At 40.0% G+C, this 144,179-nt stretch overlaps 1 protein-coding gene across 1 annotated transcript; it reads right to left on the bottom strand.

Moving 5' to 3' along the window:
• Window positions 1-23,774: 23,774 nt before the first annotated feature.
• LOC136872241 (sodium- and chloride-dependent glycine transporter 2-like) lies at window positions 23,775-111,417 on the bottom strand. The gene is made up of 4 exons (XM_067146065.2): window positions 111,353-111,417; window positions 70,736-70,933; window positions 35,035-35,178; window positions 23,775-23,912 (listed from the first exon to the last, which is right to left on the bottom strand). The coding sequence occupies exons 1-4, from the start codon at window positions 111,395-111,397 to the stop codon at window positions 23,775-23,777; spliced, it is 525 nt and encodes a 174-aa protein (XP_067002166.2). The 5' UTR covers window positions 111,398-111,417.
• Window positions 111,418-144,179: the final 32,762 nt, after the last annotated feature.

The raw sequence follows: 144,179 nt of genomic DNA, 5'->3' as shown, positions 1-144,179 counted from the left end.
GATTGATGATTCTCCACTGTCGTCTTCGAAGATCAAATCCTTGTACGCGTTTAGAAGGATTTTCAACTAGATGTTTGTTCACTACTGAAGACTGGTCCCACTGGACTTTCCATGAAATGTTAACATGGAAAGAGGTTCTTTCAAGATCCATTGCTGTACGCCAGGGTGGTTTCCTTGATTTCAGTCGTTGATGTTCAGTGTGCGTAATGTCTTGATTGATGGGTAGTTGGGGGTTCTGCTGAATGTTCTTCCAAACCTTTAGGAGAACTTCTAATCGTCTTGGGGCTGAAGGTGGAATATTGCTGAGAACAGGAAGCCATAGTGTGTTCGTGCTCCGAATGCAACCCGAGATTATGCGCATTGCCTGCTTGAGTTGTACATCGATCTTCCTTGCGTGAACACTATTGATCCAAGAGGGGCAGCAGTATTCAGCAACACAATATGATAAGGCTAATGCTGTTGATCTTAGAACATGAGTATTGGCTCCCCATGATGTACCAGCAAGTTTCTGAAGAATATTATTTCTAGTTTTTTACTTTCTTTACTTTTTTTCTTACTTTAGCAGCTACATTTGAGAGAAAGTCAAATCTCTATCAAGTGTTATTCCCAATTATTTTCGTGTACTGCAGAACGGCAACACTTGACCTCGGAATTTTATTGTTGGTTTGTAATTAGACTGCCTGTTGCGTAAGTGGAATGTAGATATAACTGTTTTTTGAGGATTTAGGTGAAGGCACAATTTCTTGAAGTATACATCCAAGGCTTCCAGATCAGCGGCTAAAGTAATTTCAGCATCATAAAAGTTGGAGCACTGAGTCACCAACCAAATGTCATCAGCATAAATGAATTTTCTTGATGATGCGTCTGGGAAGTCGTATATGTACAGACTGAAAAGAAGCGGGGCGAGGACTGATTCCTGAGGTAAACCATCGTTTAATTTAAATACTCTACTTCTGTCATTAACAGCGTAGATCTGGAAGTACCTACCACTAAGCATATTGCTAAGTAAGGCCGAAAGTTTACGACATGGGATCACACTCAAAAATTTTAGGACTCCTTCTCGCCAGACAGTATTATTGGCAGCTGATAGATCCAAAAATGCAGCCACGCTTACTGATTTCCTCTCGTGTCCACTTTCGATATACGTGGTGAGAGACAGTGCTTGATCATTAAGGGTGCATGCCTATTTCTTAGGTCGCCATTAGCATATTCGTTGTTTGTTGCTTTTTGAGTGCAGTTGGACTCATTTCATTAATTGGATCAGTTGCCTCTGTGGATCAGTTGTAGAGTGTTGGCCTCCGGATCCTAAGATAGCGGGTTCAAACCCGGCAGAGGTAGTCGGATTTTTGAAGGGCGGAAAAAAGTCCATTCGACACTCCATGTCGTACGATGTCGGCATGTAAAAGATCTCTGGTCACATATTTGGTGTTTACCCGACAAAATTCATAAAGATCTCAGCCATAGACGCCCAAGAGAGTTTCGGTTTGCTCGGTCTGCCATCTAGTGGGCCTAGAGTAAAACGGAACGTCGAAATTGACGAGCAGACAGCCAGATGGCGTCAAATTGAAATGTCTGCACACGGTAGCTGAGGCCATACGATTATTATTAATTATTAATTGGATCTGGGCTTAGTTGTCAACATGTGATAATTGATCTTTTCATAATGTGTAATTTATTTTACATAAAGGAACTTTATAGGATATATGTAATTATGTATTTTCAGGTCATCAGCAAGTAACGATAATTTATGGAACATGTAATCGCACCAATGCTTGTATTGACCATACTTGATAATTTTAATTAATTATTAACGAACCTGAATATTAATTTCATAATTTATTAGCTGATTAACATAACTTCTTTTCGAATAAGTTTAACTGCCTCAAGTCTTGTCATATGTTCAGTTGGGACATAGATTTTCTGCGATGCTTATTTGCAAGCATCGTTTCATTTTTAATGATGTTTTATATGTAATTGTACAGTATATATATTTTTTCTGGACTTCAGTCTTATTCTAAATGACTCAATCTGGTCGTCAATTACTAGTGAATGAATTTAAGAGCATTTAGGCTCAAATCAGAAACACACTTGACATCTTCAAATAGTTTAAATATTAACAATTGTTCAAATTAGATTGGAGGTTAGGTCGTAACAGTCATGAATTCAATCGGTGATTATCTGGTATCCTGTTAGCGATTTTAATCATTGGACATTCTTACTAGAGATGAAGTTTGGCAATCGAATGTTCGAGAAACTGAACCTTCAAACGCAGACAACTTAACTTACGGTTTATTTGAGACCTTACTTAGTTTCCAGATTCGTGTTTTCTTGCTTTTCGTAAATATTTCCTTCATTTCATACAGTTGATACCACGAACCTACTACGCTGGCGTAGCAGGGGAAGAGGTGATACTGCCACGTGGCGCGTCCCAGGTGGCGGATAGGGGGGTGTCCTAACCGGCTTGCCGGCGGACTTGAGGGAAATATAATACCTCTCGCGGACCAAACACACTACCCCTTGCGGGTGGGGGACGCACATGTAGAATGCAACCGCGGTATCTCCTGCCTGTCGTAAGAGGCGACTAACAGGGGCCCAAGGGGCTCTCAACTTGGGAGTGTGGATTGGCGACCACGGGGCCCTTAGCTGAGTCTTGGCATTGTTTCCACTTACTTGTGCCAGGCTCCTCACTTTCGTCTATCCTGTCCGACCTCCCTTGGTCAACTCTTGTTCTTTTCCGACCCCGACGGTATTAGAGCATCGAGGCCTAGGGAGTCTTTCATTTTCACGCCCTTCGTGGCCCTTGCCTTTCTTCCCCCGTTCCTTCATCTTTCGAAGTGACAGATCCCTTCTTTCTTCTTCTTTTCTCCCTCTCTCTTTACCCCCTGTGGGTGGGGACGCAGACGAATAATACACCCACGGTATCCCCTGCCTGTCGTGAGAGGCTACTAAAAGGGGCGACCAAGGGATGATTGAATTAGAACCATGAAACTACTTTTGATTCGTACCATCACGCGGGGAACACCATGGGTTGCCTATGCTTGCGAATAGTACCAAAATATTAGGTACGAAATAGGTTTGTGATTAGCAGTAAAGAGGCTGGTCTGGGGGTTTCCAGTACCCGTGCGTCGTACCCATGTGAGCAACACCGCAGGTCTGGGCGTTGCCTGTGAGTTGTACCACTATATGAGCGACACCGTGGGTCTGCGTTGCCTGTGATTAGTTCCCACTATGCGAGGAACACCACGGGAATACCGGCGCCCGTGACTAGTACACCTTGGTGAGGAGCCTCATCGGTTTGCGTTGGCTATGAGTGGCGCCATTGTGTGAGAAACACCATAGGTCTGCGTTACCTGTACGAAGTGCAATACTTGTGAGTAGTACCATCATGTGTGGAACACCGTGAGTCTTCGCTTCTTTTGATTAGTACCCCAACATGACAAATACCATGGTTCTACTTTACTCGCGACATGTACCATTCTGAGGGACCTTAGACCTGAATTTTGGACCCCTTTAGACATCAAGCATGCTCGATTCAGGATTGTGCTTTATGAGTGGTCCCTTGGTCCGTAACAAATTATTCATGATCCTTTTTTGAGTTGGATCCGCTATTTTTTTATTTGCTCATTTTTTGTTGTTTTTTTGTTGTTTTTTGTTCATGTCCATCCATTCCTTATTCATGACGATTTTTTTAATTTTGATCGGTGGATGATTTTGGATTTTTTTATTTTATTTCGTACCATTAGGGGCCAATGACCTCGATGTTAGGCCCCTTTAAACAACAAGCATCATCATCATCATCATGTAGTTGATATACTCCTCTATACTGTACCGTGACGCTATCCCTAAAATATAAATATTAGTCAGATCGCATTAAATACAATGGCCGGCGGTGGCATCAAACAGAGTAAATAAGCATTCAATGTCATAGAAATCCAGATTAGCAGGATAGCATAATACATAAAACATTGGTAATTGTTTAGACCAAGGGTTTCCAATTTGTAAGGACTCGAGGGCCATATTGGAAACCTTAGTCATGTTCGCGGGCCGCACTTGAATAATAGGCCAATTTTCGTAAAATTCTGTATATAGTGGGCCTACACAAGTACCATTACGAAAAAATATGCATAATTCAATTGAAAAAAGTTTCGATCATTTTAATTGCTTAGGTAAAACATTACTTTACAATTGCATAAAAGAGTGTAATTTGGAGCCAGTCTGAGTGGCTCAGATGGTTGAGGCGCTGGCCTTCTGAAGCCAGTTTGGGAGGTTCTGTGTTAGATCGTTCCGAAGGTGCTCAAATACGTCAGCCTCGTGTCGGTAGATTTACTGGCACGTAAAAGAACTTCTGTGCGACAAAATTCCGGGACATCAGCGTCTCCGAAAACCATCAAAAGTAGTTATTGGGACGTAAAAACTAATAATTATTTGAAATCTTCTACGTAAATTATCTGGATCAGAATGGGGCAGTCAACCAAAAACTATTCGTGCTTCCGCCATGGCACTATGTTATTCTGCATCGGAATACGCCTGCCCTGTTTGGTACAATTCATCTCATGCCAGACAGGTAGACATAGCACTTAATGAAACCTGCAGACTTGTTACAGGTTGTCTAAAGTCTACTCCAACTGAAAAACTCTATCGTCTTGCAGGGATAGCACCACCCGGTGTGCGAAGAGAAGTAGCTGCAAATAAGGAAAGGACAATGGTTAAGCACGTAAGTACTCATCTATTGCATGGACATGAGCTTCCAGTACAGAGACTGAAATCTAGGAAGAGCTTCCTAACGAACATCTCAGGAACTTATAGTACCAGCTGAGAAGACAAGGATACAGCTATGGAAGACGAAGATCCCCCAAGGCTCTGAGCAGATGGCGGTTGAGGAACGTTTGCCACCCGGTTGCAATGAGAGCTGGACAATCTGGAAATCTCTCAATAGGTTGAGATCAGGAGTGGGAAGGTCCAAAGTTAATTTGGCAAAATGGGGCTTCATCGATGGCGACAACACCAAGTGTGACTGCGGAGAAGATCAAACGATCCAGCATATGCTTCAGTGTCCGCTGAGTCCATCTTTGTGCACACAAGATAACCTGCATCGAGCTACGAAGAGAGGACTCGAAGTAGCGTTGTACTGGTCCAAGATTATTTAAATGTTACTTGAAATTATTGTAACTGTTTTTTTTTGGATGTATCTGACACGACAATAATTATTATTATTATTATTATTATTATTTGAAATTTGGATTTTAATTTTTTATAAATGAAAAGTGATCTATTCAGATCAAGTGAATATTTACAAACGACGAAAACAATTAAATAAAATTGAATACATTTTTGAACGACCAACAAAATATTATTTTGTAACTATTCTTCACATTATTCATTATTATGCTCTCGCGGGCTGCATTATAAGTCTTTGCGGGCCACATGCAGAAACCCCTGGTTTAGACGGACAAAAAAAGTGAATTACTACTTTTTCGGCAATCCAAGTGTTCACACCTAACTCAGCCCAGATAATAAAAATATCTTATAACACAGCAGAAAGAAGAGGAAATACAGATCTGGAAACGTATTAAGAAGCGGAGTTATCCAAATTAGCCATATCCAGTAGCAGAGAAGTAAGAACACGCTTTCCGACGAAGGATACAACTGGGAGAAGAGTAGAGCATTTTACGCCTATGCACGGAGAAGGGAAAGAGCAAAATTAAAGATCAGCTATAAAATAGCCCGTAGAAAGGAAATAAATCTATACTGTCGTTAGTTAATTACGAAGCTAGTTGAGAAGATAATCATATAAAATAAATTAGAGGACAGATTAAATTATACAGGGCTAACATTTATTATCAATTGAAAGATTGCTATAGAGAAGATTTCTTTAAGATGTATTGTCTGATCCAAATCATCTATTGTATTTGCATGAATGAGCGAAGAGTCATGGAGAAGTTCTAACTGCATGGGGGAAATGGATTACTCGGAGCCTCCTGACATAATCTAGGATGAACTGAGAGCCCAGATGACAACAGCCGAGCCTCTGCCAGTCCCGAGATTCGCTGACAGTAATGATGCAGTTTAGTCCATCCTAACACCACCGAGGAAATGAGACAAGTTTCTTGTTATTTTAAGATATTTTTAGTTTAGTAGAGTTAATTATGTTTGTTTTGAAAGTGTGAAATAATCCATGTGCCTGTTGGGATCAACGAAATCAACTCCTATGATATGCTTAGCTCTCACGATTAGCATATGTGGTAGTCCATGTATAATGAAGTCGTAGTATAAGTGGAAGTTGTGATACCGAAGGAGAGGATTATGAGAAAGTGTGTAGATCCCAAATCATAGCCTAGGTTGATGTTGATGTCAGTAAAGAGTATCATAGAGGTTGTACGTTGTATTAAATAAGGCTGTTACGTAAGAGTAACGTTATCAGGTAGGGTAAAGGTTATAAGCTATTAAGAAGAGATGGATGCTATGTTGTTATGAAGAGAAACGGAAGCAAATGATACGTTTAGGGAAATATTTTTGCAACGTGGAGTTGATATTAAGAAGAAATATTATATGAAGTGCAATATTTTAAGGTAGAAGAATTGAATGAAGTGAAATATGGAATATGAAGTACATCAAGAGGCATACGTCGTCGTAATTAAGAATAAATGGAATATGTTAAGGAGTAACACAGGTCAAATAGGATCATACTTACCCAAGAATATATCAGGAAGGTTATTGCCTTAGAGAATAGGGATCCCATCACAATTCCAACGTACCGTACTCAAGATGAAATATGAGTTAATATATTGGATTGTAGTCACATGGTAACCTCAATACTGTAAATAAATGATATTATACTAGGTTATGATGATAGTTAATCACCTTGTACGGAGCTGTAATCTTCATGATGAACCAAATCAGAGTTTAGAGCTACGAAATGACTTAGGCTAGTGGCATACGAGAGATAATATGAGATGTTGTAATGTAATATATCTTCGGTTACGGTATTGAAAATTTGAATGCATCTTAACGGCACACAGGCAGTAAATGAGTTAGATGTGACACGTCTGAGTTTGTTAACGTTATACATATATTGAAAGTAGGAAATGCAGATATAATATTGAAATTAAATATAGCAGATTTTTAGCAGCGTAATTTGAGCTGCACGTTACGAGAAACTTATCCCATTTTCTGAAGCATAAATAATAAAGTCCATGGTGATATCCCGATTAAGATTAGATTGATAATTAAGATTGAATGTTAGTTGAAACCCAGCTCAAGAAGATTGTATATTTGAAGTTAAATCATTTATAAGGCACTTATATTGGAATATGTATGTCTCGAAGTCAATGTAAATATCATAGGAAATATTTCTAATTTCAAGTAAGAGATGTGTTTAAAAGGGTAGACTATGCTGAGACACTACTTATGAGATGTAAGAAAAGTAAAGAGTTTAATTTGAATAACCATACGCTGAAGATGACAGTAAGATGGCTTTTCGTTGTTGGGTTAATGTAGGATCAGCTGATTAGCAATACGTACTTGTAGGATAAGCATTTGGAAATGTCACCATTATTTTTCTCTTCTGGTTTTAATGTTTACTCATTTCTATAGATATTTATTTGTTAATAAATAATATTAGTTTAAGAAAATCTCACTTGATGATTATTTATAAATATCATAGTAGAATAAGGTATTGTAGCCAAGATTTTCGATGCCTGAATGCCATCACAGATGAGTCGGATGGAGATGCCCATCGAGGAGGTAAAAAGGAAAGGTAATAAACAAAGCGCTAGGTTGAAAATGAGTAGCCGTGTCAACGCATCGAAGTTCTCTTCGGATCTCACGATAAAAAAAAATTAAATTACATCGCAACTGCAAGAACCCCTGAGAAGCTGGTTGGCAAATTCCTTTACGTAAACCTACCTGGACGAAGGAAGGGCGTGATACCTTGCCAATCAGAAGACGATGTGCGTACACCGGCCCGCAACCACTCCTTGAGATAAGGTGACTTCATGAGTGCAGACCCACGGCACTGGAGTCCTGATATCATCTTGACAACGGCACAATACATACATACATACATACATACATACATACATACATACATACATACATACATACATACATACATACATACATACATACATACATACATACATACTGAGCCACTCCTCGTAGCCTGCTTGTCTTGTTTTCAGATCCTTCAGATACCGCATTTTATGCAATGTCTTATGACAGTTTGTTGGGGCTGCCTGGCTTCATCTATGCCGTGCCCGATGTGTAATTTATTCCTATTTAGACAGATGGCAGCTCAGACTATGAGGATCCCCAGAGCATTTCTTTCTATCTTATCTGCATGTTGTGTGATATTTGACAGTCTGACGTTGAGAAAAGAAAGAAATATAAAATGGAGACGGTCTTTTGTGATGTGGCTTTCGTCCCGCACAGAAGGTTTTACAAACGTTTAAAAACGTTATCCTATACGTCTCTCAGAGTTTGGAGTCGGAACTATGACTACTTCTTCTCGAGGCAATGTTCGTTCCGATCATTCATGATTTGACATGTTTGTTCCTATTCTTTGTTTGCCATAGGTAGTAAGCCTGTTTATAAGCAAGCCTCTCGTTTTGTGTGTTATTTATTTTATTATCTTGTTGCAGACTTATTTTCTGTTACCTCCCTTCCTTTACATGTCTGCTTATATGTGCTCATTTCGGCTAAGAGCGAAAGGTGGTATCGGCCCGATTGTTCAGGTGAGTGATGGGTTTGCTTGTTGTGTTTGGTTGCAGACCTTTAATTTTTCTTTATCATCGATGACTTGGTTCGAGTACGTGCTCTACATTGTGTAATGCCGCTGATACTGTATGATTCATGTTCGTCCTTCTGCGCGATATGAATACTTGTTATGTAACGAGTAAGTTGTTTGAGTTGTGCATTTGGACTGGATGTGCCATGCACCTTTTGCGGCAATCCAGGTTTCTGATCTGTGCTGTCAGATCGAACTCATGGGGCGTTGACAGAATAATTTCATGTTGCACGATTCTTATAGTTATGTGCCGTGCCATTATACTTGACTAGTACACAGTACAAAAATACGGGAACATATTTTAACGTCTGGTATGTGAACGTTAATTTGGTAGATGGGGTTGCAATGGTCGAACAGCATACCTTGAGACCTTAGCTACTTAGAGTATGTCAAATCGAAGTTATACTCCATCTGTAGGCGTAGCCATGCATTAAACTGTCAGGTGACCCCTCAAAACAAAATGAATAGCAGTGCATCCGAGTGTCGTTGTGAGGTATACAGACTACTGCGGTCATTTGAGCACGTGTTACGTAAACCAGCACATCCCACGAGACATCTTAACGGGGTTCATGTCGCAAGGGCCGTCACTTTGATCCAGGAAGGATGGACTTTTCGTCGTGTTACTGTCTCTCCATCAGTTATTCAACGCTTGTGGAATCGCTACAGTGAGACAGGCCAGTTCACAAGGAGGGTTGAACAAGGTCGCGGACGCATGACAGCTCCACAGGATAACCGATATCTGACCATCTGTGCGTTGCGGCGTCGTTCAGCAACTGCCAGAGAACTGCAATAAGACCGCAGGAGGGTCACTGGAGTCACGGTATCTGACCAGACAGTAAGGTACAGGTTAAGAGAAGTGTCCTTACGACCCAGACGTCCTGTTCGAGTGCCCCATTTAACGAAGCAACATCGCGCAACTCGCCTTCTGTTTGCCCTAAACTGGCAGCTTCGCTAATGGAGAACTGTCTTGTCACAGACGAATCCAGATTTCCCCTGACACTGCGTGATGGACGTCAACGTGTTTGGAGACGATGTGGTGAGCAGTAAAGGCCAAATTTTGTCCAGGAAGACGACCGATTCGGACAATGTTCTCTGATGATGTGGGGTGGCATCAGTATTGATGGCCTTACGGATCTTGTTGTCGTCCATGGTCATCTTCGCACTGCGGGGTACAATGAACACATACTGATATGTACAGCATGTGTTGGTTGCTGCATATGGTGTTGGCCCTGAATTCGTACTCATGCACGACAATGCCAGGGCTCATATAGCGCGCATCACCAGAGCTGTCTTGCGAGACCTGACATTCAAGGGATGGAATGACCTGCAGTGAGTCCCGACCTTTATCCCATTGAGCATGTGTGGGATAGGATTAACAGAAGTGGTCGTGCGCATCCTGTTCCACCACAGACTCTCCAAGACCTTGAACAGGCTCTCATTGAAGAATGGGACCTGATACCGCAACGTGACCTCCGTTGACTTATACGGAACATGCCACGTAGGTGCCAAACTGTGATAAATGCTCGTGCAGGACATACACCATACAGAAGCTCTCCAACTGTGATTATCATTCTATCATTCTATTTTCACCCCTATTTGGACATTTCCGTTTGTATGAACGCGAAGCCATCGATGTTCTTTTGTATACGAAGGCCCTCCGGAAAGTGGTATCCGTTTGCGAAATAAAGACACAGGAGTAAATATTAACAAATATACACATTTATATTGGAAAAAGCATGCTTAACACTACTTCTCCACATAATCTCCAAGCAAATTTAGGCATTTGTCATAACGTGGGACGAGTTTTTGTATTCCAGCGTCATATTCCAGAGATAAGTTGAGTTGAAGCGTCGTAGCAAGCTAGAATCTTCGGACCCTGGGATGGTTGCTGGGCACGGCCTGGACAGGAACCACGCCCGTCCTGGATGTGAAGTTCTTGACGTTCTGGAATTTCTCGAAGTTCTCGAGGATTTGAGAGTTCTCGATTCTCCAGGCGCACACGTTCCGGGGTTCGATCTCCCACGACAATGTTGATGAAAGGTGAGGCGCGATTCACACACAAGTTCCCCGTGCGGCATTCAACTTACTTGTAGCACTGTTAAATAGATTGACCTTTAAATTATTACGTTCACTCATTGCAAATGAAATATGTCAAGTGTTACTAAAATCTTGATTCAAACACCTCGCTGAATCGTAAATGTTCATAAATTGTCACTTGAAAATAGACGATTGAACTGAATATCTGACCTTGTGTTAGATGTTAGTCGAATTAATACTTGAGAAAATAATGTGTAATTTATAATGTCAAGTTCATGACATGAGCTTGTTAACACTGGCATGGCAGACTAGAATGTTCTATTGGGTCACTAATCATTGTCATCACAGCTCTTAATTCACTGATCTCGTCAGTTTATGATTAGAGCACACTGTTAAGCACAAGATGCACAGTTTATGCAAGTTCAGGACACATTGGCACGTTTGTAACAAATTAAGTAAATTAAACGGTACCGTACTCGGAAATGTCCTATTCCGTCGATAAACAAAATTAAGTGATCATTAAAGTAAAACTGCACTTGGAAAGAGTCTAACACTATCCATGAAAAATGATTACGAAGCATAAATTGTAAGTTCAATTATGACACTGAAAAGTCCTATGTTCCCTCGGAACATCACGAAAGGAAAACACAAATTCATATATGGCATGGGTACTCTATGTTTTCACAGTCCGTTACGGTAACACAAGTTTAAACACAAGTCCAGATGCGGCACTTGAAAAAAATTTCATGTTTCCACAATCTGTTATGAAACATAAGTTTGAACGTAATACTCTGAAATACTCTAAGTTTCCACGGTTTGTCATGAAACACAAGTTCAACATGGTACTTGGACAATTGTAACATTCACACGAAAAGTTTTATGTTTCCACAGCTTGTCGCAAAACACAAGTCCAAATTAGACACTCGGAAAATTTCTATGTTCCCAAAGTCTGTTTACGAAAATACAAGTTCAAAATACGAGTTCAAATGTAGTACTTGTAAAAGTTACGACACTCACGAGAGAAATTCTAAGTTCCTTCAGTTAGTCACTGAAACACAAGTCCTGACATGGCACTTGAAGAAAATCAAAGTTCCAACTCCGCTGGAACCGAACACTCGCAATGCCTAAGACTTGTCCGACCATAGGTTTGGTCCGCACTCGTAGCGCTCCACCCGTCACCCGTGTCGCAGAGACGGTGGAGTAACATACACACACTCTGTAGTGCGGATAGCCCTCCTTTTATACCAGATTGTGGCGAAGCGTCTAGAACGTGGGTATTATCCACCCCTATAACTCCTAAAGTACATGGCAGATTTTCCTAAGAATTTGACAGGTTGCGTCTATTACGATGGCCTCCACAATGGCAGTGTCAAAATAACAACATTTTAACGCTAAATAGACTTTTGCACATGGGCCAGGACATTACCATATATGGTCACGCTTGGCCATGTAGAGCTCACCCGAAGTGCCTACGTCACGGCTGAGTACGTCAGCGAGTTCGGCCGGCTGCCTATCTTCCGCCTCACGCGAAGTTCAACACACATACTTCGAATTTCTTTCCCGTAGCGGCGTTCCCGGTACACTACTAAGTTCCTTCAATTTCTCCTTATTCCACAGCTATTTCTAACTCTATTTCTTTCCAATCTGCACCTCCTCCTTAGTCTCTTTATTTCTCTATTATAATAAGGTGGGTCTTTACCATTCCTTACTACCTGTAAAGGTACCAAACTGTTTCACATTCCTCTACAATTGCTTTAAACCATTCTCAGAGTCGAATTACATTTTTATTTACCGATTTCCACTCATCATAGTTACTTTTTAAAAAATCCCTCATGCCTGATTGATCAGCCATATGGTACTGCCCAATAGTCCTACTTTTAAGACCTTCCTTTCTATCACATTTTAAATATGACAAAGCTTCATGATCAAGATCACCAATACCATCTATTACTTCAGTTTCTATAATTACAGAGATCATCTGGTTTTACCAGCACCACGTCCAGGATATTCTTCCCTCTAGTTGGTTCCATCACTTTCTGAATCAGCTGCCCTTCACATATTAACTAATTTGCAATTTGTAGGTCATAATCCCTGTCTTTCTCATTACCTTCCCAATTGACATTTGGTAAATTCAGATCTCCCGCTACAATCACATTCCCTTCCTGGTCGTTTCCCACATAGCTGACTGTCCTATCAAATAATTCTGAATCAGTGTCAGCTCTACCCTTTCCCGGTCTGTACAATCGAAAAACATCAAGTTGCCTATTATCTTTAGAAATGAGCCTTACACCTAGAATTTCATGTTTGTCATCTTTAACTTTTCGTAGCTTACAAATTCTTTTTTCACCTACCCTATCTCTACGATACACACTCCAGTTCCGTGAGAATATTTTTGCATCCATTATATCATTTCTCAGCCATGATTCAACTCCTATGACAATATCTGGTAAGTATTTATCTATTAAATTAGTTCTATCCTTTCTTTACAGTACTTCTACAGTTCAACACTAACATTCTTATATCATCCCTACTTGACTTCCAGATCCCTGTATCCTTATCACCGCTACCTAGACCACCCCGTTTCCCTGAATGTACCTCCCTATAACCCTTCAAAACAAATTTCATAACTTATACGTACACTGCGGTTTAAGTGAAGGCCATCTGAGCGCAGATCCCTGTCTCCTACCCACCCATTAGGATCTAGAAATCTCACTCTCAGTTTCCCACATACCCACTCTATAGTCTCATTTAAGTCCCCAATCACTCTCCAGTCAGTATATCCATTCTACACAGTATTGCACTGATAACAATCTCCGCTTACTTAAACTTCACCCGTGCTGCATTTACCGGTTCCCACACATTCCCAACTATGTGGGTACTTATACCTGCTTGTCTTACGTTGTTAGTAGCAACGTGAAACACTACCACCTTATCTTTTCCCTCCTCCTTCTCTTCTAATTTCTTCAACATCTGCCTCAACCTAATTCCTGGCTAACACTCTACCCTGGTTCCCTTTCCTACACATTTTTTCCCCACATATCTTGCAATGGAATCCCCCATGACCAGAGCCTCAAACCTACCCACCTCAATTGATCCCCTCCCCTCCTCGTCAGCCCTATCTTTACTGACATCTGCAGAAGCTACTTCTTCCTCCCTTTTATCCCTCCCATGAACCTGTTCCACCTGACCTTTCCTATCCTCAACACTACATATCCCTTTACTACCATTTCCCTTCCTCCTATTTCCACACTTCTTAACAACAGTTTCCTGTTCCTCATATTTTCTCTGTTGTTCTACCTGCAGTGACTCATACAGATTTCTCACAGACACCTGTCCTGAATTCTGGTCCTGAAAGAGCCCTTAGGCTGCAATCTCCTTCCCCTTAGAACATTAGACCAAACTGTCTTCTACAATTCCCCCCTTTCCTTCCCGTCCCTCTCTTACACCTACTGTATCCTGTACTACTGTTTACTGTATTCAATTCTATATAATTAACTTTAGTTATGTAGTATTCATTGGGAAACTCGAGAAGTACCTGATGACTTGAAGAATGCTACCATCATCACTATCTTCAAGAAACGCGATTGTAGTGTATGTGGGAACTACTGTGGTATATCACTTTTGTCAATTGCAGGTAAAAATTCTCGCAAGAATTGTATTAAACTGGCTCCGAGTTATCTCGGAGAGGATTTTGCCTGAGTCTCAATATGGTTTCCGAACCTCCAGAGGTATTTCCATCTAGCATCTGTGCTAGACCACTCCAGGAAAAATGCAGATAATAATAGCAGCCTCTGTATTTAGTTTTCTATGATCTGGAAAAAGCCTTCGATTCAGTACCAAGATCTGCTATGTGGAAAGTATTGAGACCTTTTGATGTCCTGAACCTTATGTGGAATTGGTTCAAGCTCTTCATGATGGCGTGTCTGGACAGCTTCTTCATGGTAACTCAGTATAAGATTCGTTCCCAATCACTCATGGATTGAAACAATGCTGTGTGCTTGCTCCTACACTCTTTGGACTGTACATGGTTGCCATGCTGAATGAATCATCTGTAAACAACTTAGGCATGGAGATTAAATTTCATTTTGATGGAGGCCTTTTCAGTCTGGCAAGATTTTGCTCACAAAGATGTACTCTGGTTACCCGGGTGACAGAACTGCAGTACGTCAATGATACCGCATCTCCTGCTCTAACACCTGTAGAACTACAACAGTCAGTCAACTGCTTTAAAACTGCATGTGATCGCTATGCTCTTGCCATTAATGCGCGAAAAGCGGAGGTACTTGCACAACCTGCCCCAGGATCAACACTTCCCGAGTTCAGTATTTCCATCTTAGACACAACACTGGAACAGGTTGATCACTTTTCATATCTTGGAAGCATCTTGTCTAAATGGTGTACCTGTGAACAAGACGTTGATAAAAGAATTGGGGCTTCTCATGCAGCATTAGGACAGTTAATGCACAAAGTATTCATGAATAACGACCTAAAACTTCACACCCAACTCATGATGTACAAATCTGTTGCCATTTCCACACTGCTGTATGGCTGTGAAACTTGGACACTCTATCGCCGTGATATCAAAAAACTTGAGCGCTTCCACCAACAGAAAATGAGATTCATCTTCAATATTAAGTGGGAGGACTATGTGACCAACACGGCAGTTCTCGACAAAGTACAGCTAAATAGCATTGAGGCAACAAGCATCTCTCATCAAATGAGATGGTTAGGCCATGTTCACCGCATGGGTGATACCAGGCTTCCCCACCAAATTCCTTATGGTGAACTTTGCTCCGGCAGGAGACCTCATGGAGCCCTCTTAAGCGTTTTAAGAACCAGCTGAAACACATCATGAAGACATCTGGTATAGATATACAGACATGGGAAGAATGTGCCATGGACCACTCACTGTGGCGGAACACTACATCCACCGCTGTCAACTTGTTTGAAAGAGAACACTGCAGACATCAAGAGGCCAAGCGACAAGCAAGAAAACTCCGTCAATTACAACCCCGCCCTCCTCCATCCATTCAGTATGATTTGTGTGAACGTATGTTTTATGCCATGATTGGTCTGTTTAGTCATCGTAAACACATCCATAAACTGAGTTGAACTGGTCAATGTATGCAGGAAGAAGTTATATGTACAGTGGAAGTCCGCTATAGCGAGTTCGGCATATAACGCGAACTCCGTTATATCGACGACATTTTTCTGTCCCTTCAAAATTCCTATATTAAACTGTGTATCGTCCTTCGATTACAGCGAGAACCCTATCACTGGCGCATCCGTTATTACGAGCGATTAAGCGCGCCCGCTTTTTTCCGTTGCTGATATTTATGCACCCCAGCGATGATATTGCACGCGATCGATTACCTTCGGCATCGTTTCCTCACTATGTGCACTAGCGATTTCTCGTCGACATTCGAAGGCGATGTCGGAGTCGATTAGTAATATCCGTCGACAGCTGTTCCGTAAAGAATATTCGAAATGAAAGAGAACATATTTTCGTAATAAATTCGTAAATAACGTGTCCGATAACGGTTGTTAACTCGTTAAAAATTAAGGCTGACTAAACGACCGCTTAATTTTGAGGCTAAATACTGCACTTAAGTAAGAATGTGATACACCTCGAGATATGGCAGAGTGCTTAATTGATTTCAGAGATTAGTTTATATTTTGTCGCGTCTGGTTAAATTACGGAAAGGCTATTATGAAAATTTATAGCGAGAAAGGTATAATTTCTCTACTGGCGCTTGAAGTGCGTTTTCATCATACGTATAGTACGGTTAAGTTAGGATACGTGACGCTGTTTGAATAAGAAAACTGAAACGTTTGCAACAAAATGCGATCAATCATCTTCGGTAAGGTATAGTTTTTTCACTTTGTACATTTGCGAGCTCTCTCGTTGACATTCAAAGGCGATGTTGGAGTTGATTAGTAATACCCATCGACTGCTGTTCTCTAAAGAAAACTCGAAATGAAAAAGGATAACATGTTTTCGTAATAAATGCGTAAATAACGTGGCAGATAGCAGTTGTTAACTCGTTAAAAATAAAGACTGAAGTAAACGATATCTTAATTTTAATATTATATACGGAAATTAAGTAAGAATGTGATACACCTCAAGATATGACAGAGTACATCACTGATTTCAGAGGATATTTCATATCTTCTCGCGTCTAGTTACGGCTATTTACATGTAAATTTTTCGCGAAGAGGTTATTTCTAGTGATGGGCAGTCTGAGACTAGGTCTCGAGATTTCTCGAGACTAGCGCAGGCACTATTTCTCGCGAGAAATTTCGAGAGATCTCGAGAGCGTTGTTCCCGCATTGTGCGGTGAGCAGAGTGTCGTAGGCCTACTGTACAGGTAGTCAGAGCTGAATGTTGTTTGTGCCGAATACGCCTTCTCCATTTCGTAAATACGTGTCAACAAGCGACTATGGCGTTCATTTTTACCGAGTTCTATTTTGACGCAGTATAACATAATTATAAAGGATACGCATTCTGACATTGTACGCAGTGATAAGTACACGAATGAATAGGCTAAGTACAGAAACTGACGGCTACTGTAGGTACACCTACATGGATACTAGAGGCGTGCATTATTCGAACTCGAGACGAGGCAAGATGCGCCTTACTGCGTATGCAACCACCATTACGCATGAGTAGAACGTGTAATCTAAAGTGCTCCAGTTTGTTCCAATGCTTTCGACAGATAGGTGTACATCGATATCAGACCCCACATTCAATAACATATGACCACTGCTTGTGTTTACCGATATTTTGGTGACGAAGGAAATAATTCCTCACAATGTTTTAGAGTATTCGCGTCATAATTAGGTACTTCGATATATGACGGTGCCATGTGAAATTGTCTATAGTTGTACGCGCCAACTTGAAGACGATGTCCGAAACGCAACGTAAGTCGTGGATGTCGGTTATTTTGAAGAGATGCCACATAGAACAGCCCGCAGTGTTGTTTTTTCAAAAGAAGTAAAATACAGGTATATCGGCAGAAATACTTCTGGGATGATCAGAGACTTAAAAACTCATAATATAAATGAAGAGGAATAGTCACAGAACACCTTCGGCCCGGTCTGAATCACAAGAAGCTTCGCTGCCAACAACAATTGTGAGGCATCCAGGCAGGTTTACATCCTAATAACAGTTATTAAAAAATTATACGGGTTATTCAGCTAAGAAGTCCACCTGACATAACTCGTGAACAGTTTAAGATACTGGCATTCTGTCTTCACTTTCGTAAATGGTATTAAGGAGCTCATAGTTCAACATGCAGAGCTTTCCTAGGCTTTGGCAAAATTTATCGTCACACACGTTTCCATATGAGAACAAGCTTACACTCGTAGTTACTGGGACGTCGCACAGCTCGCAGCACACGAGAATCGGTCTCGAGAGCATTGCCCATCACCCCTGCTGAAAGAACTGGAGCAAAGTCGGGCATTTTAGATTACACGTTCCACTCATGTGTAATGGGGGTTGCATATGTAGCAAAGCATATCTTCCCCGTCTCAGGTTCGAATAATGCACGCCTCTAGTATCCAAGTAGGTGTACATCCTATCTACAGTTACTCACAAATTATGCATTGTTATTCAGCTAAGATGTCCACCTCAAATGAGTCGTGAACAGTTCAAGATACTGACATTCTGTTTTCTCTTCCGTTAATGGTATTAAGGGGTTCATATTTGAACATGCAGTACTTCTCCAGGCTTTTGACAAAATGTATTGGCTCACACGTTTTCTTATGAGAACGTTATTTCACGGAATAACTGCCAATGATATACTATCAAGTTTACAGTCGTAGTTACTGGTAAGTCGCACAGCTTGCACCACAGGAGGATCGGTCTCGAGATTCTCGCGAGAGTCTCGAGATCTGCGACGTCAGTCTCGAGAGTCTCGAGCGAGAGCGTTGCCCATCACTAGTTATTTCTCTACATGCATTTCAAATATGTTTCTATGATAGGCTACATATACGGTTATGTTAAGTGACGCTGTTTGAAGAAGAAAGCTGAGGTGTTTGCCACATAAATCTCTGGAGTGATACCGTATTTTTCCGAATCCAAGACTTTTTTCTCAGAATCTCATGCGAAAACTCAAGGGTTGTTGCATTCGCGGCCTAACAGTAAGTTAATGGATACCACTAGCAACTGCCGCGGTAACCACGCTGCTTCTTTTCACACGCGCACAAAACTCGTTGACAATAAACGACCGCCTCTTTACTACACATCGCTAGCCGCGACAACCGGTTGTGCAGTGCTTGTGTGTTTCTCAAATCTGCAGAATGGCATCAAAACATGCGACCCTTCGAATTCTTGGAAAAGCCATGGCTACTCAGCGGCAGAGTCATAACGCGTCTATTGTACTTGACGCTTAGTAAAAATAAGGTTTATAGACAACAGGAATATTTTCGTGATGGATAGTCGTATTGTAAAGATACGTGGAAAAGGTATTGCCGGCAAATTTTCAAGGGGTTCTAGTCGATATTATGATGCCAATTTTAAGTCAATGTATATTAAACATTCGGAAATGTAGAATAATTGTGCAGCCGCAAGAAAATACGGCATAGGTCTAACTAAAGCCAATATTTGGCGTTAGCGTGAAGACAAGAGCTAAAAAAAAATGCGTATTGCACAAAAAATGCATTCAGTGGTCCGCAAGAAGGACGCTTTAAAGAAGTCGAAGATGAAATTGTGAGGTATGTGCACGAAAAACGCAAGGGCGGAATGGCCATGCCGTTTCGCAATAAACTCGTTCGTTGACTTTCAACGTTCGCGATTATGCCTATACATCGCTAGCCGCTGAATTTGGCCGAACCCGACAAGCGAGACGTGCGTGTAGCGGTAGCCGGTTAAATCTGAAGCTGCGTCAAAGTAACAGTTTTATAGACAGCAAGAATAAGTTCCTGATGGATCATTGTACTGTAGAGACGCATGGAATAGGTATTGCCGGAAAATTTTCAACGAGTTATCTTCGGTATTATGATGCCAATATTAAGTTAATGGCCCTTAAACCCGCGGAAATAAAGAATAATTGTGTAGCCGAAAGAAAAAGAAAAATACGGCGTGACGAAAGTCAATGTTCGGCATTTAAAAATAGTCTAAAAATGCATAGGCCTACTGTACAACAAGGCATTCATATGATTTTACACACTTCTTTTTGAGCCTGATTTAAATTTTTTGAAGGGAAAAGTGGGGTTCGTCTTGGATTCGGAGAAATACGCTAATATATTTTTTTCAGAAATAAATTAAACATACACTTTCACCTAGTATGGGATTACGAAAAATAACAAACACGTAAGCCGTAGTGTGGATATCATCTGCGAAAACACAAGTTTTGAACAAACTGATTGCCGTTTCATACCGATTTTAATGTGCATGAAGGTTTTTTCGACTGTTATACAAAAATCGGATATAACGACAATCCGTTATAGCGAGTGAATTTTTCGCCGTTATGAATTCTCGCTATAACGGACTTCTACTGTACTTGGATCGAGTTACAGCCAACGATGACATTTATCGATAGGACCACTAATAATATAAATATTTGAGAATTAAATTTTAGGCCTTCCCCTAAACTACCGGTACCTTTTCACTCAGCGTGAATAAAATTAGGTCATACTACTACTACCAAGTGAGCCTCTGCCTTAAGTGTGCACACTGCTCATTCAAAACAGCACGTCAGAGTAGGGATCGAATAGCTGGAATCGTCATCGGTTTGCCCTTCCAGCGAGCCGGGTAGGGTGTTTGAAAACGAGCGTTTTCCAAAGTTGCCTATTCAGAAACATTTTGTTGTCCAAGACAGATTCCCAATTCCATCCTCTTCTCTCCACGTCTTCCCTCAGCTGGTCCATCCATCTTCTTCTTGGTCTTCCAGCTGGTCTTCTACCTGTTATTCTCTTTTCCAAATAAGCACATGGTAACCTTGTGCTATTCATTCGTTTAACATGCCCAAACTATTTAAGTCTAGATGATCTAAGTCTTGTCTCCATCGATTCATTTAAACCTAGGTTAGATCGGATTTAATCATTTTTCACATGATCAAGTCGGGTCTTTTGGAGGGCAGTTCTAAGAAATTTCATTTCACAGGTTTGAATCCTACTACAATCCTTTGATGTTAGTGTGCACGTTTCCAGAGAATACGTAATGATGGGAATGAAATATGACTTGTACAGGGTCATTTTTGTTCTTTGTGGGACCTTCTCATCCCATGGTAGGGATTGTTATTTCTATCTCAGCTCTGTTATTACTAGCCGTTATGCTTCCTGAATTGGTGTACTACTTCAACTTGGTGGTCCTGTATTTTATGTTGCATTCTGTATTATGTTTGCTAATTTTCAATGCTACTGTTTTTGATGGGTTCAATTTCATTCCATAATCATCAAACTTCTTACACCATACATTCAGATTATTTTGCACTCCCTTCTCTGTTTCATCCCATATTGTCACATCATCTGCAAACACCAGAGCCTGAAGATCTTTATTACCTTTTCCTTTTAGTTCCTTTAAAATGGTATCCATAACTGCTATGAATAGGAGAGGTGATAAGGCACTTCCCTGTTATACTCCTTTGGTTGTATTGAACCATTCAGAGTGACCATCTCCAATTCTGACACAGCTTTTACAATTAGTATTTAGCATTTGGATCTTCCTAATAAGGTACTCCAGTACACCAAGTTTTCTAAGACTTTTCCAAATAGTTGATCTAGAAACATTATCATATGCCTTTTCAAGGTCCATAAACACAATAATTAGGTCTTTTCCTCTTTCCCAGTGTTTCTCTGCCAACATCCTCAAAGCAAATATCAGATCTGTTGTGCTTCTTCCAGTCCTAAAGCCATGTTGTTCCTCTTCTAAGATAGGCTCTAGTATATCCCTTACTCTGGCTTCAATGATCTTCTCTATAATTTTAAGGCCGTGTGATAAGAGGGTAATGCCTCTGTAGTTTTCACTTTTCCTTCTACTCCCTTTCTTAAAGATAGGTTCACCCCTTTTGTCCAATCTTCAGGTATTTCGTTATCCTTCCGTATTGTTCTGAGAACTCTATACAGCCACTGTATTCCTGGCGGACCAGCAGCTTTGATCATGTCAGCTGTAATTTCATCAGCTCCTGCTGACTTACCACTTTTCATCTTATGGAGAGCTTGCTCTATTTCTGTCCATGTAATTGGGATATCTTCCTCTATTGTTTTCTGCCCTACATCCTCAACAGAGTTCTCTTTAGGGCCATTTAGGAGCTTGTCAAAATACTGCCCCATTGTATCCATGATATCTTTCATATTGTGAACTATATTCCCATCTGCTGTCTCCAGAGCTGTAATTGCTTCTTTATCTGATCTTTTAATTTTTACTATTCCATATATCATTTTCATATTCCCTTTACTGTCTTCTTCCAGTTTAGTTGTAAATTCTTCCTAACTTTTCTCTTTTTCTTCCCGTACAATTCTCTTGACTTCCAATACTATTATGAACCAGTGTGTTACGTACCAGCAGTATCAGAAAAAGTATGAACCAGAGGAATGGCATGCTAAAGAAGAAAGTTTTCTAACTCCCCAGCTATTTCCCGCCAATATTTAGTCAGGCTGTTATACATGGTACGCAGTAGTAATCCCATCTATCGGAGTTGAGCGGCAGCATAAGAGACAAAGAACATGACATCAAACAATGGTCAATGTAATGTTATTGTTGATCAATGCTATGCGCATTCGATATTGTAGGCCTTCACATTTAGTTTCCTTCCGACTCTGAAATACCACTCGTACAATAGTCGGTACGGTAAAACTGAATAAAAAATAAATGATCGGAAATTGTATTCTCTATAACTTTTGTTATGTAGTACTTTTCAATAGGACTAATAACATAGGTATATAAAAATTAAATTTTATTCACCTTCCATTAAACTACAATTTCATCCAGGGTGAATAAAACTGTTTACATCTTACACTGTAGTTCCTTATTCCCCAACTCTATATACCGATTTTCATTAAATTCTGTTAACTCATTTTCTAATGGCTCGGCGTTGATATAGACTTAGCAACAAAAATACAAATTCATGAATATCTGTGTTATAATAGCCGGTACAGTAAAAATGTATAAGACATAAATGATTGGAAATTTAATTCTATATGACTTAAGTTATTTAGTATTTATCAATAGGGTCACTAATAATATAAATATATCAGAATTAAATTTTAGGCCTTCCCCTAAATTACCATTTCACTCAGCGTGAATAAAATTATTTATAGCCTAGTTTATAGTGGCTCCTCTCCTGACTTTACATACCAATTTTCATTAAATTCTCTTCAACCGTTTTCTCGCAATGCGTGTAGATACATACAGACAGACAGAAATTACAGAAAATTAAAAAGTGCATTTCCTTGTTCCTGTGGACATGACCAATACAGAAATACCATTCTTTTCAAAATCTGAGCAATGTACAGACAAAACTATTGTTTTATATATATATATATATATATAAATAACTGCAAAGAATTTGAAAATGTTTTGAATATCTCCCTTGGTAAATCCAATCACTACCTCCTCGTCCTATAAACGAATTTTTGCCCCAACTTTTCCTCTTGAATTCCAACTTTATCTTCATATTGTTATCTTTGCTACTTAAAAAGCACTACTCAAACTTATGCATCTAAATCAAAGATAGAAGCTGAATTTTGAAAAATCCTTTCTTAGTGTACCTCCAGTGCAGAAGATGAACCTATCTTCCTAATTTCAGCTTTTAAGTCTTTTGATCTGGACATTTCATGATCAGTGAATGGCATTTGGCTTTTATACAGTATACATAGATTTATAATAAAACATGATTTTTAAAAATCATGCTAAGGTTTGGTGTGTTTGGCACATATGAAATTACTTCATTAAATAAAAAGTACTTTTAATCATTCTCTACAACATTTAATTCACACGGTGTCATCAAACTCAGCGAGTTTGGGGTAAAGTATGCTGACTATTAGCAGCCCTGAGATTGTAACCTGTTGGTGACGTTTGTCTTTCTGCTCTAGTGTGTAAGAACTCCTCAGAATTATTTGCCTGAGGACGTAGAACGCGAGATATATCCTGAAACACACAATTAAAATAGAGTTGGAAAAAATCTTTTTATATCAGTGGAACAGTAAACTGACATGAGAGTTGTCACAGAATATACAGTATTTTTTATACAATCTATGTTTGTTATTATTTTATTTTAAAATTTGCTTTACGTCGCACCAACACAGATACGTGTTACGGCGATGTGGGACGGAAAAGGGCTAGGGATGGGAAGGAGGTGGCCGTGGCCTTAATTAAGGTACAGCTCTAGTATTTGCCTGATGTGAAAATCGGAAAACCGAGCTCGATAGCTGCAGTCACTTAAGTGCGGCCAAATATCCAGTATTCGGGAGATAGTGGGTTCGAACTCCACTGTCGGCAGCCCTGAAGATGGTTTTCCATGGTTTCCCATTTTCCCACCACGCAAATGCTGGGGCTGTACTTTAATTAAGGCCATGGACGCTTCCTTGCCATTCCTAGCCCTTTCCCGTCCCAACGTCGCCACAAGACCTGTCTGTGTCGGTGCGACGTAAAGCAACTTGCTTGAAAATGGGAAACCACAGAAAACCATCTTCAGTGCTGCCGACAGTCGGGTTTAAACCCACTATTTTCCCAATGCAGGCCCACAAACGCGCGACGCTAACCACATGGTCAACTCGCTCGGTTTCCTGTTCTTTCAATCAAGAGATGGTGTTATCAGGATACTAAATTAGAGAGAAATACTAACATATTCACATGCATACACACACACACACACACACACACACACACACGCAGAGAGAGAGATTGACTGAATGTTTATTTTAGGATTACATCATATGAAGCCCAATTTAGTGCATATAATCCATTCTCAAATGACAGGTGGTAATGCAACACAACATAAACAATAAAATATAACATAACACATTCTGCAGTGGAATAGAATAAGAAGAATGAATTTAAGAAAGTATGATAGACTCTATCATGTACTTATAACAACTTTAGCGCCAGGCTGAGTGGCTCAGACGTTTGAGATGCTGGTCTTCTGATCCCAACTTGGCAGGATCAATTCTGGCTTAGTCCGGTGGTACTGAAGGTACTCAGGTACATCAGCCTCGTGCCAGCAGATTTATTGGCATGTAAAAGAACTTCTGCGGGAGAAATTCCTGCACCTAGGCATCTCCAATAACAGCAAAAGGTAGTTAGTGGGACGTAAAACCAATAACATTATTATTAATAACCTGAGCAAATCATTTATAGTCAACTCTGAAGGGGAAAAGGAGGAAGTGTATCATTCATAACTCGAGATATTCTAACTTCTGTAGGTGAAGAATACACCCCGGTATCCCCTGCTTGTTGTAAGAGGTGACTAAAACGGGCGACCTAGGCGAGGAAATGGATTGTGGCTTTGGTACCATGTTTTGGACCCCTGTCAATGGGAGGGACTGAATACATCCACAAGTAATCCCTGCCTGTCGTAGAAGGCCATACACGGACAGATTCTTTGGCAGGCCTCGCCTTTGGGGCCAGATCCGACAGACCGCCTGCCAGGCGTGACCTTCAGAGACCCGGCCCGCTGCTCGCCATCAACTGTGACACCAAGCCTGTCGTGTTGTGCAACATAATCTGTCAACATTCCAGACCCTCTTGTTAATGGAATGATCCCTTTGTTCTCAGCAGGCCAAGCCTCATCCGCTGGCCTTTCAAACTAGTTTGAAATCCTTGCCGGTCGGGTCTGCCGTACTTAGAACTGTGCGATGGACATCGAAGCGGACGGTGTCCAGAGGGGAAAAAAATGCTGTTGCGGCTGTTGGAATGTGCATTTTGCTATATGCTAAATCATGCAAACAAAAAAATCGATCAAAGTGGATGAAATCATGGATAGGACAGCGAGACAGCTTTAGTCACATGAGTCTGATACAACACCTGAGAGAAAATGAACCGGACGATTACAAGAATTACTTGCGAATGGACCACAGCGATTATGATATGATGTTAGGTAAGCATGTACCGGGCGAGTTGGCCGTGCGGTCAGTGGCACGCGGCTGTGAGCTTGCATCCGGGAGATAGTGGGTTCGAATCCCACTGTCGGCAGCCTTGAAGATGGTTTTCCGTGGTTTCCCATTTTCTCACCAGGCAAATACTGGGGCTGTACCTTAATTAAGGCCACGGCCACTTCCTTCGAACTCATACGCCTTTCCTATCCTATCGTCGCCATAAAACCTATCTGTGTCGGTGCGACGTAAAGCAACTAGCAAAAAAAAAAGCATGAATGGATTTTTCTCATTATTACGTTAAATGTTTGATCCTTCTCAGTCTTATCCTTGGCTTTGACAATATGAAAGTGACTGAGGTACGAGCGATGATAGTAATACCATTCCTTATGCAGCCAGTCCCTGTTTGAATGGTATGAAAATATCACGCATAGGGTCAGCTGGTGCGTGCATTTCAGTGGGTTTGGCAGACTGATATGCGAGCAACTTCTGGCTCGGCGAGAAAAGCAACGGGAAGCTACTTCACTCCTCATTTCCCTAGTACGCTTCTTCCAGTGATGCCTAGGCTATCTATGACAGCTGTTGGCATAACTGTGGAGGATTAGACCAGCCTTCGAACTGAATACCAAACATACACAACACATACATAATGGACTTGTTTACCGGGCGAGTTGGCCGTGCGGTTAGGGGCGCGCAGCTGTGAGCTTGCATCCGGGAGATAGTGGGTTCGAATCCCACTGTCGGCAGCCCTGAAAATGGTTTTCCGTGGTTTCCTATTTTCACACCAGGCAAATGCTATGGGCTGTGCCTTAATTAAGGCCACGCCCGCTTCCTTCCAACTCATAGCCCTTCCCTATCCCATCGTCGTTATAAGACCTATCTGTGTCGGTGCGACGTAAGCCACTAGTAAAAAATGACTTGTTTTGCGTAGTTCTTACTGGAGAACAGTCTAGTTGAAAGCGTATTTACTGTGGATATTGTAGCTTCTAAGCTGAAGAAGGAGGAAAGGAGGATACTGAAGAACGCTTGATTGCGACACTTCATGTTTTAATTGTCAGAGACACAGCCGCTCTTTGTACATTTCAATAAATTTCCCAAGCAGTGCCTTTGTCCACTCCTTGCTATCCTTACAGGAGGCTTGATCTGTGAGGCAAGGTCTTTCCGTTGAGGTGCTGACAACAGATCTGGTCTGTAGCGGATAACGCCTCAAACTGACCTTACTCACTAACGAGCAGCCCTAGCCTGTCGGTATGCGTCACAAAAGACCTCGCCTGTCAGAATTCCTTTCCATGTGTGGCCGGCTAATGGGTCATGTGTTCATCAATCCCCTCTTTATTTTGGTTTATTTTGTTTAGGGTTAGTTGTAGACCAATTCAAAATTCTTGACGTGCGTGCAGCTTGGGGATGGGCATCTTACGTGTGCAACTCCATTCGAAACCCTGATGGTATCCCCAAGAATCTAGGTGGGTGGGAGCACCATGTACCTGCGCAGTAGTATCCGCCTGACAATGCACGTCCCCGCACAGCCGAATGCCAGATGGACATATTATTATGAACTTGTTTTTTTAAATCTATACCTATCACCAGGGATTTTTCCAGCGGAACGCACCGGAACGGCGTTCCGGAACCTCTTCATGGATACAAATCTCTAAAAAATATTTAGACTTCAAATATAATTTTTTTTTCAGATTAAAGAATTTTAAAAATATTATTTTTACTGTTCCTGCGCTAAATGAACTTAACTGAAAAGGAAATATTGCATATCGCCTTTTTATTTCGAGAATCAAAATAAATCAAAATCAAAAACATTTTCCGGTTTGCGGGCAGCATGGTTATATGGTATTTGTTCTTGTTTTTTCTTTGCTCTCTTTGTAACTGTTTTGTATACTGGTCCCAGTTCTAGTTACGTTTCATCTGGATTGCCCTCAATATAGAGTACTTTTGTTCGTTGATGTAGATAATTGCCTGTGTTTGTTGCATTCTCAGCTGTAGTTTGTACTACTTCTTACGCGGCAACAGATAATACCTAAATCTGTCGACCATGAGGCGAGAATGAAAAGAATTTCAGAATAGTTTTGTGTGCCTACCACCAAACGCAAAAACTGCCCAAGCAGTTCGTCAGTCCATCAAGCTGGAGTATCATCAAACTCAAGCGTGGAACTTGAAGCAACAGATGTGTCGACGAGTTCCATAACAGTATGTAAAGTTCAAAGTGAATTTCAAAGTCTGTGGCCTAGCTGTTGGACTGTAGAACAAAAGAACGATTTTGTAAAGAAAAACGATTGGTTGTATTTTCATGATGGCAAGTTAGGTTGTTCAGTGTGCAAAAATGTTGGAAGTTTAGGTGTACAGAAGAATATGGATATGTGACTATCAAAAGAGTGGATAAACTGTGAAATCGTGTCTTATGGAGAAAATCGTAAACGGAAGCTAAGATCTCTCAAGAAAAAGATTTTTGACCACAAAGAAAGGCTGGACACAAAAGTGCTAATAAAATAACTGAAGAAGGGAAAAAAGAGAAAGAGTTTTATGGACAAATTATATGTTATGTATCATGCCTTTCCAAAGAATGCAAGGCAGCTCCAGTTATGAGCAGCTACACTGGAGATGCAGACTTTTAAAGTTGGAAGAATTCTGTCCACAAGGTGGGTTTCATCCAGCTATAGAATTGTTTTGGCTGTTTGGTAGGATTTTTAATTACTGGTACTTCATTTTGAAAGAGGTAAATCAGAAGATGGTTGTAACAGAAAGGAAAAATGCACGTATGAAGGTCTTCACAGCAAAATAACATCTGTGGAATTTATTTTGGATCTGGGATTAATTTGTGATGATTTGCAAGAACTGTCTGAACTAAGCTTAGATCTGCAGGAGAGAAATGCTGATCTTTACAAAGCCCACAACAAGATTGATGTCTTGTTGATATTTGAGAGAAGAGGTGGTCTGTCCCAGGGCCTTACTATCAGAAAACTTTTGAGGCAGCTGCAAATCTACAGTTTAAAGGTGTTCCTCCATTGCATAAGAAAAGCAGAATTTATGATCCACCAATCTCCCTGAATGCTTTCTATGAACAACATAAAACTTCTCTACAGAAAAGATTACTTTCCAAAGAAGACACTGAACTGTCAAGATGTGCAGGAGTTCTGGATTCTAAGAATTGGCCAGCAAACTCAAGAGAAAATAATCTGTATGAAGAAGGAAAAATAGGCACACTGGCAAGAAGATTCCAACTGAATGAAAGAGAAGCTATTTGAGCCTTCAGAGATCATCTGAAATTCAGAGAAGAAATGCCCAGGGAACTTTCTCAGGTTCAGAGGACGCTCAACACAATAGCTATATCTTCAAGTGAGTGTGGAAGGAGATTTTCTTAGATGAACTTGATTGTGACTCCAGAAAGATCATCTTTGTCAGTGAAAACCATTACCTCATTACTGTTTATAAGAATTGTTGGACCTCCTTTGATGGTATTTGATCCAACGAAGTATGACAAAACTTGGTTGTTACAAGGTCGTCATTCAGCTATGGATACAAAAAGCAAGACCAGAAAACGAACTGAGGAGGGTGATAGCATGTCAAAAATTTGGAAATTGTTTTGAATTCAGTGTAAGTAGGTTTCAATGAAAATGACATGCTTTCTTAAATGTTCAGTAAATCCCATGTCTTCTTCCTTACTTTCCCTCCAGTGAGTTCTGGCACCTCTTTTTCCAGAAAAAAAGCCCTGCCTGTCACACTGTATACCAGAGGTGGTCACGCTGGACATTCCGTCCCGCAGGCGCCCAGCACTGTAAGTGGGCGGGCTGGCAGGCAATGAGCGCAGCGTATGCTATGCAACTACAGTGACGTGGCTACGTCACAGGCCGTGAAGGTTGGGCAAAGTTCTCCCAGTCACTCTCAATCACTGCTGCGATATCCGAGTTTGAAATGGAAGCAGAAAATAATGAAAGAAGAGGGCAGAAATCCATGTCACTTTCAATTTACGTTATAAGAAAAACATTATTTATGTTCATTGCAGTTTATATATTTTGTTTGACCAGGTACAAGAAAGAATTAGCCTACAACCTCAAATATTTTGATAATGTAGGCCTACGTAATGAATTACAATTTTCACTGTTATATTTTAAGAGGTGCTTTAGAAACAGTTTTAATATAATACAGAGTTAAGGTGGATAAGCTGTTGCTTATGGGTGTTTGGGTTTAAATTATTTGATAAAATCACCAACAGTCCAATCATGCTTACCGAGAATAACATCAATGAGGTAAATTATTTGAACGCATACTGTACATCTACCTGGTAGATATATTTATGTTGTTGCTGTACTTTAATCTTGGATAGTAAATATCTATGTCCTCACTCGTGATGCAACTCTCTCTCACCATTTAGAGGCTAGCTATTATCACCGAACGCCTGTTAAATTTTAAATATGCCTCTTTTCTTCTACCACTTTTCCCACATCTGTGGGGTCGCGGGCGTTAAATTTTAAATTCTATTTTCAGAAATTCAGTGAACAGAGAAAGAAACACAATATTACAGCACTGTACAAAATAAGTGTTGCATTATGTAATTATATTAATTTTTGTCCAACTCATTGGCTGAATGGTCATCATTGAGGCCTTTGGGTCAGAGGGTCCTGGGTTCAATTCCTGGCTGGGTAATTCTTCTGGCCTGGAGACTGGGTGTTTTGTGTTTGTTCCAACGCTTTCCTCTTCATATTCAGACAATACACTACACTACTAAACACCACAGAAATACGCAATAGTGATTACATCCCTCCATATAGGGTTGGCATCAGGAAGGGCATCCGGCCGTAAAACAGGACCAAATCCACATGTGCAACACAGTTCGCACCTGCGACCCGACACGTATGGGGGAAAAAGGAAGAAAAACAAGAAGATCAATGTTTGCTTAATGAATAACAGGAATTTAACTTTTTTAATGATAATACTGATATTCCCATGCATGGAATTGTAAATCATAGCTTGTACACTTAAACCCTGTACCTTTTAGATGGTAAAAAACCAAACATTATAATGTGTCAGTTTTCTCTGAATGAATAAATATAAGAAATATGAAATTATGCCAACCGGACTTCCGGTGGCATTGGTATTTTTGTTCATTCTGATACCTACAGCAAAGTGGTTCCACTAAGAACCCAGGTGGAGGCAGTAGTGGTAAGAGTTCCGCCAGTGGCGTGCACTGAACCCCATCTACCCCAGCGCTGCTGGGGTAAATGACTTTGTATTTACGTTTTCTTACTATTCCTTAGAACGCTTTTTATAAAGTTTAAAAACTGCAAACATCTAAGCCAAGCCAAGTACAACTGTCTTAACAATCCGCTCGCTCTACCACAGTTCAGGTTCTCCAACGAGCTGGGTCTCCTTGCCGGGGTGAAAGAGAGCTAGCCCAGCGAAATGTAAGTCCCTTGGATGACGCATGCACTTGAAGATATCTTGTCCAGGGAACGGGGCGGGGCTGTGGCTCCTCCCCCGACAGCAATTTACGGCGACAGGCCAGCTAGCTTGGGAAAGGTATGATAGTTCTAATACTTGACACTCAAAGTGTTCAGCGCCACACACTAGAGACTACAAGATGAATATCAACATGTTAACAGTATAGCCACTTGCACATTGCCTTGCTAATAAAAACAGAGCCAGTTTATGAAATATTGTAATATAGAAAATATTTTATTCTTGGATTTCGGCATGTATAAAGTTATTTCAAGCAATTCATTGATGGCACGTGTAGGTATGTTTTCCGATAGCTGCAGAAAAAATATTTAGATTGCCCAGCATGAACACAGAACTAAGCGTGAAGTAAAAGAATTTTGTAGTTGGTTTTCTATAATGGTGGTATATAGTGAATTTTTGTAGTGTTCCTCTTGGATTATAAGTGAAGTTTCTGTGAGTTCTGTGCCATTCTTCATGAATATAACATGTGTTATACAATGTGACGAATATTTTCGCTCATTTGTCATTGATGCACGTACACTCAGTAAGTGAGTGAAACTATAAAACTTCAGCAACGGTAAAATACCAATTAAATTTTGCTGATTCAGTTAAGGTTAGGCTTTTTAAGTTAAAAACAAATAGTCCCAGTGTATTTTTGTGAAAACCATGACTGTACCGTACTATCACGAAGTGTCACCGCATGAAACTGTAAGTACATTGTTTAAAATCTGCTATAGATTAAGTTATGATGGTGTCGTCACTGCCGTGAATATCAATTTAGAAATATGTACGAGTTTGTGGTTGAACACCCAGTGCAGGTCCAGTGGCTGAATGCTAGCGTGTTGGCCTGCACCAACACCATGAAGCTGTACAACTCACAACTTCACTTCACTAACAAAATCAATGAAGACTTATTTTGAGTCAAGATAATCCTATTAAGTTGTTGTTTTACTTCAGCATTTGTTCTCTCCACTATAACCTACGCCAAATGTTATATCGCCAATTGTCTTGCAAGTTAAAAAATCTCAAACCAAAAACTTCAATCAGATGATTTTTCAATTTTTACGACAGTATTTCCAAATAAGATGGCAATTAGATATTCTCATATCGCTGGAATGTGTTTCCTAACATTCTAAAAAAATGTTAAATTTTAAAATTCAAAATACACCACTGCTACTAAACAATGTACTATATAACCTTGACACAGCGATTAATCGACAGCCAATGGCTGATAATATTGTTGTTCATAATAATACCAAAAGTTATTATTCAGTTCTTTCAAACTGCTCCTACTTTAAGTGTGTAAATACATCAAGATATTCAAATCAAGTTGTTGGGTTTACACCAAATGATAAATCATCAATTACTTATCGCAAGTCAAAAATCTTGAACCAAGGACTACAACCAGATGGTTTTTCAATTTTTACGACATTATTTCCGATTAAGGTCTCGCTTATCTATTCTCATACCAATATAAATGGTCCGTTATTGGACATTGTAAATTTTCCAGCTAACTCATTCCTGTTTGCCAGCGTTTCGCCCCCATGTGCTAGGCTGGGCTCATCAGTTGGTACCTAGCACACCTACCAAGACGCTGGCTAGTGCATACCGTGGAGGCCACTGCGTAGGCTAATTGTAGCCACCGGCAGTGCCAATGCACTATGAGAGACTTTGTCTCCTTATCATAAATTGATGCCTGCTTGCCATCAGATGATATAGATGTTGATTCCCATAGGGAATCTGAAATGTTTGTTCCGAATGAGTAAATTTATAATACCAATATAAATGGTCCATTATTGGACATGTGACAAATGAGCATTCAATTAGCACATGGGGGCAAAACGCTGGCAAACAGGAATGAGTTAGCTGGAAAATTTATAATGTCCAATAACGGACCATTTATATTGGTATTATAAATTTACTCATTCGGAACAAACATTTCAGATTCCCTATGGGTATCAACATCTATATTATCTATTCTCATGTCGCTGGAATTTATTTCAACTTTTTATAATTATCTCAGATGTATTTCTGGTATATTCAGTATACAATATTTTAATAACTCAATTAAAATGTATAGAGGGCTCACCACAAACTGTGATGAAACAATAGACTGTTGTTTTGTTATGTAAATAACTTTATAAATAAGCAATGTACTTTGTACCTTTGACACAACTATTAATCAACAGCTAACGGCTGTCATTCAATTTTTCTTTTAGACTGCTTCTATTTTAAGTATGTTAATATTAAGTCTCAATAATTATACTTTAATTTTAAATCAGGTGCCTGATTTCACCTTGAGGAGGTACAATGACTGAAGATGCCTTCTATGAAAGGCAAAACATGTCTCATATTTTATAATGTAAAAAGGATCAAATCCTAATTGTTTAAGACTGTAAAGTATTGAATAGGTGGTTAATTAATAAATTAGCTGGCTGTCATGCTATATGGAACATCTATAGACAACCAAGATATAAAGGTCTGTTATTGCTTCGATGGAGGACTGTTCAATCTGGCTAGACTTTACTCCCAAAAGCTCACTAAGATTACCTCCATTACAGAATTCCGATATGCAGATGATGCTGTAGCACCTGCTCTCATACCTGAGGAGCTGCAATAGTCAGTCAATTGTTTCAACAGTGCTTGCGACCGTCTTGGTCTCTCCATTAATGTTCAGAAAACCGAAGTACTCTCACAGCCTGCACCTAGGTGGAACCTTCCACCTTTCAATATCTCCATTTTGGATACTACACTGGAGCAAGTCGACCACATTTTATATCTAGGTAGTATCCTCTCAACAATTGCTAACTGCTCACACGACGTAGATAGGACAATTGGTGTTGCCCACTCAGCATTTGGACATTTATCCCATTGTGTCTTCATGTATAAGGACCTTGCAGTGTTCACCAAGATCATGGTTTACCATCTACTGCCACATCGACTGCTTTAAAATTGGGAAACTTGGACCCTCTATCGTTGAGATATCTGCTTCCATCTGCAAAAACTTAGATCCATTTTGAACATGAAATGGGAGGACCGTGTCACCAACCTTGCAGTTCTAGAGAAAGCGAATGGTACAAGTATTGAGGCTACCAGCATTGGCCATTGTCTCAGATGGATTTGAGGTGTTTCAAGGACCAGCTAAGGCATACTATGAAGACAGTTGGAGTTGATTCTCAAACCTGGGATACACTTGCTGAGAATTGTACACTTTGGTGCCATGCTGTTTATACATCAGTTACTGTGTTTGGAAAGGAATGAGGTAGGCATGAAGAGGCTAAACAATAAGCACAGAAGCTCAGTGAAGCTCAGCCCTGCCCTCCCCCAGACATTTCATGTGATTTGTGTGGACGTATGTTTCATGCCAAGATTGGGCCACTAAGACATATGAAACATATTCGCAAAGCACTGAGAGTGTGAAAATGTAAAATGGTGAAGAATATGTATACTCAGATATGAGATGTAGCCAGTGAAAACAATGTAATGGTGTGTATATCTGTAATTAACTGAGGGTATGACCGAGAAGAAAGCATTTGTCTCCAAGGTGTGACAAAGATAGCAAAATAGCAACACATTACAAGCAGGTCATCAGCATTACTGTACGTACTTAGGGAATCCCATCCCGTCGTGTTACACCTTCAGTTAATGATCCATGTAAAATATGAAAAACAACAATTAAAAGCTGTACCTTTGTCTCATTTAACTACTGTACTTTTACTTCATGCAGGAACACTTACCCCTTGTTTATAATATCGAATCAAATTGTGACCGGCAACATAAAAAGTTGGTAGCAAGATGACTATAACACTTAGCCAACCCAGAGTTAGTATTATAATTCCATCTCTGTAATATCCTCCAATCATCCTGTGTATGAGCAGCACCTTAAAAACAGAGGGGCAAATGAAATTAAAAGATCTTCCTTATTTTGGTAGAAAAATGTTCGGTACAAATTAATAGAGATGGGCCTATGAACTATTTTTATTACTTGATTTGTCAGTAGGATCATTTATATCATTTTTGGGATACAATAGTTGAAGACAATTAAACATATATGAATTTTTAATGCACTGCTGAACTATAAGAAAAGTGTAATTGAGAGTTATTATGTACAAATACCAACTCTGTACCATTCAAGAAAGAATATCCCACACACGCACACATGTTCTTTGCAATATTATTTTTAAATAAATGAGGAAACCACAAACTAACAAAACACTTCTCATGTAGAATAATATATCTTAAAGTTGAGTATCCTAAGTAAGTATCAGTTACAATTCTCATAAAAATAACTAATAACTAAAACATGACATAGAATGACTGCTGCCATTTCTTGATGGATGCAAATTTTTTGCATCTGTCTCTTGGCACAGGTCAGAGAAAAATGTACCGGTAGCATAGCTTTCACCAAAGTCTCAGTTTCATTTATGCAGACCAGGTGTGGGAATTAACAAGCCTCCTCCTGAGGCTGACTTGTTATGCGGCATGAGTGGTGCCGAGTAATGATCATTTTGAGCATGACTTATGTGTCTGGATGTTACAAAAGGTGCTACTCATAGGACTTGTTGTGCTGCAATAGCATTTTCTGGCCCAGTCAGGAAAGCAAAGGCAAATTACCTCACTCCAGTCTTCCTAGTAACCTTATTTAGTTCTGTTATTCGTTATTGTGGTTTTCCCATAACTCCTCAACCTTTGGTGGTGTTATTTTGGGATCCAACCAGCCTTCATGCAGATGACCTAACCTAACAGAATGACCGGAAATAATATATGCCAAAAATAAGATGTAAAATAAAATAAATACCTGTACAGTCCATTAAAACATTTAGGCTACTCCAGGTGTGAACTGTGCACCTCTAGACCTCCCATCTCTACATTGGAGATGTACCCCATGAAACAGATGGCAACACATTCCTGTTTTTGATCTTCAAGTAAGCACTTATTCATAGTAGATGCATTTCTTTAATATGTCCCACAGGTTAGTATTTGATGGTGATATATCCAGAGATTTTAAGTTTATATGAAGTTTTAATTCCTTTATAGATGTGGAATTCAACAATGATAATGATGATGCTTGTTGTTTAAAGGGCCCTAACATCTAGGTCATCGACCCCTAATGGTACAAAATGAGACAAAATGAAATGACAAATTAAAGGTCCAAAACCCTCCACTGACCAGAATTTCAAATGTGAGGACAAAAAATGAATGGATGGATATGAATTTAAAACAATCAGTGAAACCGACCCACAGTGCCTCACATGCATAGAAGCTGGCGTAAAACAATAGTATTACTGACCAAGGGACTGCTTCTATAGCACGATACTGAATCAATGATGTTTCTAGTCTAAAGGGGGTCCAAAATCCAAGTCATCGGCCCCTCATAATGGTACTTATCACTAGGAAAGTAGAACCATGGTATTTGTCATGTTGCGGTACTAATCAAAAGTAGCGCAGACTTGTGGTATTCCACACATTATGGTACTACTCACAGGTAATGAAATTCACACATGGAATACAGACCTATGGTGTTTTGCACATTGCGGTGCCATTTACAGGCAACACAAACCTATAGCACTATCCCGTGGTGTTCCTCATATAGTGGGTACTAATCATAGGCAAGCCAGAACCATGGTGTCACTCATATAGTGCTACTAATCACAGGTACTGTAAAAGCCAGCAACGCACTCTTTTTCTACTAATCACAAACCTATTTGGTACCTAACGTAGTAGTACTATGCGCAAATAAAAGCGACCTATGGTGTTCCCCACATAGTGGTACTAATCACAAGGAGTTTCATGGTTCTAATACAATCATCCCTTGGTCGCCCCTTTTAATTGGGTGCATTCTTCATCTACGTCCCCCACCCACAGGGGGTGGAATTCAACAACATTAAGAAGCTACTTTGTTTCCTGGTTCTGTACAGCACAGTCAAAACTTCCATAGTTTTCAAATTAAATAATACTAAATAAAAAATACTGGATGTCTCTCTAACAGTTCAAGGGCCAGCTTCTTAGTTTTATCCTGCAACAATACTAACCTAGCCTACCTGTCAAGGACAGCCATACTTTCTCCCGAGAATCCAAATCACAGGTCTTTGTGAAATGTAAAGAATTTAGTAGTAATGTCTTTCCAACAAAAAAAAAAAAAAAAAAAAAAAATCTATCTTTCAAGTGAAGGTTGTATTGTAAATTTTTCTTGGAAAATCTGACAGTATCCATTTTCTGCCTATGCCCATACCATTTCATTCTCTAAAAGCTGACACCTTTATTTTTTTTTTATTTATATGAATATACAAGGATGATTGTCTTTGTAATTCAGCCATTTTGCAGATGATTTTGTTGCGTAGTACAGAAAAGTGAACAGCCTAGATGAGAGTAAAAATATTGCTGGGGGATCTGGATAAAATACAAATTTGGATTCAGAGAAATAGGATGACAATAGGATGGCAATGTTGAAAAGAGTCAGGCAGTTAGCTTTGGGAACAGGATATGCAGGATAGTGGGGAATTTCAAAATGGCTGGGAAAAAGATCAAACTTAAGGATCATCATCATCATTCATTCTCCACTCCAGCAGGCCAGGTGTGGGAATTAATAAGCCTCCTCCTGAGGCTGACTTGTTATGTCTAATACAGTCAAGATTTTTTTCTGTCGGTGAACTCCCTTAGTCTTGAACAGTCCTTCACTTCATCTACAAGGCAGCATATTGAGTACCGGAATGCCTCATCCACCAACTGAGCCATTCTGAAGGGTTCCTTCTTCACCAAAGCTGCTGTTAAGGACTGCACCATAATTCTGGCAACCGGGGCAACAGGGCTAAGGATTTTTAAAGAGTTGTTACTCCACTGTCACTTGCCCTTCGTTCAGGCTTGTGAGAGAAGCTCGTAGAGAGGACAAAGCATGTATGCATAATATTCTAACTAACCGCATGGCACTACGGCTCTGAATGGCCTTGGCCTACCAAGCGACTGCTGCTTGCTTGCAGATTACGAGGTATCGTGTGGTCAGCGCGATGAATACTCTCGGCCGTTATTCATGGCTTTCTAGACCAGAATGCCTAATATTCACATGTAATAAATAGTATTGACTACCTGATTAACTATTAACTTCATTAAAGAACTTGCTGTTGTGTACCAGTCCTTGTCTTTCTATTTCTCCCTATTCCCGCATTGGCCTGTCATTTTGTTTTTCCTATTATGCATTCCTTTCAATGTTCCTGTCTTTCTATAAATGACTTGATTTGCAATTGTTTGTTCCTTTCCAAGAATTAACAACCAAACACAAACAAAAAAGCCACAGGAGTAATATCAAGATAACTTAATCCTCGAAACTTATTTTCCCAATTTTGTATAAATTTTATTGTCACAGTTTAAAAGGTTTTATGGATTAAGAGAGGAGTGAGAAACCCTACAGGTCAATATCATCATCGGTTTGTCCTTCCAGCGAGCCGGGTAGAGTGTTTGAAAACGAGTGTCTTCCAAAGTTGCCTATTCAAAAATATTTTGTTGTCCATAACAGATTCCCAATTCCAACCTCTTCTCTCCATGACTTGCCTCAGTTGGTCCATCCATCTTCTTCTTGGTCTTCCAGCTGGTCATCTACCTGTTATTCTCTTTTCCAAATAAGCACATGGTAACCTTGTGCTATTGATTCGTTTAACATGCCCAAACCATTTAAGTCTAGATGACCTAAGTCTTTCCTACATAGATTCATTTAGACGTAGGTCAGATCGGATCTCATCATTTTTCACGTGATCAAGTCATGTCTTTTGGAGGGCAGTTCTAAGAAATTTAGTTTCCTACTACAATCCCTTGATGTTAGTGTGTAGGTTTCCAGAGAATATGTAAGGATGGGAATGAAATATGACTTGTACAGGATCATTTTTGTTCTTTGTGGGACCTTCTCATCCCATAGTAGCTGTCTAACGATACTGTAAAAGTTAGAGCCTTTGGTTACTCTGTTTGTTATGTTTGCTAAATGTTTAAAGGAAATACCCAATTACTGCAACCAATCTTATCATCTGAGAGGAAATTACAAATTTCTTTCACTTTTAATTCAAACATGATACAAAGCAAATTCATAGTGAGAATTGTCAACCTCAACATAATTACCTCAACATTCTCAATACATTATACATATTGGAGGGGTTGCATGGAATATTTATCCTCTTTAAGAATTCTGGTGTCTCAGAGAAGCACTGCTCACAACATGTGGTAAGTATTTTTCAAAAACATCACTTAACTTATTTATAAGATAACTGATCTCTTATTTGTTGTATAGGGGTACATATTGTTGAGAACCCATGCATTTATTTGATATATATTCTGGGCAAGTATGTTCATACGTTCTGGAAATAATGTGATTTATTTTCACGGATCCAAAAAATCAGATCATATACAAAACAGTCTTACATCAACAATAGACTTGATATTTACAGTGCGAACGATAATGGAAAGGAACAAGAAAATCATCTTCGTATTTTTGGATTTGGAAAAAGCTTATGATACAGTTAAGAGTGTTGGAAGTGTGGTTTTCTCATAAAAATAAAATGTCATGTGTAGGGCCTATATAGTTTAAAGGAATACAACATTGAGGTTATGTGTCGGTAACTCAGATAATTGAGTGGAGTGTGTATCTTTGTCTTGTCTTGTCTTGCGGATATTTATTTGGGATTGAAAAGACTATTTCCCAGTCACAAGATCATTAATATGTTACACTTATATCACAAAAACACACGTTTACAACACAAATGTCCGATTTTAGCGTGATCACACGAAGATAGATTCACTTAAGGAAGTAAGATTATATCGGGTATGAGGAAGGGTTATGGAGGTAGTACATTCGGGACGGAGCAAAGACACAAAGAACTTAGAAGTGACGCTGTACGAGATCAGAAAATAATAAGAACCTTGAAACAGTATCTACTCACCAGGGGCATTGAGAAGTGCCACCTCATAAACATGTCGGAACAAAACCAACTGCAAAACTAAATCGTGATTACAATTTTATACGAGTGTTATCAAGGTACTCATTTAAAATAGTAATGATCGTAGGCGAAGGTTGGTGCAACAAAACTGAAAGTCGTGTAGGGAAAGATATTGGAACTTTAAGTAATTTCTGCATCAAAATGGTCTGGTGATGTGCATATTGGGGGCAATGAAAGAACAGGTGGTCACTATCGCACTCAGATTCTCCACAGGAACAAGTTGGGTCGTTCGTAATGTGAAAGCGAGTTAAATATACTGGGGTTAAGGCATGATTAAATCGTAGTCGGATGATATTAGTAATGTGACGTCGTGTATACGTACCATTTGCAAACCACGGTAGTGTGCGAATACTCGGTTGAAGTTGGTAGTAATATTGTCCTTTTGTACGAGCAGATAATCGCCATTGTGTGCACCATGTGTGTTGAGCTGCAGCTTTGATATTTGGAAAGAAGTCGAGAATCGGAATTTTGATTTGTAATATATTCGCGGTATCTGCACTAGCATCTTTCGCTGCTATATCGGCCATGTCGTTGTCTACGTGTCGATTATGCCCTTTGATCCATATTAACGTTATAACAAAACCGGATGTTTCAAGTTGAAATAGAAGAGATTTGACTTCGTAGACATATGTATTTGTATGAGGGGCGAGTGAATGCAGAGCTTGTAAAACACTTTGGGAATCGCTGAATATATTTATTTTTTTGGATTGCAACCGTTGAGCATATACAAGGGCCTGATATATGGCATATAATTCTGCTGTAAAAATAGTTAAATTATTAGGTAACGGATATTTAAAGCTAATGAGTAGTTGAGGATCGTAAAATGCCGCTCCGACTCCAGTATTAGATTTTGACCCATCGGTAAATAGGTGGTAATCTGGTGTAGTTATGGAACTTTTAAATTTCTTATGAACATATAGTGTGGGATAAGGTGCAGCCATTGATTGGGTTGATGCATCAGAAGGGGCAATGATAACAGAAGGACGGAATGTTTGAATATCATAGTGGTATGAATACGTATTAATACGTGGTGTACGAAATATAGTTTCAGTAAGATGGTGGATTTCAGCATAAGCCATGTATATGGCGGGATACCGATGATTGGGAGGAGGACGCTGTTGATAATATTCATATAATAATTGTAATTTTGGGACAATAAGGGAGTTCGTTCTACTAATGTGTTTCAGTAGGAATTTTTTGGATAGTTTTATCCTGCGGATGTACAGTGGTTCTTCCGTCGTTTCTACTAATAAAGCGTTAGTAGGTGTTGTGCGGAGGGCACCCACGCTGATACGTAGTGCTGTAAATTGGAGACGATCCAACGCTAATAAACTATGTTTAGGGGTTAAGTCAATAATATGGGCGCTATAATCAAGTATGGACCGAATGGTTGCATGATATAGCTGCAGTGCTGACAAAGGGTCAGCACCCCATGCACGTTTCGTTACCGTTCGCAGAATGGTGATATAACGATCTGATTTCCTAATAAGGTGTCGTATATGAGCTTGCCATGTGAGTTTGTGATCGATATAAATTCCTAAATATAAGTGTTGTGAAACCAAGGGGATGCTATAGGTGTCAAAGTTAATAGGGCTTTTATCAAAGGTTCGTTTATGTGTAAAGATCATTGCTGCACATTTGGATATAGAAAGGGAAAGTCCATGAGCCGTTAGCCACTGAAAGACTAAACTTAGAACCTGAGATATTTTGTCTCTACAAAGGTCAATGTGGGAGTCAGCACAATAAATAACATAATCATCCGCGTAAGCTAGAATACGGGCGTGTGGTAGCACAAGAGATTCGAGCTCTTTCATGTAAAGGGCAAACAGAACTCCACTGAGGATCGATCCCTGTGGTAAACCTTGTGATGTGTAACGGCTATCAATTGTGTGTTGGGGAGATTTAATAGTTAACCGACGGTTAGTAAATAGTTGATTTAAAATAGAAATAAATTGAATGGGGAATCCAACACTAAATAATTTCTCCCAGAGGATATGCAATAATACAGCATCATAGGCACCTTTAATATCCAAAAAGACTGCTACGATAGATTGTTTCCGCCATTTTGCTAATAAGATGTCGAGTAAGAAAATTATGATAGGGTCTTGTGTACTGTTACCCCGTCGAAAGGCAAACTGATATTTGGGTAATAGCGAGTGATATTCCAATACCCACGCCATGCGTTTCATAAGTATTTTACAAAAAACTTTGCGTATACACGATCCCAGAACTATGCCTCGGAAATTGTCAGGTTCGGTAGGTCGTTTTGTTGGTTTCAGGATGGGTGTGATGAAAAACTCGTTCCATGATGCGGGTACATGTAATGTCTCGAAAATACTATTATAATATTTGAGTAGATAAATTTGGACATGGGGGGGTAAGGCCTTGAGCATTTGATAAGTAATTGCGTCAGGTCCTGGTGATGAGCTATTGACGGTACATAATACAGAGTGTAATTCATTATAGGTAATTGGATTCAAAAGGGAAATAAAAGGGCAAGAATTATGCTGTGAGGTGGGTAGAAAGAATGGATTGGCGGTAACAGGGGCAAGGGTGTATAAAAAATCTTCTAGAACTTGTCGCGGATAAGCAGAAGAAGTTTGATATTGGAAAGTTCTCGTGATCATGCGGATCGCGTTCCAAAATTTCGTTGCTGGAAGTTGTGGAGTTAATTGAGAAATAAAAGATTGCCAAGCTTTTCGCTTTTTGGCATTAAAGACGAGTTTAGTTTTCGCGATATGGTTGCGCAATTGAAAATAATGCTGCGACGTCATCGATTGTCGATATAGTTTGAATAATAGTTTGCGCTTATGAATAAGATCGTGACATTCTTTGTCCCACCATTTTAATTCGTATTGCTGTGGATGGGTCGTCACTTTTAATGGTCGGCACGGATGAAATATGTTTAAATATTGGGTTAAATAAGGGAGTAAAAGGGAAAAGGAAAGAGGTGACTTATGTTTCTGCTGCAAGATATAATTGAGGTATGATTGGTAATTAGAAACATTGAAGTTTTTATAAGATCGGACGTTACTTATACAGGAGGGTGCCTGAAACTGGGAATGTGGTGGGTGAATACCGTATGTGATGAGAATGGGGAAATGGTCACTAGTGTGCGTATCAGATAATGTATGCCAGGTGGTAACAGGGGCCATAGTGGTGCGGCAGAAAGTAAGGTCTACTGCGCTGGGTGGAGATCCAGGCGGAGTTAAACGGGTCGGGGAGCCGTCATTTAAAAGAAACAAATTCTGATGAGTTGAAATAGTAAGTAAGTTAGAACCTTTGATTGTATCGACCATGCATCCCCATTCAGTGTGGTGGCAATTAAAATCACCGAGAAGAAAAAGATGTGGAAATGTGTCAAATTGTTGGATAAAATGCATCCATTGGTTCTGAGTAATGTAAATGTGGGGAGGGCAATAAATGTTGATGAAACATGTGTTATGGTGTACTATTCCTACAGCATAGGTGTGCGGGATGATATGTTGTAAAGGGAAATGTGTAACTGATAAGGAAGTATGTACACATGTGGCAACTCCATCAAAGCCGTTACCATCATGTCGGAAAACTTGATAATCTCGTAATCGAAAGATGATATGAGGTTGAAACCACGTTTCTTGTAAACAGATAAAATGTGCTCGTGTTTCATTCAGCAAAATTTGTCACTCATGTCTTTTAGAGGTGGCACTTCGACAATTCCATTGAAGTAGAGTAATCATGCTAGTATGGTCATGATGGAATCTCGTAGCTTATATAGGACATGGTGAAGTTGAGGCTCGTGACCCATGCTTTGAATTAACATTACCAGCAATTGCTGGATTTCTTGTTGTAGGCGTTCCTTGGAAGGAGGATAATGTATATCTTGAGGGGTTGCAGAGGGTTGCTGCCTAGCAGATGTGGGTGCACTTGAGGGATATGTTATTGACAGAGGTTGTTGTATGGCACTCGTTGATGGAATCGAATGTACTGGAACTGACGGTTCGTTTCGTAGAATGGCCATGTATCCTTGACGGTCGAAACCGGGTTCGGGTGTAGGAGGGGGAGATTGCATAATTACTTGGGTGAACTTGCGCTTACGCGGATTGGGAGTTGAAGGGGATGGGGGATTTGACGATAGAGGAGGGAACTGGAGGTCTTGTTGCTCTGAATGATAAACGGGAAGGGCGATTCGGGCTTTGGCTTCAGGAAAGGATATGTGTTCAGTACTCATTAATTTTTTAATGGTGACCTGATATTTATGTTCTGGACAAATTGATGAACCTGTGACGTGATTTTTTTTACAGTACGCGCATTGCGTAAATTGTTCCGTACATGCCTGGGTTTCATGTTGTTGAGCACATTTCCCACAACGAGCATATTTCGCTTGACATTGTCGAAGGGTGTGGCCATATCGCTGGCATTTGCGGCAGCGAATGGGTGAAAATATGTATGGTTCAACTTCCATGTACACCTTATATAAGGCGACATGGGAGGGTAATGTTTGGGATCTAAAAACAATTTTTACTGAACCCGTAGGCAGGTATTGGGTTTCCCCATCTTGGACAACACGGCGATTAAGTCGTTGCACACTTTTCACTGGTGCCTCGGATTCCAGATACTGTAATATGTCATCATTCGATAAACCCTTTTCGACTCCGCGAATGATGCCGACTCTTAACACTTGTGAAGATGGGATGAACGCTTTAATTTTGAGGGTTTCAAGCATAGGATTACTTAGAAATGCGTTTGCTTGAGAAGCCGTATGAAAGGTAACTTGCAGGCGATTACGGCCTTTACGTTGAATCGATTTGACATTGAGTTTGGTTTCATAAAAACGGCGACCAAGTGCCATAGGATGTAAATTGGCGATGTTTTGCTCATTAATGGATTCAACAAAGACAAAGAAAGGTCCATGATGAAATCGATTATAATATTCCGGTGTAGGAGCCACGTGGGGCGTCTCGGATTGATTATTAGATTGTTCAGAATTAGAACGGTCTACCACTTCGGTATTACTTCCCTGTACATCAGACTCAGTGGACTGAGAATCTTGCTGTCGTGTCGTATTACTGGATGAATTGGTGATGGGTTCTTCTTCCATAGGCACTACGATTTCACGCTCCACTCGTAAGGAATTCCCGGTTACCGCCGACGTCCCTCCACTGTCGGTCTCCATTGCTCGGCACTCCCGCACCACACGCGAACGAAAGCACAAGTGGTTACCACTACCGCGCACCTCTAACTCGCACAAGTAGAGTAGTGTACCGTATCACTGTCACTGCGTGACTGAGTGTGTATCTTTGTTTGCTTTTGTTGCTTGCTTGCTTGCTTGCTTGCTGATGCTTATGGGCTGTGTCTACGACATTTCACCCAGTCAATACTCGCTTACTCATGTAAACACACTAGTATAAATGAAAAATGTCAGTTCAATAATTGATGCTTGAGCTGGCAAGTAGAAAAACACAAAACACTGAACTTCACTATATCACATAACAACCCCATTTTGCTAGAGTAGCCTGTTGTCATACGGGAAACTTCCAATCTTGTAAGCACACTGCGTCTAAAGCTTCACCCACACGAAGAATCCAAAATAGCACTCACAAGTAATACACTAATGATATGAGGAATCGCTCAAATGGAACCTTGAAAAGCATGAGTAATTCTCACCCTATATTACAGACAGAATTATAACACGATATTGGCTTCATCTAGAAACAAATTTAGCACTCGAATAATCTCGACTGTAGGATTACAGAGCAAACAAGAAACACTGGTAAGAAAAACCTGCTTGAGTCGCTTGAGGTTAGTCAGAAGTTTTTTACGGGGGTTAGCATATAAAGAACATTCAAAGAAAATGTGGTTGGAGTCGCCATTACGGATATCTGTACCACACAAACAGTTTGTATCCTGCGTTAAATGGAAACGTGATCGATATTGTGGTGTAAGGGCATGATTAAACCGTAACCGAATGATGTTAATAATATTTCGTCTAGTATAAGATCCTCGTATAAACCAAGGTTTAACTAAAAGTGTTGGTTGTAAATGATAATAGAAGTTACCTTTGACTTGTGCAGTCTGTCGGAAGAAAGTCTGCCAGTCTTGACGCCCCTCCTGTCGGATAACAACTACATAATCAGAAGCTGGAACAATATTGTTAGTATTCGGAACAGGAAGACGAGAAGCTTGTTTTGCAAAACAATCTGCTTTTTCATTACCGTCGATACCCACATAACCTGGTACCCATACTAAAGTTATGGAAATACCGACGTTGTCAAGCATATAAAGGAGACTCTTGACATTGTAAATATACCAATTATAGGATAACTCATACGAAACCAAAGATTGTAATGCACTCAGCGAATCCGTATAGATTGTAGCTCGCGTATATCCCTGTCGCTGAACAAAAAGTAAAGCTTGCTGTATGGCGAATAGCGCCGCCGTAAAAATCGAACAGTCACTAGGCAAACCATATTGTTCTTTAACATTTAGAGAAGGTATATAATAAGCGGAACCGACTCCATTAATGTTCTTTGCCCCATCTGTAAAAATGTTTATGCTTCGTGGAATATGAGAGAATTTCACTCTTTTAACAGGACATATCTCGGTCCCCTGCAGACAAGGAACGTTAGTAGAGCCATTACGCATAGGCCAAATTATTTGAGGCTTAAAATAAGAAACCGGATAGGGTAAGGTATAGGGTAGTAAAGTAACACTGTTTATTAAGGTACCACTGTTTCGACTTCAATGTATTAAAAGCATGAAACAGTACAGGCAATCTGCGTAAACCCTGACGCCGAACGGAATAATACTCCGAGAGTAACTGTAACTTCGGAATTAAAGGATGACTTGTTAAAGAAAACTTTTTAAGTAAATATTTCGTCGCAAGTATTTTTCTACGTACTTGTAAGGGAGCTTCGCAGGCTTCAACTAAAAGGGCATTGGTAGGTGTGGACTTTAAAGCTCCAATACAGGAGCGTATTGCTTTATATTGACAAGTGTTAAGAATATTCAAGTTAGTAGAAGATGCTACGTCAAAAATATGTGATCCGTAGTCCAATATCGTCCTAATAGTGGTTTTGTACAAAGATAGCACCACAACGGGATCTGCCCCCCATTGCCTACGGGTTACGGCCTGTATTACCTGAATATACCGTTCACTCTTCGAACGCAAATATAAAAAATGATGTTTCCATGTAAGTTTTTGATCGATAAATAACCCAAGATATTTATGGTGACTAACCACTGGTATTTCATACTGATCAAAAGCAAGTGGCGATCGGTCATAGGTTCGGTGATGTGTAAATATCATTGCTCGACATTTCGCTATGGAAAGATTTAACCCATGGACCTCTAACCATGTTCTAGCTTCATGAAGCGTGAAACTAATATGTTGTCTACAGAGCTGTAAATCTTCATGTGTACAATAAAGCAAAAAATCGTCAGCATACGCCTGTAGTCGAGCATGACGTAAAATGACCGCTTCAAAATCTTTCATAAAAAGAGCGAAAAGAATACCACTCAGAATATCGCCCTGTGGCAACCCATTACTTACCTGCCGGGGCTGGATTGTACAAGGTGTCGATTTAAATCGGAGTGTTCGATAAGTCGGAAGTTGTCTGAGAATGCTAATAAATCCCTCAGGAATCTTAAGAGTTGCAAGTTTTTCCCATAATATGTTCAAAGGTACGGAATCATAAGCCCGTTGAATATCAAGAAAAACCGCTATGGTACTATGTTTTCTATGACGAGCTAATAGTAAATCGATAACAAAACTATTAAATGCATCAGATGTACTGCGTCCCTTAAAAAAGGCATATTGATATCGAGGCGTCAAGTTATAGTATTCTAATACCCATAGGATTCTTCGAAGTAAGATCTTTAGAAAGACTTTACGGAGGCACGAACCGAGGACTATACCGCGATAATTACTTACCTCAGTGGGTAACTGCTTATTTTTAAGAATGGGAATTAGGAAAAATTAATTCCAACTAACCGGTGTACTGTGATTGCGAAAAATATCATTATACCTATTTAGTAATCCCTTCTTTGCTCTAATAGGTAATAATTGGAGCATTTGATATGATACATTATCTGGACCTGGGGAAGAATTTGAGCATGATTGGAGTACTGCCTCTAATTCCTTATAATCGTAGGGTTGTAGCAATACGGAAAAACGTGCGTCTAGTGGGTCTTGGGAATGAACATACTGTGGCACAACAAAATCTGGCGTCTCTCTAACAAGAAAATCTGATAATACTTGACCTGGGATGGTCTTGGCAGGGGAGTGCTGCGTAACTCTTGTGATTGCCCTGATGGCATTCCACAAGTCTGCAATTGGAACCTGACGCGTGAAGGACGATATAAACTCCCTCCAAGCGACACGACGTTTTTGATGGAAAATTCGGCGGGTTTGTGCCATGTGTCGTTTGAGCCGGAAGTAATTTTCAGGTGTTGCGTGCTGCCTATATTGTCGAAAAAGTACTTTACGGGTTTGAATCAGCAAATGACATTCGTCGTCCCACCACTTAACATGCACAGGTTTCCTAGAAGATAAAGGGGGTGAAGCGCTGATGGGGTGGTGAAGGTTAATATAAGCTGTTAAAATCTGCAGTAAAGTTTGATATGAAAAAGTATTTTCCGGGATTTTTTGTAACGCATCCTCAATGTAAGCGGTATATATTTGTGGTTTAAATCTCCTCAAAGATCGAATCATGTTATGTTGAAATGTGTGGTGCGGTGGAGAAAAGGGTCTGCCTACACCATAAGAAATAACAATAGGGAAATGATCACTGGAATAAGTATCACTCAAAGTATGCCATGTAGTGGTAGACACCATATTTCGCTTACACAATGTTAAATCTACTGCGCTAGGAGGGGCAGAAGGCGCAGTCAAACGCGTAGGAGAGCCATCATTCAAAATAGCAAAAGCATGGTTATTTACTTCATTAAGGAACTGTGTACCTTGAAGTGTATCCAAATTTCCTCCCCACAGTATGTGATGAAGATTAAAGTCCCCAAAGATAAAAACATATGGTTCGGTAGTAAATTGTTGAAAGAATTGGTTCCATTGTCTCTCAGTAATGGAAAATTCAGGAGGACAGTAGATATTCACAAGTAAAAATGCATATAATATAATCCTATAACATATGTATGGGGTATGGCCTGAATATTCGAATGGATGCGATATGTCACGGACGAGTGGACCAAAAAGGCAACCCCACCGTAACCGGGTCCATCATTACGTAAAACTTTGTAATTAGGATACTTAATGCGAGTCTCTAGATGAAACCAAGTTTCTTGTATAGCTAAAAAGTGAAGTACTGTTTCCTGTATTAATTTAAATAGCTCATGACGCTTGTTCATGAGACTTCTAGCGTTCCATTGAGTGATTCTGATCATAGAATTGAATAAAACTACAAATCCTGTCCCTTAACTGGAATACATTATGAGCTAACGCGGGGTGATCACCCAATAATTGTACCAATTGCTGAATAGATTGATAAAGACCACTTTGAAGATATTCTCTTTGCCTATGAAATGACGAAAGCGGTTGCGCCATTGAGGCGCTACTCGTGGCAACAGGTTCGTCCAAAGGTGCCTCCATCCGACGGCTTGCGCCTTCGTAAACAGGTGTAACTCTTGAAGCTGCCATCTCCATGCGGGGAATCTCTCGAACCAAATTTTGATAACCTTCCTTATCATATCCTGGGGCTGGTACTGGCCTCGGTGATTTTAAAATTACTTGTGTGAATTTTCTCTTACGGGGATTCGACTGTGTAGGAGTCTGCCCCTCCCCAGTTAAAGGGGGAAAATTTTGGGAATTGTCCACTAGATTATATTCACTAGGTGGGACTTTTTGTACAGCGTCCTTGAAAGATAAGTTCTGATGGCTCATGATCTTTTTAATGTGGACTTGCTGTTGATGAGTTGGACAGTCAACATCGCCAGTTGAATGGGTGCCGCGACAATGCACGCACTGCAGGAAAGTTTCCGTACAGTTCGCCGTAGTATGGTGCAATGCACATTTCCCACACCTGGGACTTGTTGCTCTGCAATGCTTATCAACGTGATCGTACCGTTGGCATTTTTTACAGATGATGGGAGCAAAAACATATGGCTCCACCTCTAAATGCACCTGATATAATGACACGTACTGTGGAAGTTTCTGCGCACGAAAAACCACTTTTATAGATCCAGTAGGTACATACTGTGTGCCTTCTTCGTTAACAATTCTACGGTTCAAACGCTTTACAGATTTTATAGTAGCAGGAGACTTTAAGTGCTTTAATATAGCATCCTCGGTCAAGGTCTTCTCTACTCCCCTGATAACTCCTACCCGCAATACATTAGAGCTAGGTATGTATGCCCGTAACTTAAGCTCAACTAATATAGGATGTTTCAAAAATGAATTTGCCTGTACGGCATATACAAATTCTATTTGTACCCTATTTCGTCCCTTGCGGGCCACTGATTTTATGACTGGAATATTTTTCTCATAGAAAATTCTACCCAGGGTCATAGGATGCATGTTACCGACATTGCCTGTTACTGTGGACTCCACAAAAATAATGAAAGGTCCATAATGAGTACTAGGATAAAGTTCCTGCGACTCAGTCTTCGAAATCGAAGCATCAGTCTCTTTATTCACTACCTCATTGGGTGTAATCGATGTACTCAATGTACTACTATTCTCACTTAGACTATCATCCTTATCCTGGTCCATTTGAACTGTCTCTTCCCGAGCAACTGTGAGGGTTGAAGGATCAGGAGACTCCTCACCACCACTTTGCTCCCCCATAACGTACGTATTACACTCGTAGAATCACTACTCTATACCGTCCACGCTACCTCCTCACAGCGACTGTCAACTCAACTGCACACGAGCACTACTAAGAGGGAACTGGTTTGCTTTTGTTCTTTGAACATTTCAATTTGCTTCGTGTGTGCTTAGCCTACAAGGAATGCGAAGCCTGTCCAATAGCCACTTATAGCTGTCCGCCCTGTGGATGCTATATTTGCCGCTAGAGGCGCTGCAATTCAACCTCACATGTACACCTCGGTTGGCGGTATTTCTACACGTTGTATGCTTAATGGTGACGTCGTATTGTTAAAATACGTCAATTATATTACAGTGGTGTACTGTTGCCTACCGTTTTATAAACAAGGCTCTAGAAATACAATTTCTGGAACTAATTTTCATGAATTCCTTTACCAAGAGCCAACTAGGGAATTATGGATTAAAGCAATAAGCAGACAAGGTATGGAACAGTGAATACGCAGACCATGTGACGGCAAAAATTAGGTTACTTAATTATTATTGCTCCTGTTCTGATAATAATAATATCTTCGATATAAATCTCCTGGGGCGAGAGACGGTGTCACGTCTAGGAAGCCCGTCTCCCTCTTCAGGGCAGGAATAAAAATATTTAGTAGTTGCATGATCCGTCAACATTAGCATATTATTTGGGAAGGTATAAGCAATGCCAGACTCCTTCGGTGTCATGGCCATCGCATTTGGCACAAATATTGGAGTAGGCACCCCAGGACTTCAAGGCTCTCTCATACCTTCATTATTTCCGTGGTATACTCTGCATGAAACTCACATTGAGAATTGCCAATGTCGAAACTGTGATTTGAACCTTGGAATATTCGAAGAGTGCAGCTGCCCATTCTTATCAAGGAGCGTAAGTTAATGTGTTCGTCTATGCAGGAAGAAGAGAGGAGTAGTTGTGGAACGTAAAGTGACATAACATATAAGTAGTTCCCTTTTAACTTTCAGTTTTTCGTGAAAAATAACCAGAAAAGGAATGAATGGTCTCCTATAAGCTTCTAAATGGTTTTTTTCTTATTTTCGGAACAAAATAAATAAAATATATCTTTTCCAACTTTTGCAACCGTTAGTTAGTGAACAAACCGCACACGCGGATGAACCGGGAACAACTAATTCTGAGTTAGCAAGAAATGTTCAAACACAGCTGGAAAGTATCCAAAAGGAAGCCAAAGGAGCACCAAGCTTTTCTATGTCGAGTGCTGCAATGGCATATATTGGAGGGTATTTGGTAAGAGTTGTCGAAGACCACATGCCATGTCAAGAGTGTGTTGATAAAATTAGCTGTATCCAGAGTCCATCTCCACTGACGTCATTAATAAAAATCAAAGACAGAGGTGGTCTCAGGTATCCGAAGCCAAGTTTTGTTTCACTGCTGATGAAACTGGGCAAGTAACGGACGAAATGATATCGGTAACGCTAGGCAGTCCAAAAAGAGCACAAACATTAACCGAAATACTGTTGCCACTTGTTGCTAAAAATCCTATTCTACAGTGTGTAAAAAGTGATCATCCTGACGAACTAAGCAGAATAATACCGCAAAAGTTTCTGCGCCCCTCTGTCACTAACTACGCTGATGGCATGACAGATGAGTATCGCCGAGAATACTTCTTGAGAAGAAAAACAATTTATGAGAAAAATATCAAGGAAAATGGTTAAAGTCGTTCCTCTCTACTGAAAATCTAAGGTGCAATAGTGAAAATATCTAGTGCAGACCTTATATCCTTTTAAATGCCAGACATAAATGTCGACAGTTATGTGTGTTATTTGAAATGAAAATCCACAGCTGAATTGAACTCCTAGGGGTAAAAGGTGAACATTTATTATTTTCTACTTCATTCTGCGTAGTAACGTATATAATATACAGGAAATATAGTGTAGAGGTAAATTTGTGCTGGTTTTGACACCCGTTTGCAATGCTAGCGAGTGCTGATGTGAGGTGGTATACTAGCGCTGCAGTGGTCAAGGCGCGCACTGCCAGGCGGACACTGTTTCTGAAGGGAGCACTGCGAGTGAGCAGGCTTTGTATTCCTTGTAGGCTAAGGTGTGTGTGTGTGAAAGCAAATACAGTAGAGACAATACGTGACACTGAGCGAGATATCGAGGGACAGCTATTGGAGCTCACTCTAGCGGATAGACCTGAACGGTACTGATTCTGTCATAAGAGCAAGTGTATTTTTGTGTGAAGGTTTTGGTGTTATTTATGCGTTTTCACTGAGTTGGCATAATTAAATAGTAGCGTGTGTCATTCCTTGATATCTCCTCTCAACATGAGGGGAAAGGTATGAGCTGTGTTTGGCTGCAGTGATTACGAAGTAGAGAAAAATGCGCGATCGTTCTTCAGGTTCCCTCGTGACAAGAACATGTAAGTAATATTGTGTTTGCATATATATTCTTCCAGTGACAGATTTTTATAGTACTTCATAATCTTCTGACCTGTTCGACCCATGTTTTAACGGGCTTAAAATATAATACGCATATTTTATTGTATAGTGCAGCAGTTAACCTTCAATACTGATGTGTTATTGTAGGTGTGATCTGTGGGTTTTGAAATGTCACAAAAGCGATTTGGATAAAGTGTACAAGAAAGAAGGGACGTTACGCTTGTATAAGAATTATAAGATCTGTTCAGATCATTTCCAGGCCAGCGACTTTAAAAATCCTCGACTATACAACCAATGGTATGTTACATTTTTACTCTAATTGTACGTAAATATTCCTCAAAGCATCACTATCGATAACATTTTCAAACTTTTCTTCCTTTTATCACTCTTCTCAGATTAAAGCCGAGATTTTATAGATTTTCTTTCTGTTAGTAGGCTTCATGTTAAGAGGAAAATTGTCCAGCTATTAAATGTTAATTCATTGCATCATATGTGCAAGGAATGTGCCGATATTTTTATTGACAAATGTCTTAATGTGATGATACAATGTTTTTAAATGAGGAAAAAAGACAAATCCAACCGTAAGATTTCAGGCAGGTATGCTAAAGCTAAAAAAGTAATGCATAAATGGAAGATCAAGCCATTTCACAGCAGTCCATTTCACACCTTGTTTATATGTCTAATTTCAGTCTTTCAATAAGAACCTTTTAAATAATTCTTCATTCATTTATCCAGAATTGCTTTAGCAGCTTCGAAGTTAATATCTCAATACCACTTTCTTTCTAGACGTAATTTATTTATCCATTTCCGTATATACATTTCCATTGATATTTGAATTTAGCGCGATTTGTTCAGGTCAAGTCACGAGGAGCGCCACCGTCGAATTGTCTCCCATTTTAGCAAGGCGAAATCCGTAAGTGTCGTGTATTGTCTCTACTGTATTTGGTGAAAGTCAGTTGTAGCAAAAAAGCCTACTAGATACTAGAAGGCCTGGACAGAAAGCCAATTTCTTGCATTAAAAGCGGGGTAATAGTTTTTCTCTTATCCACCGCTAGGTTCGCGTTTATGTTCTGTTGTTTGGCGTGAATTCTATGATGATGTGTGTTACTGCAACATGTTTTATGAGAAGAAATTATATATTAAACTTTATTTTATAAGATAAGGCCTTATCTAACATGAAATATGAAGAGTTTTGTCGTTTTTAAATTGATTTGGTCTCACGATTTGCAATATATGGATGGTTGCTGAGATGCATTTAACATTTGTTTAGTTATGTGCTTCTAAATTACCGTCAAGGTGGTGGTGGTGGTGGTGATTGTTTTAAGAGGAAGTACAACTAGGCAACCATCCTCTATATAACACTAATCAGAGAGAAAAACTGGAAGGGGTCCGACACTTCGAAAAATGAAAGTATCGGCCAAAGGAAGACAAGGGCCAGGAAGGGCGTGAAAATAAAAGACTCCCTAGCCCTCGGAAACCTAATAGCGTCGGGGTCGGCAAAGAACTAGAGTTGACCAAGGAAGGTCGGAAAGGATAGATGAAAGTGAGGAGCTTGGCAAAGTAAGTGGAAGAAATACCAGGGCTCAGCTAAGGGCCCCGTGGTTGCCAACCCACGCTCAAAATTTCAGAGCCCCTGGGGACAATTACCGTCAAGTTTCTATTTCCATACTGTAGGTTAAGATGGTTTATTGCCGGGCTGAGTGGCTCAGACGGTTGAGGCGCTGGCCTTCCGACCCCAACGTGGCAGGTTCGATCCTGGCTCAGTCGGTGGTATTTGAAGGTGCTCAAATACGTCAGCCTCGTATCGGTAGATTTACTGGCACATAAAAGAACTCATGCGGGACAAAATTCCGGCACCTCGGCGTCTCCGAAAACCGAAAAAGTAGTTAGTGGAACATAAAGCCAATAACATTATTTTTCATTAACATTATTAAGATGGTTTATTGTTGCGTGCCTAGCTGCACATCTGACACAGCGAAGAAATATACACAAATATAAATTTTCATCTTTTCCCTAAAGATCCGAGTTTACGGGAGAAATGCAGGCTTGCTATTTCTGGACAGGGCAGCAGAAAAGTATCTGTTCCGGCTCCTAATGATAACTCCAGAATATGTAGCTTGCACTTTTTCGAATCAGATTACGGTGTACGTATTGTGAGGGGAATTCTGCCTCCCCGACAAAGTGCCGATGCAAATTCTTCTTCTTAAAAATGTGTTAATATTTACAACGCGGGCATTAGGATATCTCGGAAAATGTAAACTTGTCCGAAAGCTGAAATCCCTTACCGCTCCAAAGTTTAAAGAGACGTTTCAGTGCCACGACTGTGATCAAGCACACATCACATACGTTATACTTACAACATTTTTCAGGCCTGTTCTTGATAATAATGCAAAGAAAGTGACTAATGACTGTGATTTATTAAACAAATTCAAGAGCAACCCTCTGAGCAGAAAAGTGTTGAAATTATAGAAATAGGGAAAAATCGGGTCAGTAATTCTTATTAGGCCTATTTCCCTATCCTTTACTCCTTTGTAATAAACAAGTGCAAAATGAAAGAACTCTATGAAGTGTAGTGTGTTCTAAGTTGTTTTATATATTTATATCTCATTCACACTGGACACAATGATAATAAAAATGTATTATTTCGCGTTATTGTATGAATCTTCAATATAAGGATATAGACCGAACATGAGAACAACAGAACATAAACGCGATCCAAGCGGCCATTGTCTGAACTACTTCGTTCGCCCAGAAATGTGTCGGCTTGTCCAGGCCTTCTATTATAGCGTAGGCAATGGTTGTAGTCAATGGCTCATAATAAATGGATGTGTATGGTGAAGCTGGTGTTTCAATAGTATAAGTTGATGTCCTAAACCGGTGTAACGAGCAGAAATGAAGGTATATCAACAGGTTATGGGCCCAGAGCTCCAGAGCGCCAAAACGCCGCAGTAAATTTCGGACAATATAAATGGAAATGGAGTAACGAGAATTAACGTCGGACGTAGCAAGTTGTGACATGACGGGAAAAATGGCGACCTTGTGGACCGGTGAAGAAACACTGAATAGGAATATGGCCAAGCTTACAGTGGAGAACTATTTTTCATGGGCATTAAAGGTGAAACAAGAGCTGTTGTTGAAAGATGTATGGGAATCAGTAATAGGGTATGAGGATACGCCACGTTGTCAACTGACTCAGACAGATTCTGATTCTGTTGGGTCTTGATCGCTATTCCTTATCTCTTGAAGCGCCATGAATAGAATTTTATGTTTGTTCATGATGTCAGTGACAATCCTTAATTTTCCAATTTGTCACAAAGAGTTAACATTGTGTGTCGAGAAGAAAGAGATTTGTTTATGTTCAATTCTTTGAAGTTCTTGTGTAGATGCTGGCTGTTGAGTTTTCAGATGCTCCGATCCATCATAATCTATTTTTATTTGGCAGACCAAACAATCACCCGTTGTACATTATCATTATTACGAGTCAATACAGACCCATTAAGGACCAATATGGTCAAGTTTATAATACCAATATAAATGGTCCGTTATTGGACATTATAAATTTTCCAGCTAGCTCATTCTTGGTTGCCAGCGTTTCGCCCTCGTGTGCTAGGGTGGGCTCATCAGTTGGTACCTAGCACACCTACCAATACGCTGGCTAGTGCATACCGTGGAGGCCACTGCGTAGGCTAACTGGAGCCACCGGCAGTGCCAATGCACTAAGAGACTTTGTCTCATCACTAAAAATTGATGCCTGCTTGGCCATCAGATGATATAGATGTTAATTCCCATAGGGAATCTGAAATATTTGTCCTGAATGAGCAAATTTATAATACCAATATAAATGGTCCGTTATTGGACATTATAAATATTAAAAATATGGAATATTATTAAAGAAACTATAAAGAATAGGATTGGACACAAGGATTATACACTGGATAAGAACATTTCTAAATTTTCAGAAAGTCAAAGTAGGAAATCATGTATTACAGGAAGAGGAAGCTCGGAAGGGAATTCTTCAGGACAGTATAATCCGTCCTTTACTTTGCTTAACCTTTTGAACTCCATTACCCTTAGTGTATGCTTCCTGCTCCACTCCTAATTAATTTCTAGACTATGAACAGCTGTAGGATGTGAACAATGCAAAAGAATCTAACACAAAATATAAGTATGTTATATGAATATATTTACAATTAGGCACACAAAATACATTAATCCTTGTAGGTTTTCACTGTGTGGTACTTTTCAAAACAGTTCTGTGAGTGAAGACAAAGCAGAAGCCATGTTTACATTCAAACAACAACATCTGTGAACTTGCATAAACATTCGACAATAACAGAGCTTAAAAAAGTTACCATAATTCACGCAAACTATTGTAAATAGGAAAACGTGTGTTCTCTCAGAGACTGCTAGATAGCTCTACAATACCAGAACACGGCACAGTTGTCGTACGAGCCCTGAAAGTACAAGATATTGTCATGTCGAGTGGAGCTTGACATCGGAGCGCAAGTCTAATATTTTAATGTTGAACCGTACTCGACGTAGGAGTGCAAAAGGTTAATATATGCAAATGATTTAGGAAACAATATAACATCAAAAATAAGATTGTATGCAGATGACATAATTGTTTACAGGGAAATAAAGAATATTGACGATTGTTCAGAATTAATAAGGTACCTTGAAAGTATCCAACAATAAGTTGAAGAGAATAATATGAAGGTTAATGGAGGCAAATCAACTGTCACAACATTTACAAATAGAAGCTTAAAAACTGAATTTAAATATACTCTGGATGAGGTACTTGTCCCAAAAAATGGCAAGTGAAAATCACAGGGTCAGATAAAGCATTGCCTACCCTAACTCTCTGAATTCTATTCTTTAGAAATATTTCTACTCATTCAGTCACTCTTTTGTCTAGTTCAGTTTCACTAATTTTTTGCCACTAGTCTCCCATGATCTACCCTATCAAATTCTTAGATAGGTCAGTTGCAATACAGTCCATTTGGCTGCCTGAATCCAAGATATCTGCTATATCTTGCTGGAATCCTATAAGTTGAGTTTCAGTGGAATAACACTTGTTAAAACCGAACTGCCTTCTATCCAACAAGTTATTAATTTTGCAAACATGTCTAATATAATCAGAAAGAATGCTTTCCCAAAGCTTACATGCAATGCATGTCAAACTGACTGGCTTGTAATTTTCAGCTTAATGTCTATCACCCTTTCTTTTATACACGGGGCTACTCTAGAAACTCTCCATTCATTAGGTATAGCTCCTTCATGCAAATAATAATCAAATAAGTACTGCAGATTGCCTTTAGTTTATCCCCAGAAATCTTATCAATTCCAACTGCTTTTTCAGTTTTCAACTTTTGTATCTTATTGTAAATGACATCATTATCATAGGTAAATTTTAATACATTAGTATTAGTCACCTCCTCTGTCTGAACATTATCCTTGTAACCAACAATCTTTACATACCGGCACTGCTGACTGAGTACTTCTGCCTTTTGAAGATCCTTGCATACACACTCCTCTTGTTCATTAATAATTCCTGGAATGTCCTTCTTGGAACCTGTTTGTGCCTTAAAGTACCTACAACTACCCTTCCATTTATCACTAAAATTTGTATGACTGCCAATTATGCTTGCCATAATGTTATCCTTAGCTGACTTGTTTGCTAATACAATTTTCTAGTAAACTCCGTCAAATTCTCCTTACTTTGAACTCTATTTCTTTCCAGCCTCCACCTCCTTCTTATTCTCTAATATAGTGGGTCTTTACCATTCCTTACCATCTTTAAAGGTACAAACCTGTTTTGACATTCCTTAACAATTTGCTTTAAACCCATCCCAGAGTCTGTTTACATTTTTATTTACCATTTTTCACCAATGATATTTACTTTTTTTTTTAAACTCTCTCATGCCGGTTTCATCAGCCATGTGGTAATGCCTAATAGTCCTACTTTTAAAACCTTCCTAACACATTTACTTTCAATGACAAAAACAGCTTTGTGATCACTAATACTATTTATTACTTTGGTTCCATCTGGTTTTACTAGCACCACATCCAGAATATTCTTCCCTCTAGTGGGTTCTATCACTTTCTGAATCAGCTGTCCTTCCCATATAGACTTATTTGCCATTTGTTGGTTATGATTCCTGTTGTTTGCATTACCTTCCCAATTGACTCTTGGTAAATTGAGATCACCCGCTACAATTGCGTTCCTTTCCATATCACTTCCCACATGGCTGATTATGTTATCAAATAATTCTGAATCATCGTCAGCACTACCCTTTCCGGGTCTGCACACTCCAAAGACATCAAGTTACCTACTCTCATTAGAGATGAACCTATACCTAGAATTTCATGTTTGTTATCTTTAACATTTTTTGTAGCTCACAAATTCTTCTTTCACCAGAATTAATACTCCCCGTCCTACAATTCCTATCCTATCTCTATGATACACACTCCAGTTCCATGAGAAAATTTCTGCATCCATTATATCATTTCTCAGCCATGGTTCAACTCCTATTACAATGTCTGGTAAGTATATATCTCTTAAATTACTTAATTCTATTCCTTTCTTTAAAATACTTCTACAGTTCAATGCTAACATTTTTATGTCATCCCTAATCGACTTCCAGATTCCTGTACCCTTATCACCACTCCCTAGACCACCCCATTTCCCTGAATGTACCTCCCTATAACCCTTCTAAACAAATTTTCTAACTTACATGTATCACTGTGGTTTAAGCGAAGGTCATCTGAGTGCAGATCCCTATCTGCTACCCTCCCATTAAGATCTAAAAATTTTACTCCCATTTTCCCACATACCCACTCCATAGTCTCATTTAAATCCCCAATCACCTTACAGTCAGTATCCCTCCTGCACATTATTCCAGTGAAAACCATTTCCTTAAACTTCACACGTGCTGCACTTACCAGATCCCATACTTATACCTGCTTGCCTTGCTGTATGTTGTTTGTATCAATGGGAAACACTACAACCTTCTCCTTTCCCTCCTCCTCTCCTACTTTCCTCAACAGCTGCCTTAACCTAATTCCTGGATAACACTCTACCCTTGTTCCCTTTCCTCCACACACTTTGCCCAAATGTCTACCAATGGAATCTCCCATGACCAGCCCCTCAACCCTCACCACCTCATTTCATCCCCTCCCATTCTGGTCAGCCCTATCTTTCCTGATGGCTGCAGAAGCTACATCCTCCTCCCTTTTCTCCCTCCCATGAACCTGTTCCACCTGTCTTTTCCTATCCTCTACTCTATATTTCCCTTTCCTACCTTTATCATTCCTCCTACTTCCACACTTCTCAGCATCAGTTTCCTGTTCCTCATCTTCCCTCTGTTGTTTTACCTGCAGTGACTCAAACCAATTTCTCACGGACACCTGTCCTGAATTCTGATCCTCAATAGAGCCCTTAGCCTGCAATCTCCTTCCCCTTAAAACATTAGACCATCTGTCATCTACAACTTCCCCCTTTCCTACTTATGTGTAAGTTTTGAAAGTAATTTGCACTGGAAGCGTCATGTTGATGACATTGTTCGGAAAGCATACAGATCATTACATGTCATAATGAAGCTACTTAAAGGATGCAACAAAGAATAAAAAGAGAAAATTTACTTAAGTATGTTCCCTCCATTATTGGAATATCCAAGCAGTGTTTGGAATCCTCACTTGGAATACCTAATGAAAGAAATAGATGGTGCGCAGAGGAAAGCAGCAAGATTTGTAACAGAGGATTTCAGGTGAAAAAGTAGTGTATCAGAAATGTTAGAGAAACTTTGTCGGGAAACTTTAAGTAAGAGAAGGGAGAAAACTAGACTTACAGGAATCATGGGGGGAGTCAATGAGAGGCTTCAGTTGGAAAATAATTACATCAGCAGGGCTGACCATAAGTATAAAATTAGACAGGATTTTAGTAAAAGCAATTGGGGTGAATTATTTAATTTATTAGGAAAGGCGTGAAGGAGTGGAACAGTTTACCAGGGGTAGTGTTTGATCGTTTTCCAAAATCTGTACAGATATTCAAGAAAAGAATAAACAGCAACAGAGAAAATAAATGTTAGAGGGCATTCAACCTGTGCAGGTTATTGTAAATAAAGAATTGTTGTGAGTAAATTAATTCCATCTCCTTGTCTATAGAGATTGTACAGCCAAAGTAGAGGACTGCCTGTAGGGGTGAAGTACAGTGGGGACTTTGAAGGCCCTGGTACCACTACGGTAGTTTGAAGGCGCTTCAGGAACTCTGAAAAGTGGTGGCAAAAGGGGCTCTGGTTAAGATGCAGCAGGTCATTATGCATGTTAGGTACCAAATTGGTATTTTTTAAAAAAGCTATGAAAATTTAAATCTTATAGCAGTTGTATAATATTATATGAAGTGATTCTAGATACTGTATATGAGTTGATTATGTGTGTAAGTAGAGAATGTATTAGGAGTAGAATTTTGTAAATATAATTATTAAGGATGAGTTGTGTGTTTTACAGAAAAATTGAAATGAAAATAGACAGCCTATTTCCAGTCACTTGACCGGGTCAGGAATGGAATAAATGATGTCCGCTTCTAGCGGCGAGGATGCGAATTGTGCCAGTTGCTGAAGCCTGTTGCACACAGAAAATTGTTAGTGTAAATTGTATAATACTGTATTTTAGGAAAATTTATTCTTTTCTTTTTAATTTAAAATGTTGTGCTTGATAATAATGTATTTTTGTGAATCATTTGCCACCAAGGTAGACACCTCATTTGCAAATTGCAAATTTGATTTGATTTGAAGAGCATCTATTACCGTTAACAACCTCGAACCCATACCTTGAGGAGAGTGTGTGCTATGCTACAGAAGCACATCATTTTAATGTTTTCAATCTCTGATTAATAAGATCATCAAACTATATTTTTTCTGCTGTTCTACCATTTTCAGTAACTTTACTTTTCTATGCCTAGTCATGTTATGTGGTGTCACCCTCCACATTCAGTTGAGATGCCTAGTTCCGAAAGTCAAGTTTTGGGGAAAAACGGAAAAAGTGTTTTATCTGATGTTTGTTACAAACTGTTATGAATGAATGAAAACCTACAACCTGTTTTCCAGTCTTTGACCAGGTCAGGGATGTAATGAAATAATCAGATATAGACTGTTGTTACGATGGGGTCACCACTCTCAAAGTGATTTATATTAATGAGTGATAGATGCTATGAAATGAGTATGGAGAGTGTTGCTGGAATGAAAGATGACAGGGAAAACCGGAGTACCCGGAGAAAAACCTGTCCCGCCTCCGCTTTTTACAAACTGTTATATAAACATAAAAATAGGGCCAGAGGTAAATTCAGCTATTTGTTTAGGAGATATTTAGCATTAAAAATTGCAGATGTTGACTTTTGGAAGTACAGCAATGGAAAGTCATATTTTGGAACAAACTTCTTGCACATGTCGAGTTTTGGAACAAAACACTGAGTTTTTCTAAATAAGGATTATTTTAGCCACATAATGTTGTTATGCACTTGTAATTTAATAAACACATGAAATTTACAGTGAACACAATTTCTAGCAAATTACATGAAAAATAGTATGCTGTAACATAATAAAATACAATCAGCAGTTTGTCACATGGATTAGATTCTTAAGTCGTTATCCACTTCCCTGGGTTCACAAACGAGGTCGTCTGTCACGTCACCTTCCACCACGTTTTCTTGATCCATGCACTCCTTGTAATATTGAAGTTCTGCATTGTATTTCCACCCTTCCCCGTAGTGAAGTGTCTGCAATTTGTTCACGTCATTCATCTTTTCTTCTTTGATGGCTACACCAAGAGGCAACTGAATTTTAACAAAAGTTACTGTCTTTCCCTTTTTAGTAATCCCTTTGAAGTCAGTTAAATCACTCCTATAATTTTGCTCTACACGAAGAAGAGTAGATGATTTTCCTTTTCTAAACACAAATCTCTTGCAAGATTTAATTTTAAAATGCCATGAGCCTGGTGCTTTAAAAGATGATGCACACTGCTTTTCCAGTCACACACCGGACAATCAACACCTAACGTTTTCACCGTGCCAAACTGCGTGAAGGTATTAGTGTAGGTCTCTGGTTGTACAATAGTGTCCCTCACTCTAATCTCCTTTTCAATTCTCCCAAAGATTCTGTCTGGCGGTATGAAGGAGTGGCTTACAACAGGAAATACAATTTCCACTTCTTTAACTTGTGAGGGGGAATCGTTAAAAACCAATAGGAAACCATTCCAATCATGATACTATTTTTATTTTGACCCCTGTAGCCATCAGAAACCAGATAAACTTTTGTGATATCTGTAAGATCAAGATGATTAAGTCTGTCATAAACACAGGAAACTATTTCTTTGATCCTTTCGGACGACATGATTCCAGCCACTGGTATATAAAAGTGTTTTGTATAGTTCGACGCTCATGCGATGTTCCTACACAGATTGTAAAATTGTACATATACAATTGTCTGGAATAATATGTGGCTTGGTCTGGTAATTTTGGTAAAGGTAAATTTTTTTGGCAGTCAAAACTTATAATCAGTTCATTATTTTGTTGATTACGTAGAACATCATAAAATGCTTGTGCCCTTAATTTATGTACTCTTAACTTGGTTATGATATTATTCTTTTCATGAGGATACAGTTACTAATCTTAGCTTTCAGCAACAAGCATTTCGAGCAAGCATCACTGGCTGGAGTGCCAAATCCAATATTATATGTCCGACAGAAATAATGTCTAAAGTAAGCTGCCTTAACTTGTAGCTCGGCTGATACTGACTGGTTGTAACTTCTCCACAATTTACTAATATTCAGCTCACTTGACAAGTACTGGCGACCTTTCACTTGTCCTCTACAATAGTGTAATTCACTAACAACAGTTAATTTCTCAATGAACATTTTCATTGCTAGCCTTTTATTTTCACTATGTTTGCTACGAGTATCTCCTCCTCGTTTGTCTATAGGTGGAAGACCAGTTTCAAAGTGATGCTCCATGAACCTGCTATGCAGGCGTAGCAGGGGGAGAGGTGATACTCCCACGTGGCGCGTCCCAGGTGGCGGATAGCGGGGTCCTAACCGGCTTGCCGACGGACTTGAGGAAAATAAAATACCTCTCGTGGACCAAACACACACCCCCTGTGGGTGGGGGAGGCAGACGAAGAATACACCCACGGTATTCCCTGCCTGTTGTAAGAGGCGACTAAAAGGGGCGACCAAGGGATGATCCAATTAGAACCATGAAACTACTTGTAATTAGTACCATCACGCAGGGAACACCATGAGTTGCATTTACTTGCGTAGTACCACTATGTTTGGTACGCAGTAGGTTTGTGATTTGTAGCGACAGTATGTGAATCAGGATGGGGGTCCTACAGTACCTGTGATTCGTACCCCTATATGAGCGACACCATGGGATTAGCGACACCATGATTCTGCCTCACCTATGCTCCGTTCCCACTATGTGAGTATTTCCACGGGATAGTACGAGTCCCTGTGGTTAGTCCACTTATGTGAGGAATGCCTTAGGTTTGCGTTGCCTGTAAGTGGCGTCGCAGTGTGCGAGACACTATAGGTCTGTGTTACATATGCGCATTACACTACCTGTGGATAGTACCATACTGTGTGGAATACCGCGAGTCTTCGCTACTTTTGATTAGTACCGCAATATTACGCAGCATGGTTCTACTTTCCTAGTGATAAATACCATTATGAGGTGCTGATGACCTGGATTTTTGACCCGTTTTGACTATACGCATAATCGATTCAGCATCGTACTATAGAAGCAGTCCCTTGGTCAGTACTACTATTGTTTTGTGCCAGCTTCTGTCCATCTGAGGCACTGTGGGTCAGATCCACTGATCATTTTAAATTCATATCCGTCCATCCATTCATTCTTCGTCCTCATGCTTTGAATTCTGGTCAGTGGAGGACTTTGGAATTTTGAATTGTCATTTCATTTCGTCTCATTTCGTACCATTAGGGGCCGATGACCTTCGATGTTAGGCCCCTTAAAACAACAAGCATCATCATCATCATCAAAGTGACGCTTACAAGCTAGGCCTACCCTGTCTTTTGATATCTGCAACATTCCTAGAAAAGTCGCCCTGCAGACAGGTACAACAGGTTGCTTACCAGGTTGTTTTGTTGCCCTCTTCACAAAATACTTTATTAAAATGTTCTTATTCTTATTAGTGCCATTACTCACAGTTCTCCTTGGAAGTGCTGCTGCTGTATACTTGATTATAAATGCGTCCTGGATAAGCTTCTTCGGCGTGCTGTAGAATATGTTATAAAAATGTTTTATGTCCCTTGTTGTCAGTGTCTGGCACTGAAATGCTCCCTTCTTGTGACTGCATACTGGTACTTTTGGGGGCTGTGAAGCAGCGTATCTGAAAAGGGAACATCTCTCTAGATTCTCCTCCATGAACACATTTTAATGTAACGATTATGTATGAATTATTGCTAAACAAGTAAGAAGATGCTCACCTTTCCCTTTTTTTCTTGTTCTTAGTCCAGTTTTCAGGGTCACGGGAACGTTTCCTCCCACGACCAGGTACAGCAGGTGATACTCTTAATGAATTTTCCATTGTCTTCGAGAGCAGCACTGAATAAATCAGAGGTCAACAGGTGACTCAACTATCGAGATAACGAATACTGAGTAAAAGCAGTGCATTGTCACATTAGAACAAGCTTGGCGGGAACACTTAGAATGAAGGTAATTAACGCGAATATTGTTAATTTCTACAATTGTCAAAAGTGCGCAGGAATACACTGTCCGTAAATAAAGCATCATAAATGTCGAGTTTTGGAACACATTTTGGAAGTTACATTAACTTCCTTATAGAAAATGTCGTATTTCGGAATGAATTGCAAATGTCGGATTATGGAAATAACTTGACAAAGCAGATGTCGAGTTTTGGAAATAAAGTCAAATATCTATACTGAATTTTAACCACAAATATCGAGTTCTGGAACGTCTTACGCCATTCATTTGATGCATCTCTCAAAGAGGGATAAAAACTTGGCAAAATCTATTTTTCGTAAAAAATGTCAGATGTCGACTTTTGGAACTAGGCACCTCATTTGAAGATGCTTGGAGTATCCTGTATGATGTCATACAGTAATTAATGAGCAACAATTTTTCATAAACCAGAATTTGTTATAATTGAAAGTTTCTTATCTACATACTTCACTTTTCTACTTAATTTCCATTTCATTGTACAAATTTTCCCCATTGTTTGGCAAACTTAAATGTATTCTTGTGGCAGAACTCTGTTTCAGCAGCCTACTAACACCAAAACATCGCTTCCTGTATGTTTTCCATCATCTTGCAGCACTGACATTGCATCTGTTCCTTCACAAAAATTAAAATAAGATAGACAGAGGTACCACATCAGGACTGTATGCAGGGTGCGGCAGAACTTTCCCCTGCATTTTCCCAACTTCCTCTTTGGTAATAATGATGTACGGCCTTCGGAGATGCTTGGTGCAGGTCTTTTAAATTGATGCCTGTAGGTGACCTGCATGTCTGTGAGGATGAAGCCCCAACTATGATGATTTCCAGCGTTGAAGTCCCCAAGCCAGAGGAACTTACCAATTAAGGTTAAAATCCTAAGCCCACCAGGAATCAATCCTGGGAACCCTTGGACTAAAGGTCAACATGTTAACCATTTATCCATGTTTGGTGAACAGAGCAGAGTGAGAACACACATATATTCTGAAGGGTGATCTTCTTTCCAAATGAAAGAAAGAAGAAACTCATGTCCTTGTTCTGAGGTGATGGAGTTCTTTCCAGGCACCCCCACAATAGAGGTGAGTTGCATGTACCAAGCGAGTTGGCCATGAGGTTAGGGGCACGCAGCTCTAAGCTTGCATTCAGGAGATAGTGGGTTCGAACCCCACTGTTGGCAGCACTGAAGATGTTTCCTGTGGTTGCCCCATTTTCACACCATGCAAATGGTGGGGGTGTACCTTAATTAAGGCCATGGCCACTTCGTTCCCACTCTAGTCCCTTCCTATCCCATCTTCGTGATGATCGGTGCAATGTAAAAGAAACTTGTAAAAAAAAATTGAGCTGCATGTACCATTTTAACGATGTAACAGACCTCCTGTCATTATTAAATCTCTAGTAAAATCAGAAAGCAGTCTGAGGACTGCAACTAATAACACCAACTATTACTCTATGGAAGCGAGCTTCCTTCCAGGTCATATATCGCACAATGCCCGACAGATCTTGTGAAGGGTTTGGCTTCTCAAGATATAAGAAATTTGACAAAAATGTGCTCCTCTACATCCCAAAAGACAGTGCCTGTGATTGTCCCATCAGAATGCAGTGTCTTTGCTTCCTCTTTTGTCAGCCAATTCTAATTGTGCCATTACATGCTCTGCCATTTTTTCTACAGTTCATTAGGATGGAGCCAGCTTTCATCACCTGTCATATTACTCAGTTAAAAAAAATCATCTCCTTCATTTCAATATCTTTGAAGAAGTCTTGAGTGATTGAACTCTGAACTTTGTGGTCTTCCATCAAGAAACATCAAGGCCAGAAGTGACCAACTTTTCAATAGCCTAAGCTTGTAATCTTTATCCTGCACTGTAACTGTGTCCTACTGCAGGTTTTACTGTATTATCTGATGTTCTGGACATGGGGAACATTTATGCAGGAATAAAAGGGCTGTATGGTCCACCTCGCTCTTCAGCAGGTACACTGACAACTCTACCGCTCTTACTGACAGCCATTAAACCTTGGAGCATTGGAAGGAGCATTTCTCCACCCTTCTAAATCATCCTTCCATTGCTGATGAAGACTTTCTTCGTGATGTGCCCCAACAGCCCGAACAACTATGTATGACATTCCGCCAACTTACCAAGAATTCAGTGCAGCATTCGATCAGCTGAAACCCAGAAAGGCACCTGGCCCAGATAACATGCCTCTGGAGTTAATTCAAGCTGGTGATCAATCACTCAAAATTATGATTTTCACTCTCCTCCTCAAAATTTGGGAAGTCAGAGAAGTACCCAGTGAAAATGCCACTATCATCACAATCTTCAAGAAAGGTGATTGTAGTGTTTATGGCAACTACCGCGGTATATCACTACTATCTATCTATCTATCTATCTATCTACTGTAAGTAAAATTCTCGCAAGAGTTCTGCTTAACCGCCTCCAGGTTATCTCTGAGAGAGTCCTCCCAGAGTCCCAATGTGGGTTTTGAACTTCCAAAAGCACAACTGATCTGTTCTTCTGTGTAAGGCTACATCAGGAAAAATACAGTGAGCAACATAATCCTCTCTTCTTAGTCTTTTATGTCCTGGAAAAGGCATTCGACTCGGTTGCAAGACCTGCTATGTGGACGGCACTGAAACCCTTTGGCTGTCCTCGGCATTTTGTTGATCTGGTTTAGGCGCTCCATGATGGCATGACTGGACAGGTTTGCCATCAGAATAGGATCTCGGATGAATTTCTATTACTCATGGACTGAAATAGGGGTGTGTACTTGCTCCAACCCTATTTGCATTATATTTGGCTGCCATGCTGCATGAATCTTCTACAAACAACCCAGGTGTTCAAAAGACCAAGGTCCGGGCACAACCTTCACCAGGCACAACCCTTCCACATTTCAAGATCTCCGATCTCCAACTCTGATACTCCACTTTTTGTACTTGCGTAGTATCCTGTCTGCGCACTGTAACTGTGAGCAAGATATGGAGAAGAGAATTGGTGTTGCCCATGCAGCATTTGGATGACTATCACACCAGGTGTTCATGAATAAAGACCTGACCGTGAAGACAAAACTCATGGTGTACCACACTGTTGTCATCATAACATTGCTGTATGGTTGTGAAACTTGAACTCATGGTGTACCACACTGTTGTCATCATAATATTGCTGTATGGTTGTGAAACTTGAACTCATGGTGTACCACACTGTTGTCATCATAATATTGCTGTATGGTTGTGAAACTTGAACTCATGGTGTACCACACTGTTGTCATCATAATATTGCTGTATGGTTGTGAAAATTGAACTCATGGTGTACCGCACTGTTGTCATCATAATATTGCTGTATGGTTGTGAAACTTGGACCTGTTACCGACATGACTTGAAAAAGCTTTAGTGTACAGCATAAGTTATCTTCTTTAATACTGTAATGTTATCAACCCTTATCATGTTGCATTCAGGGGACAGAGTTTGTGGGTGACTGCCACAAGGCAGACCTTGGATGCTTGTCTTTCCCATCTTTGAAATGTTTCACCTATCTGTAACATTGTTAGTACTCATGCACATATGCTCATATGCACAATGAAGTCTCTCGTGACTTGAAATAGATTTTCAGCTTATGAAGTCATCTGAGTACATCTAGTACATGCTAAATTTAAGTTAATACAGAAGTTTTTCAGTCTCTCAAAACTAATGCAAAATTTCTAAAACTAGAAAATACCTGTAAAAGAAAACACTTAACAAATAACAGAACATACCTGAAAAAGATAACATTAGTAACAGAATGACATGTTTTGTTCTTGAGAGAACATCATCAAATTCGAACAAATCACACTTAAAAGGAATTCATGAATATTATGAATAAATATCATAGCATTTATATTAAAATAAATAAATAAATAAATAAATAAATAAATAAATAAATAAATAAATAAATAAATAAATAAATAAATAAATAAATACATGCATTCAGACATACATGCATACATACATATATACATAAATAAATAAATAAATAAATTGAACTTATCTCAAAAGAAGGAAAAAAAAAGGGAAATATTACAGTATGGCATAAAAATGGCCAGCTGAATGCTGGTGGGAATTAACAGTCATCAGTTAGCCATTTTTTAATTCTGTATTTAAAATCTCTTTGGCATGTCAACTACTATATGTACTTGGCACAACCTAATAAGCTGAAAATTTATTTGAAAAGCATGGGGTCATGATAGGGGTCATTTTAAGTCTCTGATGAATTTCAGCATCATAAATTTTCTCTTTAACAAGGAATGCAGGGACACTGCATTGCCAAAACAAACATCGCTGTTAGTTATTTTGTAATAGCTTCCAGTGCTCATGGTATCTCAATATCTCAATGCATTGAGTAAAGTCTGTAGATTGCAATGCTACACTTATCCTATATTAATGGATACAGATTTTTTTTTAATGATTTTATAAACTGTATTAATCTAGATGGGCTAGGACTTTAAAAGCAATTATATCAAAAGGCAAAAAGAAAAAAAACAAATAAGAAAATAACTTACACCTGCAATAACTGGATAGATGGTCCAACAGAGTCGGTAATATATATTTGGGGATGATCCAAGCATTAGCTCAATATCATCACAGAGTTCTGTCATACTGTAGATATAGACATTTGCTATTATCTCCATAATAGAGATAGGAACCAAGGTCTTGGTCATGCCATACTTATCGAGCATATACACCAATGTCATTCCTTTCTGCAAACAGAATATTAATTGTACATCAAAGACAAGAAACTAGGAAGGATATGAATGCCAAAAAGGATAAATGAAATGGCAGACTAGTGGGGGTAGAGGTAGCAACAGAATGAAGAGACAAGGCCAAAGATTAAAGCACTAAAGGATACAGACAAACTCCATATCTTCACACACTAGTGTCTTCATAGAATGTCAATCCCAGTTCTTCCAGACCTTTCTCAGAACCACATGACCCCATTTCTACCTTCCAGCTTCATCATGGGTAGGCATTCATAATTTCATGGAGGGCATTATTTCTTACAGATACTCTTTCTTGACTTGGAGGTGTTGAATAAGAAGAAAGCTACATAAACACAGAGAAAGGGTAAACAAAAAGAGGTATACACAGATGGTAGAAGACATGAAACATAGTACAAATACAAAAATAGAAAAGGTGGTAGAAGACAGGAACCATAGTACAAATACAAAAATACAAAAGGAACCCTATAGGATAAAGACACTTACAGGTCAGCTCACTAAACTATCATAGTTCTGAAAATGCCCTGATATACAAAATAGGGAAAATAGAAAGTACCTCAAATCAAAGGAGATCATCATCAACTTCTTCTTCTATGACCTCACTGGACCATTTCAGTCAATCATTTTCTAGTTATCTTTTTCTGTATATTTTCTTTCCCAACTGCCCAGTAACTTTTCGTTTGTTCTGATCTCTTCTGTTGTTACTCATTTGTAAACACCCTTTTCATTGTATGTTGTTTGTCTATTTTTGGTTTAAATCTTACTTTTATGTTTTTTAGTTTCTTTAAATTTTCTGTTTTGTTTTACAAATCATTGAGAGTTATTTCTAGATCTTCCATATCCTCTCTAATTTCCATAATCCATCCTGCTTGCTGCTTCAGATTCTAGAGTTTCTCTATAATTTTTCTTGGTAATCTGGTTTCTGGTGTCCTCTTAGTGTGACCAAATGAAGAGATCCTCTTCTTCCATATAGTATTTTTAATGGACTCCAGTTCTCTGTACAAACTAGCTTAACCATGGTCTCAGAACTTTAAAGACTTGATGCCTTAACAATAATGGCCCTTAGGCAGACTTAAGATATGAAGGTTAGCTTCATAATTTATTTTCATTGGTAGGTTAGTAGTGGCTAAACTCAATTACCGGTAATATCTTTTTGATATAATTATTTACGCATGTTCGAGCTAGTCTTCTCCTCACATTTAGGATTTTGTTCATTCTGTATCTCTGAGTGACTTTAAAAAGAGTTTTGCTTCCATATGTCACCTCCAGTAGAACAATGTTTTAATTTTTTTTGACAGATAGACCTTTTGTATTGTATATTGACCATGTTAATTGTTCTGCTTTTATCATTTTATTAGTTCTTTCTTGCCTACAGGTTTCTCGTCCAGTTTCTCCTAGGTATATAAATTGTTTCACTATTTTTCCGTTCCTGTTATTTACTGTTATGTGGTTTATTAATAGTATTTTCAAATGATATCTGGAGTCCTATTTTTTGTGCTGAAATGAAATGGTGTATGGCTTTTAGTGCCGGGAGTGTCCAAGGACAAGTTTGACTCGCCAGATGCAGGTCTTATGATTTGAAGACCGTAGGTGACCTGCGGGTCGTAATGAGGATGAAATGATGATGGAGACGACACATACACCCAGTCCCCATGTCAGCGAAATTAACCAATTATGGTTAAAATTCCCAACCCCACCAGGAATCGAACCCGAGACTCCTGTGACCAAAGGCCAGCATGCTAACCATTTAGCCATGGAGCCGGGCATTTTCTGTGCTATATTTTGTAGACTTGTTATTTGATTGCTGGCTTCTTGAATGTTATAGTACAAATACAAAAATAGAAAAGGAATCCAAAAGTTTAAGAGACTTGCAAGGCAGGGGATTTAATGAAATATGGAAATGAAACAAAAATCCACAGCCTGTTTCCAGTTTCAACCGGATCAGGAATGGAGTGAATGAAGCCCCCATCTAGCAGGGAGGATAGGAAACGTGCCAGCTGCTGATGCCTGTAACACTCCCCTGGAAAAATGATTAATGCCTGACAGATGAAATTCAATGATATTGGAGAGAGTTGCTGGAATGAAAGAGGACAGAGAAAACCGGAGTACCCAGAGAAAAACTTTTCCTACCTCCACTTTGTCCAGCACAAATCTCACATGGAGTGACCGGAATTTGAACTATGGCATCCAGCAGTAAGGGGCTGGTGTCCTGCTGCCTGAGCAAAAGAGGCACTTTTAATGAAATCTTTTTTTACATAAATAATTCTTGAAGTGTTCTAATGCCCAAACTGTCTTGATAGCCAGTTTATCATCTTCATTTATTTGTACACACCATCTTTGGTCAAGGAGTTAGTTACTCCAGTGTGCAGTGTGACGAGTGAATGTTATGTTACAAATGATATGTGACATGTTTAGCCCGTATTGTAAACTCTGAAGATTTTGAAGATATTAACTTTAGGTTGCCTGCTGCCATTTCTTGATGGATACAGTACTTTTGTATCCATCTCTTGGCACAGGCCAGAGTAAAGTGTAGCTTTCACCGAAGTCCCAGTCTCATCCATGGTTGTGACAATATGGAAGCTGCTGGGGTATGGGTAGTGCTGAGTAATGGCATTCAGAGCACGACTAGTGCATCTGAGTTTTATGAAAGGTGTTGCTCATAGGGTCAGTCGTGCTGCAATAGCACTTTCTGACCCAGTGAGGAAAGCAATGGCAAACTACCTCACTCCTCGTCTTGCCTAGTACGCCTCATTTTGGTGCTGCCCTTGGTTTTTGCGGTTTCCTGATAACCGCATAACCTTTGGTGGTGCTATTTGAGGATCCAACCAGCCTCTGGGCTGATGACCTAACAGACACAGACAACTTTAGGTGGATCTTTTAACGTTAATATCTTTAAACTGAATGTTATGCATTGTTTAGTGCATGATGGTGATGATAAAGAGGTGGGGAGAGGGAAAGACTCAATATTGCTGCATAGCCTACTCCTTTCGAATAACACCAAGAGGTTTGCTCACGGCTTAACGTCTCCATCTGATGGACGAATCACCATCAACAGCATCATACACCCTCACTCCACACAAACACTGCATAGAGGCTTCGAATTATACCGAGGCTTTAGGCATTCAGTCTAGAGATTAACAATTGTATACCACCATCTCTCCTACCCTGCTGCCTAGGATTCTGATGGTGAAACTTCCCAACGGGACTCAAACTAGCTTAACCATGGTCTCAGAACTAAAAGACTTGATACCTTAACAGTAATGGCCCTCAGGCAGACTTGAGATATGAAGTTAGCTCCATAATTTACTTTCTTTGGTAAGCAATGGCTGAAATCAACTAATTAACTAACTGCTCAAATGTTTATTTATTTATTTATTTATTTATTTATTTATTTATTTATTTATTTATTTATTTATTTATTTATTTATTTATTTATTTATTTATCAGGACTCAGGCTACCAAGGGGTAGGGGTACAGCTCAACAATGCTCATTCAAAAGAAGTGCCTTAAAGAACCCTATCTATCAAACAAACGTGAAAATTCTACTGCATGAAGTTGGGACATTAATCAGAAGATGTCACTACTGAATAACTGAGAAGTTTGTCATTTCTAAGCTTCCTAAACTGATTGGATTTGTTTTGTTTTGGTGTACATCAAGAAGTTTGAAATTTTCTCCATAGAGGTCTCTACAAAACTGAGGTCACACACTCTGGTGCAAAGTGGAATAATTTGTTATTGAAAGAAAGAAATTGTGTGTTTATAGGTTTTCTCAAGTAAATTAGCTTTCATTTATTTTTTTATATATTTCAAGGTTTGCAACACTTCCTTCTCTTCCTGCCAGCTTTGGTGTCTGGCCAATAAAAAAATTTCTGTAATTATTTTTCAGCCTATCACAGGCTTCTTGTTGGGGTTTGGGTGTAACTTTTGATTCTGCCAATAAAATTGAGAGGGTGCATCCAAATCAGTCCAGAACCCTCTAGAACCATCCCCTCGCATATATAAGCAGCGGTCTTTCAGGCTACCTTGTCTTTGGATCACCGAATTTCTGTGTGTGTGTGTGTGTGTGTGTGTTAAATCAGGAGGCAGAGCACCTCATTCTTTGCCAGGCAGTTCAACCGCCAAGGTAATGGCCACCTGTCTTATTTTTCTGTAGCTACCTCTGCAGACTTACACGAGGGGAAGGTTCTAATTTTTAACTATATAACCTCCTGTTTTTTAAAAATGTAAACCTTCTGTCGGCTAATGTAAAATTTCATAAGATCTTAAACTGTAAATCACCGCCTGTGGGTGGGGGACGCAGATGAAAAATACACCCACGGTATCCCCTGCCTTTCGTAAGAGGCGACTAAAAGGGGCCCAAGGAGCTCTCAACTTGGGAGTGTGGATTGGCAACCACGGGGTCCTTAGCTGAGTCTAGGCATTGCTTCCACTTACTTGTACCAGGCTCCTCACTTTCATCTATCCTGTCCGACCTGCCTTGGTCAACTCTTGTTCTTTTCCGACCCCGACGGTATTAGAGCATTCTAGGCCTAGGGAGTCTTTCATTTTCACGCCCTTCGTGGCCCTTGCCTTTCTTCCCCTATTCCTTCATCTTTCAAAGTGACGGATCCCTTCTTTCTTCTTTTCTCTCTCTCTTTACCCCCTGTGGGTGGGGGACGCAGACGAATAATCCACCCACGGTATCCCTTGCCTGTCGTGAGAGGTGACTAAAAGGGGCAGCCAAGGGATGTTTAAATTGGAACCATGAAACTGCTTTTGATTCGTGCCATCATGTGGGGAACACCATGGGTTGCGTGTACTTGCGAGTTGTACCACTATATTCGGTACGAAATGGGTTTGTGTTTAGTAGCAGCAGAGAGTTGGTTCCCCTGTGGGTTTCCAGAACCCGCGCGTCGTACCCATGTGAGCAACACCGCGGGTCTGCGCGTAGCCAGTGAGTTGTACCACTATATGAGCTACACCGTGGGTCTGCGTAGCCTTTGATTAGTATCCACTATGTGAGGAACACCACGGGGCCCGTGGGACCGGCACCCGTGCCTAGTACACCTAGGTGAGCAAACTCATTGGTTTGAGGTGGCTATGAGTGGCGCCATTGTGTAAGAAACACCATAGGTCTGTGTTACCTATACGAAGTACAATACTTGTGAGTAGTACCATCTTGCATGGAACACCATGAATTTCACTACTTTTGATTAGTACCCCAACATGACAAATACCATGGTTCTACTTTACTCGCGATATGTACCATTCTGTGGGGCCTTAGACATGGATTTTGCCCCCCTTAGGCATCAAGCATCATTGTGCTTTCTGAGTGGTCCCTTGGTCAGTAATCAATTATTTATGATCTTTGTTTGAGTCTGATTCACTGTAATTTGTTTGTTTGATTTCTTTTTGTTTTTGTTTTTTGTTGGGTTCATGTCCATCCTTTCATTCTTCATGACATTTTTATTTTTATTTTGGTCAGTGGATGATTTTGAAATTTTTGTTCTTTCATTTCATACCATTAGGGGCCAATGACCTCAATGTTAGGCCCATTTAAACAACAAGCATCATCATCATCATTAAACTGTAAATCAGGGATAGAGAGTGTGTTACCCTCTCGAGTTCCCCTTCAACTTAGTTTGAGGTGACTATGATTTTGTAACCTTTTCTCTTTTCTGTAAAGTGTTAAATTAACCTCCAAGTAGCTTAAGATTAGCCTCTGCATCATCGGGCCGAGATCCCAATTAGGGTTTTTTATTTTCTAGGAGTGCAAGTGTATGCCACCATTCATTTTGTGTTCGGGCCAGTAATTTAACCTTCTTTCCATGAAGGCCCAGTAGTTTGGGTAATAGATACCCCTGTGTTCAAATTGTAAATGTTAGGTTGGGCCTAGAGAGGCCATAAGGTGGAGCGCAGTCTCCTTGGTTAATGTTGGAGAGCATGTAAGCTCTTTTCTGAGATTGTGAATTTCCTGTAATAGTGAGGGGTGCCTCTGGAAGGCTATAGATTTTTAACCTTTGAAGCCTTTGAAACCTTTGAATTTGGGGGATTTCTGTCCTTGTCTAAATAATACCACTTTTGAGAAATTGTAAATTTGTAAAGTAGGGGTTTGAAGCCCAAAATTGTTAAATTCCCTATTCTGGGGTTCTCTATTTCAATATCCAAATTTGTCATTGTTATTTCACTAAGTGAAAAGTTGTTAAGTTTGTTTTTTGAAAAGAAATATAACCTATGTTAATGTTTTAAATTAATTTTTGATATTGTAGATAGACCCATTCACACCAGCACATTCTTTCACCTCTTTCTGCTCCACAGAATCTCCATAATAATAATAATAATAATAATAATAATAATAATAATAATAATAATAATAATAATAATAATAATAATATTAAGAAGAAGAAGAAGAAGAAGAAGAAGAAGAAGAAGAAGAAGAATGCTGTCTATCACAGAAAGTTTGCAACAACTAATTCATGAAGTTTTGACTTTTCTCAGTAGATGTCTCTATTAAAAAACTGATGTCATGCACTCTGGTGTCTAGTGGAACTACTAAAAATTTAAAGAAATTTTGTATTTGTAGGTTGTCTAAACTGAAGCAGTTATTCTTTGTTGTTGATATTTCAAAGTTTGCAACATTTGTAACTTATCCCGCTAGCTTTGGAGTCTGGCCAATCAAATATTTTGTGTATTTAATTTTCAGCCAATCACATTCTTCTTGTACCTGTTTTATCTACCAATAAAGAGAGGGGGTGTGTCTGGTTTTAGCCGAGAACCCTCTCAAACCTTCCTCTTGGGTATAAAAGCTATCGCTTTTTCATGATAACTTGTCTTATTGATCGTCGTGTTATTGAGTGTATGTGGTACGAGAGGAGGCAGCTGCCTCATCCATTGGCAGACAGAACATCAGCTAAGGTAATGGCCACCATCTTTCTAACTCATTAGTTGTCTCCGCAAGCTGATTCGAGGGGAAGGTTTTCCTATCTTTAATAATGAAACCGTAAATTTTCTAAAATGTAAACTTTTCTTTCTTCTCATGTAAAAGTTTGAGTAAATCAAGTGTACTTAACTGAAATTTGGGAATAGAGGGAGTGACACCCTCTCGAGTTCCTTATCAACTTGTATTTGAGGTGACTAAGTTTTTGTAACTGTTTTCAATCTGTAGCCTTGTAACTTAAATTTCCTCCATCTAGTCACCTCAGTAGTATGGGATTAGCCCCTGTAACGTCAGGCAGTGAGCCCTACTAGGGTTTTAAACTTCTAAGTGTCAGGGTCAAGGAGTGCAAGGGTCCGCCTCCGCATCATGTTGATTTTCAACTTTAACCTGTTTTTTTTTCTTCCCACCAAGGCCCGGTAGAATGAGCACCTCTATACTTCTGTAAAAACCCTTCTGTTAAGTGGTTAACTGTTGAGTGTTGAAGACAGTGATATCTGTTTTAACTATTAAATGTAGGTTGTGCCTCGAGAGGCCTGAAGGTCAAGAAGTTAGTAAAATAACCACCTAATTGATACTTTATTATTGCCGCAGGCAAAATTGAATATAAATTAGCACTTACAGGACATGTTTCAACCACTTAGTGGTCCTCTTCAGCTGTAGGTGTAAGTGCTAACTTATATTCAATTTTGCCTGAGGCAATAATAAAGTATCGATTAGGTGGTTATTTTACTGACATCTTGATTATATTCATTGATAAGCTCATGAAATGGACAACTTGTAATAAGGCCTGAAAGTGTAAAATTTATTGAGCAAAGATGCTCTAATCTCTAATGTAAAGTTAAAGACTGCCTTGATTAGGCTATAAGGGTTTGGGAGCACAGTCTCCTGGGTAGAGTTATAGACCATAGAGGCTCTTTTCTTGTAGGGTAAAAGATAATTGTGTGAATATTGAATGGTGCCTTTGGAAGGCAACCTTTGGAAGGTAACCTTTGGAGCAAAGTGCTCTTGAAAATTGTGTAATTTAAAAATCCTGTAAAAGAAATCTCTATACATGGATGGCTGGTAGCTTGGATAGCAGTAAGCCGAATAGAAGATGACTGGCATAGTAAGATGGCAGTGAGCAGATGGTGCAGTAGACCATGAGGAGCATGCTTGCTTTGTTTATGCTTAGTTCAGGGATGCCAGGCCTCTTGGTTGTAGTTCCACGGGTGTTCTGTACTGTAGTAGTGTACTTTACGAATTTAGGTTCGTTGCTTTGTAGTATGCCTGTAAATTACAAGATTCAATTTCAGTGTGTATGTGTTTATGTTAAATCTGAATGAAGAGTATGGAGTATTAACATGCCGCAGTATTCAGGATGTACAAACAGAACCGATCAGCAGAAGGAGAAATCATTTCACTGGTGCGTTTTATCTTCTTCTTTATCTGTTTACCCTCCAGGGTCGGTTTTTCCCTCAAACTCAGCGAGGGATCCCACCTCTACCACCTCAATGGCAATGTCCTAGAGCTTTACAGACTCTGGGTCGGGGGATACAACTGGGGAGGATGACCAGTATCTCGGCCAGGCAGCCTCACCTGCTATGCTGAACAGGGACCTTGTGGGGGGATTGGAACATTGGAAGGGATAGACAAGGAAGAGGGAAGGAAGCGGCCGTGGCCTTAAGTTAGGTACCATCCCGGTATTTGCCTGGAAAAGTGGGAAACCACGGAAAACCACTTCCAGGATGGCTGAGGTGGGAATCGAATCCACCTCTACTGAGTTGACCTCCTGAGGCTGAGTGGACTCCATTCCAGCCCTCGTACCACTTTTCAAATTTCGTGGCAGAGCCGGGAATCGAACCCGGGCCTCCGGGAGTGGCAGCTAATCACACTAACCACTACACCACAGACACGGACAGTGACTTTTATACTGTACATAATAATCTTCCTAGGGTAGTTTTTTGAGTTTTAGGTTTATTGTATCTCATTTCGTATATTCTGGAAGCAAAATGGCAATTCATTTTTGTAGGTTTCCTTTCTCGAGACCCGAACTTCTAGGATCATGGATTAGGAGTATCAGGCAGGAGAATTGGGAGCGTTCTAAAACAGCTGTTCTCTGGTCAGATCACTCTGAGGAAGACTGTTTTGATAGAACTGGACAAACTGTATGCCTTAGAAGTGATGCACAGCCAACTGTTTTCAATTTTCCTGAACATTTACTGCAAGTAAGGATTTACTTATATTTTCATTTATTTGTCATCATTAATCTGACGGTTTTGATGAAATAATTGATGTGATCTCATAACAACCTTAGAAAATGAAGTCTGGAGGAGTTATAGACCTTACTTACATCAGTAATAATTATGGGTTCCAGACAATGGAGTGGTGGGAGAAGGGAAAGTGTGGTGAGTGTTTTAGGCTATCCCATTATAATATTTGTGGTATTTGAGGCTCTTTTAAGGGGTGTTACATATTTATGATGATGATCATCAATATTGCTTTGCTAGCTGAATTTAATTGAAGAGGTCTATAATCATAAAACCATAACCTTAATTTACTCTATTCATTGTCATAGGCTTGGAAGTGGCGAGGGTGTTTTGATCACATTTCCCCACCCTTTCATTGTTACACCCCTAGTTTCACGTCATTTTCAGGCAGTAGTAAATTTTTTCGGCCGTTATTATACACACATTTTTATTGCTATCCCAGAGATTTACTAACCTTGGAATGACGTGTCAGTGATCCCAATGTTCTTATGCTTTGAGTGAACATGTCTCTATACTCTTAATTATTCCAATGTGCCATTAATTGTGATTTTCAAATTGACTATATTATCATTGCTTCCCCATAAGGAAAGCTCTAGGATGGGTACGCCAACCTGGCGAGCCGTGCACTCAACTTGGCGCACTTCCTCCTGCAGTAGAGAGCTGCCATCAGCGATCCATGTAATAGAGATCAGTGATCTAAACGCAACATTAGTGATGTAGGGACTTTTGTAAATAGGGAGCCTGGAGCTCAAATTGTAACCAAACTTTTCTAGGTTTTTCTGTTTTTTCTATTTTGTACTGAACTAGATCTGTATCTGAAATCTTGTTCTATCACCTAGTGCATTGTTTTGTTGAAATTTAATATCTGAAAAAAATATAAACTTAATTTTTAAAGTTTTAAATTAATATTTGACTGTTGTAGATAGACCCATTCAAGCCAGAACCTTATTTCACCTCTCTGTTCCATGCAAACACCATAATAATAATAATAATAATAATAATAATAATAATAATAATAATAATAATAATAATAATAATAATAATAACATTATAGACTGTTATGCCTTTCAGCATTCAGTCTGCAAGCCTCTGTGAATTTACTAAATATCACCACAATCCTGTATTTGCAACTAGTGCTGTGGCCTCATTTAGTTCTATACCTCTTATCTTTAAATCATTACAAACTGAGTCTAACCATCATTGTCTTGGTCTCCCTCTACTTCTCTTACCTTCTATAACAGAATCCATTATTCTCCTAGGTAACCTATCCTCCTCCATTCACCTCACATGACCCTACCACTGAAACCGGTTTATGCGTACTGCTTCGTCCATCGAGTTCATTCCTAACTTAGCCTTTATCTCTTCATTCCAAGTACCCTGCTGCCATTGCTCCCACCTGTTTGTACCCGCAATCATTCTTGCTACTTTCATGTCTCTTACTTCTAACTTATGAATAAGATATACTGAGTCCACCCAGCTTTCGCTCCCGTAAAGCAAACTTGGTCTGAAAACAGACCGATGTAAAGATAGTTTCATCCGAGAGCTGACTTCCTTCTTACAGAATAGTATTGATCGCAACTGAGAGCTCACTGCATTACTGCACCTTGATTCAATCTCACTTACTATATTACCATCCTGGGAGAACACACAATATCCTAAATACTTGAAATTATCTACCTGTTCCAGCTTTGTAACACCAATCTGACATTCAGTTCAATTCTCACCTATTGACAACATCTTTATCAATTTAATCTTCGAAAGGCTAATTTTCATACCATACTCATTGAACCCATTTTCAAGTTGCAAGATATTAGACTGCAGGCTTTCAGCACTATCTGCCATAAAGATCAAGCCGTCAGCATAGGTCAGACTGAATCCCTCCCTGCCACTTTATACCTTTCAGCAGATGATCCATGTAAACTACGAACAACAAAGGTGAAAGATTACATCCTTGTCCATGGTTCATGGTGTGGGTTACTGTAGTCACGTCCTAGTTCGTGAACCACGGGCAACGGCTGAGTGGCCTAGTAAGTGGTCCTGAGAGTCGGGATACCAGCTGCAACGGAATGGGAGTGGGCAACTCAGACATATTCTGAGTCATGGTCTTACTTGTGCTCAGGCGGCTAGGGCTATACAATCCACCAGTGGTCCCTAACCCGTTAGAGGAGAGATCCTCACTTGGACTACGTGTAAGTAAGGTAGCATCCTACTTCGTGAATTTACCAAGCTCAGAACATTTTATTATTAATAACAATAATTATGATGATGAAATAAGATATGAGGGACAAATATGACCCTTAATTAATTAGTTCTGTATGGGATATCAAAGTGATAAGTTGTGGTGAGCTTGAGTTCAGCTCGATCAGATGGCATCAAAATTTGAGATATATCAACCAGAAATCAAGGAAAAGAATGGCCAGCCATGTGTAAGTTTCTTGTACTGCAGTGCTGTATCTGATATGTGGTAATAGTACTGAAACCAATGTGTGTGTGTTGAAAGTGACGCTTATGATTCTCTTCTTAAAAGAGAACTGGACTGAAAATATGACAGTATCCAATAAACATAAATATGATAGATGGATGAGAAAATTAGAAGATAAATGGCTGAAACCAGAAGTACGATAATTAGATAAGGTACAACATCGCTTTTTTATACATTCTGTGGGTCTTTGAATCATGTCACAATGCTAGGAGGAATGGAACACAGCAACACAGCTGTGTAAACATGAGACTGAGTCATGCACTACAAAGTCACCAACGCAGTATTATCCGATCACAATATTAACAATCTTTGCTTGAAGTACAGTTAGAAGCCCTAATTAAGGCCTCTCTGCAGCACATACAGAAGAACATTCACTTCTCACTGCTGCTCTGGCATTCAAACCTTGATCACTCCATGTGAGAATTGTGTTTGGACAAAGCTTTTATTTTTTTTATATATTTTTTTCAGTAATTAAAAATAGCCATAGTTATCCTTCACTTTTATCTATATTTTTTCCATTAAGCGACTGCTAACTGCTAACTAGTTACTCCGCTTGTAGTCCTAATCAAGACATGCATCTAGTTTTGTTTTTTATCAGAGACCTCATGTTTCTTGAATGTTACTTTTGTCTGTTATTCTTGAAATCACAAATTTTGTGGATTTAATTTGAGGCATGTCAGACATGATTTTAACAAGCAATTCTTGGCACCATAACACAGGCTTTCTTGTGTACTTTTTCTAATAAATCCCTTCACTAAGGAAAATGATTGTATACTACTTGTATAATACCTCCTACAATTTCCCTGTTGTTACAATGGGTGTTATGGTTGAGTACAGCTATTATTGACCTTATGGATATTCCTTGAAAAGAGAAACACATTTGTTTAGAATATATTTCAACTTAATGTTGCGGTAAGATCTGAGGCTGCTTGTGTGATAAAAATTCTTCATCGGATGGGAGATGGAGGCGTACCATGAATGTTGGGCCAGTGTCGTTATATATTCGGAATGCTCGAAGTGCCGGGATGCCGGCCGTGTGGAGTTCCGCCAATATGTCCTGTTCCGTGATGGTTGGGTCGATACCACGAAGTACTCAACTCGGAGATGACAGTTGAGGAGCTGGTGGTGCAGCGGAGGTTGTCCCATGTGAGGCAGGCTGTGCAGCGGTGCTGACATCTATGTGGTCGATGGGGGGTTGTTCGGAACTAGGGAGTAAAACTGGTAGGGAGGTGTAGGTGGTGGGTGTTGACATTATAGGAGAAGAGTGACAAGGCGTGGTAGTAGGGGTGGAGAAATAGAAGGGAGTCTGGGTCGAAGTTGTGAAGGTAGCAGTAGTAAGAGTGGTGGATGTAGACGAAATACAGATGGGGGGGCGATGGGAGCTGCAGAGGTCTACGAGACTGAGGAGTTTGAACATAGGGAACCAGGGAAGGATAACAGAACAGCTGGTCTAAGATGTACTCGGGAGTAGGGACCACGTCATAGTGCAGGCCATTGATGGTTACGCCGCTGGTTTCGAAGGCTGCCCTTTCGGCTGCATCTCGGAAAGTCACTAGAATATGCGGTGCAGGCCCAGAGGTGGAGGGGTCCTTGAGCCGGATGACATCGGCGACGGGAGAGCCGGACTTTCGGAATTCTTGGATAAGACGGTATTCCCCGAACTTGGTGTCCACATCAGTGATGAGAAAGGTGGTCATGATTGAGGGGGAGGCGACAGCCAACTAGGCATCTGCCCATTGATTATTCTTGGGCCGGCTGAGTTGCAGTTGAGATGAGGGCCATCCAGCCGAAAAAAGTGTGATGGATCGAGATGATGATGATGTGTGGATGCAGGTGAACTTTTTCATTTCATTTCAAAAGGTTATTTCAACTCCTAACCCAAGAGGGTTAGGTGGGCCATCAGCCAAACAGGCGGCTCTTAGGTCATAGAAGTATAAAGAAAAATGAGTAAAAGATATAAATATAGGTTTTTTCTGCTAGGAGCTTTACGTCGCACCGACACAGATAGGTCTTATGGCGACGATGGGATAGGAAAGGCCTAGGAGTTGGAAGGAAGCGGCCGTGGCCTTAATTAAGGTACAGCCCCGGCATTTGCCTGGTGTGAAAATGGGAAACCACGGAAAACCATCTTCAGGGCTGCCGATAGTGGGATTCGAACCTACTATCTCCCGGATACAAGCTCACAGCCGCGCGCCTCTACGCGCACGGCCAACTCACCCGGTATAAATATAGGAGTATGCAGTGTGCATACCTGTAAAAATAAAATTTAAAAAAAATAAAAAAAGGAAAGAATATTGTAAACCAGCACAGAGCCCAGTGTAAACATTTATAGCAACAGAAAGAACATATATAAAGGTTAAGAGAATACAACGAATATGGGTAATAAGTCAGTACACAGATGAAGTAAACATGTTGAAAGGTTTGAAGTGAAAACACATATTAGAAAACTTGGTCAACACCATTAAGGACGCTTAACAAAAAACAGAATTTAACAGGGGAACAACGAAGTAAGGAACAACACTGTGAAAAAGGAGCTTGAGCACTAACACTGCACTGGATACACACAGTTCACAGATGGCACTTGCAGTGCCATAGGTATATGTCAGTGGGAGGTGATGTACCTCCGCAGCCAGGAACATACAGAAATGACAGCATGAGAAAAATAAATGTACGAAACCATATAGGGCGGTGGAGAGCGGGGTGGTTGAAAATTAATAAGGGGTGGGAAAAAGATAAAGATGAGCATGAGGAGGAGTTCGAGTGTCATGGAGAATAACATTAGCTAGGGGGGATAGGGGAAGTGCTTCTCTAATAAGTGGATTATTGTAACGAATACCGTTTGTAAGATAAGTGAAACGGAGAGAATGGAGATGTGTAAGGATGGTAGGAAAAGTATACAATGGTTGAAAATTGACAGAGGGAGTATCATAAGTCAGTCAATGAGCTATGCGAAGTGCGTGTCGGTCATATTTTAACAAAATGATAGTAGTCTAAGGGATGGGGATAAATGACAACTGGGCGGATAAAAACAAGGTAGACACGTAGGATTTGGGCGGGTTTTAATCTCCAGGAATGACCCGTAAGAGAGCGGAGGGCACGGAAACAACCTAAAACTTTACGATGTATTGAAGAAAAAAGTAGAATCCATTTAAGGTTATTTTGAAATTTTATGTCCAAGTACGTTAGTTGGTTAGTTTCGGTGAGAGGTTGATTATACATTGTTAGATGGACTTTGTTAGAGGGACGACAGATGCAGGATTTGGAACGGAATAACATAAATTGGGGTTTACTAGGATTAATGGATAAATGCCAAGAATTGAGCCAACATTCCAAAGTATTCAGATATTGTTGGATCTTAGATTGTAGGGAAGTATAGGTGGGGCCAAAAAGCTAAACCAGCAAGGTCGTCCGCATATTGATATAGACGTAGGGGAACAGAGGGGTGGGGAACGTCATACATAAACAGGCAATAGAGGGGAGGGGAAAGAGGGGACCCTTGAGCAAGAGCAGGTGAACTTTTTTCAATTTTTTTATTTTTTATAGGTTTTCATTCCCCATCCGAAGGCGGGGTGGGCCCTCTACATCGTGTCGCGATCTCTCGAGCTGGGAGAAGCGAAGAGAATGTTGGTGTGATAGACGAGTAAGATGGGTAATGGGGCAACAATGTAAAGAATAGGGGAGTTGTGAGACAGGATGCGTAGAAAAGGAGTGGGGTTATACAAGAGTGCCAGGGTGTAGTTGATTGGAGAGGAGTGTTGCAGCGATCTGGTTTAGCGAAGTGGTGAAAAGTCTGAGGACACCTTCCAGCTGAGTTTACATCTATTGCCATCGTCATAAAGTTGAGCCCTCTCTCACCCCACCTCAACCTATTCACCAACATTTCATCCCACCACATTGCCTCACCTGGCCAGCCCCTCCTTTTCAACCTAGTACACCCGTCTGCCCACGCCTTTCCTCACCTAGTTTCTCACACCAACCACCTCCAACGCTAGATATCATCCGACTCCTCATCACTTCCCTTAACAATATCACAACAATTCTGCAACTCCTCACATTCCATTTCCACCCTGCTACATTCATTTAAACTTCACTTCTAAAGCACAACTCCTATCATTCCCAACTCCCCAGCTAAGAAGACTCACCGTTACTTCACCATGACTTTTCACATCGCTATACCCATCTTCTTCTATCACACCTCCTACTTCTTTTCCCTTCTCCTGGCCCGAGAGATCGCGACACGACCTAGGGGGCCCGCCCCACCTTCGGATGGGGAACTAAACCTCTAAAAAAAAATTTTAAAAGCGTTCACCTGTAAACACCCCAGCATCAGTGGGTAGGGTCTAACACATCCCACTCTGATGAGTCTAGTGTCAGACCAAAGACAAAATGCTGGTTAATAGAGCAAATGCCTGAAAAGCGTTACATATGATCTGTTTATTGACATGCTCTATTGGTGGAAAAATGTCTAATTCCCTCCTTGGAAACTTAGAATTTCCATTCGGAATTGCTAGATGGGCAATAATTCCATTGTGGAGTTTCATCTCCCGTATGCAGCTATCAGACTGTGCCTGTTATATAGGGCTTCTGATAAGTTCACCTGCATATATACATGTACACGTCACGTCCACACCTCACATTTTTTCGGCTGGGTGGCCCTCACCTCGTCTGCGACTCAGTCGGCCCAAGAACAATCAATTGGCAGATGCCTCATTGGCTGTCACCTCCCTGCTCAACATGTATACCAGCCTCATCACCAGTGTGGACACCGTTTTCTCAGAACGCTACATTCTCAACGAACTTCACCAGTCCGGCTCTCCAGTCTGCGATGTTCTCCGGTTCCATGATCAATCAACTTCTGTACCTTCCACACAGGTTTTGGCTTACCTTCGCCATCCAGATGATGCAGAGGCCTTTGAAACCAGCGGTGCAACCATCAACGGCCGCCTCCATGAAGGGGTACCAACCCCAACAAATATATTCCAGCAAATGTACCACCATCCTTGCATCCCTCCTACAGTTATTGCCCAGCAGTCCCCACCGCCCCAACCTCTGTTTCGTCCATATCCACCACTACTATACTACAACTAATACCTTCACTACTTCGGCCCAACCCGCCCCCCCCTTTTCTACTTCCACTTTTACTACCACCCTTAGCCACTCTTCTCCTATAATGTCCGCCCCCATCACCTCCCTCACTGTTACATCCCCTAGTTCCCCGCTACCCCCTACCATCCACACCGATGCTGCACAGCTTGACTCTCATGGGAACTCTGCTGCCGCAGCGCCAGCTACACAGCAGCTTCTGTCTCCGAGCTGTGTCATTCGAGGCATCAATCCTGATATTGCTGAACAGGATATCCTGCGCGATCTCCATATGGCAGGCGTCCCAGTCCGTCGAGTGTACCGCATATACAACACCCAAGGCCCAACGTACATGGTACGCCTCCAACTGCCCTCTGAAGAAGATGTCCATCATCTGATTGCCTCTGGCGTTCGCCTCAATAGTCGGTACTATCGAGTGGAGCACTCTCGCTCCCCACCCCATCCCGTGCTCTCTCCTCCTCCTAACTCTCCACATCGCTCCCGATCTGATCCGCCACCCACTCCACCCCCGCAAGCCATTTACCTCCCTGCTCCACAATCCAACTACTTTCTCCTGCCCCTTCCAATACTAGACCTCCTTTGTCTTTTAAACATAGGAATTTCATTTTGTCCGTATTGAACTGAGAAAGGATGTTAGGAAAAACTTAAATGGTCCACCTTTTCAATACAAAAATGTTATATTTATTTATAACATGTATTTGCACTTGGAACTAGTTTCGATGCTGTGTTTGCGTCATCAGCCAAAATGTGGGAAATAGGCAAGATGTAGGCATTTATATTACACAAGGCGTTACATTAAACAATACACATCTTATAAGGAGATAAAAACAGGGACAAATATAGAAACAAATGAATCGTTGAGAAAACAAAAGTTATACATATTAAAAATAACCTTAACCACATATCTTGCAGTGCGAAAGTGTTCTTCTTGAATGATTCCTGAATATAAAAAAGAAACACACGCGCACACATTTCTGGAGAGCCAGCAGGCAGGACAAAGTAAAGTGAAACCTTAAGAGTTCTTCTGAGAAGAGTTCCTCATTTTTTCTATGTTCCGACTAACTAATGAAGTCTCCCTTGAGTTCCTGATAAACATACATAACAGGAAATTCACCTTCACTCTCAACAATAGCTCTAAAGACCAACGGTAAAATTTTTATTTTAAATATTGTGCAGAGACGTGAAAGCATGATTTTGAACATGATATAACTCCTTCACATAACCCAGTTTTTTAATACAAGGTGTTGCCCCCATCCTACACGTAACGCTGCAACAATAGACCACAAATACTGGCACAGTCAACCTCCACACTCTCAACAAAGATTCCTTAATACCTATTTTATATTCTTGTCAAGCTGAATACCGGACCTGTGAAGATTACAAGATTATATTGTGCATCTACAGAATGGTGTTAATGAAGCTATGTAATATAGAGAGAAGCTTTCAAAGGTGGTTAAATGAAGAAGTTATATCATGTTCAAGATCATGCTTCCACATCTCTGCACAGTATTTAAAAATACAATTTACCGTTGGTCTTTTATAGCTATTGTTGAGAGTTAAGGAGAATTTCCTGTTGTGTATGTTTATCAGGAACTCAAGGGAGACTTCATTAATTAGTCGGAACATAGAAAGAATGATGAACTCTTCTCAGAAGAACTCTTAAAGTTTTCACCTTACTTTTTCCTACCTGCTGGCTCTTTAGAAATATGTGCGCGTGCGTCTTGTATTCAGGAATCATTCAAGGCAAATATTTTCGCACTGCAAGTTGTGTGGTTAAACTTATTTTTAATATGTATAATTTTGGCTTTCTCAACGATGCATTTGTTTCTACATTCGTCCCTGCTTTTATCTCCTCGTAAGATGTGTATTGTTTAATGTAACACCTTGTATAAAAAATTGGGTTAAATGAAGGAGTTATATTATATTCAAGATCATGCTTTCACGTCTCTGCACAATATTTAAAAATGAAATTTACCGTGGTCTTTATAGCTATTGTTGAAAGTGAAGGAGGATTTCCTGTTGTGCATGTTTATCAAGAACTCAAGGGAGACTTCATTAGTTAGTCGGAACATAAAAAATGATGAACTCTTCTCAGAAGAACTCTTAAGGTTTCACATTACTTTTTCCTGCCTGCTGGCTCTTCAGAAATGTATGCGCGTGTGTTTTGTATTCATGAATCATTCAAGACGAATATTTTCGCACTACAAGATGTGTGGTTAAGGTTATTTTTAATATGTATAACTTTCCCTGTTTTCATCTCCTTGTAAGATATGTATTGTTTAATTTCCTGTTGTGTATGTTTATCAGGAACTCAAGGGAGACTTCATTAGTTAGTCAGATCATAGAAAGAATCATGATCTCTTCTCAGAAGAACTCTTAAGGTTTCACCTTACTTTTCCCTCTTTAGAAGTGTGTGCGCGCGCGTTTTGTATTCAGGAATCATTCAAGGCAAATATTTTCGCACTGCAAGTTATGTGGTTAAGCTTATTAATAATATGTATAACTTGCCTTCTCAACGATGCGTGTGTTTCTACATTCGTCCCTGTTTTCATCTCCTCGTAAGATGTGTATTATTTAATGCAACACCTTGTATTAAAAAACTGGGTTATATGAAGGAGTTATATCATGTTCAAAATCATGCTTTCACGTCTCTGCACAATATTTAAAATAAAAATGTTACCGTTGGTCTTTAGAGCTATTGTTGAAAGTGAAGGAGGATTTTCTGTTGTGCATGTTTATCAAGAACTCAAGGGAGACTTCATTAGTTAGTCGGAACATAGAAAAAATGAGGAACTCTTCTCAGAAGAACTCTTAAGGTTTCACTTTACTTTGTCCTGCCTGCTGGCTCTCCAGAAATGTGTGCGCGTGTGTTTCTTTTTTATATTCAGGAATCATTCAAGAAGAACACTTTCGCACTGCAAGATATGTGGTTAAGGTTATTTTTAATATGTATAACTTTTGTTTTCTCAACGATTCATTTGTTTCTATATTCGTCCCTGTTTTTATCTCCTTATAAGATGTGTATTGTTTAATGTAACGCCTTGTGTAATATAAATGCCTACATCTTGCCTATTTCCCACATTTTGGCTGATGATGACGCAAACACAGCGTCGAAACTAGTTCCAAGTGCAAATACATGTTATAAATAAATATAACATTTTTGTATTGAAAAGGTGGACCGTTTAAGTTTTTCCTAACATCCCTCCTTTGTCTTCTCGCCACCTCTATCACCAATATTACAACCTCCCTCTACTACCTCATGTCTCAATACTACCCTTCTTCTCCGTACTAAACCATCTCTGTCTGTTCCCGGCTGCAGAGGTACATCACCTTCCATCAACATCTACGGCACCACAAGTGCCATCAGTGACTCATGTGTTTCTAATGTAGTGTTAGTGCTCAAGCTCTTTTTTCGCAATTTTGTTCCTTACTTCGTTTCTTCCCCTGTTAAATTCTGCTTAGTTAAGAGTCTTTAATGGTGTTGACTACGTTTCTACTACGTGTACTGATTTATCACTCATATTAGTTGTATTCTCTTCATTTCTATGTTCTTTTGTGACTGAAAATGTTTACGCTGGGCTCTATGCCGGTTTACATTCTTTCTTACAGGTATGCACAACGCATACTCCTGCACTTTAATATTTAACAAATTTTTCTCTCTGTTTCTATGGCCCAAGAGCCACCCATTCGGCTGATGGCCCGCCTAACCCTCTTGGGTTAGGAGTTGAAATAACCTTTTGAAATGAAACGAAAGTTCACCTGCATACACCCCAGCGTCAGTGGGTAGGGTCTGACACATCCCACTCTGATGAGTCTAGTGTCAGAACTAAGACGAAACGCTGGTTAATAGAGCAAATGCCTGAAAAGCCTTACATATGATCTGTTTTTTGACATGCTCTATTGGTGGAAAAATATCTAATTCCCTTCTTGGGAACTTAGAATTTCATAGTAACTGCAGACATAACTAAGATAATTGCATACATGGATGACATAGTGCTAGGATCCACTGAGTTAACAAATCTTCAGGCGGCTTTCAACAAACTTACAGTATGGGCAACTCACAACATTATCGAGATCATTTTGCAGTTGCTCACAATCTTGTATAATCAGAAAAAATGTTTTCCCAGAGCTTACATGCAATGCATATCAAACTGACTGGCCTGTAATTTTCAGCTTTATGTCTATCACCCTTTCCTTTATACACAGGAGCAACTATAGCAGGTCTAGATTCATTTGGTATAGCTCCTTCATGCAAACAATAATCAAATAAGTACTTCAGATATGGTACTATATCCCAACACATTGTCTTTAGTATATCCCCAGAAATCTTATCAGTTCCAGCTGCTTTTCTAGTTTTCAACTTTTGTATCTTACTGTAAATGTCATTGTTATCATATGTACATTTTAATACTTCCTCTATCTGGACATTATCCTTGCAACCAACAATCTTTACATACTGCTGAGTGAATACTTCTGCCTTTTGAAGATCCTCGCATACACACTCCTCTTGTTCATTAATGATTCCTGGAATGTCCTTCTTGGAACCTATTTCTGCCTTAAAGTACCTCCATTTTTCACTGAAATTTGTATGACCACCAATTATGCTTGCCATCATGTTATCCTTAGTTGACTTCTTTGCTGGATTCAATTTCCTAGTAAGTTCCTTCAATTTCTCCTTACTTACACAGCCATTTCTAACTCTATTGCTTTCCAACCTGCACCTCCTTCTTAGTCTCTTTACTTCGTATGGCGTATGGCTTTCAGTGCCGGGAGTGTCCGAGGACAAGTTCGGCTCGCCAGATGCAGCTCTTTTGATTTGACGCCCACAGGCGACCTGCGTGTCGTGATAAGGACAAAATTATGGTGAAGACAGCACATACACCCAGCCCCCATGACAGCAAAATTAAACCAATTAAGGTTAAATTTCCCGACCCTGGCGGGAATCGAACCTGTGACCCCAGTGACCAAAGGCCAGCATGGTAACCATCCATCGTAGGATTGGCCATTGAGCTGGACACTTATGCTTCTGAAGAAGATGAACTCAAGCCACTATGCCCCTCTGTGTTCCTTCAGAACCTAGAAGGTAATGATGAAACCGACTTGGACCAATTCAATCCTGCAGTTTGAACGACAGATGGCGTTATCTGCAACCTGTTCAGGATAGCCTTAGAAATAGCTTCAAACAAGAATACTTGGGATTTCTCCGATCATGGAGCCAAAAGCAACAGGGATCTCTACAAGTTGGAGACATCGTGTTGGTGGAAAGCGATGACAAGAAACGAATCAACTGGTCCTTACAAAGAGTGGTGGAGCTGTTACCTTGAAGGGACAATGTGATTCGTCTGGTTAGGATTGAGACAGCAACTGGTTTCTTGCTTCACCCAGTACAGCGACTTTATCCTCTAGGGATAAACTGTCTCGAAAAGAAGAATTTTAACAATGCTTCAAAACACCAAAGAGGAGAGGCAACAATCAACGAAGATGTTCTCAGTAGTAACTCCGGAACTGGAGAAAGGAGTGAATTTAAGATTCGCTGTGGTAGAGCTGTTTGGCAACTCAAGAAACTAGACTTATAGTGGTTCACATCTATGAATGCAGTTAAGGCTATTATTTTCCAACCATTCGTGTTGCAAAACTGCCTTTTGCAAGGTGGCAGAATGTAGAGAATGCAAGTTATATCTTGTTCGAGGGTAATTGATTTCTGACAGAGGAAAGAAAGTGCTTTTGTTCCATTTGTGTTATGTACTTTCCTTGATTGTAGTTTTGAAGATGGTGTTGAGTTGTATGAATAAAACTGATTTAGTTAAAATAAATGATTTGTTATTGTAAAGAACACTTGTATTAATTATGTTAATAAATTATGTTAAGTAAATAAATATGTGTTCATTTCTGATTCCCAAAGTGAAGCAGGTTGTTCAACACCCCCAAAAAATAAAACTTCCTGTTAAAACACCCAGAAGGAAACAAAAGTACAGGCAGTCGTGACAGTATATAGAAGAGTATAAGAAATGGTTGCGTCCTGATCCAACATGTGAGGATAGGGCAAAGTGAAGGTTTGTAACATGACATTTGTCTTGGAATTAAGTAACATTAAAACACACAACAAAAGTGAAAAGCATAAAAGCATGAAGGCTGTATCTGTTAACCGTCAAAGCAATTTCAAGGCTGTTTTCAACAAAGAGACTACCGTAGCGAGTGTTCAGAAATTAGCATACAGTGTAGAAATAAAACACTCTGGGGTTTTTGCGGAACACAAAATAGCGGTCAGAACCATGGACCATTTACAGGGCATACTAAAAGAGGCATTTCCTATTCCTGTTTGATATAATTGCTATTATTGCATGCATTCCATGAATTTCAGTGTTTTTGGGTGAATATCAGCACTGTACAGTTTTACATTAAAGAATGCAGTTTATTTATAATTTCTGTACAGTTTTTCAATTTTTGGAGGTTGGCAATGCTGTTTCCTCGGTATGTCCACTAGTGAGCTCTTTCATAAACATTAGAAGGTGATAAAACTAAGAAACAATGTTAGGTTTTGGTCCACCCAATCAATACACATCACTTTACAAGTGAACTTTCGATGTAGTTCGTAAATTGTATTTCGAAGGTGATGTAGGAGTCGATTATATAGTAATACCCGTCAACTGCTTTTCTGTAAAGAATGAAATAAGAGAGAACATGTTTTTGTAATAAATGCGAAAATAACGTGTCCGACTGTAGTTGTTAACTAAGTTAGATTGAAACAACGGCTAAAGCAAATGATTTGCTTAATTTTAATGCTATATACTGAAATAAAGTAAGAATGGGATACACCTTCAAATATGGCAGAGTGCATCATTGCTCGCAAAGGTTAGTTTATACTTTCTCTCGTCTGGTTAAATTTTGGAAATTTATAGTGAGGTTATAATTTCTCTTCTGGTGCTGGAGATATGTTTTCATGATATATATACCTAGTATGGTTAAGTTAGGTTAGGTGATTCTGTTTGAATAATAAAACTGAAACATTTTCCACAAAATGCGATAGATCATTTTTGGTATAGTTTTCTTGCTACATTCACTTGCAAGCTCTCTCGACGACATTCGAAGGTGATGTTGGAGTCGGTTAGTAATAGGTACCCGTTGACTGCTGTTCTGTAAAGAAAATTAGAAATGAAAGAGAACAGGTTTTTGTAATAAATATGTGGCCGTTGGTGAGCAGAAATCAGTGAAGCAACAGAAGTCCTTATTATGTATGTAATGTTATGTAAATTTTATCTTGTCATCATTTTGGATAAACAAAAACATTTAAAGAACTGAAGTGTTTATGTAAAGTAAATTATTGTACGAAGCTTTCTTACTTAAAAATTATTACACATTTAGGCATATGAAGAAATGGACTATGAAGAAGATTTATGTTCAAAGAGACCTGGGTATTTACATTTCCTGATTTAAATTGTATTTTTCTGTAAATTATAGAAAGGGATTTGGAATTTTTATACATGACTCGTGAGGCAGGGTATGCCACGTGTAAGTGGCCCTTTCCTTTCGTTTTGTAATATCCGCTAATATGCAATACCGGTATGCGATTCCAGAAGATAATTATTATCATTGGCCAAAAGTACAAGTGTTTTTATTGGTCAGTATATTAGGATTTTTAATAGGCGAATGTGGCAAACTGGAGTGTTGCTATTGGTCATTTGTTATCACTCTATTTCCTGTTCGTGGCTCCTCACGTGTGCGAGTCACTTTGTCCGCGTCTTTGAATTTGGATCACTACAGCGGGCGAGCGTGTTTAGCGCCCGTCCCGCAATGGGTCGTCAGCCGCCAAAGGTAAGCGCATTTTTGCCTTATGCTATTTAAATGCATTCTTATGTCTGGAAAATTCCCACTTAATGTAAATTCAGTAATTATGTAGAAGTTCATCTCGTGTGCCGGAGTTTCCTCTAGTTTTCCACATTTTCCAAAATAGAACATTTATACGACTTAGCGATTGTGCTAGTCCGCAATGTGTTGTTTTTGGAGGCAGACCTTCTTTTCTAAATCTAGTTGTAATTGTAAATAACTGTAACGTTTTCTTGAATTGTGTAATTAATTTTGTTTCGTTCGAGGTTGCCTCGTTTCATTCTGTAAATTCTGAATCTCTATGTCAAAGGTTGTTCGTTACCGAAGAGCTTAATTGTTTCCCTTACATATCTTTGGTTTGTATCTCAAGTATCAGTTAATCCGCAGTAAATTTATTTGTTCATTTATTATTGTATGTTCATTTTCTCAATAATTATGTGTCTGTTGGGTGTATTATTGTAAGTCTTTTCTCCCCCATAACGTTATACGTTTCCCGATAGCAGTTTTTAACTCGTTAGAAATAAAGGCTTAGTAAATGACTGCTTAATTTTAATGCTATATAATGAAATAAAGTAAGGATGGGATACACCTCAAAATATGGCAGAGTGCATAATTGTTTTCAGAGGTTAGTTTATATTTTCTCATGCCTGGTTAAATTTCGGAATGGCTATTATCATGTAAATTTATAGCGAGACACTATAGGCACTTAAAATATGTTTTTATGATATATATATATGGTTAGATTAGGTAATTTTTGAATAAGAAACCTGAAACCCTTGCCACAGAAGCCTCTGGAGTAATGCTATAATTTCATCAGAATAAAATTAAACGTACACTTTCATGTAGTATCGAATTTCATAAAATAACAAACGAGTAAGCCGTAATGTGGTTATCCATCTGCGAAAATGCAAATTATGAACAAACTGATTATCGTTTCATACCGAATTTAATGTGTATAGGTTCCCCCCACCCCCGACTTTTACGAAAATCGTATATAACGACAATCCGCTATAGCGAGTAACTTTCTCGCAGTTATGAATTCTCGCTATAACGAACTTCTACTCTATACTGTACAATAATGCAAAGAATAACCTAGCTTCAATACACTGAACAAACAGCAACAAAGAAACTCAGCACCGAACTCTAACCAAGGCCATGCATCGTTGCATACTGCAGTAGTTACTGATCGAGAATTCATATGCTAGCATTGTGACATCATCATACCCTAAGCAGAAATATTTCTTTTGGCTCTTCCTAGAAAGTGGCTTTGCTTAGAAACATGTGGAAACTGGTGTTGTAATCAGAAGAGTCTGAACTAACATGCTGTGTAAAAAAAAGTAAGTTCTTAGTTCAGTTCTCCTTTAATACACTGAGAATTATGCATAACTGTGCAATAAACACAACTTCACTATGTTTCTTAAGTAAGTACTGTTTTGATATAGAAAAAACATACCATAATGCAATGTTTTAAACAATTTTTTTTTACATGTAAGCCTGTACCTTCAACTACTGCTCAACATAAGTTCCGAGCATAATAAGGCACTTTTCATACTGTTAAACCAGCTTCTGAATTCTATCCTCATAGAAATCTGCCACCTGATGTGCCAGTCTCTTCAGCACAAATTAAACGTTAATTTTTTGAGGACAAACCACCTAAAAAGAAGCCCAACCGGATAATCTCTGAGGAGGAGAGAAAAATACGAAGCGAGAGAATGAAAAGGTTCTGGGAAGAGAAGAGAAGAAAGGCCAACAAGCCTTAAGTTCTATGCAGTCCACAGTTGGCCAAATTCGGAAGAATAAGAAGAAGAAGAAGAAAATATTCAATACGGACAAAGAAAATGAAATGTATAACCTGCAAGGTCAGGACTATACGGACGATGATCGAATTTTTCTTAATCAAATGATGTAATGAGGTCTTAGGTTCAATGAGCCGTGTAGGATTGTGCATTGTCATGAAGCAAAAGAATCCGCCCTGTGAACATGCTGTGATGTTTGGGACATCACTGAATGTTTTTAATTATTGAACTATATATTTAATTGATAATATGTATATATTTAATCACTGATAGGTCATTTTAAATTAATATGTATATATATAGGGCTTTTATCATCCATTTCAATCATCATTTCATTTCTTTGTATCGCGGCTATAACGTATTCTGAACGAACAACTATAGGGTAAAGTATTTCAACATCACGCATATTTATAACTTGCAGTAAACTTTCCAATAGCCGTTGTGAGGTGACCAGAGCCAGCAGGCTAATTTCAGCCCAGTTCCAGGAAAAGTACGTCATCGAGGTTACGAGAGACCTTACCCTCTCCACCTCATGAAAAGACAGTTGATACATTATTAACACCCACTTTTCAAACTCAGCTTCGAGACGCTTTATTTCAGCGGGAAAGTTCAGCCTATGTGAATGAACGTAATGAAGCAACGTGATGGATGCACAGCTATACAAGGGAGAAGGGATGAGACCTCGAATCTTACTGGACTATGTGATATGGCTGATGGAAGGAGACTTTTGAACCGATATATACCACCGACAAGGGCTGGAGAGGACACTCACATTAAGATTCTCATTCAGACTCACATTAAGATTGAGATTCGGACATTCTGATCCTGATTCTCACGCTTGGAAGATGCTCTTACTACGATTCTACGTCTACACATCGGAGAAGATTTTAACTTAGTTCACTTCGCATCTGAGTATATTCTACTCAAAAGTTACTCTCATTGGGACTTGTTATCTCAATGACGAGAGGTAGTCAACGGGAGACCGGTTCTGACTGGTATAGGGCAGGAGAGCTTTTATTATGAGTTTAGCTACGCTACTGTTCCGTAATTCGGAAGAATACAAGTGTATTCTCTCCATGAACATAACCCATGGTGGTTTTGCATTTAAAATTAGGACTCATTACGACTTTATGTAAGGAGTACAATAGGAAGTGTTAAAGACAGGAAATGTGGATGTAGGACTGGAATCCAACAACAGATGAGGCAGCCTGTACGAGAGATCCACCCATCTTCAGCTTCAAGACAACAGAGTCTACATTTGGTGAGCTTATGGCATAAGTTACTGCAAGTCTTCGCGCAACAGTTCATTTTCTTAGAGTTAATTTCATTCACTTTTTCTTTTGCTTCCGTAAGTTCAGATTTCGTTAATACGCCGTTACGTCACGTTTTTCATCTTAATAAATAGCTGTTTTAATTGGTATTTTATGAAATAATTATTAATGATCCTTAAATTCCAAGTTAGTGTACTTAATGATTTGTGTTCCGTTCACCCCACCCCCGGGAGTTTTTTGAGTCTCATTACGTATTTTTATTTATTATTATTATTATTAATTATCTACTTTTGTTTTCAAGCCATAAGCCTGAAGACTGGCGCCCTTGGGATACTGTTTCTGGAGAAACAATGACATATCATTTATTTATTTTAATATTAAAGTGACCCGCCACGTTATAAATTTGTCATACATCTGTGGGCCAAGAGGGTACGTCACATATTGTCGCCACAACTGAGGGGCTCGTAAATCATTAAGTACTGGTATAGAAGGTTAAAATCAGTAGCTTGGGGGTAACTGTTGTGTATCCACAGTATATTTTTCTTGTGTGTTTGATTTTGGGGGTAACATGGCTGAGCAAGAGGAGAAAGACATGACGCTGCGTAGTGGACACGTGCTGAAGGGTAGTACTTTAGGTAATTCTAAGGAAGAGTTAGATAAATGTGTAGAGGAGGAAACTGATATTAGGAGCGAAGATAGCGAAGGGAATAAGAGTAGGAATGACGAAGTTACGTTAGATTCAGACGATAGTACGATGTGGGGCGAGGCGGAGGTTAGCCCTAACAGTGAGGGTAATAATAATCAGTTACTTGAAATGATGCAGTTAATGTTAAGTAAGATAGAGGATAGTAAATCTGAAATAAAACATGAAATGGAACAAAATAAATCTGAAATAAAAAATGAAATGGAACAAAATAAATCTGAAATAAAAAAGGAATTGGAACAAACTAAATCAGAAATTAAAAATGAAATAGAACAAACTAAACGAGAATTAAGTAAGGCATTGAATGAACACAAGGTCGAAGCTAATAAAAGGATGGACGAACATAGCAAACAGTTACAAGAATTATTTAAACAAAATGAAAGATTTAACAAGCAGATAGAGGAACAGAAAGAGACTACTAAGCAAAACAAACAAGAGGTAGAAAAGAAATTTGTAGAGCAGAGGAGTGAGTTGTTGAGATTAATGGAAAAAGAAAGCAACAACACTAGAAAGGAGTTAGAGACACAGGTGACAAGTATTAATAATAAAGTTGAGATCCAAAAGGAAGAAATAAAAGAATTTAAAGATCAGGTACAAAACAAGATCGATACGGTTAAGTGTATAATAGAAGACAACACTAGGGAACAAAGAGAAAAGTTTGCGATGGTAGAAGGCAATACAGTGGAAATTAAGACGTTGAAAGAAAAACAGAACACTGTAGTGAATGAAATTGAAAGAAGAGATAAAGATGTAGATAACCGCATAGCGATGGCAGAAGCACGCATACGACGAGAAGTAAGAGAAAGGCAAGGTAACACTGAGAGGCAAAGTCATGGAGGGATTTACAGTAAGGAAATCGAATTACCGAAGTTCAATGGGAAACAAACTAACCCACTTGAATTTCTGAAAATAGTAGAAAAACGGTTTGGGAAACGCATTGAGGAAGGGTTTATGGACTGGGAAGAGGCGATCGACATTATTGATCATGCTTTTGTGGGAGAGACGCGTTCCTGGTTTTCAGTCTATAAAAGTAACATGAAAAGTCTGGAGGAATTTAAGACGAAGTTCACAGACAAATACTGGAACGAAAACGTTCAAAGCCGTGAAAGAGAAAGGGTAGTATTCGGGAAATTCAAACATAATGAATGTGTCTCTATGACTGAGTATTTTTTGTCACATGTCATGATTTGCCAGAATTTAGACGGAATCACGGCTGATTCAGATGTAGTCAGATTACTGTTACGACATTTTCCAGACAGGGTAGGAGAAGCAGCGTGTATGCAAAGTATTAAAACTATTCAGGAAATGGAGCAGTTATTAGGGAGTTTTGATGCGCTAGGAAACATTGGGCATAGAACAGGAAACGCACATAATTTTGTTCCTCATAGTGAACCAAGGGACAATAGGAGACAGCCAAACTACGATTCTCGTAATCAGTTTCAGCCAAGGCATAACGGTAGGGGTGGCGCACCTGAAAATAGAACGGGAAATGCCCAACAAGTCAGAGGACAAGTTACTAACGAGCCAAGTGTAGGTACACGATCGCAACCTTTAAACTAAATGCAGGCTGTAATGATGGGTCAGAATTCCAGCCTTACCAGGAAGTAGTTAGGAATTGTGTTATGAAACTATTGCCATATGACCTAGATGTTAAGGAAGACCTTATGTGTGAACCAGATAATAATTATTTAGATTCGGGTGATGAAGTGATTAATCCTGTGGTTCAATTAGAAGTTTGGGGGGCGTATGTTCACGCGTTAATTGATACTGGAAGTCAGAAATCATGTATTAGTTCAGAATGGTATGACTCTTTAGTTAAACAGGGTGTTATGATGGAAGAGATGCCTGTTAAGTCTACATTCATTATTACAGCTGTTGGTAAGAAGTCGAAACAAATATGCAAGCAGGTTGCGGTGCCGATTTGTATAGAGGGTTTTATTTCAGTACAGGTATGTTTGGTTATTCCTCACCTTGTATTTGATCTCATCTTGGGATGTGACTGGCTGACTTTAAAATCGGCTCAGCTAGATTACGATGATGCAACGGTAAATCTGAAGTGGGATAATAAGTATGTCAAACTCGAACTGAGAAATGAAATTCAGAGGAAAACGAATGTTTGTTCTATGTGGAGTGTTATTAAGGTTTCTGGATATGAGGAGAAACCCAGTGAGGGGTTTAATTTATGCCAGTTGTGGTTGGAAGAGGATCAGAAGGATGCCTTATTTGAAGCTGCGAGTAACACTAAATTAGAGGAAGTCCAGAGGGACGAATTGTTGACAGTGTTATGTGAACACGCTGAGATTTTTTCTAAGAAACCCGGTAAAACACATGTTTATGAACATTCTTTTTCAGTGCTGGATGACAGTCCTTTCAGCGGGCCACGGTATGCTATCCCACACAAATATGCCAAGGCAGTTGACGATCAGATACAAGCTATGTTAGCTGATGGGATAATTGAAGTGTCTAATAGCCAGTATTTTAATCGTTGTGCCTAAGAGTGATGGGAGCGTTAGACTTTGCATAGATGGGAGGGATATGATTAGACGTATTTGTACTGACCAGTTAAAATCAAAGACTATTGAAGAGTTAATTCAGGGCTTTGAGGGTAAAAAATGGTTTTCATCTGTTGATTTAAGAAGTAGTTTTTGGCAGATTCCTTTGAGAGTAGAGGACAGGCCTCTGACAGCATTTAGTCATAAGTACAGCTTGTATCAGTTTCAGCGCGTTCCCTACGGGACGAAGACTAGTTCTGCAGCCTTAATTAGAGCATTAAATATTGCATTAGGTGATGATACAGGTGATTTCGCCACGGTTTTTATGGGTGACATGGCTGGAGTTTTATATCAAGGACCTTATCGTATACATAAGAAACTAGGACCGTGTGCTTATAAATTATCTGACGGTGATTGCATTTTAATGGGTACGTACAACATTAGAAGTTTACGTAAATATATTACGAGTCCGATGGATTTTCCATAGTGCTGGAATATAGGTCAGTGAGCTAGGCCACGCTTATCTCTTATATAATATACACCTGTCGCAGCGTGGAGTGACTGCTCTCTGGTAGGTGGAGTTTCCCAAGTTTTATTTTGCTTGCTACACGATGTGTGTATACGATTGACACGAGTTCATTACCAAGGTTACGTCTGTTCTCTTTACGTAACGCCATGTATGGGTAATTTAGTATTTGATTTTATATAACGAGGATCATTAATATTGCAGTTTAAAATTTGTAAATTCCCCGTAGACTATATTATGTCTTCATAAAGACTTGCAATAATTTTACCCTAGGCTAAAACCACGTGAATGTGTTAGCGTGTGTGAAGTGATAGTCATACAGCAAGAACGTATAAACACTTGAAAGAGTAATACGATGCATTTTGTTTGTGTAAATTTTGTACAGATCTAAACTGAATTGTCAAGTATTGCATACACTGGATTGATAAAATCAGCAAGAGGTGAAGAACATTTGAGAAAGTGAGACATCAGAAACTCGCTAAGTTGTAATATTGTGTTTTAATGGAAATTTTGAAGTGTTATATATTATCTGTTATTAAGTTGTAGGTGGAATCATCAAGTTGTAATTTTGTAAAATAGTGTTATGTTGTATACAGTAATGAATGAATGTACAGTTGTTTTTGAAACAAGTGAAACGTAAGTGGCAAAGTGTGGGTGTGAGCCCTCAACGAAGTACTACTTGTTTCAGGCTCAGAGGAGCGAATGTGATGTTTGGGACATCACTGAATGTTTTTAATTATTGAACTATATATTTAATTGATAATATGTATATATTTAATCACTGATAGGTCATTTTAAATTAATATGTATATATATAGGGCTTTTATCATCCATTTCAATCATCATTTCATTTCTTTGTATCGCGGCTATAACGTATTCTGAACGAACAAACTATAGGGTAAAGTATTTCAACATCACGCATATTTATAACTTGCAGTAAACTTTCCAATAGCCGTTGTAAGGTGACCAGAGTCAGCAGGCTAATTTCAGCCCAGTTCCAGGAAAAGTACGTCATCGAGGTTACGAGAGACCTTACCCTCTCCACCTTATGAAAAGACAGTTGTTACATTATTAACACCCACTTTTCAAACTCAGCTTCGAGACGCTTTATTTCAGCGGGAAAGTTCAGCCTATGTGAATGAACGTAATGAAGCAACGTGATGGATGCACAGCTATACAAGGGAGAAGGGATGAGACCTCGAATCTTACTGGACTATGTGATATGGCTGATGGAAGGAGACTTTTGAACCGATATATACCACCGACAAGGGCTGGAGAGGACACTCACATTAAGATTCTCATTCAGACTCACATTAAGATTGAGATTCGGACATTCTGATCCTGATTCTCACGCTTGGAAGATGCTCTTACTACGATTCTACGTCTACACATCGGAGAAGATTTTAACTTAGTTCACTTCGCATCTGAGTATATTCTACTCAAAAGTTACTCTCATTGGGACTTGTTATCTCAATGACGAGAGGTAGTCAACGGGAGACCGGTTCTGACTGGTATAGGGCAGGCGAGCTTTTATTATGAGTTTAGCTACGCTACTGTTCCGTAATTCGGAAGAATACAAGTGTATTCTCTCCATGAACATAACCCATGGTGGTTTTGCATTTAAAATTAGGACTCATTACGACTTTATGTAAGGAGTACAATAGGAAGTGTTAAAGACAGGAAATGTGGATGTAGGACTGGAATCCAACAACAGATGAGGCAGCCTGTACGAGAGATCCACCCATCTTCAGCTTCAAGACAACAGAGTCTACATTTGGTGAGCTTATGGCATAAGTTACTGCAAGTCTTCGCGCAACAGTTCATTTTCTTAGAGTTAATTTCATTCACTTTTTCTTTTGCTTCCGTAAGTTCAGATTTCGTTAATACGCCGTTACGTCACGTTTTTCATCTTAATAAATAGCTGTTTTAATTGGTATTTTATGAAATAATTATTAATGATCCTTAAATTCCAAGTTAGTGTACTTAATGATTTGTGTTCCGTTCACCCCACCCCTGGGAGTTTTTTGAGTCTCATTACGTATTTTTATTTATTATTATTATTATTAATTATCTACTTTTGTTTTCAAGCCATAAGCCTGAAGACTGGCGCCCTTGGGATACTGTTTCTGGAGAAACAATGACATATCATTTATTTATTTTAATATTAAAGTGACCCGCCACGTTATAAATTTGTCATACATCTGTGGGCCAAGAGGGTACGTCACAATGCCACGCCGTTCGTTTTGGATTGCATGATGGAGTTTACATAAGGTCTCACAATAAGTCTCGGCATTTATTGTGTCACCCCAGCGCAAAAACCCACAAGCAACGCACCCTGCCTATTCCAAAACATGGTGCATGTATGTATGTGTATGTTTAGTCATCAGCCCGAAGGCTGGTTGGATCCTCAACAGCTCCACCATCAGCTGTTATAGATGGCCTAGGCATCACTGAAGAGGCGTACTAGGGATATGAGGAGTGAGATAGTTTCCCGTTGCTTTCCTCACCTAGCCAGAAGTTGCTATTACATATCAGTCTGCCAAGCCCACTGAAATGCATACACCAATCGACCCTATGAGCAATAGTTTCACACCATTCATAGTAGGAACTGGCTGCATAAGGAATGGCATTACTAGCATCGCTCATACCTCAGTCACTTCCATATTGTCAAAGCCAAGTATACGACAGAGACAGATCAATGAAAGTAACAAAATTGCTCTAGCCTATACCAGAAGACATAGTGCACTGTAAACACTAGGTCTTGCCAGCAAAGGCACAACATGGTGCATATGAATTTGAAAGCTGAAATTGTTAGCTTGCACTTCACTTTTTTTGAGTGGTGTTGAGCGTCTCCATTCCATGGATTGCTGTTTTGATTCCAGCATAACATAAGCCACCCATGTTTTGTCACTGGTGACAATTCAGCTTAGGAACACACAATCTTCATTACTGTACTGCTCAAGGAAAGTCAAAGAACTGCCTACATGCTTGGTTTTGTGCCAGCATGAGCACAACTTCTGATAATCTAAGCATCATGACACAGTTTCATACAGAATACTCCTTGAAATTTCAGGCAACTCATAACTTAATGACAAAATTGAAAAGTATCTGTTTTCTCAAACCTTAGCATCAACTTTTTGCATCAAGTCTTCAGTAATGACAGACAGTCACCCACTACGCTTCTCATCGTTACCTTAGTATGGTCATACCATTCCTTCACTCATACACTTCGCTAATCTGCCAATGAATTTCAAGAGCTTTCATGTCTTTTGCATTTAGAAAATGAATCACAGCACGTACTTCACACTTGGTGGGACCGTTAATTGTCAGAGGCATTTTCAATACGCACAAACAAATGTAAGTACGGATGAATGCTTAGGTAACGGCGTTTGCGTTTGCGGCTAGCCTACAGATGTACGTACTGAGTGTGCATGCTATAAATGGTGATCAAAGCGCTGCAGTGGCCATATTAAAAACAGCAATTACTTAAAAATCATGCTTCATAACATTTGGTAGTGCAGAAAAATCCACTTTGTTGCCAATGCATCTCAGACAGATCCACCAAGGTTGTGATTTTCTGTGAAACCATCTCAATTAATTTTACCCAGGACATCATAAGTGGGTCACAGTCATGACTGGACCTGCCAAAAGGCAGAACAACCTACAATGTGTAAGGATGTAAGGGAGAGAGTGTATAAGTCTCTAGTAAGATCCCAATTAGAGTATGATTTTTAATGTATGGGATCGACACCAGGATTACACAATACATGAACTGGAAATAATCCAAAGGAAAGCAGCACGATTCGTTCTGTGTGATTTGCAACAAAAGATTGGTGTTACAAAATACATGAGCTGCTCGACTATGTGGTATGTTAAAGATGTTGATTCCCAAATGTCCAATAATGGACCAACTATATTGGATGGTATGTTCCGAGCTGTCAGTGAACATATGGTGTGCAATCACATTAACAGACTAATAAGCTTCAGTGGAGCTTTGAAAAGGTAGAAAATATAATTTGGAAATAAAGTTGGAATTCAAGAGGACAGATTGGGGAAAATACTCATCTATAGAAATAGGAATCAGGGATTGGAATACTTTATCAAGGCGAATGTTTGATAAATTTCCAAGTTCCTTGAAATCAGTTAAGGAAAGACTAGGTAAACAAATGATAGATTATCTGTCACCAGGGCAACAGCCCTAAATGTGGGTCAATGATGACTGATCAACTGAAGTCAAACTGAACGGGGTTGTTATGAATATATTGCAACTACTCTTACCCTACAAGTGATAAAAAGATAATGATAACCAAAATGTCCAGAGTCCACAGACCTGGGTGCCAGAGATCACCAAGAATGGATCCTTCAAATTTAATTTTGATAGAGCATGAAATTTTCTTCTTTCACATTATTATATCTTTTTCTTCCTTCTCATGTACATGAGGCTGCATTCTGGTATATCTGACTTCAGCCTTACCTGAACCCTTGTAAACAATTAAAAGAAAGAGAACTGCAGCTGGGTTAGTCTCCGGAAATAACTCCTCCACAATGTATATTCTGTCATGATATTATCAATGTACATCATCAACTTATCTATAAAATGAACATATAATTGGCCCTGCTTAAATTTACAAAAGTACTGGAAATTTTCCCCAGAACTTTACATTTACAACAAAACTAATTCTGAAAGAAAAAATATTGGAAAACTATGTTCCCTTTTTTAACAACTCATGATGATGGCGAGTTACTACCATTTGTTGTAATCAAGAGACAATAATGAAAGGTTCAAAAGCGGACACACTTCAATCACTTTACATAACCAAACACAATTTCCAGAGATTGTACCATCAACACACAGTATCCTGACCTGCATAATATCTCTCAGATTTCATTTTATCATCACACACTAAAACTTTTATAAAGATATTCTTGATTTGGCAAAACAAAAGTTCTCAAAATTCATCTAGGCCGTAAACACAGACTGTAGACTTTTAACAAGTACCCGTATTAAGAATTCTTCCCAATGCGACAACGCTTACCTGCATAAGAACAGTTACAAGCAACATGTATTGCAATTCAAAAAAACACATTCAAGATGTCAGGTAAGTTGACAAGAGATGACATATAGCGGTAGCACTCAAATCGTACGAGAAGAAGAAAGAGATTAGACACTCTGAAGAATGAATTTATTTACAAAAGAAACCACTAAGAACAGGGTCAGATGAGAACAAGAATTAACCAAGGGAAATAGGATAGGAAAGGTGAAAGTGAGAGGCTGGCACAAGTAAGTGAAAGCAATGCAAGCCCTGGATTCATGCATTAAGGAGTTTAGTTACGAACAAATTGATTTGTGTAGAAAGTAGAAACCCAACTGAAACTTGATTAAAATCTTGTGAAAAATATTTGGTTTAGTCATTATTTAAGTCTTCAATGTGGCAATCATTTATTGTCGACTCTCTTTGATGTAGTGTTTGCTATAACAATCGACTTTAGTTGACTTGTTTTTTTCCTGTTACTGTTCCTACCAGCTTTATTAAAAGAGTGATGGTTAATGATGTAAGTTATGCAAATTTGTGGATCTCTTGGACATGTACTGAGGTTAATGTTGAAGATATCACCTGCCCGCCCTTCAACATTCCTCTCTGACCAGGAGAATCACACTAGTGAACAGTTATTAGCATGCAAAATAACATTCGTACTGACAGTGAAGAAATATATCAACTTTCAGCAGAAGAGTCAGGTTCAGAATTGTCTGTAAATGTGGACAATGAAGTGGTAATGATAGTGGTGATGACGTTTCATTTACTTTGAATTATTGAATATATATATATATACTGTATATATAAATATATATATATCTTTCAATAGGACTAGCAAAGAAGTTTTACCAAGAAGCAAAGGTTGAACCAGAAAGGCAATATTTTATTTATTTACATAGTTCACGCCCACATTGGACAGAGTATCTCCCGTTATAAGGAGACCACCCTCTATCAAGTGCCAACGGCCTCCTAGGAGGGCAGATGAGCGGATAGAAGGAAGGGCACTCTTTTGCACTTGGAGTGAGAAATTGCTCCTAAAGGCAGAAGAGCCACTAGATGGCCAATGGGATAGGATGGAGAAGGCAACAGGAAACCATTCCATTAAAGACCCACTCCACAAATTCATCATTCTTCAATCCATATTTCATTAATCATCCTTCCAGATCACATCTGGAATGGTAAACCCTGACTACGGTCAGAAACATTGATCATTGATCAGAAAGGCAATAAATGGATGAGTTTCATAAGTTTTATATTGTGTACTATGACTTAAAATACATAACTAAAAACTTTCTACTTTCTTTTACAATTTTTTATTTAATATGCAGTTAAGGATTCTTGTGTTGTAAAAAATGCTGCAGAAAGAGTTATTATTTATTATTACAAGTTGTTTTACATCGCACCGACACAGGTAGGTCTTATGGCGACGATGGGATAGGAGAGGGCTAGGAGTGGGAGGAAAGCGGCCGTGGCCTTAATTTAGGTACAGCCCCAGCATTTGCCTGGTGTGAAAATGGGAAACCACAGAAAACCATCTTCAGGGCTCCTGACAGTGGGGTTCAGATGATGCAGATGATAGTAATAAATATGTTACAAGATTGTGAGCAACTACAAAATGACCTTGATAATGTTCTGAGATGGACAGTAGGCAATGGTATGATGATAAACGGGGTAAAGGTCAGGCTGTGAGTTTCACAAATCGGAAAAGTCCTCTCAGTTTTAATTACTACATTGATGGGGTGAAAGTTGGGTATCATTGTAAGTACCTAGGTCTCAATATCAGGAAAGATCTTCATTGGGGTAATCACGTAAATATGATTGTAAATAAAGGGTACAGATCACTGCACATGGTTATGAGGGTATTTAGAGGTTGTAGTAAGGATGCATATACGTCTCTGGTAAGACTCCAATTAGAGTATGGTTCCAGTGTATAAGACCCTCACCAGGATTACTGATTCAAGAACTGGAAAAAATCCAAAGAAAAGCAGCTTGATTTGTTCTGGGTGATTTCTGAAAAAGAGTAGAATTACAAAAATGTTGCAAAGTTTGGGCTGGGAAGACTTGGGAGAAAGGAGATGAGCTGCTCGACTAAGTGGTATGTTATAGATGTTGATTCCAATAGGGAATCTGAAATATTTGTTCCGAATGAGTAAATTTATAATACCAATATACACGGTCCGTTATTTGACATTATAAATTTTCCAGCTAACTCATTCCTGGTTGCCAGCGTTTCGCCCCCGTGTGCTAGGCTGGGCTCATCAGTTGGTACCTAGCACACCTACCAAGACGCTGGCTAGTGCATACCGTGGAGGCCACTGCGTAGGCTAATTGTAGCCACTGGCAGTGCGGGGGCAAAACGCTGGCAACCAGGAATGAGTTCGCTGGAAAATTTAGAATGTCCAATAACGAATCGTTTATATTGGTATTATAAGCGGTATGTTCCGAGCTGTCCGTGGAGAGATGGTGTGTAATGACGTCAGTAGATGAATAAGTTCGAATGGTGTCTTTAAAAGTAAGAAAGATCACAATTTGAAGATAAAGCTGGAATTCAAGAGGACAAATTGGGGCAAATATTTGTTTATAGGAAGGGGAGTTAGGGATTGGAATAACTTACCAAGTGAGATGTTCAATAAATTTCCAATTTCTTTGTAATCATTTAAGAAAAGGCTAGGAAAATAACAGATGGGGATATGCCACCTGGGCGACTGTCCTAAATGCAGATCAGTAGTAATTGATTTATATTTTTTGAACCCACTATCTCCCAAATACTGGATACTGATAAAAGGAGAACAATAAAACTTTGATTTCCACCTATTCAATACATTAAAAGCAGTTATAAATTTAGGATCTCATCTTTATTTTTATTGCTTAATTGTTAAAACATAGGACATGTTTCGTTCATATTTTGAACATCTTCAACTATAAATATTCTTACAAGGTTAAATTGGTAACATTGTTCTAGAATTTACACTTATGGATTACCGTTAACAAGCTTGTCTACAAGAATTTTTTAAAAACCTTTTAAATATGAAGTGTTTATATATTATGTCATCTTATTGAAAATAATTTGACTATTTGTTGAGTTTCAAACTTTGTTCTAATATTTAAAATACAATGCCATTAGTTAGTCTCTGTATAAATACATTTACAATCTGTTAAATTGCTGAATGTCTTAAAAATTATTTGTTGTATACACATTAAAACATTTTCTTACAACTGGCGTAAACTTTTTCATTTTTTGTATCATATGGAAATGAAATCTTAATGCACTCTCAAAACAGCTGTGTTTAGGCGTAAATATTGTTCTTTTCGTCCATAAAATGACAAAACTGATGTGCACTGTTGATTATAGGTTATGGATTTTGTCCTACTTTAAATATTTAACGTCAAATATTACAAATGCACGAATTGGTTGTAGTCTTAACCAGTGTAGGGCAATTCTACAGATGTAAACAAGTACTCAGTCAAATGGTGACAGTCAAGCTTTGGTGATGTGCAAGTGGTAATTTCATCCAAATTTACGTAAGTAAGTCTGTTGACATATCCCTTCTACTCCTGCCTGCATTTACGCTAGTGCACTCAGCTGTTTGATGACTGCTTGTGCTCTTGCAATACTGGATACTGGCCGCACTTAAGCGACTGCAGCTATCGAGCTCGGTCAGAAAGAGTTAATATGAAAAGTGGTTGAAACTAGAGCTATGAAGAATGAGGAAAGTACAAACATTCATAGACTTGATTCAAAAAAACTTCTCATTTTTACATGATTATGACATTCATAAGGATAAACAGAATTTAGCTGTCTGAGTTTTATTGACTTCCCTGCCTTAAACCAAGGGAACAGCTAAACATGGCACGCGCACATCATGAATAAGCTGGGTGTGGATACTGGCTTGCTGAAATACAGATCTTTAGCTATCCCTCTACATAAACATGAAACAATCTATCTATCTACTACTAAGATTTGACTATAAACTGTAATGATATGTAATAAAAAGATGGAACATACCTGGCAGAGAAGTGGTAGACCCAGCAAGAAGAAGAAGATGCTCATTGTCACTGTCACCTCCAAGTAGAAACGCGAAAGTTTTGGGAACACCTCTAGCAATGTGGACCTCACAGTTTCACATACAATATGCTAGAAATGAAATAACTAAGTGATGATAATAATAATAACAACAATAACAATCTCACTCTCTATATATGTATAACTGAAATGACATCCATCTGACCATGTTCCAAAATGACAGAATGTCTAAAGTGCTGAGTGAAATATGATGAAATTTTGTACAAAAATTCTCAGATGGAACTGTCAAAAGACTAACTATGTTTTATTTCAATAGTGATCTGAAAATATTATTTTCAAAAAATTGCAAAATAACTTAAAATGAAATGGTGTATGTTTCATTCTTGGTCAATCACACCGAAACCACAGGACCAATAATTGAGCCGAAATTTGCTATAGATGTATCTCAGATATTTAGTTCAAACACACACCTATTCTGAATTTTCAATAACTAACCATTTGAAAATGGTGGCAATTAATAAGTAGGTATTTACTGAAATTCTGCATGTTTTATCTACAAAAAAACCAAAATAATGTGCAAATAGTCTTTTCACAAAATAAAGCCCACCATGTATACTTAAAATGCCGTTTTCTGCAGCAGCAGCAGCAGCAGCAGCAGCAGCAACAACAACAACAACAACAATAACAACATTCACTCCAGTAGATGGTGATGATGATGATGCTTGTTGTTTAAAGGGGCCTAACATCGAGGTCATCGACCCCTAATGGTACGAAATGAAAGAACAAAAATGTCAAATTCATCCACTGACCAAAAAAATATATATATAATAATGTCGTCATGAAGAATGAATGGATGGACATGAACCCAACAAAAAAAGGAAACAAACAACCAAAATACAGTGGATCAGACTCAAAGATCATACATAATGGATTACTGACCAAGGGACCACTCATAAAGCACGATGATGCTTGATGTCGAAAGGGGTGCAAACTCCATGTCTAAGGCCCCACAGAATGGTACTTATCGCGAATAAAGTAGAACCATGGTATTGGCATGTTGGGGTACTAATCAAAAGTAGCGAAACTCACGGTGTTCCACACAAGACGGTACTACTCACAAGTATTGTACTTCGTACAGGTAACGCAGACCTATGGTGTTTCTCACACAATGGCGCCACTCATAGCCAACGCAAACCAATGAGTTTCCTCACCTAGGTGTACTAGGCACGGATGCCGGTCCCACGGGCCCTGTGGTGTTCCTCACATAGTGGATACTAATCAAAGGCAACGCAGACCCACGGTGTCGCTCATATAGTGATACATCTCACAGGCTACACCCAGACCCGCGGTGGTGCTCACATGGGTACGACGCATGGGTACTGGAAACCCCCAGGCCACGCTCATGACTACTATTAAACACAAACCCATTTCGTACCGAACATAGTGGTACAACTCGCAAGTACAGGCAACCCATGGTGTTCCCTGCGTGATGGTACGAATCAAAAGTAGTTTCATGGTTCTAATTCAATCATCCCTTGGTCGCCCCTTTTAGTCGCCTCTCACGACAGGCAGGGGATACCGTGGGTGTATTATTCGTCAGCCTCCCCCACCCACAGGGGGTGTGTGTTTGGTCCCCGAGAGGTATTTTATTTCCCTCAAGTCCGCCGTCAAGCCGGTAGGACCCCCTATCCGCCACTTGGGATGCGCCACGTGGGAGTATCACCTCTCCCCCTGCTTCGCCTGCGTAGCAGGTTCGTGACCAGTAGATGGTATTACTGCTGCAATAGTATAAAAAGTAAGACATTACACCTATATACCTATGTCAGTAGCGTGTGCTGGGATCAAGACATGGGCTATAACTAGACATAGGTAACCCCTTTTCAATAGTTGATTAAGTGAACGTCAAGCCTACAGCGTCTTGAACCACAGGAGTAGCCTTTTTTTTTTTTTTTTTTTTTTTGCTATTTGCTTTACGACGCACCGACACAGATATGTCTTATGGCGACGATGGGATAGGAAAGGCCTAGGAAGTGGAAGGAAGCGGCCGTGGCCTTAATTAAGGTACAGCCCCAGCATTTGCCTGGTGTGAAAATGGAGAACCCTGGAAAACCATCTTCAGGGCTGCCGACAGAGGGACTCGAACCCACTATCTCCTGATTACTGGATACTGGCCGCACTTAAGCGACTGCAGCTATCGAGCTCGGTCAGGAGTAGCCTGCTGTGTTGTCAAGGCTGTTTCAAAAGCCACTGCCCTGGCCTCTGCCTGATCAGAGGAAATGGTCGCCTAGGGTTTAGCTTGTGGCTAAATGGATAGAATGCTTGTCTTTGGTCCGATGACCCCAGTTCAATTCTCAGAATCAATCTTCTCGTACTCTTAATTCCCCTGGCTTGGAGACTGGGTGTTTATGACATCTTTGGCATTTATTTCCTCCTCATAATGTCACCACCAAGCCTTTCCTGAGACTATGCATCATTATTATTATTAAATTATCATCATCAAATTAAAATATAAAATTTTACAGCATTACCAGTGGTTGTTCACATTGTTCACTGGTGTATTAGCTTCCTCAGTAGATTGGTAGTGATGTCTGACCCATGATCATGGATTCAATTCCAAACAACAAAAGAGAACGCTAAACCTGAAAGATTGCATTTCATTTTAGCAGATCTACCTATAAAAATAAGATTATATTACTCCTCCAACTGCAACACTGCAGTACCTTCCTACAAGGATGTAGAAATAGACAGGAGTGAAATACCAGCACTCTAGTATCTATATAATTAAGTATAAGGTCAGGAAGTATATACAGTGAGGAACGCATGGTTGCTTGGGATCGAACCTCTGCTCATGGGTCAGACACCAATACTGATCTCCCGACGAAGCTAATAAACCAGTGGACGACAGGTATGACCATTTGTAATGCTGTAAAATTTTACATTTTAACTTAGTAATAATAAAACGACTGAGCGAGTTGGCCATGCGGTTAGCGATGCACAGTCGTGAGCTTGCATCCAGGAGATACCGGATTCAAACCCCATTGTCGGCAGCCCTGAAGATTGTTTTCCATGGTTTCCCATTCTCACACCAGGCAAGTGCTGGGCTGTGCCTTAATTAAGGCCACGGCCACTTCCTTCCCACACTGTAAAACAAAATAATAATGCGTGGTTTGGTGGTAACTTAATGAGGTTGAAATGAATTCCAAAATGTTGTAAAAAAACAGTTCCCAAGCCAGGGTAATATTAGGAGTATGAGGAGGTTGATTCCGAGGAAAACGTGCGGTGTGCTTACCTTTTAAAACAATCCGGAATTTATCTGCATACTTCAGTAGTGATAATGCTTTATCCAGTACCTGTTTTATGACACACTGATCAGCCATTTTCAAAAACTAACCCCATACAGTCAGTCATATTATACACAATACTTCAAGTAAACTAAAATTATTTGCAGAAGACCTAATACTACTGCAATACACAAATAATTCTCTCACCTATCAACAATCAGTCAGATGTCTTACACATGCAGCAAAAAACATGTGACACGGTAGTACATGGGTCAATTGTATCAATTCGAAGTCTTCTCGAGAATATTTAGTCTTTGAACTCTCACTCCATCGTTAGCTGCAGCAAAATGACAAAGGGAGGCCTTGCCTACCTATCCCCTCGGCCCCCCGTACCTATCAGAGTTCAGCAGCAATGGTACAGATGTTGATTACCATAGAGAACCTGAAATATTTGTCCCGAGTGAGTAAATTTATAATACAAATAAAAATGGTCATTTATTGAATATTATAATTTTTCCATCTAACTCATTCCTGGCTGCCAGCGTTTCGCCCCCGTGTGCTACGTTGGGCTTATCAGTTGGTAGATGGCTCACCCACCAAGACGCATGGCTAGTGCATACCGTGGAAGCGTGTGCGTGCGTGCGAGAACGTTTTCATTCCCCACCCTGAAGGGGTGGGGCGGGCCACCTGAAGGGTTACGCCCTCCCTCTGGCCGTGAGCTTGGGTGGGGTTGAGGAGATTTGATAGACGAAGGAGAGGGGAAAGGAGATGTGTAATGAAGGAGTGGGGCAAATAGGGGCCTCTTGGTTAAGTGGTTTTTTTTTGTTTGTTTTTTTACAAAATAGAGGAGTCTTTATTGAGCAGAGATATAATACAAAATCTATGGCGCTGTTACAATTTACAGGTTTGGTGGGAAGGTATAGTAGGGACTGTTAATGTAGGGTTGGGAAAAGATGAAATGAAGGGAAGCTGTGATGTGAGCGATGGAGGTTGCTAGAAGACGGAATATGTCTAGTATCGGCTGGTGGGGTGGGAGGAGGGGTGTTTGGGGAGCAGGTAGGTAGACGGTTTGCGGGGGTGGGGTGGGTGGCCAGGGGCGGCGTTGCGAGTTAGTAGGAGGGGGGCGCATGGAATAGGGTGGGGAGCGAGAGTGTTCCACTCGATGGTGCTGGTTGCGAATTCGGCCGCCGGTGGATATCAGCTGACATACTACTTCTTCTGAGGTGAGTTGTAGCCCCACCATCAATGTTGGTCCGTTGACGTTGTGGATGCGATATGCGCGGCGGGCTGGTATTCCTGCTGATTGAAGTTCTCGGAGTATTTCTGATTCTGTGATGGCTGGATCTAAGCCTCGAAGAACACAGCTCGGTGGTGGTAGTTGCTGAGGTGTCGGAGTTGCGGTGGTGGCTGCGTTTCCTTGTGTGGCTGGTTGTGTTGCGCTGGTTGTATCTGTAAGGTTGGTAGGGGGTTGCTGGGTACTGGGTGGTGTGGAACTGAGGGAAGTGGTGTAGGATGACATTAGAGGAGAAGGGTGGCTGGACGTGGTACTAATAGTGGTCGTATAAGAAGGAGTAAAGGCCGAAGTGGTGATGGTGGTAGTAGTGGTCGTAGTGGTGGTTGTGGGAAGGATAGATTTGGGAGGTGGCGGGGGCTGGTGTTCATTGACATAGGGAGCGGTGCTAGGGTCATCGAAGAGCTGCTGCACTATGTACTCCGGAGTGGGCTCCACTTTGTGGCGTCTGTTCTGGATGGTCACGCCGCTGTTTACGATGTTTACCTCGTCTTCTTGGCTGTGTACAGATGCCAGGACGTGCGTGGACGGTGAGTAGGTGGAATGTTCTAGGAGCATGATAACATCGTGGACTGGGGCGCCGGTGATACGGAGTTCGTTGAGAATGTCCTTTTCAGTAAGAGCGGTGTCCACGCCTGAGATAATGCAGGAGAACATGTTGTAGGGGAGGTGACTGCCAACGAGGCGTCTGCCTATTTATTGTTTATTTGGCCGACTGAGTCGCGAATACATGTGAGGGCCACCCAGCCGAAAAAATGTCGAGGCGTGTTGCTTTTTTCCCACTTCTGAGAAGTCGATGAAAGTCTCTCCCCCCGTGGAGGCATCATCATCATCATCATCATCATCATCAAAAAGTTATTTCATTCCCACCTGCAGATGAGGTGGGCGGCCACAGCTAAACTAGTAGCTCTTAGGCCAAGTGGAAATGAAAAGAATTGAGAAGAGTAGGTTGTAGCGGGTATGTGTCGTACATACCGGAAAAGAAGATTGTAATTGAAGAGGCTCAAAGATACCATGACAACAAGCCGGGGCCCAGGGGCGACCCGCAAAGCACCCCACCCGGGCAGGACCCCTACAAACACCAGGGGAGACAGGAGGAGAAATTTATTGATATGACAACGTATCTCGGGCGCGCATATGAGAAGAGTGAATACAGAGAATTGCTACAAGTGCATGAATAAGTTAATAAATTACATGAATGGAGACGGTAAATTAGGGGGGGGAGGAAGAAAGGTGGGTACGGATTAGGATAATGCTGTAAAAGAAGGTAATAGAGGGTAGTAGTCATATTGGTGAGGGAAGTTGCGTAGAGACGAAGAAGGTCCAATATCTGGAGAGGCGGAAGTATGGTGGATGGTTGTGAGGCAAAGAGATTAACTGCTGGTGAAGGTGGGAGGTGGGGGGGTCGGGGACTGGCGAGGAAAAGGATCAGGTGGTGATGAGAGGGTAGGACGGGGTGGGGAACGGGAACGTTCCACACGATATGTCCGCCTCCGGAAGAGAACTCCATCGGCGACGAGACGGTCCACTTCAGCGGCGGATGTGAGTTGAAGGCGAACCATATAGGTCGGGCCATCTTCATTGTAAATCCGGAACGCCCTATGAACGGAGACGCCGGCCAGTCGTAGTTCTTGCAAGACAACCTGGTCAGAGATGGTAGGGTCCAGGCCACGGATCACACAACTGTGAGTGGGAGACTGTTGGTGAGCGAGAGTAGTATTAGTCTGGCCTGGCGAAGCAAGAACCGTAGTAGCAACAGAACTGGCAGGAAGCAGAGGATGATTAGGTAGGGAGGTAGGAGGGGAGGTGGAAGTAGTAGACATAATAGGAGACGGGTGACTAGTGGTAGAGAGTACAATCGTAGTGGTCAAGGGAGGAGAGACGGACGTGGAGCAGGTGGTAATAGGAGGAGTAGTAGTGGTGGTAGGCTTGGTGGTGGTGGTGGTGGGGGTAGACGTAGGAACGGAGGGTGGGGAGGACGGCTTAGGTTCTTGAGAAGGAAGGCTGGGGATAGGTTGGAGTGGTTCAGGGAGGGTGCGAAGGCCTTCCATAACTGCGTCGGGAGGATATGCCACTTTATGTCGACGACCATTAATGTAGACGCCGTTGTTCGTCCGATCCCATGTCTCACGCCAGTTTCGGTAGAAGACCAGGATATCCGGGGAAGGTTGGCCTGAAGAGCGGTCTTGAAGTCGAACAACGTCACATATGGAGGAGGCACCAATATCAAGTTCTTGGAAGATACAGGAATGCGAGTAGTTGACGTCCACGCCCGTGACTAGGACCACGTACATAGTGAAGCAGGGAAGGTGACAGCCAACTAGGCGTCAGCCTAATTATTGTTGATTGGGCCGGCTGAGTCAGTGATGAGAAAGGCCACTCAGGCGAAAAAAGAGCGTGGAAGTGAAAGAGAATGTGCTGACGACACCCCTTCTGCCAATTAGTTTTGCGCGTCTCGTGGAGATTACTGCGTAGGCTACTTGAAGCCACCGGCAGTGCTAATGCGCTATGTGCTAAAAGCCCAACTTTGCACATGGGGACGAAACGTTGGCAACCAGGAATGAGTTAGCTGGAAAATTTATAATGTCCAATAATGGATCATTTATATTGGTATTATAAATTTACTCATTCAAGACAAATATTTCAGGTTCCCTATGGGAATCAACATCTATATCATTGGATGGCCAAGCAGGCATTAATTTTTTGGTAATGAGACAACGTCCCTCATAGTGCATAGGCACTTCCAGTGGCTCCAAGAAGCCTACGCAGTAGCCTCCACAGGGAGCTCCACACTCCTGTTATTTTTAATCGGCCGGGTGGCTACACATCTTTACTCTCCGCTCGCGCCGAGCCAACAAAGCATATAGGCCGACTCCTCGTTGGATGTCAGCCTCCCTACCACCAACCACCATGACGACCATCACCACTACCTTTGCGACCCCTGCTCACACCTTCTCCTCGCTTTCCATCACAACTGTTACGTCGTCCCATTCATCGCCGCTTCTATCCACCTCTCTCCCCTCGCTACATCCTGTTGATCCACCTCGACTATTACGTATTCCTCCCCGCTATTTCACCCGCCCTTCTACGCTGTCTACATCTGCCTTGCCGACCACGACATCACCACCACCACTGTCTGTCGTAACAGCAGCAGCCGCTCATCAACTTCCATCAGCGTCAGACACATCAGCCACAAACGAAGTCTTTAGTTGCGTCGTCCGCGGCGTAAGCCCACTCATCCCGGCAACCGACATTCAAGAACAACTTCGCCTTCAAGCCATACCCGTCAAGAGGGCGTTCCGTATCTACAACTCCACCGGTCCGACGTATTAAATCAGACTACAGCTTCGCAGCGCAGCAGCCGTCGCCCACCTGATCTCCAGCGGAGCACTTCTCTACGGCCGTCGTCATTCCGTCGAACCCTCTCGCTCACCTCCCCGCCCTAGATATCACCACTCCACATCTCGTCGCCATACCCGGCCTGGTCATCCTCCCTTCCAACGCTCTATCTATGTCCGTCCAACTCCTTCTTCTGCTAATATCTCCATCCCACCACCACCGACCCTTGAACATCTCCGACACCTCATAACTGTCCTCTATCACATCGCTTCAACACTTCACCACCTTACACTTCCACGAAACTTCCTTTTCGACACTCCTGTATAAATCTCCATCCGTATAGCCATTCATCCAAATTTTCACACCGTTTTTCTCTCTTCATTTGAAACATCTCACTGTTCTCTCCACATCTCCCGGCCCGAGAGATCGCGACACGATCTAGGGGGCCCGCCCCGTCCTTCGGGCGGGGAATGAAAGCTCTCCAGCAGCAGCAGCAGACTCCACGGCGACTCCGCTGAACATCTCGCAACGTTCACTAATCGCACCATACGTCGCTAAGGTGGATTACTCCGTACCCAACACCACTTCTTTTTTCCATCATATCATTGACAATTGAAGTCATCGACAATGAAAAGGTGTTGGAATTGTGCAAATTACTCGAAAAATTGCGACCATTGAATCTGAGTAACATAAATTTGAGGGGGACGTATATATTCATAAAACAAGTATTACGGTGTACTATCCATACCGCATACGTGTGTGGAATAATATATTGCAAAGTTAGCGGTATATAACTTAATGTCGTTTGTACACATGTGGCTACACCATCGAAACCATTACCATCATGGCGGAGAACCTGATAGCCTTTTAATCGGAAGGAAACATGTGGTTGAAACCACGTTTCCTGCAAAAATATAATGTTAGCCTGCGTTTCATTTATTAAAAATTGTAATTCATGTTGCTTAGAAGTGACACTTCGACAGTTCCATTGTAAAAATCTAATCATAAAAGAATGTTCATTATATGATCCCTTAATTGGTATAGTACATGATGAAGCTGTGGCTCATGGCTCATAGTTTGAAGTAACATTATTATAAGTCTCTGGATTTCCGGATGAAGGCGTTCCTTCGTAGGGGTGTAATTTATGGCTTGGAGGGCCACGGAAGGTTGCTGCCCACTTTGTTGTGACAAACTTGGTGGATGTGAGACTTTCTCAGATGGTATCATCGTACTCGATGATGGGATAGGGTTTACTGGGGCAGGATGCTCATTTCGAAGTATGGCCATGTATCCTTGCTTATCATAGCCGGGTTCAGGTGTGGGAGGGGGGGATTGTAAAATAAATTGTGTAAACTTTCGTTTACGGGGGTTTGATGTCTGTGAAGATTGAGGATTCGTTGGTAAAGGGGGGAATTGATTTTCCTGTTGTTCAGAATAATAAACTGGAAGTGCTGTTCTCGCTTTAGCTTCCTGAAAGGACATATATTCTGTGCTCATTAGCCGGTTAATTTTAACCTGATATTTGTGTTCAGGACAGTTCGGAGATCCCGTAATGTGATTCTTCTTACAATAGACACATTGCATGAATTGCTCGGTACAAGCATTGGTTTCGTGCTGCTGGGAACATTTGCTACAATGTGCATTTTTTGCCTGACAGTGCCGTATCGTGTGCCCATAACGCTGGCATTTGCGACAGCGGACAGGTGAAAAAATAAAGGGTTCTACTTCCATATACACCTTGTATAATGCAACATGATGTGGGAGCGTTTGAGCCCGGAATACGATTTTAAGAGAACCCGTAGGGAGATATTGCGTTTCACCATCTTGAACCACTCGACGATTGAGTCTTTGCACACTCTTGACTGGTACTTCAGATTCCAAATACTGGAGTATATCCTCATTAGATAGACCTTTCTCAACTCCGCGGATTATTCCGACGCGCAAAACTTGCGATGAAGGGATATATGCTTTGATTTTCAGAGTTTCTAGTATAGGGCTATTCAAAAACGCATTGGCTTGAGCAGCCGTATAGGAAGTTACTTGAAATCTGTTGCGACCTTTACGTTGGATAGATTTAACATTTAACTTTGTTTCATAGAAACGACGACCAAGAGCCATAGGGTGTAAACTACCTATGTTCTGATCCGTCGTGGATTCAACAAATACAAAATACGAAACCATGGTGAAACTTGTTGTAATATTCCGGACGGGATACTACTTGTGACACCGCTGATTGTTGGTTACGTTGTTCAGTATTAGAACGTGATGACACGTTCGTATTAAGACCTTGCGAATCATTCCCAGTTGACTGAGATCCCTGCTGTTGCCTCGTATCGAAAGATGAATCAGTCACAGATTCCTCATCCATGGGTATTTCAATTTCACGATCCACTAGTAAATTAGTCCCGGACATTGCCAATGTCCCTCCACTTTCGGCAGCCATAGCTTACCACTTCTTCACCACACATATACTATGCACAAACGATCACCACTGCCGCGCTCAACTACCTCGCACAAAACAAGGTAGTGTACCGCACAACAAATGACACCAGACTGAAGATGGAGTTAAATACAATTCAGATACAAGCAGAGATCAATAATGAAAAATTATGTCAACAGCTGTGAAGAAAAGAGGTCATACATGACATTTAGTCTGGGAAACGTCATAGCGGAGGCCATGGAATAACTTTAAATCATGCACGGTTAACCATCAAGAGGGCGAGTGCAAAGTGACGTGTCATATGTGTTGGAAGCGTTGCTTACGCTATTATACAAGGCTGGGTAATACAAGGCCTCGCTGGTCGTGAAACAGGTTCCCGCTCAGGCTTGCGAATCACATCGTTTTGCCGCTAGGTGCGCGCTTCTTAGACATAAAATAGCGCGGGTGAGGTACTCATTCAAACATTCACGAGCGTGTCAAGACGTATTTTTGTATTTTATGAGCTTTCTGTTGCTAGTGCAGGTGATTATAATTGAGCGATTGAAATTAATGACCGTATTTACGTACCGGTAATGCGAACATCGCATAAACTTAAAAAACATGGTATACTGTAGTGTTCCTTATTGCAAATCAAAGATCTCAAAAGAGAAGGGGAAGGTGAAGAGAATGACCTTTCACCTGTACCTATCAGTGAACCATTATATAAAACCACAGCCACACAGTGTTCTATTAAAGATAAACTACCAGTATACTGCACTAAATTAGGTTTGAAACTGAAAAGAATAGGCAGGAAATGTAGGAAACAAAGAGCACTTATAGCAAAGCAGAAAAATATCATTATTACAATTTTAAAAGAAAGGGTGCATCAACTCAAAAATGCAAAAAATAAACATGGACTTGGCAGTCAACTAAATAAATTTATAGGACTAGCTGAACAAGGTGATTTGAAAGCAAATTTCTTGATTGAGCAGATTCAGGCTTTTTGTAAACAAAAGTGTAAATTCAGAGAGGACACTATAAAGGTCTGCATATTACTGTCTAACAGGTCATCTACAGGCTAATTTAACAAACATTTTTAAAAGTGCTTACAAATGACTTGATCCTTAACTCAGCAGTGATAATTACTTTTTTCTGTTTTCAAAATCTGTAGTTACTCTGTCATCAATTTCACTGGCAATGATAGCTAGATATTTGATATGTGTAGCAGAAGAAGAAACTAGCTGTGACAGTTGTCTACAGATAATACCCTTACCTGCAACTGATAGTCCTGCAGTATGCTTAATCTGTTTTCAAGACATGCGAGGGTTAAGGCACCCTACCGCTTTCTTCAGGGCTTTGATATAAATGTGTTACGATTTTGTTATTGAAGCACTACACTATCTCCCAAGGAAACACTATCTACCGATCTGTACCCACTACCTGAAAGTCAGGTTTTTAATGGAACTCATATGCAGGACCTGAAATAACGAAACATTGCCACTATTGTTGCTGCAGAAATTACTCAAGCCTTTGTTGGACAATATTGCAAGGAATATTTCATCAAAGTGCCAAAATATTCCGAATCTTGACCAAAAACTTTGAAGAGAAAACTGTTAAATTTAAGTTAGGCTAGGCAGTGATGTAAGATTCAAATGGTGACTCTGAACTGGAGACCCATTACAAATGCTACATTTTAAGTAATAGCTTTTACGTTAGTATAAACTAACTATGTATTTCCCAAACACTTTAAAACACCTTTGTAAATATGTATAAATTCGTGTTGACTGTGGGTCCATACTACGACGACTCATAACCTCAAGATACTGATATAAATAAGTTTCCAACAGGACACTTTAATATCATATTGACGGGATTATTTGCACTACAACAAAATGGATCACGAGCAACATTCAAAACACTTGGTTTCTTCGTAAGTATCGTAATTGGCTATATATTAGCGAATTTCCACAAGCACTTGTCACAAAATCCATGCTGAACATAGGAAGACATTCAAAACTTGCGTCTAAGAAAAGCGATCCTAGCGGGAGAATTGAAAACTAAATTCGGTGACCTCACTTCTTATGGCTCATTTCCCAGCCTTGTATAATAGCGTAAGCAACTGTTGGAAGAGTAAATAAATGGTAGAGTGCTTTCCTTTGTGAGGTTCTGCGAGTGAAGAGAGTGAATATAATATCAAAGTTCCTCAAATGTCAAAAACATGTTTAATGGAGATCGCAATATGGTAATTCTATGAATCAAGAAATGCGAACCGATTATTGTAAGATAATTAAAGTAGAATTTTGTTTTTGGTGAACATTGTATGAAAGAAAAGCAGATAGTAGGTCGACGTTTGGAAATCGCTCTGGTATACGCCAAAACTGAGGAAATCTATAGAATATTGAGAGAGCATATCGCTTAAATAAGATTAATATTTGAATATACGACACCGATACATTGCAGAGGAGTGTTAGTTAATGAAAGTGTGAATATAAAATCTGATAAAACTTTGTTTAACAATCTTTGTACGAGTTTTAGGGTTGGAAGCCAGCAAGATCACTGTTTATTATGATCCAGAATACCAATAATATGGAGATGTGCGCTTAAAAGCTAACTGAACCCCTGATGGATCCGAGCTCTGCTGGAATGACCGGAATAACGTAGATGTCCAGGAAGCTGATAGCCTGAAGGATGGGATGTTAACATTAACAAATGTTAAACTGCGTATTAAAGTTAACATCAGCCATTTCCAATGTTAAATGGCTAACATTAGCATTTAGCAACCTATTCCAAAATGGCTGCTGTGAATCTCGCTTTCTAGGCGGAATTGCTCTATTTAGATCTTTTACAAAACAATCCTGATCGAAGAAGAGTTCAGCGACGTAATGACTTTGAAAATTTGACGGATCCGAAATTTCTTCATAGATACAGGTTATCGAAAACAGTCGTTGCTAAGGTTGTTGACGAAATTCAAGTGAGGTTAGAATATCCTACGAAGAGAAACCTCTTTCTCCAATGTTGCAGGTACTGATAATATTACGAGTTTTTGCTACTGGTTATTTTCACATAATGGCCGGAGACAATGCTGGAATTTCTAAAGCCACTGTTAATAGAGTTGTTTGTCGAGTGTCTGCAGTAGTGATAGGTCGAACTAGCTCTTTTGAGGGAGCTAGCTCATTCGCTCCCGCTCCTGACTGAGAGTCGTTCAAAAGAGTCGACTCTTGGGAGCGGGAACGTTGGAGCGAGCCGAGGAAGTCAGAGGCCGCTCTCCGCCTCCAGGTGGGAGGCCTAAGATTCACCGCCATCTAGCACCACGTGTGACGTCACGCAAAGCCGAACATAGCCGACTCCGCTCCGCTCTTACTGCAGCACCCGACAGGGGCCAGCGGCTGCGCGCGCCCTGGGACTCGCATTAATATAATAATTTAAGACAATTCTGAAATATACACTATCACTGTAGTACGCATGATGCCATGAGATCATCCCCAGTAGTCATTATTAAAAGTAACTTGAAGTATACTTTAAAATTCGAAGTTCTTTTTCTTTTCAGAAATATAAATACAAAGTACACAATAAATTTGTTATTAAATATCACTTTGTCATAAACATAATGCTGAACTTCAGCGGGACAAGAATATATCATAAAATGATTTTATTCAGAACTGTTCTGTTAGTTTTGTGTCTTCAGTTAGAATCCTTGGAAAACTCTCTGTAAATAAAGAATAGTCCGCCTCTGTGGTGTAGTGGTTAGCGTGATTAGCTGCCACCCCCGGAGGCCCGGGTTCGATTCCCGGCTCTGCCACGAAATTTGAAAAGTGGTACGAGGGCTGGAACGGGGTCCACTCAGCCTCGGGAGGTCAACTGAGTAGAGGTGGGTTCGATTCCCACCTCAGCCATCCTGGAAGTGGTTTTCCGTGGTTTCCCACTTCTCCTCCAGGCGAATGCCGGGATGGTACCTAACTTAAGACCACGGCCGCTTCCTTCCCTCTTCCTTGCCTATCCCTTCCAATCTTCCCATCCCTCCACAAGGCCCCTGTTCAGCATAGCAGGTGAGGCCGCCTGGGCGAGGTACTGGTCATACTCCCCAGTTGTATTCCCCGACCATGAGTCTGAAGCTCCAGGACACTGCCCTTGAGGCGGTAGAGGTGGGATCCCTCGCTAAGTCCGAGGGAAAAACCGAACCTGGAGGGTAAACAGATGATGATGATGATGAAATAAAGAATAGTTGTTCACTGTTTCAAAAAGAATATTTTCATGGCAGCAAACGATACGTTTAAAATTCAGTGTAACTTTATTATTAATGTAAAACGAAGAGTCGTTTAGATACCAGTTCTCAAGAAATAATAAAATTGTACAATAAAATACAGTTTTTAATCGTGAATAGCTAGTTATCTCCCTAGAAATGATGTCTTTAGTTAATCTCCGTTTCAACCCAAACCTCGTAATTATCTCTATTTCTGTTTATAACTCCACGACAGTGAGAAGGTGGTGGTGATTAGTGTGAAAATGAAAGACTCCGTAGCATTCGCAGATGTAATACCGCCGGGGTCGGAAGTGAGCAAGTGTTAACTAAGAGAGGTTCGACGGAACTGATGAAAGTATGGAGCCTGGCACAACTAAGCGGAAGCAATGCCAGGACTCGCAACCACGCCCCCAAGTTGAAAACCCCAGATACCCCTTTTAGCCTCCTCTTACTAGCAAGGGATGCCGTGGATATTATGTTCTACAGACCCTGCAACCTCAGAGGGTACCGGGCGAGTTAGCCGTGCGGTTACGGGCGCGCAGCTGTGAGCTTGCATCCGGGAGATAATGGGTTCAGCCCCACTGTCGGCACACCTGAAGTTGGTTTTCCGTGGTTTCTCATTTTCATATTAGGCTGTACCTTAATTAAGGCCACGGCCGCTTCCTTCCCATTCCTAGGTGTTTCCTATCCCATCGTCGCCATAAGACCTATCTGTGTCGGTGCGACGTAAAGCAAGTTGTAAAAAACCTCAGAGGGCTTCGTGAAAACGTTACATATTACCAACAATAAGCCTATACAGTACTTCAGTGAAAATTTAATATTAAAGATTTCTACATTGGGTATATAATTTTGAATTTTTAAAAATAATGTGCATAGCTATAACACATAAAAATGTTTATTTAACACGTATTATTCTACGCTGTTATTAGCTCCGTAGCTTAATGGTCAGCGTCAAGGCCTCCATATCAGAACGTCATAGGTTCGATTCCCGGTCGCTTTTTAACTGCGTCTAGTTAATTTAATTCGGGGACTGGGTGGATTATTTTGCTAGTGGTTTAACGTCTTATTACTCAATTTCAGGGTTGTCGACGGTGGGCTTCAAACCCACCATCCGCCGCATGCAAGCTAACAGCTGCGCGAACCTAACCGCATGGCCAACTAACTCGGTACTCGTAATATTGAATACATCCCTCCACATATATTTGGCGTTAGGAAGGGCATCCAGTCGTAAAGCAGCTCCAGTCCACATGTGTTACACAGTTGGCACCCGACTTCACAAGATGTGGGTAAAACGGAAGAAGAATAGAAAAATTCTATGGCACTATTGGTTTCCTATTGCATCTGTTATAGCTATGCACATTATATTAAAAAATTCAGAAATATTTGTTTGTTTCTTTGTTGTTTAAAGGGGCCTAACAGCTAGGTCATCGTTCAAATTCAGAATTAGTATCCAATCTAGAAATCATTAATATTAAATTTTCGCTGAAGTACTGTATAGGCTTATTGTTGGTAATATGTAACAGCTTTCATGGAGTCCTCTGAGATTTTGGGGTCTGTAGAATATAATATCCACGGTATCTCCTGCTTGTCGTAGGAGGCGGCTAAAAGGGGTCCCTGGGGCTTTCATCTTTGAAGAGTGGGTTGGCGACCACGAGGCCCTTAGCTGAGTCCTGGCATTGCTTCCACTTAGTTGTGCCAGACTCCAAAATTTCATCAGTCCCGTCCAACCTCTCTTGATCAACTCTTGTTCATTTCCGACCCCGGCGGTATTACATCTGCGAATGCTACGGAGTATTTCATTTTCACGCCCTTTATGACCCTTGTCTTTCTTTGACCGATTCCTTCATTTGTTGAAGTGTCGGACCTCTTGCTGTAATCAGTTTGTTAGGCGTTGATGGTTGCCCAGTTGTATTTTCTCTTAAAGCAATGATCACCACCACCTTCTCACTGTCATGGAGATATAAACAGAAATAGAGATAATTACGAAGTTTGGGTTGAAACCGAGATTAACTAAAGACATCATTTCTAGGGAGATAACTAGCTATTCACGAATAAAAACTGTGTAAATGTTATTTGTACAATTTTATTATTTACTGAGAACTGATATCTAATCGAATATTCGTTTTATTTTAACAATAAAGTTACCCAGAATTTTAAACATATCGTTTGCATATTCTTTATTTACAGAGATTTTTCCAGGGATTCTGACTGAAGACACAAAACTAACAGAACAGTTCTCAATACAATTATTTTATGGCATATTCCTATCCCGCTGAAGTTGAGCATTGTGTTTATGACAAAGTGATATTTACAGTAATATCAAAATATTGTGTAGGCGTACTTTATATTTATAGGTATTTCTGAAGAAAAAACTTCGAATTTTAAAATATACTTCCAGTCATTTTCAACCATTTTCAATAATTATTACTACTGGGGATGATCTAATTTCATCATTTGTAAAATGCATACTATAGTGAAAGTGCACATGTCAGTATTTTCGTAAATTATGACATTAATGCGAGTTCCATTGTGCGCGCAACTTCTGGCCTCTGTCGGGTGCTGGTGCTGGAGTGAGATATTATTTCTTGTCGGAGCGAAGTCGGCTATGTTCGGCTTTGCGTGACGTCACGCGTGGTGCTAGATGGCGGTGAATCTTAGGCCTCCCCCTCCAGGTTCGTTCGTTCATTCGTTCTTCCGGTTTAGGGCAGACGGCTCTTTATGACTTCCGGTCGCTCTTCATGACTTCCGCTCGCTCTGTATGACTTCCGGGAACGAACGAGATAGCGTAAATAGTTTAGATTTTCCACAACAGATGGCTACACAATATCCAGTTTGGCACGCTACCCTCTAAATAAAACAAATGAACAAGTAATATATGCAACATAGGCAATTAATCTAACGATAAAGCTTCATAGGCCTACACAGTAACGAAGAAATGCATCACAAATATTCAGTAGCCTATTAAAGGATGACATCTAATATTACTTTGCCTAAATTCCATTATTATTCTTAAAATAATGTCTTTCAAGACTGAATGCACCGTAACGAGACGCATGTTCCAGATGTTGGCACTACTTACACGTTAATAAATAATTGTTTAAACATATAATGGGATGGAAGTTACTATAGTATACTATATACTAAGGCAGGAGTTATTTATTCATGAAAGTTCAAAACAGTGTTATTTTACATTTTCTAGATTGCTCATGCCTCCCGTTTTTATTTGAAGGAACGAGATAGCGCGAGATAGTTCACCTCTCTCACAACAGATGGCAACACAATGCTCAGTTTGATACGCTACTCTTGGAATAAAACAAATGAACAATAATATATACACTGCTGGGCGCTGGCAACATTGGCAATTAATCCAGTGATAAAGCTTAATATACAATAACGAAGAAACGTATCACAAAGTATACAGTGTTAATGGATGACATCGAATATAACTTTGCCTAAGTTCCATTCTTCTTAAAACGATGTCTTTCAAGATTGAATGCACCGTACGGGACGTATATTCGAAATGTTGGCACTACTTCCGTTCGAACCCGGCAGTCTACAGGATTTTATTTTTCAGATGAGCATAAGAAGGCATAAGACAAGTCTCTGACTTGTTGGTCCAATAGGAGTTTTAAATTCATTACGGAGGGTGCGTGTACCGGTAATTGAAAATCAGGTGATACTGATACGTGACGGGATTAATCAGTAAAGGAGGGCGAGTATTAGAAGTTCGAGGAATGTTCTTCACGTAGTTTACATTTCACTCAACAGATGTCATCAGAATATCATTTTTCGACTGGAGCTTGCTGGAGCTACAGAAAGTTATTCGCTCGACTCTCCGCGATGGAACAACAGTTTCATTCAATAATGCAGCTTAGGAAAAATAACTGATTAAATGCGATCTTTAACGAAAATAATGGAAACATGCTATCAGTACAAATGTATATGTAACCATGTATAACATCTCTCACTACGGTACGCACAGTATTTTTCCTTTTTTCGCGTACAGTATGTCACACTCTCTTCTATTTATTTTAAGAACTATTATACCGTAGGAGACATATCTGTTCGGTATATTGGCATTCCTTACACGATTCTAAATACGCATTTACAACAAACAACAGTGGAAATACTGCAGTTGTGTTGTCTGAATGTGAGGAGGAGAGTGTTGGAACAAACACAAATACCCAGTTCCCGAGCCAGAAGAATTAATCAGAAGATATTAAAATCCCCGACTTGGCCGAGATACGAATCCGGGGCCCTCTGCACCGAAGGCCTCAATGCTGACCATCCAGCTAAGGAGTCGGACTCCTTACGTGACTACACGTTAATTAATAATTATTTGAAAATATACTGCGGTATACACTTTGGCATGAGTTATTTAGCTTATATTTTAATGCCAAAACTAGCGTTATTTTATATTTCCCTTAATTCGATTTAAAACTACAGTAAGTTATGTCATTTTAACCACTGTACCGTAAAACCGAATGATTTTCGCCATACGTTGATTCATAACTACGACAGCATTTAAGAAACAGGTGAGGATTTGTTACAGTATTTCTTAATTATTTCAACCAGAGTAAAACTACGCCGTTTCTACTTGCGGTGTAGTATATTCAGTATTCTGGATAGTGACTGTTGTTCGTGCTTAGTTGGGGATAGTTAACCTGAACTGGGTGTCGTTAATTTGCTCTTAACCTACTGGATCTACAGTACATCCTTCATAGATTACGAGTGCATACAGGAAGGGAACTGGGAGGTATTCCTCAATAACATGTTTCGTTACGTAGCAAGTTGCCGGAACTATGGGACGAATAGCGTGCCTGGCACACAGGCCACTACCACTGCACTCAGCGGACTGACTGAACGTGGAAAGAAGCTTAGACTCTGTAGCCTGTAAAAAAGAAAGCGGCTTCTGTATGTCACGTGATTATCTGAAGCATGGCATTGGCTAGAAATGAACGAGAGTCGATGTGACGAGCTAGCTCTTTCTTGGAGTCGCAGTTGATAAAAGAGTCGGCTCGTGCTAGCTCTCAAGGAGCAAGGAGGGAGCTAGCTCATACAAGAGTCGACTCGTAATTGAACGACTAGCTCTCAAGGAGCCAGGAGGGAGCTAGCTCTTACAAGAGTCGACTCTCAATGAGAGAGCTAGCTCAGAGCTAGCTCTCCCCAATGAGTCGTTCAAAAGAGTCAGTTCGTTCACGAACGACCCATCACTAGTCTGCAGCAATAGCATCCATGAGAAGGAGGTATATAACATTCCCTTCGGTAGAAGAGCGTCAGCAAATTATCGGCGACTTCTATAAAATAAGCCGTTTTCCTGGTGTTTATTCTACGTGCAGTAGATTGCACACATGTAAGAATCTAATCACCTGGAGGCAATTGGGTCGAAATATATCGTAATCGAAAGGGATATTTCTCTGTTAATGTTAATGTTCAGGTGATTAGTGAACCTAACCTCCAAATCAGGGATATACTTGCTAGGTGGTCTGGTTCTGCACACGACAATACAATATTTAACAACTCCCATATCGGAGCACAGTTTGAAGTGGGACAATTAACAACGTGATTTTGTTAGGTGACAGCGGATACCCGCTAAAAAAAGTATCTGTTTACCCCATTGAAACCCTCGCGGACTTTTCCCGCGCCTCGTCCTTTTCTTTTATCGTCAAGCCATCTGTGCGCTTGCAGTCAATAACTTATATATATTTACTAACTAATTCAATTAACAACTCTTTTTCGAAGGAGGAAAAATTAGAACTACGATTCCGTTTCACTTCACGCGCCATATTTTACAGCTGTGCTCAAACAAAAGCGCATCGTAGCGCGCTGTAAAATAGCATGTTCGTACCACTGCCTCCTTGATTCGCACCAGTTCGCAATACTGGGAGAGTTAACAGTCGATTAGTTAACATTTCACAAGAAAAGTTTGATGAAACGCAAGAAACCTAACAAGATGTTAAATTTCTAACTCCGTATTAACTAACTACTTGTTAGTATATATATAACATGTGTTGATGAAACCGGGCCCTAGACTATTACCCTGTGTTGCACAACATTACATTGGATTTATATATCATATTTACAGGTAATAATCAAGTATATGCTATTAAATACGTATTCTTGCATTAAATAAAGTCGTATTAATATGCATACACCAGAAGTATCGAGACATAACCTCACATGTTTTGTTACACAAGACAGATAGTTCAACACACAAATAAAAATGATACGACCATGATGTTTACCGAATAAAGACCGTACATAACTACGTATATAATAATAATAATAATAATAATAATAATAATAATAATAATAATAATAATAATAATAATAATAATAATACCTACTTGAGCATCTAGGAAAATGGATGGGAAACGGCTAATTAAGAAAATGTTCAAGTACATCACTGGACTGAAAGCTTCGACGAAGTGGGTGGAAGAGGTAAAAAGGGATGCAATAGAAAGTGGACAGACAATGAATATGGTTCACAACAGAAAATAATTTAGAAGCCGAGTGGACAGCGTCAAAACATTCCAGGAGAAACCACCAAAATGTAGACCCAAACTAGTCATATCTGAGAAAGAAAGGAAGATCCGAAGTGAAAGGATGAAGAGGCTGTGGGAGAAGAAGGAGAATAAGAAGGAGCAGAAGAAGAGAAAGCCTTCAGTTCAATGCGGTCCATCGGCGGCCAAATTCGGAAACAAGAAGAAGAATACCTACTAATCGAGCTCGATATGTTCACCATCTACCCATGGGTTTATATAATTGTTTCCAAGTTATACTAGTCCATTACACATGCATCGGTGTAATTCCCTTCTCGCTACTGAAGAACCGTTTCTGCGTAGCACATGGCCATACCATTGCAAATGATTCTCTAGCATTTTCTCAGGGATTGGGGCCACACTAAATTCCATCCGAAGATCCTCATTTCTGATGTGATCCAGTCTAGTGGGTCCCAATGTCCAACGAAGCATCTTCATCTCCATTAAGCAGACCCTACACGATCAATAAAACTGTCAGTACCGAAAAATATTGACAGTAATACTGATCGCGTGTGGACTGGAATGATGGAATGAAGGCAAGTACTGAAGCAGATCCGGATTTCCTGATCTGCGAGCGTCAGTACTGTAGAGTGGTGGGGATACTGACAGTTATACTGACCGTGTGAGTGCGCTTGTCATTATTTCTGTCAGTATCAACGGAGCAGCGGTGGACGATAAATGCGTTTCTCACCAAGGCCAAGTAGAGGTGCTTGTGAACCGTCAAGTAGGCCTATTGCGAAAGTTTATCGTGCTATATGAAAAGCTGCCAGAATAAACGTACTTAACACAATACTTTACATGTTTCCACAACTGCTGTACTGATGGAAACTGGTGACATTATAGCGGAAAACTTTGAATCTTCAAAATGTATACCAGTTGTAAGATACCTCACTGTCACCGCTAATATCTCTGTCATCGATAAACAGCACCGCATGTTTGTAGTTTGCCTTATTACAAAAGGCTCTACCAATCTTCAAAATTTATACCAGTTGCAAGATACCTCACTGTCACAGCTAATCTCTCTGCCACCGATAAACAGCACCGCATGTTTGTATTTTGCCTGATTACAAAAGGCTCCACCATGCGTAGTAATTTCGCAGAAGTACCCTCACGCATTCGGAGATAGTTCTGATAATCTTCTGCTTCGGTATATTGTGTTTCCCTCAACACTTCATATGAGAATACTCTTCTCTTTTCCTAAGCCAATCTTTAACCCATCGTTTACGTTTAAAACTGCGTTTCGTGCAGTACTAATATGATAGCTACAAAATGCCCGTCTTTTACGATCTATTTTGATAGAATACCGCAATTGCATGTTATAAATCTCATTCCGTAGTGACGGTTATTGCCTTTATTTGTAAAGTGAGAATGCCGCAATGGTAAACTAGTGCACTGGTACTGACCAAAATATTGACAGTAATAATGATCGTGTAAGGTCGCTACAATATTGATGCGTACTGTCAGTATTATTGACTCAGTATTACTGATCAGTATTACTGACCGTGTAGGGTCTGCTTTACATGCAGCTGTTGTTCGTGTCTCCTTGTAAGTGGCCAACACTGGATTCCATAGAATGCCACTAGTCTAATGATGATTCTATAGATTTTGGATTTCAGATTTATTGGCACCCTCCGATGCTACTTCATGCAGGCAGCGTTGATTCTGCTTCGAACATCTGGGACCGTGTCACCATCCGATTCGATAAATGATCCCAGATATTTAAACTGGGATGTTTTCAGAATATCAACGCTGTCGATCTAAATTGACCGATCACTTTGTAACCCACAATCTAGGTACTAAGTATTCCCAACGTTAATTCGCAGGCCACATCTGTCGAAGAATTTTTCCAACGTTGGATTATTTGTTGCAAATCTTGGCGGGGATCACAGGTGACCATAAGGTCATCAGCATAGAATAAAGTCCAAGGGTATTGTGATAACACTTCTGTACTGATGGTGTCAAGACAGAGAATGAACAGAAGCGGAGATAGAGCCAATCCCTGATGAACGCTAACTTGGTGCAGACTTTCCAGCAGCACATCCGACAGAGCTGGTGGCATTCCGATACAGAAGCTGGATCCATCGAATATATACTTCTAGTACACCATGCAACCTATGGGAGTGCCAATTAAGATCACGAGACACCCTGTCAAAGGCCTTTTTGAGATCCAAGAAAGCGATGTGGAGTGGTTTCTTCTTTTCATTGTGACGTTCTATCAAAAGACGTGTTGCATGTATAGCGTCGATCGTTCCCGTTCCTTTCACAAAGCCGCATTGTTTTGGGGGAATATGAAGAATGTCGCGAAGGCGCGCGTCTAGAACACTCTCAAAGTTCTTCATTGTATGACAAAACAGACGAACTGGCCGATAGTTGGAGCAGTCTCTGACATCCCTTTCCCTTTCCAGATGGGAATCATAACACTGGTAAGCCAACTAGAAGGGGCACAATTTTCATCAACGATCTTTTTGAATAGGTCTGCCAGGAACATAGCTGCTTGTGGTCCAAGCAGGATGGAAGGTCAACCGGTCCAGTTGCCTTTTCGTTTTCCATTTTCTTAATGGTGACCTCTACTTCAGCAACCATGATGGGTGGAGCTGGACCATGCACTACTGTTGGTATTGGTGGGTGTAGGAATTCTTCATTGGAGATTTTATCGAAATGTTTCTTTCAACGGTCAAGGATCTCAGTTGATCTGTGTAGTAGTTTCTGCTGTTCATCATTTATGGTCATGAGATGCCCAATATCCTCTGTGGAATGGTGACGATTTTTCGACAGTTGGTAAATATATTTTACTTCCTCTGGGGTATTGTGTTTATAATGTTCTTCTTTAGCTTTTGTCAGTTATTGTTTTGCTAGTGATTTTAGTCGTCTGCATTGTTGACAATCAGCATCAGTCTCTGAATTGAGCCAGGTTTTATAGGCTAATTTCTTTGCTTCAGTGGCCTCTTGCACATCTTCTCCCACCACCAAAAAATCTTGATGAAACGACATCCAGGTTTTGTTAAACCCGGTGGTCATGGCACGGGTCTTTATGTGTTCGGTGATTGTTGTCCAGGCCTCGTTGACATGTTGTCCATCACGTTGTACAACTAAAGGACTGAGAGCGTGCTGATTTACTTTCCACCACTTAATTTTCTAAGACGTAGACTTTTTTCTACAGAGATCAAGACGCATTATAAAACTGAAGAGGAGCAGATGATGCTGGGGTGCAATATTATCAGATGGAACAACATTAGTGTTCATGAATTACTTCATGTTACGCCTTCGTACTAACCAGTAATCAATTAGTGTACTTCTTCCACCACTGCCAAAAGTAATGAGGTGCGATGGACATTTTATGAAAAAGGTGTTGACCACCACCAAGTCAAATGCCGAAGCATAATACAAGATTCTGTTCCCATCCACATTTCTCTCTCCAAAGCCCTAACCTCCATGTATTCTATCATATCCGTCCCTATTTTTCCCGACGTGTTCATTTAAGTTACCACCAATGAAAAGGAGCTCGTTTTCCTCAAGAGATTGTAGGCGAGTTTCAAGACTTTCATCATCAGCACATCCAGTTTGTGGGGCATAGCAGATTATGCGCAGCAATTTTGTTCCACTACGAAGCTTGATGGACATCAGTCGGACGGATAAATGGTTAACGTCGATGACATGGCCTCGGATGCTAAGGCTTGACGTAGCCGCAAAGACGCACATAAAATGCTAACAGTTGGTACACTTATTTATTTGGAAGTATTAATCTACACATTACACATTAAACATGCATATAACCTAACTAACTGCTGTCATAAACAAAACACTCACATCGGAAAAATCAACGAACCACGATTTTAACAAATGTTTATCACTAAGCACATGCCACATGGAGATTGCAATCTTAAAATAACTGATAATGTCTGCCCAAACACAACACGATTAGAGAAGTATAACTCCGGTTAATCCAAATTCCAATTAAACAGCAACTTGTCTCCACCATCAAGACCAACTCCTTACATATGTGTCTGGCCAGGCTTCTAGAAAAATTTGCCACAACAGACCTTCTCGTAAATTCTACAGTGCTTAAAGCCTAGATATAATATAAAGAATATTCTCCATAGTTTTTGTCTTACCTAGTGCCATTCTGGATGTCACAGTGTGTTTCACAATCATGTAGTGGATTACAAATCATATATACAGGTAATAATACATTTTATACTATTAATTACAGGTTCTTACATTAACTGAACTCATATAAATGTCTATATGAAGGGTTGGATGCAAGAATCAGGCAGCTCAACTTTTCGTCGAAATGGACATTTTTGTATATATTGAATTCAAACAAAAAGACGCACATTTCTATGCAAGAATCATGCAGCTCCAATGAATTCCATTGGCGACACAAAGGAAAAGGAGCCACATGGAGATAGCATTCATCATAATTTTAATGCAAGAACAAGGCAGCTCCAGGAGCCACCTGGTTTTTCTATTAATTTTAGTTCAGTGCATCTTCACTGGTGCCGCTGCTGCTCAGTAACACGGTTTTCTGACTTCATGGCTGTTCGTTAGTTATTACTGCTATTGTTTCTGTGTATATTTTTTTGTTTTAACAGTATTTTAGTGTTCTAACAATACCAACGTGAGTGATATATCGTCACCACGTGAGAATTCAAGTGATGAATATGTTCCTGATAGCGATGACTTATATTCAGATACAAACGATTCTAGAAATGAGGTTAACATGGCGATGACAACAATCCAGTCTCTGTTCCAAATGAATCTAGTGATATTCCAGCGCACGTTGGTACAGGTATGACAAACGGTAAACGTAAAATTCGCCGACCTGAGAACTGGAAGCGAAATATGACAAATTAAAACGTGCGAAAAGGGAAACTTACTTAAGTACATCAAATAAGACAGTAGCAACTAGAGTAACAGGTCCACCGTGTAAGTGTATTCATAAATGATTTGATAAATCTAATACAGAAGAAAAATCAAGATTTATCCATCACATATCAAGATGGCCGTGAGCAACGACCATGCAAAACTTTATAGCTCAACTGAAAAATAAATCAAAAACATATTTGAACTTCTAAATAGTGACAAACGACTGGATAAGAAGTGGAAAGAAAATATTACTAACTCCGTGAGTATAGTTAAATCAGTATTAGCAAACTATCATGAGGAATTGATCAAACTGGAGAATACCTCAACCTCCGAACCAGATCAACACGAACATCAGATCAACGAACACGAACAGCCGCTTTATTCTGACACAGTATCTTGCACTCATATAAATAAACAAAACATTAAGAAGACTAGAAATGTGGTATTTATCTCACCAAAGAACAAAGACACGATGAAGGACTCCGAAAATACTTTACGCCTATTGCAAGCTACAACTAAATCCAGTTCTCTAAATGTAGGAGTAAATAAAATGAAGAAAACTAGAAATAGAGTGTTATTCGAATTAAGGAATCATGATGAATGCACGAACGTAGTCAGTCGCATTCAAGAAACTTCCCCGGACCTGACGGCTATAATACCAAAACACAAAAATTCTAGACTCATCATTCATGGTATTGAATCGGACTTTCTGGAGGCGGACCTTGTGGACGCCATTAAAAACCAGAACCCGTGAATAAAGCAGTGCCTACTAGATCGTACGCAAGTCATGGAGAAAAGATTTGTGAAGAAAGCTCGGAGCGGCGACAGCCAGTATGCAGTGATAGAAGTGACGCCTAAGATCTACCATGCCGTGATGAAAGAAGAGAAGCTATATTTTGGCTACCAATGTTGCAATGTTAAAGACTATTTCCCTGTTATACGTTGTCACTAATGTTGCTGTTATGGCCATTTTTCAGCAGACTGTAATTCGCAAAGATGCCCAATCTGTTCCGAGGAACATACTCTAGATGTATGCCCCCGAACAAGAACTGAATGTGCCAACTGCAAATCATGTAACCAAAAAATGGGGAACAGGACATCTTTTCAAGCCATAGATACAAATCGCCAACGGCCGTAGCCGTGTTGAAACACCGGATCCCGTGAGATCTCCGAAGTTAAGCAACATTGGGCATGGTCAGGAGTTGGATGGGTTGCCACGCGCTGTTGGTGGGGGTAAGGGAATGGAGGAGCGGAAAGGAACTGGCCACCCTACCGTACGTAAACTCCGGCTCAGGAACACCTCTGCGGAGGTTCGGACCTGCCTTCGGGCAGTATAACCCTTACCTTACCTTAGATACAAATCACACAGCAACATCCTCATAATGTTCGGCCTATATTAGAATCTTAAACATAATTAAATCCAAGATTAACTATGGCTAAAATAACAGTATATCAATATAACTTACACATATCTCTTATTCCTACGCAAGAATTACTTATTGACGCCGGAAATCTATCAGATACACAGCACATCAAAATTTTGTGCATTCAAGAACCACAACACTCGAAATAATGCTGTTAAGGGACTAGGCACAAATTTGAACATTCATTCTGCTGGTCCATCGGAGCACAGAGTAAGAGCTGCAATAGCTACAAATTATCCCAATGTTTTGAAGTTGGTACAGTTCTGTTGCCATGACTGTTGTAGTGTGTGTGAGTTGGCGGAGCACAACCCTGTATGTGTGTAATATTTACCTCGAACCAGATTGTGACTTGGACAATGCTTTGTGTAAATTGGATCTTATCTGTAAGTCACTAAATGGAAGTCAGTTACTGTTATTAGGGGAAATAAATACAAAAACACCAAGAATGGGGGAGCCCCATTTCATATGAAAAGGGACGGAAGTTCTATGATTTGTGTTGTACACATCGTCTTCGTATACTAAATGACGGAACTAGGTCAACCTATCGCCGTGGTAACTCCGAGAGCTTTATTGATATCACCACCTGCAGTGCTAGGCTCTTCCCATTTGTTTCTGATTGGATTAACAAAGACCCAACGACTGATCATGGGCTAATTAAACCGAAATTAGCTATACAATATGTCCTCCGGTTATTCCTGCAAACGTTTATCATACACGTAAATTCAAAACTCAAAATGTGAAGTGGCTCCATTTTGAATTATCTGCCGAACGAGTTCTCCAAAATTAAATTGAGAAATTGGAGGCTATCTCGACTGCACAAGAGTTAAACAACTTTACGCAAGATATCAGACAACATATTGTAAATCTGTGCAACTCTCACCTTCCTAAACAGTCACACAACCACCCAAAGAACTACTGCTGGACAGCTCAACTAAGAGCACTCCGAAATCGCTTCTTAACAGCTCAGAGAAGATACAAAAGATGCACATGTGACACTCTCAAGCTTGCATATGAAGCCTCGTATAAAAGTGTCAGAGAACTATATAGAAAGACAATTATGCAAACTAAATTAAATATCTGGAAACAGTTCTGCTCCTCGGAATCAACTAGAAATCCCTGGGGGAAAATTTATAAAATATGTCGAAAAAACAGGTAACCTCAACACTACTCTGCATACTATTGACACTGGCAATGGATTCACAACAACACCATTTGAAACTGCAAATGCCCTAGTAGAGGCATTTTTTTCCTAGAGACGATGCTGATAATGAAAAGCAGGCTGCACTTCGAAAGTAAACCATGCTTGCACCAGAAACAGAAGATGAAAAGCCTTTTAGCATGAAAGAAGTTAATCATGTGATCTCGAAGTTAGGTGATAAGAGAGCCCCAGGAATTGATGCCATATCTGCAAATATTGTGAAACATTTTCATAGTGCCTGTCCTGACTTTCTCCTGAAACTGTTCAATAAATGTTTAGAACTTTGTGTTTTTCCAGACTGTTGGAAGGAGGCCGCGATAAAAGTGATCCCTAAACACGGAAAGCAAAATAAATATATAGCCAATTGTCTACGCCCAATAAGCCTACTCCCTGTGTTAGGAAAAGTCTTAGAGAAACTCATAATTAATAGAGTGATGTTTAACTTTGAACAGTTTACATGAAAACCAATTTGGGTTTATGCCATCAAAATCTACGGAAGATGCAGTACATAAGGTGACACAATGGATGAAATCTGTCTACGATTGCAAAGAATTCGTACTACTAGTATCATTAGACATCTCCGTTGCTTTCAACTTTGCTTGGTGGCCTAAAGTGTTGCATCAGCTGAAAGTGAAGGGTTGTCTAAAAACATTTATAGGCTAATGCAAAATTACTTCACAAATAGAAAAGTGCTCCTGGCCATTTGTGGCACAACTGTGACAAGAAACGTAGATCGAGGATCAAGGCTCTGCTTGTAGCCCGGGTCTCTGGAACATACTCTATGATGATATTCTTGAACAGAAGCTTCCCGGTAACTGTTCGCTAACTGCTTATGCAGATGATGCATTACTACTAGTTAGGGGTGGAACAACAAATACATTAACATCTGCAGCAAATGAAGCACTCGACATACTTCTAAGCTGGGGACAGAACAACAAATTGAAATTCAACGCATCTAAGACTGTTGCTATGCTAGTCACCAAGAAAAGGAAATTTGAGACACCGGTGGTTAAACTAGACGGCCAAAAATTAGATATTGTAGATAGCATGGCATATCTAGGAATAATTTTAGACAGCAAACTTTTATTTAGACCGCACTTTCAACATTTAGAAACCAAAGCAGCCAAATTGTATAGGAGCCTGACAATGGTAGCACGACCCACCTGGGGACTAAACTCGGAAATTTTGAAGATTATATATCGTGAAACTGTTGATCCAATGGTGCTTTATTGTTTTACTGCTTTCGAACATGTTCTGCATAAAAAATGGGCGCAACAGAAATTGTCTCAAATGCAAAGAGGTTTCGTGTTACGCATCACACGCGCTTACCGTACAATATCGACAGACGCTTCCCTTATTATTTCTGGTATAGAACCTCTGCATCTCACAGGACTCAGCATGTCAAGTTCTGTCAACTGTACGAAGAAGATAATACATCTGCGGGATTTGGAAGGAGTGGAACATGAACTTCCTGCACATCAGACTGCCGCCGGACATCCAGCAGATTATATGAGCTCTGTATTTGACCTACCATGTACCAGAGAACACAGCCATTCAATATACACAGATGGTTCTCGCATTTCCAGCAGTGGAACAGTAGTGGGCTGCGCCTTCGTGTTATATGAGGGTGAAGACGAAGTCCATTCTAAGAAAATAAAACTAAAGGAATACTGTTCCGTGTTTCATACCGAGCTGCTTGCAATATTGAAAGCAGTCGAGTGGTGCGTAAACAAAAATACGTGTGCGACTATACGCAGTGACTCACAAGCTGCCCTGAACTCCATAAAAGATAAATATAACTTACACAATTTGGCAGTACATATAAGAGAGAATATATCAAAGTACAATAAACATATATGTTTCGGTTGGGTGCGAGGTCATTCCGCCATAAAAGGGAACGAAAGAGCTGACCAATTGGCCAAAGCAGCTTGTAACTTAATTCTAACTTGTCAGAGAGTTATACTAAATGCCCAATTTCTTTTGTCAAAAGAACCGTAAAGGATGAAATGCTCTTTCGCTGGAATGAACTGTGGTTAGCAAGTAAAAATGGCTCAGTAACCAAAGACTTGTTTTTTTTTTCAAATATACATATAGGCTGGGATGTAAATATATAGTGTGCAACTTTCATTTAAATCAAGTGCTATCAGGTCATGGTAAATTCAATGCTTACTTCGAGTGATTCAAAATTCCAACACAAAATGTTTCACTGTGCTTCTGCACTGAATACATTCAAACTGTAGAACACATTCTGTTCAAGTGTCCTGCTTTTGAAAGAGCACGTTTTGAACTTAAGGTGCATTTGTTAACTTGCAGTTGCTATTTTGAAAAACCACTAAATTTCATATTTTATCAAAAAATGCTGCACTTCTCAATTTTCAGAATTTATTAACTATGTATTTAAACATATATAATTTGATACTGTCTGCTTATTAGCTGTTTAAGGTATGTATTGTATATATTATGATCTGGTATTTTGAAATATTAGTACGGTACTCTTAGTATTAAGGATTGTATTTATCATACTTTTATTTTTCCATTTCTGTTCATGTCTATTTTTCTGTTTATGTATTTTGAATTTTATCAGAGAAATTGAATATTTTGTATAAACTACAACCCTAACATACCTTATGGTAAAATAGGGTTCACATCACTTTGGAGATTAAATAATAATATCCATCACTTCAAATAACTGGCCGATAAAGAAAAGCAAGACTGTTATCTTAGTGGCCTCATATCCGTAAAGGACGTGCAGCGACGCCGTGTAAAATCTGGTGGTGGAATTCCAAGGTCATATATGTACCTATATAAAATCAGGGATGGAGCAAATGAACATAGAGTCTGCAGAAGGGAATTTGTATCTCTGCCTGCAGTAGAGTGGAAAGAATTTGTTAACAGTACATATTTCATGACATAACCTCACAAACAATGCGATCATCCGACTACGTAAATAATAACAATAATACTAAATACTAACTGGATGTAAACATTTCATAGACATACAAGTAATAATAATAATAATCGTAAAATAATAAACATAATAATTCGAGCTCGATACTTGCATTATTTACCCACGGGTGAGAGAATATTGTTTCCAAGTTATATACGTTTATCACACTTGCGTCAATATCCCCCCTATTACTCGCAACAATTTCCAGTCTGTCACAATCGTCGACTTTGCCTTAGTCGTAGATTGTATCTCTTCTCTTCCTCGACATCGCTGGACGTGCTCTCCTCCTCTTTACCGGATCGTACCGAGTCAGGGGTGCGGGTTACCTCGCCGCCAACCCCTTCCTCGATAATAGTCGATAAGTTCTACTTATGACCAGACTGATCTGTGTCATCAGTAGCCTCTCGTCCAGGTGCACCCGTATGCGCAGAGGTTGCGTGACTCGACGCAACTCAGATGCATGGACTTTGACAGGAGGGTTGGTCTTTAGTAAGTAGACTCCATGGTCCGGCTACTTATTCACCTCGACGGGACCAACCCACTTAGATGCGGGACCTGTGTGAAGCCCTACAAACTTATTACCGACTGGGTCGTTACGTCACAGTACTTGTTGGCCTGGTAGGAAGATCTGGTCTCTTAGACATCTTGAGCCTTGGTCTGTGTAAGGGATCTCTTCTCGTCTAAAGCTTGCTCCTCCTTGATGTCTTGCTGCTGCTGCCACCCTGTTAGGGAAACAGCTGCATCACCTTGACCAGAAGTGGGCGGTGGAGGAATCCCCGAATCCACAGTGCCTTATAGCTGTTAACCAAGGAACACCTTCGCTGGGGAATAGCCAGCCGGTGACACGGTTAATGCATCGTCGCAGGGCAAAGAGTAACTGCGGTACGGTCCCACAGTCGAAGTTCTTTGCCTATCAGTTGGACCCGGGGCATCCTTTTCAGCTCCTGGTTCCGTCGTTCCATTGGATTGGCACTTGGGTTATAGAGAGCGGTGGTCCAGTGCTCCACACCCCATTCTGTAAACATTTGCTGCCACTTACTTGACATGAACTGACTCACGTTGTAAGAGAGAATGCACCGTGGATAACCGTAGCGGCTGAATACCTCATCTTGTAGAAGGCTGGTGATGCGCCCCGTCGTGACTTCTGGTATCGGAAAGGCTCAATCCATCGTATGAAGAGGTCGGTAATTACAAGGAGTCATGTTTTACCCCGTGGTTTTCTAGAGTAAGGACCCATCAAGTCCAGGGCTATGACCTCCCAA

Source organism: Anabrus simplex, chromosome 4, assembly GCF_040414725.1.
Source record: "Anabrus simplex isolate iqAnaSimp1 chromosome 4, ASM4041472v1, whole genome shotgun sequence".
Lineage (NCBI taxonomy): Eukaryota > Metazoa > Arthropoda > Insecta > Orthoptera > Tettigoniidae > Anabrus > Anabrus simplex.
Note: the sequence above shows the minus strand (reverse complement) of the source record. Positions and strands in the feature narration are given on the sequence as shown.

What these genes read in the sequence shown, in the direction of transcription:
- LOC136872241 (XM_067146065.2), bottom strand. Translation starts at nt 111,397, where the DNA reads ATGAGCATCTTCTTCTTCTTGCTGGGTCTACCACTTCTCTGCCAG. An exon ending in GTCTACCACTTCTCTGCCAG is followed by an intron (nt 70,934 to 111,352) that starts GTATGTTCCATC and finishes TTCTGTTTGCAG; the next exon opens with AAAGGAATGACATTGGTGTA. An exon ending in TTCGATATTATAAACAAGGG is followed by an intron (nt 23,913 to 35,034) that starts GTAAGTGTTCCT and finishes TGTGTGTTTCAG; the next exon opens with GATATATCTCGCGTTCTACG.